This window comes from Narcine bancroftii, chromosome 3, assembly GCF_036971445.1.
Source record: "Narcine bancroftii isolate sNarBan1 chromosome 3, sNarBan1.hap1, whole genome shotgun sequence".
Taxonomy (NCBI): Eukaryota; Metazoa; Chordata; class Chondrichthyes; order Torpediniformes; family Narcinidae; genus Narcine; species Narcine bancroftii.
In genome coordinates, this window is record NC_091471.1 from 218768736 (window position 1) to 218884411 (window position 115676).

The 115676-nt window shown below is 42.4% G+C and overlaps 1 protein-coding gene across 2 annotated transcripts; it reads left to right on the forward strand.

The window, feature by feature from the left end:
• The first annotated feature begins 22097 nt into the window (after positions 1–22097).
• Positions 22098–105597, forward strand: LOC138758123 (SH3 domain and tetratricopeptide repeat-containing protein 1). 2 transcript variants are annotated; one of them, XM_069926615.1, is made up of 16 exons: positions 22098–22525; positions 32240–32367; positions 40985–41090; positions 41586–41735; positions 44200–44386; positions 49302–49372; positions 50334–50529; positions 57825–57958; positions 59434–59472; positions 65286–66983; positions 70816–70996; positions 79349–79499; positions 85839–85961; positions 86904–87054; positions 99806–100002; positions 104500–105597. In XM_069926615.1, the coding sequence occupies exons 1-16, from the start codon at positions 22345–22347 to the stop codon at positions 104755–104757; spliced, it is 3951 nt and encodes a 1316-aa protein (XP_069782716.1). In that variant the 5' UTR covers positions 22098–22344; the 3' UTR covers positions 104758–105597. The 2 variants fall into 2 exon arrangements, with proteins under 2 accessions (XP_069782716.1, XP_069782717.1); XM_069926616.1 differs by having other exon boundaries at positions 99929–100002.
• Positions 105598–115676: the final 10079 nt, after the last annotated feature.

The following is a 115676-nucleotide window of genomic DNA, read 5'->3' on the forward strand; positions in this document are numbered from 1 at the left end:
CTAATTGTTTAGAAGCTGGAGCTCACCAAAAATGGCGACAAGGAGGTCTCGTGAGACTGGCCTTGATGGCCATCATGTTGTATTTGACATTGTATAATTGAGAGAAAATGGTAGGTTGAGGGATACCTTGTATGTCCAGAATAGCACTCAGCCAAGGTTGAGAGTGGCGCTGCCGTTGCCCTATGTCCCACAACCCCTACTGCCTGGAGCGATGAGGTGCCAGAGCAGTTCCCTGAACTGAGCTCCAGCAGTACTGCACCTCTGCTTATCTCTGTTTTAAATGGTACCCTCTAATTCTAAGAATGTGCCCTCTTGTCCTGGATTCACCCAGCAAGGAAAACATCTTATTCACATCGACTCTGTCCAATCCTTTCAGCATTCAAAATGTTTCTATGAGATCCCCTCTCATTCTTCTATACTTCAATGAATAGTGACCAAGAGCTACTAAATGCTCCTCATAAGTTAGCCCTTGCATTCTAGGGATCATCCTGGTAAATTTTTTCTGTATTTTCTCCAACATAATTACATCCCTTCTAAGATAAGGGGCCCAAAACTGCACATAGTTCTCCAAATGAAGTCTCACTGGTGCCCCATAAAGTCTCATCAACACCTCTTTACTCTTATACACTATTCCCCTTGAAATGAATGCCAATATTAACTTTCTCTACTGCTGATCCAACCTTTAGGGTATCCTGCATGAGGACCCCCCCCCACCAAGTCCCTATGCACTTCTGAATTTTGATTTTTCTCCCCATCCAAATAGGGCTGGCGTGTGGAATGTTGGAGAGGTGATGTGCTCCTTCCACCACTGATGCAGGACTTCTCTGTGCCCCCCCCCCCGGCCCGCTGAGTGCTATTCTGAACATAAAAGGAACCTGTTTCTTCCATGACCAGTTCACTCACTCTCCTTCTTTATCCGACCATCTCTATTATACATCGTGAAATACAACATGGCAGCCACCAAGGTCAGGTCTCACGAGACCTCCTTGTTGCTGTTTATTTTGTCGCATTGGCCATAGGTGCTATCTTGCATAGATATGCCCGTGCCCCCCTGCAGTATCCCTCTATTAGATTTTTTCTTTTGTAATTGTATGGTTCAATTATTTCTTGTAAAATATCAATAAAACTATTTTAAAAAGAGAATAAAAGGAGGTTTTTTCAAACATTATTGGTAATTCTCAATTTAAAATTTAATTGCTCTTTTTGGAACATTCCAAGACGATGATATGTTACTAACTTTAATTCAATACTGAATTTTATCTTTTATGTCATTGATGGCCAGATTAACAATTTTGATTAAATGGAAAGATAATACTCCACCTACAAATACACAATGGCGAAGGGGTATTATGTCTTGTTTAAAATTGGAAAAAATTTGAAATGCAGTTAATAACTCAAATATTAAATTTTGAATGATTATGGACTCATTCTTGAACTACTACCATTACCTTTAGAGTTAGCGTTGATTTGGATTTTTGGCCTGGTGCTGTCCCTCTCCAAGACTGTGCCACTTGGAATTTTGAGTGTTAATCCTCAACTTTGCTTAGTGGAAGGGGTTTAAAAATTATTTCTTTTTTAGATCCTGAAAGTCAGATCTCAACTTCTGCTCTTTATTGCAGGAAATACAGACTGCAATTTTCAACCCTTAACCTCACAGAATATTCCATGATCTTTCCACGATGTTATTTATCCTGACATCAGGAATTCTGCAAACCACCAAGTACTCCCAAATTCCTTGACATAGGAACATAGGAAGTAGGAACAGGAGTAGGTCAAAAATGGCCCATCGAGCCTGCTCCACCATTTAATACGATCATGGCTGATCTAATTTATGACCTAACTCCACCTACCTGCCTTCTCCCCATATCCCCAATTCCTCTATCATGTAAAAATTTATCTAACCGAATTTTAAATATGTTTAATGAAGCAGCCTCAACCACTTCCATGGTTAGAGAATTCCAAACATTCACTACTCTCTGGGAAAAACTATTTTTCCTCATCTCTGTCCTAAATCTACTCCCCCGAATCTTGAGACTGTGTCCTCTCGTTTTAGTTTCCCCAGCCAGCTCAAAAAACCTTCCTACGTCTATCCTATCCATACCCCTCATAATCATATATGTTTCTATAAGATCTCCTCTCATTCTTCTGAACTCGAGCGAATACAATCCTAGACGATTTAATCTTTCATTGTAAGTCAACCCTTTCATCCCAGGGATCAACCTAGTAAACCTCCTCTGTACCGTCTCCAAAGCCAGTATATCCTTCCTCAAATATGGAGACCAGAACTGGACACGGTACTTCAGGTGGGGTCTCACCAGTACCTTATACAGTTGCAGCATTACCTCCCTACTCCTGAATTCAATTCCTCTAGCGATGAAGGCCAACATTCCATTTGCCTTCTTAATAACCTGCTGCACCTGCAACCTAACTTTTTGCGATTCATGCACAAGCTCTCCCAAGTCCCTCTGCACAACAGCATGCTGTAGTTTTTCACCCTTTAAATAATATTCAGCTCTTTTATTTTTCTTGCCAAAATGGATAACCTCACACTTACTATGGAATTCTGTGTGACAACAGTATTTGCAATCTCTTGTGAAATTATCGTCACAAGTTTCCATAATCTGGATCATGCTCCATCAATGTTACCCTTATCAATCTCTAATGCTGAGTACCAGTTCAATTGAGCACCCTCTGCATTTCTACCCTTTTGGAAGGCCATCCACTTACTACCATGAAGTAGTAAGTGAGCGAATAGTGATGGACTGCATCAAGGCCCACCTCCCAGAGGCACAGGATCAATTTCAATCTGCCTATAGAAGAACCCATTCTAAGGACGATACTATAGCCTTGTCCCTTCATTCCATCCTGACTCACTTGGAGAACAATGCCTCATATACCAGGCTGCTGTTTGTTGGACTTCAGCTTGATGTTTAGCACGATCATTCTACAGAGGCTGGTGGAGAAGCTGTTCTTGCTGGGACTCAACACCTCTCTCTGTAACTGGATTCTGGTCTTCGTAATAGAAAGATCACAATCTGTCCTGGTCGGCAGCAGAACATCGAGCAACATCACGCTGAGCACTGGTGCACCTCAGGGCTGTGTGCTCAGTCCACTCCTATTCACTCTACTGACCCACCACTCCATCGCCAGATCTAGCTCCATCAAGTCTCCAGATGACATGACAGCAATTACTAACAATGATGAGTCGCACTATGGAGAAGAGGTGGAAAATCTCAGGATATGATGTGAGAGTAACAGCCTGAGTCTCACTGTTATCAAGATGAAGGAGATGATCATGGTCTAGGAACAATCACCCACCACTACACATTAATAACTCTGTAATGGAGAGGGTGGAGAGCACCAAGTTCTTTGGAGTTCATTTAACTAGTGACCTATTGTGGACACTCAGCATCTCCTCACTTGTCAGGAAGGCACAACAGCGACTGCACTTCCCGAGAAGATTGAAGGGGGCAAGGCTACTGGCCACCATTAGGCCAACCTTCTAAAGGAGCTCTATCAAGACCATCCTGACCAGCTGCATCACAGTGTGGTACGATTGCTGCAGAGAAATGGATCAGTTGTCAATCCACAGGATTATTAGAGTCACCCTTCCTAACATTGATGTGATGTGCTGGGATTGTTGTCTGAAGAGGACCCCTTCCACTCCACACACAGCATCTTGAAGCTGCTCCCATCAGGAAAGAGCTACAAGAGTATCAGAGCCAGCACCACCAGGCTGAGAAACAGCTTCTTTCCAGGGGCAGTGGGAATGCTGAACGACCAAAAGAACTGCTCACACTGACCAGTCTCAAATTAATGGAGTTGACCTCAGTAAATATATTAGAGACAAGATTGGATAGATTTTTCCACAGAGTAAAGGAATGAAGGGATGTGGAGATGAGCCCATCATCAGATCAGCTTGATCCCATTCAATGGTGGAGCAGGTGCAATGGGTCAGATGGCCGACTCCTAATTCTTATTTTCCACTGAAACTTCACGGTCTGGTCAGCGTGACTATTTGCTAATATACAGTATTTCTTAAGTCACATCCAAATACCCACTCTCTGTTGCCAATTATTGCCACTACTTGGTAACAACTGACAAACAAACAATTGTCAGGTGCCTCAAGACACAAGGCCCAAAAGGAAGATGGGCAATTTTAGTTCACATTTCTCACCCCTTTCAGGATGTCCCGAAACTGCCAGTGAAAATGGAAGGGGTAGGGTGATGAATTGAGCTTTTAAACTTTGGAGTGAAAAAAGCTCCCAAATGACACTCAATTTCAGGAATTTTGAAAAATGTTCAGCATCATCCAAGACTAATCTGCACCAACATCTTAGTAACCCTTCCTTCACTGGACTGCGACGTTTAGTGGGCTTGACCAAGTTACTTCGGAAGGACTCATCAGGAGAAAGTGATCTTCTGAAAAAACACAAGTTGCAAACTTGTGTGTTCAATCAGAAGGTGAATAAATTGAAAGACTGAGATTATTGCACTACATCGCTTTCAAATTTCATAAAGAAAATATGTGGTCGCGACCCAAAACAAGTGTTCACTATGAAAAATCAACTTTTATTCTACATTACATGCTGTGAAAAAAAAGCATTTGGTCGTCTTCCCTGGAGGGAGGGACAGGGTCTGACATCCCACCCGTCTGTGAGCCTCCATGCAGAGTGGCGGTGGAGGGAGGGACAGGGTCTAACTCCCCACCCGTCTGTGAGTCTCCATGCAGAGTGACGGTGGAGGGAGGGACAGGGACTGACTCCTCACCCGTCTGTGAGTCTCCATGCAGAGTGGCGGTGGAGGGAGGGACAGGGACTGACTACCACCCGTCTGTGAGTCTCCATGCAGAGGGGCAGTGGAGGGAGGGACAGGAACTCACTCCCCACCCGTCTGTGAGTCTCAATGCAGAGTGGCGGTGGAGGGAGGGACAGGGACTGACTCCCCAGCCGTCTGTGAGTCTCCAACAGAGTGGCGATGGAGGGAGGGACAGGGACTGACTACCACCCGTCTGTGAGTCTCCATGCAGAGTGGCGGTGGAGAGAGGGACAGGGTCTGACTCCCCACCCGTCTGTGAGTCTCCATGCAGAGTGGCGGTGGAGGGAGGGACAGGGTCTAACTCCCCACCCGTCTGTGAGTCTCCATGCAGAGTGACGGTGGAGGGAGGGACAGGGACTGACTCCTCACCCGTCTGTGAGTCTCCATGCAGAGTGGCGGTGGAGGGAGGGACAGGGACTGACTACCACCCGTCTGTGAGTCTCCATGCAGAGGGGCAGTGGAGGGAGGGACAGGAACTCACTCCCCACCCGTCTGTGAGTCTCAATGCAGAGTGGCGGTGGAGGGAGGGACAGGGACTGACTCCCCAGCCGTCTGTGAGTCTCCAACAGAGTGGCGATGGAGGGAGGGACAGGGACTGACTACCACCCGTCTGTGAGTCTCCATGCAGAGTGGCGGTGGAGAGAGGGACAGGGTCTGACTCCCCACCCGTCTGTGAGTCTCCATGCAGAGTGGCGGTGGAGGGAGGTACAGGGACTGAATCCCCACCCGTCTGTGAGTCTCCATGCAGAGTGGGGGTGGAGGGAGGGACAGGGACTGACTCCCCACCCGTCTGTGAGTCTCCATGCAGAGTGGCGGTGGAGGAAGGGACAGGGACTGACTCCCCACCCGTCTGTGAGAATCCATGCAGAGTAGCGGTGGAGGGAGGAACAGGGACTGACTCCCCACTCATCTGTGAGTCTCCATGCAGAGTGGCGGTGGAGGGAGGGACAGGGACTGACTCCCCAGCCGTCTGTGAGTCTCCAACAGAGTGGCGATGGAGGGAGGGACAGGGACTGACTACCACCCGTCTGTGAGTCTCCATGCAGAGTGGCGGTGGAGGGAGGGACAGGGTCTGACTCCCCACCCGTCTGTGAGTCTCCATGCAGAGTGGCGGTGGAGGGAGGGACAGGGACTGACTCCCCACCCGTCTGTGAGTCTCCATGCAGAGTGGGGGTGGAGGGAGGGACAGGGACTGACTCCCCACCCGTCTGTGAGTCTCCATGCAGAGTGGCGGTGGAGGAAGGGACAGGGACTGACTCCCCACCCGTCTGTGAGAATCCATGCAGAGTAGCGGTGGAGGGAGGGACAGGGACTGACTCCCCACTCATCTGTGAGTCTCCATGCAGAGTGGTGGTGGAGGGAAGAACACGGACTGACTCCTCACCCGTCTGTGAGTCTCCATGCAGAGGGGCGGTGGAGGGAGGGACAGGGACTGACTCCTGTTGGAATCTAGGGGTTAAAATATCACGGAATATATGACTATGTAACAATTTTATATTTACTTCATGGTTAAGGGAAATGAGTAATATAATTAAGTGGCAATCACAGCATGGAGCAGAGTTGGCTGAGTACAGTAGGGGTAGAATGGTCTGCTTCGAAAATACAAGGGAGAGGAAATGGATGAAACAATTTAGGAGGAATGCTCAAACTGAAGGAGGTGTTGAGTAGCACAGGAGACACAGGCCAGACCAGAACAAAGTGTATCCTGTAAGAAACAAAGGGAATGGAAAACCAGTCTAGGAAGGAGATTAAGGCATGAGGAGGTGTTAAGGAGAACAGAAGACATTGGCCAGACAGGAACAGAACGATGATTGGAAATATCTGGGGTAGGAATTGATTTCTGTTCAAAACAATAGGATGGTCTGATCTTGAGGATTTAAGATAAGAGGTCTACACCCGAGATAAACTGTAGAATAGGAAATTGCTGGTGATATACTTCATGTCAAAAATCTAGCAAAGGAAGGCAACTTTTGTTCTGTATGGTAATTTGGATCTATATAAACTGAGCAGACTGGACAATAGGGGTCAGTCTTGGGGAATAGCTCACTGTGCAGGTGACCTATGAACTAACGACTGACCCAGAGCTCTGGTAAGCTTTATTCTTGTGCTAAACTGATTGTTGAACCGAATACCTTCTCCTATCACTTCATTCAACGAGCACGGTGGACTCAGACGACACATAGACTAAATTGAGGGTAGGGTAAAGCCAGAGTCCGACAATTTGGTGACCCCGACGTGATGAAGATGGAGAAGTGATGGAAGAGAAAAAGATGACACAACGGTTGATTGTGGTGTGGTGATAACAACAAGTGGCCACTCAACAAAAGAAGGTAACCAGACGCCTGTTTAAATGAAGTTCTGCTATTGGCAACGATAAAATTGTGTGTTGTCACTACTCTGCAAAAGTCCTAGTAGAAGCCAAGGAATAAAGCTTCAGGGGTTAGAGTCCCCTGTAAGGACGGGGGTTAGAGTCCCCTGTAAGGACGGGGGTTAGAGTCCCCTGTAAGGACGGGGGTTAGAGTCCCCTGTAAGGACGGGGGTTAGAGTCCCCTGTAAGGACGGGGGTTAGAGTCCCCTGTAAGGACGGGGGTTAGAGTCCCCTGTAAGGACGGGGGTTAGAGTCCCCTGCAGGGAACGGGGGTTAGAGTCCCCTGCAAGAAACGGGGGTTAGAGTCCCCTGTAGAAAACGGGGTTAGAGGCCCCTAGTAGAGATCTCGAGATATAAGTTTAGACACTTGGCCAAATAGAATAAGCTACATTGTGTTATAGTTATTTGGTTTAGTAGTGTATAAAAAGTATTTGTTTAAGGATCGTGTATCATAGTAGTGTATAAAAAGTATTTGTTTAAGGATTGTATATCTTGGGTAATAGTTATTTGTTAAGTATTGTGTACAGTGTGCCGCGGGTGTTTATAATAACATGTGAAGGGTCGAAGTAGATTGCAGGTGGCAAAATCCTACCAGGGGAGAGACCCATTGAAGTACGAAGTCTGAAGGGTTAAAAATCGGAACGTAAGATGGAAGGAGTAAGTGGGTATGTATGGCAAAAGTTCGGGGAAGACAGATGGGTTCCCCCATCTGTAAACCGACAGTGGGAAAGAACAAGGAATCAATTACTGGGAGGATTACCGAAGGGAGCGGAGGTACAAGCTATGAAACGGTACGAACAGATATGGAAAGAGCTGCAGTGTCAGGGGAAGGAACCGCTAGGGTTTGAAAAGATCCGGCTTGTAATGTACTTGGGAGAAGCCGAGAGGGAAGCGGCAAAGGAGGTACAGGAACATGAGGCAAAGGGACAAGGATCTATCTGGAATAGAAGAAGGCTTAAACAGCAGAAGGAAGCGAAGGAACAGAGATGGGCAGATTTACATAATATGACATTGACATTGGCTTGCATGGCTGTGGAAGCGAACCTTCAGCATGCTACTAAAAAGGCATCCCCTATCACAAAGGAGAAAACGGAGGAGATGACGGGGGAGGTTAAGCCATCAGCCCTGCTATATCCAAAGTTACCAGAGACATTGCCACCACCTTATCCGATTCCCCAGATGCCAACGATGCAGATAAGTGAGGGAATAATGAATGTCACTGAGTTAGCAGGTCCAGAACTCCATGAGGTGAAGGAGAGACTTAAGAGCATTGTGCAGGAGAGAGTGGAGGAAACAAAGGAATTGATGAACGAAATACAGAACGATATATGTGCAGTAAGGGAAACTAGTAGGTGCCTGGGAAAAACAGATGAGAGAGAGCAGGGACAAGAAGAGGAGAATAGGAGGGGAAGTGACCCAGTGGGTGTCAGATGGGAGTGGGAGAGAGGGCAGGACGCGGAAAATGAGATAGCTAGTGTGAGTGTGGAGAGTGAGGATGAAGAACAGCCAGTCATGATCAGGGGAAGAATGGTCACACACAGAAGACAGGGTCAGGAAAACCCTCGCTCCCCTTTGGGATATGCGTTGCGAGACAGGGAGGAAGTACGGCTTCCAGAAAGGTATAGACAGATGCCGCTAATTTATAAGGGTCCGCAAATTGGGGAAAAGTATCAACCCTTCTCATTCACCGACATGAATTGTATTTTGGACAAAATGCCACCTCCGACTGAGGGGGGTGGAGCGTGGATGGGAAAGTTCTGCCAATATACGATGGGACATAAGATAACCATAGGGGATTGGAGAGCATTATTAGGGAAACAGCTTGGGCTGTGGGAGATACAGCAGGTAGAAATGGTCGCAGGAATCACTAGGTGCCCCGACGCCGAACCATTTGCCAAACATGCTACGGCAGTAGGAGGGGCAATGCGGGATGTTTCCCGTTTCCCCCCGGTGTCATGCAGTCCCTGACCTTTTCCATTAAGGAGGATGAGGAGATCTCGACCTTTTTGAGTCAGTGAAAGGAAAGTTGGACGGATAAAGCAGGAGTACACCCAGCCACAGATCCCTTGCAGACTACACTCTTTAGGTCTGCAGTAACGAGTGGACTGCCAACTGTAGTTAGGGAGGCGTTAGAGAATAACCCTGACATTCCTGGTTGCTCGAATGAGCAATGGGAAAAACATTTAACCCATCACATGAAGCGTTACAGGGCTAAGCAAAAGGAGGACAAACAAATTACGGAGTCGGCACAAGTGCAACTCCTTAAGCTTCAATTGGAAGAGGCTAGGAAAAAGGCAAACGAGGCAAAAAAGAATTCCTCAAAGGGTGCGAACCAGATGATTCAGCAGCCACCGCAGCCACCATAAGGGAATAATATGAATTGGCCCCCGGCCCCAAATTGGGCACCGGGTCCCACCTATGGGGGTAGAACTGGAGGTCCAATGGGGGGATTCCGAGAAAGAGGGAGAGGTCGGGGTGTTCCACGAATGCCGCCAGCCATATGTTTCAGATGTGGTCAACCAGGACACTGGAAGAGAGATTGCCTCCTAGTATGGGGTCCTCAGGACACTGGGGGAAGGGGATATGGACCACCACAATATGAGCCTTGGGTCCAGCCCCAGAGATCGTCAGTGCCACCCCCAAGACATCAGGCACCCCATGCAGCTCTCGCTCCAAAGGGACAATTCCCATCGCTGACGGAGGAGGAGCCATATTACCAGCAGTGACGGGGCCCGAGCACCCAAGAGCAGGTTAGGTTGGCAGACCCCTTCCTGCAAATTAAAGTAATGGACGTGGAAGTATCCTTTTTAGTGGATACGGGAGCCAGATTTTCAACACTTACTGGCGCTGAGTTTCAAGCTAAAACATCATCCTCTAGCATCCAGCTGATAGGGTTCTCGGGTACACCAGAAAATCTGCCGTTTTCTACACCACTAGTCACTTCTGTGGCGGGACAGACTTTCACACATCAATACATCTTGTCAGCCAGGTGCCCTGGGCAGAGACCTGCTGGTCAGGTGCGGAGCATCGATCCTTTGCGGACCCAGCGGAATAGAGATCACCTTTCCAAATGGATATTCTATGAACTGTTCATTAACTACACTTCATTCCCGTTCTCAGATGTCGTTGGCAGCCGCTGGAGGATCCGCGTCTGAGGGACTATGGGCTGACATTTACTGGGGGCTGTTGGAACCGGAGGACCCACAGAAGGGAGGGCTGCTAAAACTTTATAATCAATGGAAGCCGTGGATCCAGACGTTACACCCGTATACCCCTCCCTCGGACCCCTTCCATGTGACCCTCTTTTATGATAGGGATGGGGATGAAATTTATCAGCATGCCTTTTATGAAGAGGTAGAGGGCATACAATGGGAGATTAATTCGGACTACATAGGAAAGGAGGGAGTGGCCGCTACGGTAGCACTGACATCTGAACAGCTGGAGTGGTATATGATGGCAGGTGAGGCCATTCCGCATGTCACCCTTGCAATTGGCATTACTCACCAGGCAAAAGATTTGGGACCGATGTGTCGGAACTTGATGTCCTTAAGGGATTGGTCTGATACCCAAATACCGACAGTGCAGTTCTCCTCATCTGGTCAGGCGTACAGGATTTTGTACCCGACAAATGATCGAGTCCTCCTTGAACATAGACAGATTGAATGCTTTCATGGTAGAGAGAAGATGGATCACCCTGACTCGGCCCCTATGCTAGATTCTCTCCCTGAGAACCTGTGGTCAGTGGGATCAGCAGATGTGGGTTTTTGTCAGCAGGCTGATCCCATAACCTTCGAACTGTCAGATTATACTCCAATTTGGCAGACACAGTATCCCCACAAACTTGAAGATGAGGTGGGTTTGGCAAATGCCATTGAGGGCTTAATGGATTCAGGGGTGTTGGAGCATTTGTGCTCAAGTTGGAATACACCCATCTTACCTGTTCCGAAACAGGAGATGGGCAAATATCGGATGGCCCATGATTTAAGACGCATCAATAGTATTGTGCAAACACCCACAGTTCCAGTACCGAACCCATATACTGCCATGACTGCTTTAACCCCTGACCAAAAGTGGTTCTCTTGCATAGATTTAGTGAATGCTTTCTTTTGTTTGCCGCTGGCAGAACAATTAAGAGATGTGTTTTCTTTCACGTATAGAGGTAGAAAGTTACGTTATACTAGACTTCCGCAGGGCTTTATCTTATCTCCAGGGATTTTCAATCAGGTTTTGAAGGAACAGCTGGGGAGTTTAGTACTGCCAGGTGGGGTAGTTCTGATCCAGTACGTAGATGACATCCTATTGGCAGCACCTGATCATGCTTCCTGTTTGGAGGCCACACGTCTCCTGCTGATGCAGCTGTTCAAGGCAGGATTTAAAGTCTCTCGCTTAAAGTTGCAATGCTGCAGGCAGGTGGTCTCCTTTTTAGGTAGAATGGTCTCAACGAAAGGTACAGGGATTTCCCCAGCACATCGAACAGCGATACTACATCATCCAAAACCAAAGACAGTTAAGGAAATGCTTTCATTTTTGGGCTTGACAGGTTATAGTAGGCAGTTTATCCCATCGTATGGCGAGTTGACACATCCACTGCGAACTTTAGTGAATGAGCAGGGGATGAGGAATCTGGGAGCTACACTTGATTGGACTGCGCAGGCTGAGATGAGTTTTATTCTACTGAAGCAAGCTCTTACAACAGCTATAGATTTGGTGATTCCAAATTATAAACAACCTTTCTTTTTGGATGTTTCTGAAAAAGCACACACAATTAATGGTGTTCTTTTTCAGAAAAAAGGGGGTGGAAGATGTGTGCTCATGTATGTGAGTATCACACTGGATCCGACGGAAGACAGACACCCACCATGTACGAGACATGCAGCGGGGGTAGCAAAGATTCTACAAAAGGTGGCACACATAGTGATGGGACATGGCCTGATGGTATTAACAACACATAGTATTGTAGCATTTGTAAGCTCGACAACATTTACAATGACTTCGCTAAGGCAGACGAGACTAGAAAAGATCCTGAATGCTCCAAATGTTATGTTTACCCATGAAGGCATTGACATGGCAGACAATATGGGAGAGGGAGAACCACACTGTTGTGAAAAGAGGGTAGTAAAGGATATTAAAATAAGACCTGTCTTACAGGCTACACCCTTGAGAGAACCAGATGAGACCTTATTTACAGATGGTTGTTGTTACAGACACCCCACGGATGGATTGAAAGCCGCGTATGCGGTGGTACGAAAAACTACAGGAGGATTTGAAGAAATCATTACAGGGGCAGTGAGAGGAAAGGAGTCAGCACAACTGGCAGAACTACAGGGAATGATAGCAGCATTAGAATGGGCAGAAGGAAAGGAGGTCAATATATATACAGATTCGGCATATGTGGTAGGGACAATACAGGTTGAGCTTAGTCAATGGATTAGAAGTGGGTTTTTAACAGCAGCAAGGACCCCAATTAAACACGAGAAGGATGTTAGGAAACTGGCGGAGGCCCTCCTGAAACCAAGGACATTAGCAGTTCTTAAATGTAAAGGACATGATAGAACAGATACGATGGTAGCTCGGGGAAATCAGGAAGCGGACATGGCCGCAAAAAGGGCAGCAGGATACGGCTCTCAGTTTATTATGACACAGGCAGACGGAACGGCACATGACTTATTGCCACCGTGAGGTAGAAGTAATAATTCAGGAACAAGCGAAGGCATCACCTCCGGAAAGGATGGTATGGGAGGAAGGGGGGGCAACCGAGGATCAAGGACTGTGGAGATCGATAGACGGTAGGCCAGTTTTACCATCTGGACTCATGAAACCCCTCCTAGAGGAGGCTCATGGGTTAACACACTGTGGAAAGAAGCAGATAATAAGGTATTTGATACATTGGTGGCACCCCTTCCTGCCGGCGATGGTGGAGAACCATATCAGAGGGTGTGCGGGGGGGCGTGGCAAGATGACGTAAGGAACAGACGTGCCTTCCAGTCCTCTCCTGACTCTAACTTATTGTTTTGTCTTTAAGTGCCCGTTAAAACTTTTTTAAAAAGTTTATAAATAATATGAGGTGTTGAATTAATACCTAATGGTACATTTGTTTAAAAAAAAGTAAAAGGAAACATCAACAGATTGTTAAAAAATTATATTTTCCGAAATTATCTGAGCCTGCTTGTTTACAAAAAGCCACGACTCAGCGTGAAATGGATCCAGGAAAAGAAGCGAAGAATTTGGCCTTGGAGCTCCGCTCTGATTCCGTAAGTCTTTCTGAAGGTCATTTTCAGCTGCCTTTAGAACAAAGGGCTGGCCGGATGCCAGTATTTCAAACAACGTCTACTGAGACTTTGACTGCTGAATTAGCTGGGGCGCCACCAGTTGGAGAATTAAAGAGTTGTTATTTGACTGCTATACCACCAGTTATAACAGCTCTTCCAGATACTGACGTAACGAAGCTTTTAAAGGAGGTTTGGATCAAAGATAACCCTGATCATCAGCCTCCTGACACTTCTGGGGGGTTTGTGGCAGGGGCTCTTACACGGAGTCAAACTGCAAGAAAAGCTACTAAATTAAAAGAAGGGATAGAAGGTCCTCTGATTCCACAGCAGGATCCCACTATGTCTGGATCTACTGATGTTGATATACTTTTCAAGAGTCTTGAACATAAGATATTTTCTTCAATGATGCATTTAGGTGATTCTATGAATAATCTTATTTCTAAGATTAATGCATTGGTGGATCTCAATACTCAACAGATGGCTGATTATGGAGCTTTTAAAGTCGAAACTATTGAAAGACTTGAGATGTGTGATCAAGGATTATCTGATGTACAAGATCAATTGCAAGATGTGAATAAAACAATTGAAACGCTACAGATTCAGAATAAAAATTTAGTAAAAAAGGTTGATTATTTGGAGAACCAATCTAGACAGAATAATGTGAAAATTGTCGGCTTGCCAGAAGGCATAGAAGGGCCAGATCCAAGAAAAATTTTTACTGAATGGATTCCACAAGTGTTGGGACAAGATAAGTTTCCTGAAGGTTTAATATTGGAACGGGCTCATAGACCTTTGAGAAGGAGACCTTTTTCAGGACAGAATCCAAGGCCTGTTTTGGTTCGCTTTTTAAATTACTGTGATAGAGAGACTATTTTACGTATGGCTATTAGAAATGCACAGCAAAACAGATCTCCTTTGATGGTTCAGAGTAATCGTGTTTTCTTCTATCCGGATTTGAGTCAGGAAATTATGTTTCAACGACGTGAATTTAATTCTGTGAAAGGTGTGGAAAAAAGGATATAAGGCAACATTTAGATACCCTGCGGTACTGAAGATTTTTCAGGATGGATATCAACCAAAGTTCTTTGATAATCCTAAAGAAGCTATGGATTTTGCTCAGTCTTTACCAATTACGCAATTCCAGGAACAACGTAGTCCTCCATGGTCTCCAAAGAGGGCAGAGATGCAAGAAGGGAATCTGATTTCTGGAAGAAATGGAAGAAATGGTGGTCGCAGTGGCAAAGTTGATTAAAAAATTTTTTTATTATTTTTTGTTGAGAAGATTTTAAATAGTGATGGGAGTTGGGAGAGGGAACTGGGTGGGCACCAATTTCCAGAAGTCATCAGCTGCGTGTGAGTTATCTCACACCCAATATTTTGGGGGAGTTACCGCATTAGGTGGTTTAAACAGGAGAAGGAGGTAATTGTCACCTCCGACCTGTTTTTTTTTTCTTTTTAATTTTTGGGTTAGGGAGTGAAGCTTTTTTTTTATTATCTTTTTTAAATAATTAATTTTTTTTATATATAACTTTTTTTATTTTTTAGTTTTTGGTTGTAATTTCAAAGGGGAATTAAGGGTTTTTTTTTTCTTTTGGGGGGGGTTTCTTTTTTTTTCTTCTTTTTTTTCTTTCTTTTTTTTCCTTTTTTTGTTTGTTTCTTGTTGTGTTTTATTGAGTGTAAGAAATGTCTAAATTGAAGTTTGCTTCTCTTAATGTTCAGGGTTTAAATAATCCTATTAAGCGAAAGAAAGTACTTGCTTATTTAAAAAAATTAAAAGTTGATGTTGCTTTTTTACAGGAAACTCATTTAACAGATAAGGAACATTTGAAACTCAAATGTGAATGGGTTGGACAAGTTTTTTATTCTTCATTTAATTCTAAGGCAAAAGGTGTGGCAATTTTGGTACATAAGAATCTACCATTTCAGTTACAGAATGAAGAGAAAAATGGTGGAAGATTATTAAAATTAAATTGTACAATCTTTAATGAGGCATAGACTTTGCTTGATGTTTGTGCTCCTAATGTTGAGGATACAGCTTCTGTTGTGGGTATGTCTTTATTACTTGGACAATCGAACTCTAATGTGATGATTGGGGGAGATTTGAATGTGGTGTTGGAGCCTTTATTGGATAAGTACCCAAGAGTAATTAAGAAGTCTAAGATGGCAATCCAAGTGATTAATATGATGGCAGATTTGAATTTAATTGATATTTGGCGAAGAGTTAATCCCTCAGAGAAAGATTTTTCTTTTTATTCCTCGTGACATAATTCTTTTTCTAGAATTGATTATTTTTTAATATCAGCACATTTGCAGGATAGGGTTACATCTGTGGAGTATAAGGCTAGATTGGTTTCGGATCATTCACTATTATTATTAGAATATTTGAGTTCACAAGATGTTCAGAAAGCTTCAAAATAGAGATTTAATACTATGCTATTGCAAAAACCAGAATTTATTAGTTTTTTTAAAACAGCAAATTGAAATTTTTATTGGTATTAACTGTAATTCTGTTTCTAGTCATTTTGTTTTATGGGATGCAATGAAAGCTTTTTTGCGAGGCCAAATTATCAGTTATGCCTCTAAAGTAAAGAAGGAGAGAATTAAAGAGATTGAAGACTTAGAGGAAAAGATAACTGCTACTGAAAAAGAATTTCAAAAACATGCTACCGAAACGCAAAAGAATCAGTTAACTAATTTAAAATTTAAATATAATGAATTACAAACATATCGGTTTGAATGTTTAATGAATCGAACTAAGCATAAGTTTTATGAATGGGGTGAGAAAGCACATAAAGTTTTGTCATGGCAATTAAAAAAGGAACAATTATCTAGGATTATACCAGCGATTAGAAAGAAATCAGGTATTACTTTTAATCAAAAGGAGATTAATGAGGAATTTTGTAATTTCTATAAACAATTGTATACTTCAGAATGTAAAGATGTAACTGGAGACGCAATAGATTCTTTCTTGGAAAATATTAACTTGCCACAATTGAATCAAGAAGACAGACAAGAGTTAGATAAACCTTTTACAGAAGATGAAATAGAAAGGGCAATAAGAGACATGCCGAATGGAAAGGCACCTGGTGAAGATGGGTTTTCTATAGAGTTTTATAAAGTATTTTATGCTGATGTATCTTCTATTTATAAGGATGTATTACAACAAACTTACAATACTTTTCAATTACCTGAGTCTTGTTCTAACGCAATAATTATGGTTATACCAAAAAAAGATAAAGACCCTTTACAGGTTTCTTTACAGGTATGTATAACTTTCAATGTCAAGGCGACTGTGAAGCCGCATGAAGGACCGTTTCCGTTGCCTAAGTTACCAGGGCAGGAAATTGTAATTGATTACACGGACATGATTGAGAGGGCAAGTGGAGATCGATACCTCTTAGTAGCAGTAGATGTGTTCACAGGGTGGCCGGAGGCAATCCCTGCCAAAAGAAAAGATACAAGGACGGTAAGTAAGTTCCTGATCAACCAGTATATTCCGAGACACGGATTCCCTAGAAAAATTAGGTCAGATAATGGAAGTAATTTTAAGAATAAAGATCTACAGGAGGTAGAAGCGATGTTGGGGTTGAAACATGCCTTTGGAATGGTGCACCATCAACAATCTCAAGGCAAAGTGGAGAGGATGAACCAAACAATAAAAGGTAAGATCGGGAAAGTGCAGCCACGGACCAAATTAAATTGGGTGGATGCGTTGCCCCTGGCGTTAATGTCAATAAGGAGTTCGGTAAGTTCTGTGACAGGATTTACTCCGTATGAACTACAAACGGGGCACCAGTTTCTGGGACCTGGAGCCGGAATTCAGACCATGAAGAATGAGGTAAGTTCAATGAGATGTAAGCTTTATTATATGATAAACTAACGGCTCTGGTGTCAGATTTTTCACAACAGGTCACCAGTACCGACTGAAAAGGGGAAACACTGATACCATCAGTCGCGGAGTGGGTTCTGTTAAAGGTGATCAAGAGAAAGTGGTCGGAGCCCAGGTGGACAGGACCCTACAGAGTGGTGGAGAGAACGTCCCACGCAGTTCGACTACAGGGAAAAGGAGAGACGTGGTATCATTGGAGTCAGTGAACAGCAACGGACCCACCGACACGGACACTGGAACAGATTCGAATGGAGATGACTGGCACCCTGTGAAGAAACTACGGACTAAGAATAGACAAAGGGGCACAGTCTTAGAATGAGAAGGTACCCATTTAAAACAGATTAGAAATTTCTTTAGCCAGAGGGTCGAGGGTTTGAGGAATACAGCTGCAGAGATCGTTGGGGGAGTTTGAGGGAGATCGATAGATAATCTAATTAGTCAGGGAACCAAGGGATAGGGGGAAAAGGCTGGAATTTGGAACTAGATGTGAGAGCCGTTTAATTCAGGGTGGGGTTGTGGAGTAGACTAGATGGGCCTAACGGCCTACTTCTGTTTCAATTTTTTCTTGTGAACGTGTCCCTTTTTAAAGAGACTATTGGACTACGGTGACTGTATATCAGTGTTTGACGTTATAATTCAATATATTGACGTCAAAACAATTAAGGGGGCTGGGATGAATACTATGTGGGGATTATGGGTGCTGGTGTTCCGAGCCCTTGAAGGATCTGGGGAGGAAAACCACTGTGTTTGCATTCAGCCTGGGGGTCGCATAACGAAAAAGAACAGTACTTTGCTGATTGGACTGACTTTCCTGAACACTGTGTTGGGACTCACACGGGACGTAAGTGTGTTCATAATGGACAAGTGTATGATGTTAAGTTCAATGGGGGATCGTTACAGTTCACGCCAAATCGAGATCGCTGTCCACAAGGAATAATATGGTTTTGTGCCCTGGAGGGAGACTGAGATAAGGAGAAAGGGGGCTCAATACCAATTCAGAGGATACAGTGGGAACCCATGTGGCAAAATGGAAAACAACCATACGTATGGGACAGCGAAAAGGGGGATATCTATGTCAATGCTAAACGCCAGGCAGCAACTCACAGAGTAGGCGATAATAGATGGGTAGACCTTAGCCAAACTACGGCAGAACTCTTGGGGGTAAAAAACTGTTGGGTATGTGGGGGACCCACAAGAGATGGGTCATGGCCATGGAGCGGGGAGCCCCTGGAGGTGTGGGAGTTGATGGGTTTTCACGGATCGGCAGATGAGACGTGCCCCCGCCAGACATGGCACTTAGCAAATCACCCATTAGGGGAGGAATGTATCAGGAAGGAGCAAGGCAATCAGTATAAAGGGGATTTGAGGTGCACAAGGGTTAAAATCTTGGGGAAGTTCCCTCAATGGCATCCTCAGCAACCACGGTGGTTCCTGGCCCCACAGAATGAAGCAGATTGCAGACCTATAACAGATAGCTCCCGTGATAAAGTAGTATGGAATTGCACGGGGGATAATCCATATAAGGGGGTTCCCTCACTCAGACAATTGTGGGCTCAGTTCTCTCCACACAGATTTGCTCCAGAGGGACTATATTGGATTTGTGGGAATATGGCATACACTTTTTTGGAACCAGACTGGAGGGGAACGTGTTGTATAGGTATCATTCAACCACAATTTGTGCTTTTACCCCAGAACGACTCCCATCAGTTAGCTGAGCGTGTATATTAGGGGCTCCGTCAGAAGAGGGATTTAAAGATCGGTGAGTGGGGAGAGGACTGGCCTCCAGAGCGCATTATTTCTTAATACGGACCTGCCAGCTGGGCCCAGGATGGGTCCTGGGGGTATCGAACCCCAATTTACATGTTAAACCGTCTGATTCGTTTACAAGCTATTTTGGAAATTATCACCAATAACACAGCCACGGGCCTTGATCTGTTGGCAGAAGAGCAGCAACACGGTGTTTCAAAACCGCTTAGCATTAGACTATTTGTTAGCCACGGAGGGGGGAGTGTGTGGGAAATTGAATCTCACTAATTGTTGTTTAAAAATCGATGACAATGGGCAAGCAGTAAAGGATATTTCTTCAGGCATTCGCAAATTAGCTTATGTCCCAGTTCAGACCTGGCAATCCTTGGGCAGCGCATGGCTAGGAAATTTGTTTTCAGGAGGCTGGGGATGGACACAGACTGCAGTGCTAGTTGCTGGAGTGGAGGTGTTGGCTTTGATCCTGATCCCGTGCATCCTTCCCTGCCTCCAGTGCCTGGTTCAACGAGCGTTTTCACAGAGAGACATCCCCAGATCCCAAGGCATGTATTTGTCCCTACTGCCCTCCCAAGGGGTCGGAGATGCCGGTCCTTGCAATAACTCCTGAGGTCTCGGTCTAATAAGGTAACTGGTGGTTGGTCTCATTTCCATGAGACCAAAATGGGGACTGTTGGAATCTAGGGGTTAAAATATCACGGAATATATGACTATGTAACAATTTTATATTTACTTCATGGTTAAGGGAAAAGAGTAATATAATTAAGTGGCAATGACAGCATGGAGCAAAGTTGGCTGAGTCCAGTAGGGGTAGAATTGTTTGCTCCCATAAAACAAGGGAGAGGAAATGGATGAAACGATTTAGGAGGTATGCTCAAACTGAAGGAGGTGTTGAGTAGCGCAGGAGACACAGGTCAGACCAGAACAAAGAGAGTAAGAAACAAAGGGAATGGAAAGCCAGTCTAGGAAGAAGATTAAGGCAGGAGGAGGTGTTAAGGAGAACAGAAGACATTGGCCAGACAGGAACAGAACGATGATTGGAAATATCTGGGGTAGGAATTGATTTCTGTTCAAAACAATAGGATGGTCTGATCTTGAGGATTTAAGATAAGAGGTCTACACCCGAGATAAACTGTAGAATAGGAAATTGCTGGTGATAAACTTTATGTAAAAAATCTAGCAAAGGAAGCCAACTTTTGTTCTGTATGGTAATTTGGATCTATATAAACCGAGCAGACTGGACAATAGGGGTCAGTCTTGGGGAATAGCTCACTGTGCAGGTGACCTATGAACTAACGACTGACCCAGAGCTCTGGTAAGATTTATTCTTGTGCTGTATAATAAACTGATTGTTGAACCGAATACCTTCTCCTAGCACTTCATTCAACGGGCACGCTGGACTCAGACGACACATAGACTAAATTGAGGGTAGGGTAAAGCCAGAGTCCGACACTCCCCACCCGTCTGTGAGTCTCCATGCAGAGTGGCGGTGGAGGGAGGGACAGGGTCTGACTCCCCACCTGTCTGTGAGTCTCCATGCAGAGTGGCGGTGGAGGGAGGGACAGGGTCTGACTCCCCACCGGTTTGTGAGAATCCATGCAGAGTGGCGGTGGAGGGAGGGACAGGGACTGACTCTCCACCCGTCTGTGAGAATCCATGCAGAGTGGCGGTGGAGGGAGGGACAGGGACTGACTCCCCACCCGTCTGTGAGAATCCATGCAGAGTGGCGGTGGAGGGAGGGACAGGGACTGACACCCTACCCGTCTGTGAGAATCCATGCAGAGTGGCGGTGGAGGGAGGGACAGGGACTGACTCCCCACCCGTCTGTGAGAATCCATGCAGAGTGGCGGTGGAGGGAGGGACAGGGACTGACTCCCTACCCGTCTGTGAGAATCCATGCAGAGTGGCGGTGGAGGGAGGGACAGGGACTGACTCCCCACCCGTCTGTGAGTCTCCATGCAGAGTGGGGGTGGAGGGAGGGACAGGGACTGACTCCCCACCCGTCTGTGAGTCTCCATGCAGAGTGGGGGTGGAGGGAGGGACAGGGACTGACTCCCCACCCGTCTGTGAGTCTCCATGCAGAGTGGGGGTGGAGGGAGTGACAGGGACTGACTCCCCACCCGTCTGTGAGAATCCATGCAGAGTGGCGGTGGTGGGAGGGACAGGGACTGACTCCCCACCCGTCTGTGAGTCTCCATGCAGAGTGGGGGTGGAGGGAGGGACAGGGACTGACTCCCCACCCGTCTGTGAGTCTCCATGCAGAGTGGGGGTGGAGGGAGGGACAGGGTCTGACTCCCCACCCGTCTGTGAGTCTCCTTGCAGAGTGGAGGTGGAGGGAGGGACATGGTCTGACTCCCCACCCGTCTGTGAGAATCCATGCAGAGTGGCGGTGGTGGGAGGGACAGGGACTGACTCCCCACCCGTCTGTGAGTCTCCATGCAGAGTGGGGGTGGAGGGAGGGACAGGGACTGACTCCCCACCCGTCTGTGAGTCTCCATGCAGAGTGGGGGTGGAGGGAGGGACAGGGTCTGACTCCCCACCCGTCTGTGAGTCTCCTTGCAGAGTGGGGGTGGAGGGAGGGACATGGTCTGACTCCCCACCCGTCTGTGAGTCTCCATGCAGAGTGGGGGTGGAGGGAGGGACAGGGTCTGACTCCCCACCCGTCTGTGAGTCTCCATGCAGAGTGGCGGTGGAGGGAGGGACAGGGTCTCACTCCCCACCCGTCTGTGAGTCTCCTTGCAGAGTGGCGGTGAAGGGAGGGACATGGTCTGACTCCCCACCCGTCTGTGAGTCACCATGCAGAGTGGGGGTGGAGGGAGGGACAGGGTCTGACTCCCCACCCGTCTGTGAGTCTCCATGCAGAGTGGCGGTGGAGGGAGGGACAGGGTCTCACTCCCCACCCGTCTGTGAGTCTCCATGCAGAGTGGGGGTGGAGGGAGTGACAGGGACTGACTCCCCAACCGTCTGTGAGAATCCATGCAGAGTGGCGGTGGTGGGAGGGACAGGGACTTACTCCCCACCCGTCTGTGAGTCTCCATGCAGATGCCGGCGCGATGGGTGGGGGAAACAGTGAAGGGTGACGGAGCCTCGTGCCGTGATCTCTGACCGCGAGAGGCTGTGGAAGCGAAAAGGTTACTTTGACATTGATTGGGCAACGCCAGATTTTGTCAGAAATGACCATGAAGCAGCTCGCGAGTGGCGGTGCAAACAGTCGGAGGCAGCGATAGCCGGCGAAGGCGATGGAGGCTGCGCAGCGGGACGAGGCGGCCACCGACACCGATTTGCCTTCGTGCTCGGTGGGAGAAGAGAGGGCGACGCTGCCTTGTGAAGCCGAGGCCCGGGGTCTGCAGGGGGAGCGAGGCCGAGTGGGCAAGTCGGCTCCAGCACTTGGCCAAGTGCACACGGGGTCCAACCGGAACGGTAACGCATTGGGTGTCCTCATTTAAAGTCTCTCTGGTCATGTTGGGTTTGTCAAAGACACTTGTTACCCTTTCAATCTGATGCCTTCCAAAAGTTTCATCACTTTTTCCAAACCTTCTCAATCGTGCAAAAATCCCATGTTAGGATTACGGACGGTACAGGCGGCAAAGAAAAACATTGATCGAAACATTAACAAGCCTCACTATTACTTTGCGCTTCATCAGTCCAGCCGTCCGCAAATTTCAATCTAAATTACCCCAGTTTGAGAAGTTGGACGAAGTTTAAGCTCTACATTTTAAACTGCTTCTCTCTTTTCCCCTAACATCAAGAAAATGGGTTTAAATTATTTTGATTGTCTGTAAATGTTCCAATTAGTTCCATATTTGTCATGGGATTAGGACTTGAGCAAAGTCATTAGTTTCATTTTTCCACATTTGAAGCTTCTCTGGGATGGTTTCTGTCCACTGAGTCCTCTCTGCATCACAAGTGGTTGGGTTTGCAGGTGATCGAAAAGCTTGGGCTTCCTTCCCAGAGAGACTGACTGTTCTACTACAAGGAGGGCGGCTTGGTGATCGTCGCGGTTACAGCGCTGGCGGGATAGGGGTTCGAATCCCGCACTGTCTGTAAGGAGTTGGTACATCCTCGCCCGTTTCTGCGTGGGGTTTGAACCAACACCCACCATTCAAAACGTGTAGGTTAATGGGGTGTCAATTGGGCGGCACAGCCTCGTGGGCTGTTACCGTGCTGTATGTCTTAATTTTTTAAAAATGTAAACTGTACCATCGCTGAATGTCTATGCACCTAGTGTAGATGATTAACGATTTATATCTGAAGCTTTTCCTACATTAAATCAGGCTAAGGAAAACATTTTAATTGGAGGGGATTTTAACTGTGTTTCAGATCTGCTATTGGATAAATCTCTGAAAAGTATAAAGCAATTGAAGATGGCTGTGCAAATGGTGTCTTTGATGTAAGATCTGAATTTAGTTGAGATTTGGAGAAGATTAAATCCAACAGAAAAATGTTTTTCGTTTTATTCATCTAGACATTATTCGTTTTCTAGAATAGATTTGTTTTTGGTATTCGTTCACCTTCAAGCTCGAATTATTCAGGTCGAAATTAAGAGTAGGATTGTGTCTGATCACTCCATGTTATTTATATCATGCGCTGGACCTGAAGTTATGCAATCAACCTATCGTTGGAGATTTAATGTTATGCTATTGAAGAAGCTCGAGTTTGTTAGCTTTGTTAAGGAGCAAATTGCTTCTTTTTTGAATACAAATATAAATTCAGTATGGAGTAATTTCATTTTATGGGATGCTTTGAAAGCATATTTACGGGGCCAAATTATTAGTTATTCAGCAAAAGAAAAAAAATAAGTATTTGGCAGAAAGTTTGACATTGGAAAAATAGATAACTGAATTGGAAAAAGTGTTTCAGAAAAATTGTACTGAAGATACAGAGGCAGCATTAACTAAGTTGAAATTACACTATAATACATTGCAAACTTACCGATATGAGCACCTAAATCAAAGATCTAAGCAACGTTATTATGAATTAGGTGATAGAGCTCATAAAGTATTAGCCTGGCAATTGAAAACAGAACAGGCTTTGAGAACTATTAATACTGTGAAAAAGAATTCGATAGTTACCTATAAACCTCAGGAAATTAATGATCAATTTTGTTCATTTTATCAGAAATTATATACTTCTGAGGGGGTTTGACATAATGGTTCTATTGAATCTTTTTTATCTGCTTTAGATCTGCCAGTGTTAGAAGAAGAGGATGTGAAAGAACTGGAATCTCCATTTACAGATGTTGAGATTAAGCAAACTATACAGGAGATGCCAAATGGAAAATGTCCATGAGACATTGGATTTACTGTTGAGTTTTATGATGATTTGTCTCCTATATTTTTAGATGTACTTCAACAAATAACGGATGAACAATCATTACCAGAACCTTGTTTAAGTGCGATAATTACAGTAATACCAAAGAAAGACAGAGACCCGTTGAATGTGGCCTCATACCGGCCAATTTCTTTATTAAACATAGGCTATATGGTAATAGCTAAAATATTGGTGAATATACGCTAAATATTTACCTCAATTAGTACATGCTGATCAGGCAGGTTACATAAACAATAGGTATGCCTCTGACAATATTCTTAGAATGATAACGTTGATTAATGCATCGAGTCAGCAACTAACCCACCAATGGTGGTCGCACTTGACGCGGAAAAAACATTTGACCGAGTTGAGTGGAATTTTTTATTTAAAATGCTAGAAAAATTTAAGTTTGAGCTGTTTTTTACTGGTTGGGTTAAGGCATTATATAAAATTCCAGTTGCTAGGGTGGTGACGAATGGCCAAACTTCTTTGCCATTCAAGTTAACACGATCAACATGTCAAGGATGTCATTGTCACCAGCCTTATTTGCATTGGTCATAGAACCGTAGCTCAAGCAATCAGACAAAATGATAATATTAAAGGGATAAGAATTGCAGATGATAAATACAAGATTAATGTATTTGCTGATGATGTTTTGATATATCTAACACACCCAGAACAATCTTTAAAATATTTGCAAGAATGTTTGGAGCAATATGGGTATAAAGTAAATTGGGACAAAAATGAAATATTGCCAATTTCAGATGGAGATTATAGTGGGTGTAAACAGATTACAAAAATAATGATGGTCCGATGAAATTAAATATTTAGGAGTAATGGTTGATGCAAAATATCAATCATTATACAAATTAAATTATGTACCATTTTTGAGAAAGATTAAGATGGATTTGATTAAATGGAAAGATCATCCGTTGACATTAGTAGGTTGGGTAAATTGTATTAAAATGAATATTTTCCCACGTATTCAATATCTTCCAATCGAGTCCATGTTCACTTCCAAAAGTATTTTTTCAAGAATTGAATATGGCAATACGGAAGTTTTTATGGAAGTGGAAGTTAGTGAGAGTAGCATTACAGAAATTGACGTGGAAATATGCTTTAGGAGGACTTCAATTACCCCACTTTCAAAATTATTATGAAGCCGCACAATTAAAATGTTGGATATTACGCAACCTTCTAGTTGCGCTAAAGTGGAATTAGCTTGTATTTCTGAGTCTCAGGCCCATCAGTTTATATTTAAGTGGGACTCTGTTTTATTACAGTGATATAACTTGCCTGTTTTAAAACATTTGTTAAGGATTTCAACTGAAAGGAATTTTGCTATAGGTACAAAGGGTAAGATATCAATTCAAGCTCCATTATATCAAAATAGGGTTATTTCTTTTTCGATGAATAATAGGCATTTAAAGGCATGGGAATCTGAAGGTATAAAGGTGATAGAGGATTGTTTTGAAGAAGGACAGTTTCTTTCATTTAACTGACAGAGAAAAATTTGGAATATCAGCTAATTCTTTATTTGTATATTATCAAGTTTGAGCTTTGGCAAGGGATAATTATGGAAGAGAAGTGAAATTACCTGAACTAATGAAATTTGTGTTTCTGATTTTGCATACGTTAAAAAAGGGTTTTTATTTCTGATATGTATGCTTTGTTGCAAGATAGTATGGATAAACCAAATTTAAATAAATCCAGAAATAAATGGGAAGGTGATTTATCTTATGATATACCTCAAGAGGATTGGGAAGTTATGTGCCAAGATGGGGTGACTAAATTACTTAATGTAAGATATAGTTTGGTTAATTATAATTTTTTTACATCAGTTGTATTTGACCCCTGAGAAACTGAAAAAATATGGATTTAGTAATTTGGATTTATGTTTTAGATGTGATTTACATGTTTGAACATTTTTACATGCTGTTTGGTTTTGTGATAAAGTTCAACCATTTTGGAAAAAATGAGAGTATTTTTTGAAAAATTAATTAGGATTAAATTGCCATTAGATCCAGAAATTTTTTTGCTGGGTTATACTGTTTCACTGACTGGTTTGGGGTTGGATATAAAGTTTGCTTTAAGACTTCGGTACTCCCCAGGCGCAGGCAAAATTCTGACTCATGTCCATTCCGAGATATGACCAATTCTTTGGTCCCCATTACAGTCATAAGTCAGGGACTACCTGTATTTGGATTCAGTTGGACATAAATCTAGATTATTTAAAGAAAAACCAAGAGCAGAGGATTCTAATCCTGATTTGTGGCCTTGTTTTTGCTCTTCCTCACGTCATCCACCTTCTGTCACTCTTCCCACACATTTCTTTCACTCTCTGGGTCCCTCTATGAGCTATAAAGCCCCATCATTATTGAAGTAAGTAAAAGGGTTAACATTAAAAGACTGATCCAGTGTTGAAGTTTAGGGTTGATAAACAGGAAATTTTTGTTCAGTGAAAATGAAGGGGAGTGCATAACTCGAGCTTTAAGTTGAGTATCAAGAAATAAAGGCTGATATGTTGATTGTTTACAGGAGGGAAGTGTATCCTCTCTCTGTGGTCAGCAAATCTATTCAGACTATTGGACTGCGAATTAATGCTGAGTTTGAAGTGCTTTTAATCAGAGTGGCAGCTGATAAGAATGCAAAGTCAACAAACATTTTATTTTGATTTGTACCAAAAGGCAACAACTGGTAGGACACTCACCATCCCCAGAAAGTAAAAAACAATCAAAGATCTGCGTCTGAGCCCTTCTTTGGGGACTTTTGTTTTGATGAGCTATGACTTGAGAAAGACCCAGACTCATGGCAACTGAGCAGTTTCAGACCAGGTCTTTAAATTCACTGGAGTTCCTGGAGTCAATCTATAGTAATTGAAACGTGTATGGTGTATATCTGAAATTTTTTTAAAAATCTAACCATATATAACCATATAACCATTACAGCACAGAAACAGGCCAGTTTGGCCCTTCTAGTCCATGCTGAACTCCTTCTCCCACCTAGTCTCATTGATCTGCACCCAGCCCATAACCTTCCATACCTCTCTTGTCCATGTACCTATCCAACTTTTCATTAAATATTAAAATTAAGCCCGCATCTACTACTTTGGCTGGAAGCTCATTCCACACTCCCCCCACCCTTTGAGTGAAGAAATTCCCTCTCATGTTTCCCCTAAACTTTTCCCCCTTCAATCTCAATCCACGTCCTCTTGTTTAAATCTTCCCCACTCTCACTTTCCTTATAACTCAAAGCTTGAAACCCAGGCAACATACTTGTAAATCTCTTCTGCACTCTCTATTTAGTTGATATCCTTCCTATAATTCGGCGACCAAAACTGCACACAATATTCCATATTTGGCCTCACCATAACCCTATACAACTTCAACATGACATCCCAACTCCTGAACTCATTGCTCTGATTTATGAAGGCCATCATGCCAAATGCCTTCTTTACCACCATATCTACATGTGACTCCACCTTCAGGGAATTATATACCAGAATTCCTCAATCCCTTTGTTCTACTGCACTCCTCAATTGTCTTATCATTTAGCGTGTATGATTTTGCTGATTTTTCCTACCAAAATGTAGCACCTCACACTTCTCAGCCACTCTTCTAACTGGGCTATATCCCACTGCAAGCTTTGAAAACCTTCCTGTCCACAACACCACCAATCTTAGTATTGTCTGCATACTCACTAATCCAGTTTACCATCCTATCATTCAGATCATTAATATATATGACAAACACCCTGAGACACTCCGCTAGTCACCGGCCTCCAAGTTGACAAAAAATTTTTCATCGTTACTTTCTGGCATTTCCCATCCAACCGTTGTTGAATCCATTTCACTAATTCAACATTAATACCTAACAATTGAACCTTCCTAACTAACCCTTAACTAACCTCTTATGTGAAACCTTGTCAAAGGCCGTACTAAAGTTCATATCGACAACATCCAAAGCCAACCTTCTTACTAACCTCCTCAAAAAAATTCTATAAGATCTGTTAAACATGATCTACCATGCACAAAACCATGTTGACTACTCCTAATCAGTCCTTGTCTATCCAAATAATTATATATTCCATCTCTAAGAACACTCCATTAATTTACCTACCATCAATGTCAGACTCACAGCCCAATATTTATGTTTACAGTGGAACAACATGAGCTGCCCTCCAATCCTCTGGAACCTCCCCCATGGCTAATGACATTTTAAATATTTCTGTCAGTGCCCCCACTATTTCTACACTAATCTCCCTCAAGGTCCAAGGGAATATCTTGTCAGGACCTGGAGATTTATCCACCTTCATTCTCTTTAAAATAGCCGATACTATCTCCTCATTAATCTGTATATTTTCCATGACCTCATTACCAGATTTCCTTACTTCACTTGACTCAATATTCCTTTCCTTAGTGAATCATTTCCTCCATCTCCTCTGACTCCTCAAGAGGCCCAATTTTATCCCTCACTATTCTTTTACTTTTAATGTACCTGTAGAAACCCTTTGGATTTTTTTTTTACCTTGCCTGCCAAAGCAGCCTCATAATCTCCTTTTAGCCTTTCTAATTTCTCTTAAGATTTTTTTGCACTCTATATTCCTCAAGCACCTCATTTATTCCCTGCTGTCTATACCTGTTGTACACATCCCTCTTCCTCCGAACCAAATTCCCAATATCCCTTGAAAACCAAGGGACCCTGTATTTTCTACCCTTTCCTTCAATCCTTACAGGGACAGACTGAAATTTCCCCTTTGAATATCCTCCATTTATCTGTTGCATCTTTCCCAGAAAATAAATTAACTCAACCCAAAATCCTTTTGTATCTCCTCAAAATTAGCCTTGTTCCAATCAAGAATTTCAACCTTAGGCCCAGCCCTATCCCTCTCCGTAATTGCCTCACAGTTCGGCGGGCAGCAACCTCCTTTGAAGAAGACCGCAGAGCACACCTCACTGACAAAAGGCAAAGGAGGAAAAACCCAACACCCAACCCCAACCAACTAATTTTCCCCTGCAACCGCTGCAACCGTGTCTGCCTGTCCCGCATCGGACTTGTCAGCCACAAACGAGCCTGCAGCTGACGTGGACATTTACCCCCTCCATAAATCTTTGTCCGCGAAGCCAAGCCAAAGAAGAAAGAATAGTATTATGATCACTGGACCCAAAGTGTTCCCTAACACACACCTCTGTCACCTGACCCATCTCATTCCCTAATAGGAGATCCATTACGACCCCCTCTCTGGTCAGTTCTTCTATGTATTGATTTAGAAAACATTCCTGAACACATGTGACAAACTCCAACCCATCCAGCCCTTTTACAGTATGGATGTCCCAATCAATGTGTGGAAAGTTAAAATCTCCTATAATCACCACCTTGTGTTTACTACACTTATCGGCTCTCTCCTTACAAATTTGCTCCTCTAATTCCCTCTGGCTATTAGGAGATCAATAATACACCCCCATTAGTGTTTTCATGCTTTTCCCATTCCTCACTTCCACCCAAATAGCCTCACTGGATGAGCCCTCCAATCTATCCTGCCATAGCACTGCTGTAATGTTTTCTCTAAAAAGCAATGCAGCTCCTCCACCTTTTATTCCCCCTGTTCTATCATGCCTAAAACAATGGAATCCTGGAATATTTAGCTGCCAATCATGCCCCTCCTGCAAATGTTTCACTAATGGCTAAATATATTTCCATGTGTCAATCCATACTCTAAGCTCATCCACCTTTCTTACCATGTTCCTTGCATTGAAATATATACACTTGAGGGAATGTCCCCCACATTCACTCCTTTGATTACCATCTACTTTTATTGCCCCTCTTTCCTTCATTAATTTTAATAATCTGATTCCTCTCTCCTTTCAAATCTAGTTGTCCTTCTATCCTAATCTCTGCACTCTCATTCTGATTCCCACCCCCCTGCCAAACTAGTTTAAACCCTCCCCAACAGTTCGAGCAAACCTGGCCACCAGGATGTTGCCTGGACTGGAAAATTTTATGAGAAAAGGTTAGCAGGTCTGGGGACTTTTCTCTCTAGAGTGGCTATTACTTGGTGGCAAGATATGAATGGATTTCTGAAGATTATTAGACTGATTTCCAATTCACAAAGGAGCAACGTGTAGGTCTTCTGCAAATGATCAACTCAGCCTTGCATTCTGAACTTCATTAAATATTTGGATTGACAGCATTTAGTTTTTGGCTAAGACATTTTGAATGCTGGGAGGTGACAGCACTGCCGATGATGATCATGGTGGTAGAAGCATGTGTTATGTGTTGACATGGCTGCCAAAGAGGGATCTGCAGCCTCTCAACTCCTCAGTAATCTGGTGGATTATTCGATGAGCATTGCATAAAACTCCAAAGAGGCAATTTTTCCAAACCTTTTCTTGCGTTGAATGGAAAAACTGAGAGAAATTATAAAGGAGATCAATGCTTTTTTAAAGCAATGTATAATATCCAAATTAGTATCCATAAAGGATTGTGACCCAAAGCATTGAATGGCTATGGGGATGAAAAAAAAGTTTATTCTACGAACGTGGCTTCCCCTCCGCCACTACTATCAACTCAGCCTTCACCCGCATCTCCTCCATTTCCTGCTCATTTTCCCTGGCTCCCTCTGCCCCCAGATACAAGAAACATCGAATTCCCCATATCTTCACCCATGACCCAACCAGCCTCCATATCCAACACCTCATCTGCCGGAATTTCTGGCATTTGCTACAGGATCCCACCCCCAGACACATTTTTTTCTTCTCCTCCCCTCTCGGCCTTCCACAGTGTCTGCTCCCTTGTGCACTCATCCCTCCCCATCCATTGCACCACTGCCACCTTCCCCTATGCCCACAGGAGGTGCACTTCCTCCCTCATCACAGTCTGGGACCCCAAACAGGCCTTTTACTTGTAGCAACGCTTCACTTGTATATCCAGTGGATTGATTTACTGCATCCAGTGCTCCCCTTGCAGCCTTCTCTACATTTGAGAAACTGGTCGCAGACTAGAAAATCGCTTGGCTCAGCACCTCCACTCCGTTCGCAACCACAGCGACCTCCCAGTGGCCAACCCTTTCAAATCTGGGTCATACTCCTGCGCTCACATGTCTGTCCATGGCCTTATGTACTGTCCCACCCTGACCACCCAAATATTGGAGGAACAACACCTTATTTTTCATCTGGGAACCCTCCAGCCACATGGCATGAACATTGACTTTACTGCTTTCCACTAAACCTGCTCGCCTTTTCCTTCCCCTCCCTTTTCTTGTATTTCCAGTTCCTCCACCTACCTATCCATCCGTCCTCCCGCTCATTGCTGCTATCCCCTCCCTCCTTTCTCCACCTATCATCTCCTGCCTTTGCCACCCCTCTCTCCCCTTACCCCTTAGTGTGGACGCTTGCCAGCATTTTCTCATACTTTGATGAAAAGGCTCAAGCCCAAAACGTCGGTTCTGTATCTCTGCCTTTGCTACATAAAGGAGATTCTCCAGCATTTGGTGTTTAAACTTCAACCACGGTGTCCACAGAATTTTGTGATTTACTTCTACTGGGGATGAAATCGGACCTGTTGAATTCCTCCAGTAATTTTGTGTTTGCATCAGGTCAGAATTCGTTTGCACCATTTTTCCAGCAACCCTGATGCTGCCCCCATTCAAAAATATATGGGAGTTGGAGTGAAGGTACAGAATATATTAGTACAGTAGGCAGCACCTTGTTGCAATTCATTGTCCATCTTCTAAACCCTGGCTGTAACTGATAGTGACTGTCAATATAAATTTTAAAAATGTAGTTTTAACTTTGTGAAATATAAATTGTTTTTATTTCCTTGATAGATATCCCAGTAAAACTGATAATGAAGAGGCAAACAACTGGACTTCCTGATATTTTGCAGCAGGACTTGCTGAGAGGAAAGTTGCGAATTCTAGAGAATGACCGTGGAGAGGTCGTAACCCTCCTCCGCGTAAGTCACAGAGCATGACATCTGTCGCAAAAGAAAGATCAAGAATGCGAGTCATGTTGTCTTAGACCTCCATCCTTGCAGTATTGGTATTTCCTGGAGCATCTCGCTTAAACAGCAGTTAGCCGACATCCGACAATATTGGAAAAATGCATGATCTTGGTTCTCAATCTGTTTCAAAGTATTCCTGCCTCTGAGAGCTACGAAACATTTGACTCAGAGGCAATAAATGCAATCCCATGAGTGAACCTCTTATTAAACAAAATACCCAAACTTTTAAAATTGAACTCTATAACTGCATCTCTTGTTCAAGTTTTAAAAAAATTATAAATTTAGAACCATACAAATAAAGCACATAGTGAAAAGTTATTCGAATCAAATCAAATGCATAAGGCATATAAAAAGACAATATAAGAAAATGTCCCTATATACCATCCCTCCCCCCCTTCTATCCTCCTACAAAGAAAAACAGAGAAGAGTAAGAACAGGACAAGAAACTCTCAACAGGAGTACCTATTACTTTAAAGTTTCTTATACTATACTGTGACCTTGAGGAAAAAGGAAACATCAGTGTCATTAAGTATTAACACCCATATCTTCCAAAATATATATTTGTCTCTTAAATTATAAGTAATTTTCTCAAGTGATATTTAACTCCAAACTTTTGCATGCCATCTCTCTATACCCAGATCTGTGTCAGACTTCCAAGTTATGGCAATACATTTTCTTGCTATTACTAAAGCAATTTGAACAAACTTCTTTTGATACATATTCAATTTCAACTTAGGTTCAATATTCTTAATATCGCCCAAAAAAATAATATTGGATCCTGTAGGAATTTAATCCCCGTTATTCATTCCAATAATTTACCCATTTCTAACCAAAAAGGTTTAACTCTAGGATACATCTCCTGTCTAAGTTGGTCAGCTTCATAGTTCTACGTCATTTGCACAAATTGTCTTTCTTTCATTCCTTTTTGAGGATCTGGGCATTGTTGGGTTGGTCAACATTTATTGTCAATCCTTGAGCAGGTGAGAATGAGTTGCAGTGGACAGCTGCAGTTCTTCCCTTGGAATGGGACTTCTAATATTTATCCCAGCGCTGATGAAGGGCCACAGAGGCATTTCATGTGGGTGGTGTGCAAGATGAAGGCGAACCTGCAGGCACCTGTTTCTATGGGCCCTCAGAGATAAAGATCGTGGGTTTGAAGGGTTCTTGTGGAATTGCCAAGGTGAGTGACCACAATCATGTGCTTCCTACAAGTGGAGAATGAAAATGAATGCAGTTGCTGCCAAAACGTGTTCAGCAACTGAGAGGGGAAGTGTCTGGAAGTTTGAGATAGATGATGTCTTTTCATTGCAGGTGAAGTGGAAAGAGCAGAGGGACCCAATGGGAAGGTTTATGAGTAGTGTGGGGACCAGGGAAGAGGGATGATGTCGGAGGCTGAGAGGGAATGTGAAAGGCAAAAATGTGTTTGGAAGAGATGAATGATACTGGAAAGGATGACGGCTGGGGGATGGGGTGTAGAAGGCCAATCTTCATAAATGAAATGCAAGATGGGAATGGCTGATTATCTGAAATTGTTGACCCAGATCTTGAGTCTTGAAAGCTCTAGAGGGCCGATGGAAGATGAGGTGCTGTTCCAATGGCCTTGCCAGAGAATGGAAGTGCTTCTGTGCCATGGTCACTCAGTCTGGATTTAGTTTTCTTCGTGTCCAGGATTCAGTAGAACATCTGGGGATTGGTAGTTGCCAGATCAGTGAATTTTTTGGTTGCTTGAGATTGTGTATTGTGTGATTGGTGAACTAATGGTGAGCGCTGCCAATTTTAAGCCTCAGTATTTTTAACTATTTATTTTCCATAATTTTTTTGTTGCCAGTTGCTGAAGGCTGCAGGTTACTTGAATTACAGATAACAGGGGTTTAACTGTATATCACATCACATCACAAACAATGAAAGAAATCTGATAAATTGGTAATAGAAATAAATAATTTCTTCCATAAGACTTAGGAGCAGAATTAGGCCATTCATCCCATTGAGTCTGCTCCACCATTCAAATTATAGCTGATGTATTTTTCCTTTCCACCTCATTCGTCTACCTTCTCTGCAGAACCTTTGATGCCCTTACTCATAAAGGACCTATCAACCCCTTCTAGGTGATGACTAGGCATGTAGTGGCATCTGTGGCAATTCCGCAAGGCAGAAGAAATGTCTCCTCAATCTTTTAAAAAGATGTCCTTTTATACTGAGGCTGGGAATCCTGGTCCTAGACTCTTCCACTACTGGAAACATCTTCTCCACATCCACTCTGTCTAGCCCTTTCAATATTCTGCATATTTCTATGAGATGCCCCCTGCTTATTCCATCTAAACTCCAGCTAATACAGGCTCAGGTCCTTCAAACACTCCTCGCATATTATTTTTAACTGTAAACTGCTTTTGGATTCATGGGTGACAGAAAAGGGCAGGTATGAGCATCTTGAGATGTTGGAGGGATTCAGTAGGTCCATGAAGAGAAATAGTTACTGTTTCTGGTCAGTATCTTTCTTGAGTTTAAGATGGGAAGGGAAAAGAGATAAAGGTTCCAATATTGTCACGTAATACTACATTGAGAATGTAACATACATGAAATTGTTTTACTTTGTCTACTGTAAGGAAGACAGAGAGTCACCACTTTGTCCAGCGCCCCTCACAGAAATGAGGAACGAACTCACGACCCTGGTTTACAAGACCAGTGCTTTAACCACTGAGTTATCGGATCTTTCATTTTAAGCATTTTTTTTAATAAAAGGGGAAGGACTAGGGAGGGACAAGAAGTAATAGGATATTGGAAAGATAAAGGTGGGAGCAATGATGCAGACAGGAGAGTAGAGGAGAGGATCACCAGCCTGAAGAGACAGGGGAATGAGTGAAAAGGAAGAACTAGAATGGGAACAGGTAAAGGACAGAAACTGTGGAACTGGATGAGGACAGGGCATCAATATTCATGCTGGCTACCCAGGTGGAATATTTTATATGGGGTGAAAGACAAAAGTCTGCAGATGCTGTAATTGCAGTCAAAACAGAGATGCTGGAGGAACTCAGCTGGTCTTGCCGTGTCCATAGGAGGTAAAGACATATTACTTATGTTTCTGGCCTGAGCAAAGAATGACCAGCATCTGTGTAAAGGCTGGGGGAGGAAAGGGGAAGAATGGGAAGGGGAGGAGTAGAGACCAACAAACAAAAGATGTTAATTGGATATGATAAGAGGATCGGAGAGAGGAAAGGCGAGAATTGATTTTGGCTCTGTGAAAGGAATCGAAAGGATAAAGGAAAAGAGAGGGAGAGAGGGAAAAGATGGGGAGGGGGGTTCTAACAGAAAGCAGAGGTCGATATTAATGCAATCTAGTTGGAGGGTGCCCAGACAGAATATGAAGTGTTGTTCCTCCAATATGCAGGTCTCAAACTTGCAGTACATGAAACCATGGAAAGACATGTCAGCAAGGGAATGGGATTGGTGAATTGAAATGCATGGCCTCTGGGAAATCCATGCTTCTGAAGCCAGAGTCAAGGTGTTCAATGAAGCAATCTCCCAGTCTGTGTCCAGTTTTTCCGATGAATGATGTTCAATGTATAGTTGGATCATCAGTCACAGGCTGGAATGCTGATCTGGGTTTTATTGCTATCTAAGTCAGTAATGACAATGCAATAAAATATGAGGCCAAATTTTGAATATTGTGTTGTAACGTATTTGTGTTAATCTTTAGTTTAATGTTCAATTATATTTCATGTGTGTGTGTGTGTGTGTGTGTGTATATGTACAGTAAAGTTAGTTATGGGTGGACAGGGTCACACAAAGGTCACATCACATTTACAGAGAACCATTGCACTCAGAGAGTTAATTTCGGAGTCACCGAGTGAGTCTGGAAGGACAAGACCCTAATGGAACTGAAGTGGGTCTTAATTGATTGTAGGACAATGAGTGTGTCTGACAGCAAGTTTTTCCTTGAGTTACATGTGATCAGATTTTTTGAAAACATAACTACTTAAACCTCTTGGACAGAGTTGAGGTGAAATGATAATTTGAAGGAAGGTTTGTGTTTTGGAGAAATGAAATGCCATGTCACACGAGTTCAGAGAAACATATAACTGAAGGCAGAGAGACATTTTGGGTACTGAAAAGATTGACCATCCTGTGAAAGGCAGGGGTAAAACAGTGGTCTCTGGAGAGAGAGAGGGAGATGCTGTATTGTTTTATCCTTATCAATGGAGATATACAAAATGTGGCTTTAAAGTAGGTAAGAGCACTTTGTTCTTGATTAAGAAATAAATCATAGTGAAGAGCATCGTTTCATAACCCTAACAAGATAGGGGGATATTTGTGAAAACACTGGTATGAAGAATATCTCTCTGAAAGACAACTCATCAAAAGACTCGTGAGTTTAAAAAGATACAAAGACATGATGTTTAAAAGTGCTTCATAGTTACTTTTGAACTCTGATTTAAAAATCAAACAATACAAGATGTTTGATGCTGAAGTTTAAAATTGACTTTTCAGACAAGCTCAAACTGTAATGGTTTGGATTTTAACACACACGCACACACACACACATCACATTTGTGCATAATGGGGTTAAGTTTAGAGATAAGTAAGAAATGATATGTTATTAATAGTTTAATAAAAACTACTATTTTGAATTTACCATTGTCTGGTAAATTTTCCATTGCTGTTCTTCTGTTAGTACTAATAAAATTTTATTAGTTTAAAACAGTGTGCAGTTTTTAGTCACCTAATGAAAGGAAGGATATCAATAAATTGAACAAGCAGAGGACTGGCGCAGGGCACCAATGGGGAGGACACCTTCTGTTTGAGAAGGAGAAGCAGAAGAGATGACTTTTAGGACTGTGTGGCCATGAAGGCAGAATAGTGAAGGGGCTCTGAGGCTGAAGAACACAAAGACGGCAGACTGTGGTGACTTGAGGTGAGCAACCCATGAAGGCTCTGGGGTGCTGGCATCTGAAGGCAAAAGGATTCACACTAGGCTGGAGCCTGGCTCGTGACTGGCTGAAAGGTACCAAGGTTGGAACTGGAGTGTGGAGGGTACTGAAGAGTTCTTGATTGTGTCGGAGGTTTGGATCTGGAACTTGGGCTGCTGATGGTTTGCACTGGACTCTGTGTGTCTGCAGCAACAGTTGAGCCAAATTCGTAGACACTCGGTAACTGAGGGGACATTCTTTTGCTTCTCTTTCACTGACTGTAAGAGGCACTTCAGGCAGTTTCTGCCGAGGGTGAATCTGTCTGCCTTACAGAAGATGAAAGCAAATTCCGTGTAAAATTGCACTATTTTTATTACATAACAAAGAAGCTGAGGTGACTGGGGAGAGGGCAGGGACAAAGAAGGGTAGCTTTCTGATTGGAGAAGGTAGGGAAGGGGATGGGGAGCTGGAGAAAGAGAGACCAAGGGATTGGCGAAGAGAGAGACTGGGGGGAGGGGGTTAACAGACATTGGAAAAGGTTATTTTTTCATGAGAAGTTCCTTGCAAATAATGGTGCATTTCTTCATTCGTAATGAAAACTGGTAAATCCAGTCAACCCTTATTCAAACACGTGAACAAGTGGTGGTGACCCAAAGGAAAAAGCCACCATGATGTAAAAGATTAGCTGCAGTGTCAGAAATAAAGTAAAATGTTGCTTCAGCCCTTGATCAAAATGAGAAAATGCTGGCAGGTGTCTGAACAAAAGAATAGCCCTTGTGCACTCATCCCTCCCCACCCACTGCATCTCTGGCACCTTCTCCTGTGGCCGCAGGAGGTGCCAAACTTGCGCCCACACCACCTCCCTCACCATGGTCTGGGCCCCAAACAGGCTTCTCACGTGAAGCATTTCTTCACTTGTGTATCCACTGGACTGATTTACTGCATCCGGTGCTCCCTTTGTGAACTTCTCTACATCGGAGAGACTGGTCGCAGACTGGGAGATCACTTCGCTTAGCACCTTCGCTCCGCTCACAACCACAGCGACATCCCAGTGGCCAACCACTTCAATTCTGGGTCACGCTCCCGTTCTCACATCTGTCCATGGCCTTATGTACTGTCCCACCCTGACACCTGCAGATTGGAGGAACAACACCTTACTTTCCATCTGGACATCCTCTAGCCACATGGCATGAACATTGACTTTACTGTTCCATTAAACCTGCCTGCCTTTTCTTACCCCCCCCCCCCCTTTCCAGTTCTTTCACCCACCCAACTCAACCATCCCCCCTCTTGCTCATTGCTGCTGTCCCCTCCCTCCTGCCTTTGCCACCCCGCTCTCCTCTCCTACTCTTTTGTTCGGACTGTGATGAAGGGCTCAAGCCCGAATCGCGGGTTATGTATCTTTACCTTTGCTAGATAAAGGACAGTTTTATCTGCTGAGCATCTCCAGCATTTTGTGTTTTTTCTTCGACCATGGTGTTTTTTTGCTTTTACTTCAGGTATGGTGATGCTAGAACAAAGTACAGGCTGTGCAGTTAAGTATTGTTAAACAGTGCAAGGCTGTCTTTTATCAATAAGAGAGATCAAAGCAGGAAGAAAGCGGCCTTTAAATCTGGAGGTTTGTGTTTTTGATCTATTTTTCGTCCAATAGAAATGGGATCAGAGAGCATGACTAGGATGGGATAGGTTTTTAATATATTAGCAGATTTCTAGAGGCAGTGGAAGGTGAAGATAAAGTTGATGGTCAGGGTGGTTTGTTTATGTGATGACTTGAGCTATGTTTCCAATTACAGTTTATTGCAGTGTTTGGAGAGCAGTCTGTCCCAAACATTGATGCATGTAGCCAGGATATTTCAGGTGGACTATCTGTAGTAATTGGGAAGGGACATGCCAAATTTACTGGGGCTTCTGAGGAAGTCGAGTAGTTAATCTGCATCCTTGACCATAACCTCAGTGTAATTGGATCAAGACAGGTCATAGATGACGTTCACTCCTCAGAGTTTGAAGGTGTCCACCATCTCCACCTTCAGGCCATTGATATAACTGACCCTTTGGACAGCCCCTTTGTTTACTGAAGTCAATGACCTGCTCCTTCATGATGCTGAAAGAGAAAATAAGGAGTCCTGACACCAGACAATCTAATTCAGTGGTTCCCAAACTTTTCCGGCTGCTGCCCCTTGGCCTCCAGGCACATCCCGACCTCTTCCCCATGGAACGGTGCTGGGGAATGGGGTTAGTGGCGATGCTGAGTGGGGTGGGGGGGGGATTGGTGGCAAAGCTGAGTGGTGAGGGTAATTGCGTTGCTGGGTGGGGATTAGTGGTGGTTCTGAGAGGGGATAGTGGCGGCGCTGAGAGGAGGTTAGTGTTAGCTCTGAGAGGAGGGTGGTGGCAGCGCTAAGAAGGGGGTGGTGGCAGCGCTGAGAGGAGGGTGGTGGCAGCGCTGAGGGGGGTGGTGGCAGCGCTGACTGGAGGATGGTGGCAGCACTGAGAGGAGGGTGGTGGCAGCTCTTAACAGGGTTGTTATTGATGGCGCTGAGCAGTGGATTAATATCAGTGCTGAACAGAGTTTGTGGCAGCAGCGGCGCTGATTTGGGTGGGATGACACCAATAATATGGTCGCCGCCGAGACCAGCTCTTGCGAGAACGTCTTGATGCCGTTTATTTTGCTTACTACAGCCTCCCTGAGCCTGGCCACAAAATTCCTGCACTGACCTCTTCATTTAACTTTGTGGCAGACTGAATAATAACAAGGTGGAAGGTTTGGAACGGCAGCTTTTCCCTCATCATCCTCTTGGATCTTTCCACCGTCATGGGGTGGGGGGTGGTGGCATCGCCTAGTTTGGGAATCACCAGTCTAATTCTTTCCTGCGCTCTGGGTTGTCATTGCTTGAGACTAAGCCTACAACAGTGGTGTGATCTGCAAACATGTAACTAGTGTTCTAACAGGTTTTGGCTGCGCTGTTTTCAGTCTACAGTGAGTATAGTTGGTGTGTGATCAGAAACTGCTGTAATTCAGGCTGGGTATGAAACAGAACCTTAGTCGTGATTTCTAGCCCTTTGTATGTGCTTTCCACTGCTTGTGTTAACGCTGATTGATGTTTCCTATTAAACGTTACTTTTGGAGGTAAATATGAATTCACCATAGAATCTTTCTCTCACTAAGTTTCTTTCTGCTGTTCTGGTCACCTCATTACATGGAACCTCTGGGGAATGCGCAGAGATTTACTAGGATCTTGCTAGAATGGGAAAATATCTTATGAGGCAAGGTTAGCAGAGTCGGGACCTTTCTCTCTGGAGCAAAGAAGGATGAGCGGAGACTTGATAGGGGTTTACAAGAGAGGCACACATAAGGCTGACAGCCAGCATCTTTGACCCAGCAAACATCTGTACGAAGTGAAGGGATGATAGTTTAGATGAGACATCGGGGGGGTGGGTGGTGCCTGGAATGCCTTTTCAGGGGTGGTCATGGAGGCTGAGACAAAAGGAGCATTTCAGAGACTCCGGGACAGGCATATGGATAAAAGAACGGGTTATGAGGTAAGAAAGGGTTTTTTGGTAGGTGGGCACTACCGAGGGCCAAAGAGCCTGTACTATGCTGTCATGTTCTATGTGTATCGTTTCTTTTAAAATCACTTAACCTTTTTTTTTTGCCTTGATGATTTCAGGAGCTTTCAGCCCGACTGGTGTCCATTTATAGTGACCAAGATTTGATTATGATTACGTTTAAAACTTTTGAAGAGATTTGGAAATTTTCAACATATTATTCCCTAGGTATTATCCACTATTCACATATTATCCACTATTCACTGGGTGGCGCGGTGAACATAGCGGTTAGTGCCAGGTTTGAATCCGGTGCCGCCTGGAGGGAGTTCTCCCCGTATCTGCATGGGTTTTCTTCGGGTGTTTCGGTTTCCTCCCACCCTCCGCAAAGTTCAGGGTTGTCGGTTAATCAGGGTGTCATTGGGTGGCACGGAATCATTTTCCACTGTGCAGTAAATAATTTTTTAAAAATAGAATAGTCAGCAATATTTGTTCTTTCAATGTATGTCGAATATTGCAACCATCGTTCACAGTTTACCTAGCGCTTCACACTTTAGTGAAATATTAAATATGGTCCAAGTAATTCTTCATGTGAGAATTGGCATTACATTGTGTACGTTTTAGTTTATGAAGAACGTAATCTTTCTTGTGAAGTACTGAATCATTAGGAGATCATTGTTTGCCTTGCAGTGTTATCTGCCACAAAAAATTTCTCTTGCATTTCAGGTTTTGTTGGCAACTGCATGGAGAATCTTTTGTTAGATCAAGACTTCTGGCTGGATCGTCTGAATGAAGATGCCATGATTGAATTCATGATTGATGTTCAGATAAATGAAGATTCTCTTAAAATGATGGGTAAACATCTTCTACAGGAAGGTGAGGTTCTACCACTTTAAATTAGATTTCAGCTGGTGAACAAATATTAGGCACATTCCATTTTTGAGAACTGATAAAGGGGGGAGGGGAAGAATGGAATTTCTTCTAATTCCAAGCATTTTAAGATTAGTACTATTCTAGCACAGGAACCTGATTTGGAATCCAGTGCTGTTTGTAAGGAGTTTGTATGTTTTCCACATGACCTTCATTGGCTTTACCCGGGTGCTCTGGTTTCCTCCAAAAATGCCTGGGCTTGGTGGGTTGCGTGGGTGTAAATGGTCGGAACCGGCTTCTACAACATCTTAAAAAAATATTCCTGCTGCTGCTGGAAGTAAATGAGTATGTTTTCATGAAAAGCAGTATTTCTCGAAACATAGCACTTACTTCACATTTTTAGTTCAATTCTACAGCCATTCCTAAACGTACAGAAGAAATGTATTCCTGGAAAACATGTTAAATAAGCATTAAAAATATCAGAAAGGTTGAGTGAAAAGTATTTGGAAAAGTTGGCCCTTGTTCTTGCAAAAAAATAGCTTTATGCATTAAAGATTCAAAGCCAAAGAGACCATGGTGTGAAATCAAAATTTGCAGTCATTATTCATAAATTGACAAATATCTATTTAGATAAAAGCATAGTTTGAAGTTGAAAATGCAACCTGCAACAAAACCTATTGCTGAGGTGGGTGCTCTCCAGTAAACAACATTTAATTGGCAGGGGTGGGTGGTGGGGTGTTTAATTACCAAATTCAGTGCAAATGCAAATTGCTTCATCTTCAATGCTAACATGAGCAGGAAATTATTCAAAATATTTCATCTTAATTAAAAAAAAATTTGGACGTACAGCACAGTGACCCTGAAGAAAACCTACACAGATGCAGCGAGAATGTACAAACTCCTTACAGACAGTGTGGGATTTGAACCCCAGTCAGGTCCTGATCGCTGGCACTGTAAAGGCGTTGTGCTAATCGTTACGCCAACTGTGCCGCCCACTTGCAAAAGTTTATCAAGATTCCTTTATCATCGTAACAATTTAGAACATGTAATATTTCACAACAATTCTTCTTCCTGCTTTAAGGCAGACCAAGAGTCACCATTAGTGTTACCTGGCACTCCTTACAGTACGAGAGAAAGAGAAGCAAAAGAGTCCCTTCAGAGTCATTAGGCGCTTTCAAACTGCTTTGTAAAATGGGGTTAACCAGGCAATTTGTGCGGTTAGCGCCCCATCACAAGGCAGTTTGAAAGGGTCCAACTTGGTCAGTGTTGTCCAAAGTCAACCAGGTCCCTGCCCTACTTTAGAGATACTCAGGGATCCCAATTAAACTTACCCAGGACGTGTTTACTGGCGGTTTGAACAGCAAAATGACTGGCCCAGTTACTCCTGTGACATCATTGCTTATGCTGAAGTGTCTGCAGTGTTTGGGGGGAGAGAGGGGTTGCTGGCAGGGCCCGGGATGGAGAAGTGGGGGAGTGAGAGGTCATTACCAAGGGGTGAGAGGTCGATATCGCGAGGGAGAGAGGAGAGGGGTTGGCTGCAGCGGGGGAGAAAGGAGAGGGGTTGGCTTCCATGAGGTCAAAGGGGTCAGCTGCCGCCGGGGCAGAGGGTTCGGCTGCTGTGGGTTGGAGGGGGGGAGCATGATTGACGGTGGGGGGACGAGTCTGAAAGCTGGAGGGGGGGGAACGGGGAAGACTAGTCTGCATGATGCGTCACTTACTGTGTCATCGAGGGGACGGGATTCCCCCTTAAATTGCCAGGTTGGCGATTTACTGGGGTTATTTCCCCCCTCAGCTGGAGGCATTTTTGCCCCACCAATCGTATCTGGGTCCCAGGAGGAACACCCGGGTGCCCTGCAGCTGAAAAGGACCTACTGAGTGCCTGTGGATTCTCCCTCAGCCTCTGCAGCCACAGACTCCTGTTCGATTCATCATCAACTTGAGCTCCAGATCCAAAGCTCTGATATGATTGGGAAGCCTTCAGAACCAAGGCCCTTCCGGAGCTCTTCTTGCCCTCTGTACTCTCTCAAATCACAATTCCAATACCTGATTCCCATAAGCCCATCTCCAGTAGCCCACAGCCCTGGACTGCAAGTCTCCCGCAGTCACTGATTCCCTCGAGGACACTTTCCTGTAGGGTTGTCTTGACTGTTTCTCCTTCTCAGTGGGAGGTTCTTCCCATTTCTGGTGCACAACATCAATTTATATTTTCCAAGTTCTGGTTCAAAATTCTATATTGATGATTATTCTGGTGGACCTCCAACCTGAGTCGAAATTTGAGTATGGTAATTATGCTATGAAACGCAACAGCCAAAGGGACCCAGTGAACATCCTTCATTCCAGAATGTTTTGGAACTGGCAGCCTTCAGTGAAATGTCCATCATGTTTGGTGAAGTGGGTGCATTGTTGCAATTGGCCACGTGTAATCTGGCAGTATCTGAAGTGCATGGCGGTAACTTTTTCTCTTATCCAGGGGTGTTCTTCTTGAGATATCCATTCAGTCATCAAGCACATGAAGAAGAACCACAGCTCAAGATTAAAGACTTTGTTGCAGTTGAGAAAGCAGAAAATGGTTCCAAATCGTTTGGAGAGTCACCAGTCAGCAGAAAGAACATTTTGGTTCCAAATTCACATGTAGATTTTTTTGACCCTTTTCATCAGTAGGTGCCAGCATTTTCCTGTTATTGTTTAAAGTCTTAAACTTGCTGGAAGAATGGCTTATTTTGCAAAAAGTGAATATGTTGTGTTGACTTCCTTGCTTAAACCTTCCTTAATGGATCCAGTTTCCTGCAAACCTCAAGGACTGGTTATCCATTTCCTTGCATTTAGAGATTCCTGAATTATCTCAATGTGTTAATTATCTGACAGTTAAAGACACTGACAGTTATTTAAGTAGATTATAGAATCAACCATCCACAGACATCTGCTACTTTTTTCCTCTCTTGCTGGGGTTGGAGTTGAATGGAATGTGCACAAATTGACTGGGCCCTAACCAACTAGATCACATCCCCTGGATTTCCACAGTACTCTTGTAATTCGATTCACTTCACATCTTGTAATTAATCAACGTAAGAAGAGTGTGGTTAGTTGCAAGGGTTGATAACTTGGGGGCTCCTTGGCCCACAATCATTTGAATCTTCATTATACTGATAAACCAAGAAACAGATCATAGAACACTACAGCACAGAAAACAGGCTACTCAGCCCTTCTAGTCCATGCTGAAATATAATTCTGCTGTCCCATCAACCTGTACCCATTCCATAACCCTCCAGACCTCTCCCGTCCATTTATCTATCCAATTTATTCTTAAAACTCAAGATCGAGCCTGCATTCATCACATTAGATGGCAGCTCATTCCAGCCTCCCACCACTCTCTGAACCTTTCCCCTTTCACTCTAAAGCCATGTCCTCTCGTATTTATCTCCCCCAATCCAAGTGGAAAAAGCCTACTCACATTTAGTCTGACTACACCTCTCATAATTTTGTAAACCTCTACGAAATCTCCCCTCATTCTTCTACACTCCAAGGAATAATCTCTTAGGAGATTATATTTGTTTAATCTTTCCCTGTAACTCAAATTCTGAAGACTCAGCAACATCCTAGTAAACCTTCTCTACACTCTTTCGATCTTACTGATATCCTTCCTGTAGTTTAGTGACCAGAACTGCACTAAATACTCCAAATTTGGCCTCACCAATGTCTTAAACAACTTCAACATAACATCCCAACTTCAATGCTCAATACTTTGATTTATAAAGGCATGGATGCAAAAAGCTTTCTTCACAACCCTGTCTACTTGTGATGCCACTTTCAGGGAATTATGTATCTGTATTCCCAGATCCCTTTGTTCCTCTGCACTCCTCAGTGCCCTACCAATTACTGTGTATGTCTTGTCTTGGTTTGTCTTCCAAAATGCAAAACCTCACACTTGTCTGCATTAAATTTCATCTGCTATTTTTCAGCCCATTTTCCAATTGGTCCAGATCTTTCTACAAGCTTTGAAAGCCTTCTTGGCTGTCCAAACGCCTCCAATCTTAGTGTCATCAGCAAACTTGCTGATCCAATTTCCTACATCATCCAGATCATTGATATAGATGACAAACAACAATGGTCCCAGCACTGATCCCTGAGGCACACCACTAATCACAGGCCTCCAGTCTGAGAAGTAACTATCCACTACCACTCTCTGTCTTCTCTCATTCAGCCAATTTTGAATCCATTTTACAACCTCTCCACCTAGTATCTGAACCTTCTGAACTAACATCCCATGTGGGACCTTGTCAAAGGCCTTACAAAAGTCCATGTAGACAACATCCAAAGCCTTTCCTTCATCTATATTCTTGGTAACCTCCTCAAAAAACTCTATAAAATTTATTAAACGTGATATACCACACACAAAGCCATGCTCACTATCCTTAATCAGCCCTTGGCTGTCCAAATACTTCTATACCCGGTCTCTCAGAACACCCTCCAATAATTTACCCCCTACTGGTGTCAGGATCACTGGCCTATAATTTGCTGGTTTACTTTTGGAGCCTTTTTTAAACAACAGGTCAACATGAACTACTCTCCAATCCTCTGGCACCTCACCCGTGGATAAAGACATTTTAAATATTTTTCCTAGGACCCCTGCTATTTCTTCACTAGTCTACCTCAAGGTCTGAGGGAATATCATGTCAAGCCTGGGGATTTATCTGCCTTTATTCACTGTAATGTAGTAGGCACCCCCTCCTCTTTAATCTCTGTATGTTCCATGCCACTACTATTGTTTCCCTTCCTTCCTTATATATGATGGCAGTTTCCTAAATAAATGCTGATGCAAAAAAATCTGTTTAAGATCTCCCCCATTTCGTGAGGCTCCCCTAGAGACCACTCTGATCCTCTAGGGGACCAAATTTTGTCCCTTACTATCCTTTTATTCTTAACATACTTGTAGAACCCCTTTGGGTTTATCTTCACATTATCTGCCAGAGCAACCTCAAGGCTTCTTTTAGCCTTCCTGATTCCTTTCTTGAGGTTTTACTTGCATCCTTTATACTTCTCAGGTACCTCATTTGCTCCATCTCACTGGCTCTACACAAAGCCCTGGAACACTTAGACAGCAAAGATGCATACATCAGGATTATCTTTATTGACTACAGTTTGGCATTTAACATGAGAATCCCCTCAAAACTGATCAGCAAACTCCAAAACCTGGGAGTTAACACCCCACTATGTCATTGGATCAGGGATTTCCTCACCTTCAGATCACAGTCAGTGAGGATTGGGAAGAACTTCTCCTCCACAATCTCCATCAGTCCTGGAGCACCAAAGGGCTGTGTTCTTAGCCCCTTGCTCTACTCAATTTACACCTACGACTATGTAGCTTGGTACCATGGTATCACAGTAGTGGGTTGTATTTAAAAAAAAGGTAATGAGTCGGCTCACAGAGGGGGAGTTTGAATTCTTTTGAGTTTAAAACATTTTAAAATTTAGACATGATGCACGGTAACAAGCCCTTTCAGTGCAATTAATCTACAACCCCGGTACATTTTCAACAGTGGGAGGAAATCAGAGCTCCCAGGGGAAAACCCACACAGCCATGGAGCGAGGGATTTGAATCCTGGTTCTGATCGCTGGCACAAACTATAGACTTGACTGAATGGTGCAATAACAACCTTACACTCAGTGTCACCAAAACTAAGGAAAGTTGGAGGCATACAATCCTATGATCATTGGGGGATCAGAGGTGGAGAGGGTGAGCACATACAAGTTCTTGTGAGTCCCTATCTCGCAGGATTTTTCCTGGACCCAACACACAAATGGTGTCGGGAAGAAAGCACGTCAGCGCCTCTACTTCCTCAGGAGTTTGCGGAAGTTTGGTATGACACCAGAAACCCTGGCAAATTTCTACAGATGTGTAGTAGAAAATGTGCTGACCGGCTGCATCACGGTCTGGTATGGGAACACCAATATCCCTGAGTATTAAGCCCTCCAAAAGGTAGTGGACACAGCACAGGACATCACAGGCAAAAATCTCTCCTCTATCGTGAACATCTACGAGGAACATTGCTGTCAAAGGGCAGCAGCGAGCATCATGGATCGACACTATCCAGCACACACTCTGTTCTCACTGCTGCCATCAGGAAAGAGGTGTAGGTGCCACAAGACTCACACCACCAGGTTCAGGGACAGCTGCTACCCCTCTTCTATCAGATTCCTCAACAACAAACTCAATTGGGGTCCCATTTAAGGCCTCTTATGTTTGCACTTTATTGATTTTTTTCTCTATTGCAGTAGTTTGTTTACATTTGTTATCTGTTCAGTAGGATAAAGAATCTCAGTGTTGTTGTATACATGTACATTCACAATAAATCTGAAACCTAATTAGTACAAGTGTGAACCTTTGGCTCCTTATCCTTCCCCCTGTTCCTCCTTTAAACATTCTGAAACTATTCTGTGGTGTCCTTAAGTCTGGAACCAAGGAGGCAATACACCATTCTGAATTTGTATCTGTAACTGTAGAAGCTCCTATCTATTCTTCTTGCTATTAGGTCTCTTACCACTATCGACTGCACTTCCTGAGAAGACCGAAGGAGGCAAGGTTACCAGCCGCCATCGTGCTATCCTTCTACAGGGGCTCTGTTGAGAGCATCCTGGCCAGCTGCATCACGGTGTGGTATATTGCTGCAGAGAAATGTATCGGAGGTTAATCCGCAACACCTAAAGAGTGGCAAAGAGGATCACTGGAGTCTCCCTCCCCCACCCCCCTCCCGCCCCCAATTGACATGATCTAGCAGGATCATTGCCTGAAGAGGGTGCACAAAATCATTGTCCACCCTGAACACAGCATCTTTCAGCTGGAAGAGATACATGGGTAGCAGAGCCAGCTCCACCATGGGCAATGAGAATGCTGAACGACCAAAGGAACAGCTCACACTGACTGTCCAAGAGACTGCCATATTTATGAAATGATATGCAATTATTTATTTGTATATATGAATACTTGTCCTGCATATGTATTGTTGGTATGTGTGTCATGTCTGGTTGTGTGTCTGTGTGTTTTGTACTGAGGACCATCAGGTTGTACTTGTACAGGCAGATGACAATAAACTTGACTTGATCTTTAGATTCTTGCTTCTTCCTCCTTAGCTGACCCAGTCACAATATTGTGATCTTACCTCTGGCTGGACTCCCCACAGACCTGTCCATGAGCTATTTTCTTGATTCTAACTTGCTTCCTTGCCCTAAGCAATGGTTTTGATGATGTCTAAATATCAGATAGGCTTGTTCTGAGAGAGCTCTCTATTAGCAATGTATTTTGTGTCTTTATGCCGGAGATCTCATTTTGAGTATGAATGAACATGAAAAGGACAATGTTGTGTCTATCTTCTCTGTAACTGTGGTATCTCATTCTGAGCTTGCCATCCCAGTCACTGCAATGAGGAGAAAAAGGGGAAATGCTGAAATTCAAGAGGAAATTTGTACGATATTCATAAATTCAGACGTTTTTGAGAGCATTTAGGCTAAGATTATTATAATTGTGTTTCTATAGGCTGAATCATAATTCTCAACATGAATCTTGTTTGTTTTCAGGTGGTTTTTTCAAAGGTACCCTGAAAGACTTGTGGCGAGCAATGAGGCAGCAGAATTTTCCTGTCCACTTGGTGAGGTGCTAACTCTTTGAGTATGTGATGTAAAAGCAGAAACAGTAGCATTTGGGCAGGCTTTTGGGGAAGGATGTGGCAAATCTGTTTTTTCCCACATGGGGAGAGGTGGGTTGATGCACGTGGTTTGGAGGGGTGGCCATCAGGGTTGGGATTTTAGGTTGGATAGGTGTGATTTTGGGTGGTGGGAAAGTGGGGTGATCAAGGAATAACTGTTGAGATGGGAAACTAAATTAAAGTAGTCAATGCTGAGATGGGTTTTAGTAATATTCTGTCAGACCTGGTCAACAAAAGCCCCTTAAAGAAAAACAGAATAAAAAATAAATAAAAATACACTCCAAACCATTGCATTTGGCTTCTTCACCACCTTCAGACTATCCTCCACAAGGACTTCCAAGTCCCTTTGCATCTGGATATTTTCAATTTTCTCTCCATTTAAAAAAAATAAGTCTGCTCATTTATTATTTTTCTATTGCAGTGCATGACCGTATACTTTCCGACGTTCTATTTCATTTGCCATTTCTCTGCCCGTTCTCCTAATCTGTCTACGGCCTTTTGAAGCCTCTGGGTTTCCTCCACACTACCTGCTCCTCCACCTACCTTTGTATTGACTGCAAACCTGGCCACAAGGCTATTCATTCCATAGTCCAAATGGGTATGAATTTTGCTGTCCTTACCTGGACTGGCCTTTGTGATGCGAGACCCTCAGCGACAACTCTTCACTTTGAGCAAGTTTGCCATTCCATTTTAGGCAATTTAGGAGTGAGCAATAAATACTACCAGCAATGTACACACTTCATGAAATGAAAAACTTAGAAAAAATACACGGGACATCAGATTTAATAATAGTCGTGAAGAAAATCAGCATTAGAAATAGCTGTAAACAAAAAAAAACCCTGCAGATGAAATGGTTACCAATGTTATGAGAATTGTAATGTGCTGTGCTTTCAATCCTGGCCAGGAACCGGGTCCTGTGTCGCAGTGGTTGATGTTGAAGGCTTTGGACTTGAAGAGTTGAGCTTCCAGATAGGTGACAGGATATTGATCATTGGTTTGCTCAGCACGTGTATGCAATGGTTTCTGGGGAAACATGAAGCATCAGGAAAAACTGGATTTGTTAAAATCAGTCACGTGAAACCAGACGACTTGAAGCCACTGTAAGTAAATCTTTTCAAATTTAAAAACTAAGTCATGGCTCATTAACTGCACTGTTAAATGACCTCGGTGGGAATAAGTGAATACTGGGCATTAAATTAATTCACTCCTTGCCTGCATCTTAAAATGAAGAGCAATCACTTGAGTAAAATCCAGAGGATGTAGTGATCATTCATCTCAGAATACGAGGGCTTCATTAACTCTGGGATGAGGAAGAATTACTTCAAAGGAGTGTGAGACTGCAGTTCCTTGATACAGACATGTAGGGGTGGAGTTCTTGTGAATATTTCAGGCTGAGGTAGACTTATACCCAGTGAAGAAATCAGGGGGTAGTGTTAAAATGCTAGAGGGAGTTAGAGACTAGTTTGTTGCAGCTAAGTATGATTCAAGATGGATGCATCCACACAGTCATTAATATAGCCAATAAAGTATAATCCAAGTTTCTTTATTACAATAAAAGAAACATTACATGACACCAGAAGTGTGTAGAGTGAGATTCAGTCGATAGCAGCAGAGAAATGGAAATTGTGAATGCTCCTGATGCTGTAAATGGACTGGAAATGTCGGCCACAAGTGGAGGTTGTTCAAACAATGATTTGTACTGTACCTGAAAACCATTAGACTTGATAGCAAACCTGATGCACAGAAGATTGCACTGCTACTAACCGTGGCGGGACCTCAAGCACTAGAGGGTTTCAATACATTTGTTTTTGCCGAGCCAGCTGACCGAGGCAAGTTCGGCAAGGTTATCGAGATGTTTTGAGGAACACTGTTCACCAAAGAAAAATGAAACGTTCAAGAGATATTTGTTTAATTCATGTACACAGCTGCAGGGAGAGAGCTTTGATACCTTTTTAACAGACTTGAAATTAAAAGCAAGGACATGAAATTTTGGATGGCTGCCAGATTCAATGATCCGTGATTAAATTGGGTTCAGGATTATTGATAAGAAAGTGAGAGAGAGGTTGGTATGAGAGACAGTGCTTACCTTGGCCGGAGCTGTGATGATATGCCACGCCAATGAATTAGTTCTGCAGCACGTGAAGAAGTTCGGTGATAGTGCAAAAGCTGGTGAACACTAAGGCACAGTCATAGCCACACACAGAAACAAAAAAATGAGATAGGAAACAACAAAAAGGTGAAGAGACATTCAATTGTAAATGATGTGGGTGGCACTCATCATGCACCAAAACAATGCCCAGGCTGTAATAAGTGCAAAGGGCAGAATCATTATGCAAAGCAATGTTTCCAAAGAGAAACAAAAGAGAAGTGAATCACTGCTTGGTGACAAAGCAGGTGAAAACTTAAGCTGAGTCAGGAGGGTGTACCACATTAACAGCGTTAATGTACACAACAGTGTAGAGGAAATACTGGATCAATTTCCAGACATCTTCAAGGGGCTTGGAGCTCTACCATAAGACACAGTTAAAGGGGAATGCACAGCCAGTAGTTTGCGCTGACCCACACTCAACTGTAGAACCTGTCTGGGAAGGAAGGGCCTCAATGCAGTGGGAGGCAAGAGGGAGGATTCCCTGAGTGTTGGACCCTGAGGAAAAATGTGCCCTTGCGTTAGGGCTTCCCATGGGGATTACACAGGCCCCCCCCCCTCACCCACCCACCCCAGGGAATACGGAGGACCGTGGCTCTGCTCCAGGATCTCTGTACACTGGGATAACTTGGCTATCCTTAGGGAGCACAGTGCCCCGTTACCTGCAGTTCTCACAGACACTGTCCACCATAGTGACCATGATCCAGGGAGAGAGCAGGAGCATCACCACGTGGAGGGAAAAAGAGAGCAAGGAAGAGCCCGTTCAGACTTAAAGAGGACCCGCTCTACTGAGCAGGGATCAATGATTGTGCCTGAATTTCCCGCTCTGCAGAGCAGGGCCAATGACTGGGGCCAGCCAATGGTAATGCGTGCTTAGGCTTGTGGGCGGGCACGCACCTGATTGGCTGGTTGTTGGACAGCAGGGTTTGACTTTTGGTAAAAGGAGATTCCTGATTGGCCAGTGGTACATATGGTGACCTACACGTGTGCATGGACCCAAAAGGGTTGAATGTCAATATAAAGAGGGAACATAATAAGATTCCAACCAGGGAGGAAATTACAAATAAGACAGCTGGTACCAATTTTCTCATTAAATTGGATGCATCCTAGGGCTTCTGGCAAATAAAACTGCATGAAGATAGCACAAAATACCATCCATTTAATACACCGTTTGGCTGATACTCCTGTCTGAGGATGCCTTTTAGAATATCCTCAGCTCCGGAAGTATTCTACAGGACAATGGAGCACATCATAGAAAGCATAAACGGGGTACATGTGTACATGGATGGCATGACCCTATGGGGATCCACAAGAACAGCTTAATGAGAGGCTAATTAAAGTACTACAACACATCCAGAAATATAAAGTTAAACAGAACAAAATGTCAGTTTGGTGTGAAGGTAATCACCTTTCTGGGAGATAAATTGTCAGAGGCAGGTGGAGAGCCAGACAAGAACAAGGTGAAAGCAATATTAGAGTTGCCCAGACCCACTGACAGAAAGGGGCATATTGAGAGTGCTGGAAATGATCAATTTCATCGATTAAATTCATACCAAACCTGTCTTCCAAAACAATGTACCTAAGGAAGTTGTTACAGGACAAATGTGAATTCAAGTGGACAGACAACCATGAAGAAAAATGGGGACAACTGAAGACCATACTAACAGCAGAAACAGTACTTTTGACATTTTTTAACGCACCCAGAAGGACAAAAATATCTACGGATGCTTCAAAAGGATGGAACAGGTGCCGTACTACTTCAGATTGTGGGAGAAGATTGGAGACCAGTAGCGTAAGCATCAAGGATGATGACCACATCTGAGTGTCAATATGCACAGATCGAGAAAGAGTGTCTAGGTCTTGTCTATGGACTCGAGAAATTCCAGAATTATGTGTATCGTCAACCAACATTCATGGCAGAGACAGACCACAAGCCATAATCAAGAAAAATCTCAGTGAAGTATTGCTGCGAGTCCAAAGACTGATTATAAAGCTACAACGTTATGACTTTGAATTGGTGTCCACATCAGGGATACTTAATGTGTTAGCTGATGTGTTGTCCAGGGCAAAAATACAGAGTGAAGCACACAATGAGAATTCCACAGAGACAGATGTGAATCTCCATGTGAACCTGATCACTGAATCTCTTCCCGTATCTGACATGTACTCCAAGCAGATCGCAGCTGACATGAAATCCAAGGCGACCGCAGCTGAAACAGAAAAGTACACAGTTCTTCAGAAAGTCATCAAGAAACTGAATGAAGGATGGCCCAGAGGAGAATATCAGCCATACTACAACATCAGAGCTGAGTGTTGTCAATGGGGTTCTATTCAGATAGAGCAGAATTGTCATTCCTCAATCACTGAGACAAGTGATGCTGAAAAGGGTGCATGAGGGGCACTTTGGAATGGAAAAATGCAAGAGGAGGGTCAGATCTGCTGTTTATTGGCTAGGGATTACTTGCTGGTCATTGATTATCTATTGAACTATCCAGAGATTGTGCTGCTTCCTAACATGTCTGCTGCTTGTGTGATCAAATATATGAAATCGATCTTTGCAAGACAAGTAAGATACCTCTTTCTTCAACTAACATATGGGGTCTAATGCACACCATAAGTCAACGATAAAACCATCTTTTGTACCTGGAGTTGAGACCATGATGGATGACATCAATGTGTGGGGGTTCACCAAGGATGAACATGATACACGACTAAGTCACGGAATGTCAATTTGAAATTAAATAAAGAGAGATATGAATTTGGTGTAAAGACACTGACCTTCATAGGAGATGTCATATCTGAACAGGAAGTGAAGGCTGATCCAAGAAAGACATCAGCCAACCCATGGTCATGACCTGTCAGTACACAAAAGGGACCAGCACATGTAGAAAAGGAACATGTTGTTCAGAGTTCACAGAATGACACAAATACTAATGCAGCAAATGCATGCAGTGCACCATTGAAATGCATATCAGACCAGAAAGGACTGTTACACCAGCTCAGAGACTGAAAGCTGCTGAGTGGAAAGAGATTGACCACAGTATGTGGACACCCTTGTTATGTATTGTGTTTTGTGTTTTTTTTAAAGGGGGAAAGATGTGTTAACATGCATGTATAATAAAGAACTACATTTCCCAGTAGTTGGTTTTCATGGGGACAAAATGTAGGTTACGACAGAAGTCAAGTGCATTTTTGGTTTACACAACTCGAGAAATAACATTTAAGCGTTAAAACCATGCAAGGTTGTTCTTCAAGAAACAAACACAACACCCCCCATCTTCAGCCCCTATCTCTTTTCCTCTAGCTCTCTCTCTCTCTCTGCCCTTTTCCCTCTGTCTCCTTTCCCAGAGCCAAAATCATTGCTCACCTTTCCTCTTATCATGTTCAATTAATACCTTTTGTCTGTTGGGTCTGGACTCCTCCCCCTCCCATCTTCCTCCTCTCTTTCCCCAGCCTTTAATTCAGATGCCTGTCTTTTTTCACTCACACCTTGAGGAAGAGCTCAGGCCCGAAACATTGGTAATATTGCTTTACCTCCTCTGGATGCTGCGAGACCAGGTGAGTTCCTCCAGCATCACTGTGTTATGGCTAATTTCACAAAGCGAGCTTAATTTGGCCAGCAAGACACTGCAACCAAGGGGCTGCTGGTTGCAATATGCATCAGTTGGTGGGTCCATTAGCCCTGGGCTATTTCAGCTGTCAGAACTTTAGAACGGGGTTAAAAGAACATTTAATTTTTTTGATGTGCTTATTTTAAATTCAAGCACTTGATGTTGGAAAACATATCAGTGTGAACGTTTCTGTGCCTTTCAAACCTTAGAACAATTTCAGGACAAGCATTGAAAACTCTCCTAGTGGCAGCCAAGAAAATCACAGCCCCTGTTACTGCGATTTTGTTCATCTAACTTTAAGACGAGAAGCTGACTTGCAGCCTGATCATTCTTCTTCATTGTCACCCCAGGAGATAACTTGTGTGAGATCTAAAGGTAGAACATCCTGGGTTTTTTTTTTAACACCAAAGAGACACATTTAGCTTGAACTTTGCTCTTGTAAGTCACAGCATCTGGGAAACTCAAAGCTAACAGGAGATTTACTAGCAGGCTAAGGTTTGCCCTATTAAGACATGTGTGGGGCCTCACAATGTGTCAATGTATTTGCAATCCTTCTGCATTCTCTCACAAAGCAGCAAAATGGATTAATCTACTTTATAATAGGCAGACCCTTCCTCCCACACCAGGGATGACAAGGAAACACTTAATTATGTTAATTTAAGTCAATTCAATTATTTAAATTGCCTGACATTTACTCTTTCTGGAAATCCTGCTGCTTTGAAAAGCATGAAATCATTGAACCTTCAGCAAATGTAACTGGTGCAGGTACAACAGTATAACTACCAATAATCTGCAGAAAGGAGTCCAGGATTGAAACAGAGCAGGAGAAGTCACTAGTGATTTGGCAGTTTGAGACTTTAGTATTTGCATGGATGTCCTCCCTCTAATTCCTGGCAGTAACACAGAAATGTCGCCCGTTCCTGCTCATTTTGCTGCAATTCTCCAATCCAGCCACTTAATTTTCAGATAGGATTGAAAACACTGAGATGATAGCATTGGGAATATAACTTTCATATACTCTGCAATAATATTGTTTTACTTGAGTTTCACAGGTACTGTCTCTCTGCATGAAACTTTGGAAGATGGAGAGGTTGTCTGGATTTCAGAAAGCATAATAGGTTCCAAATGGGGGAGAAAAGACACATTTGTCTAGCTAAGGATATAATCAAAACTGACATTAATGAGTTTCCAATTGCATTGGAGCACTTAAGACTCAAAAATACTGTTTATTTTGCTTGTCTTTTTATTGGTTTGGAAGAGAGAAATATTACATGTTGTACATTGAACATACAATAATCGTACGTCTTGATAAAATAAAATACAGAATATAAATCATAAATAATTTATGCATTATCTTGTTTGAATATAATAGGAATTCATTTACAAAAACATCAGTTCATATTCTATTATTGAAATGTATTATGATGAATTGTCAAATTAAAGTGATCTCTTCTAAGTATAAAGAAAAGAAAAAGGAAAAAAAAAACAAAAAAGAGCCCCCCATTCTATCTTACTCCTCCCATTAAACATGCTTGTAAAGAACCAAGTCTCTGCTTAAGGCTTCAATGCTTTAACTAGACCTGAACAAATTGACACTAATTCTGCAGTAGACATCTTATGACCCACTAGCAATAATAAACCTGGCAATTCTTCCAGGCAAGGATCTGCTTTGGCTTCCAGTCACTTATTTTTCTTCTGTCAGCAGAGTTAAAATTATAAATTGGAGAAACGCAGAAATGTCAACATTAGCTGCTCGATAGTATTCTAATGCATACTTAAAGCCTTCATAAAATTTACTTAACATACCTTGATTATAATTCTGCAGTCTGGGTGGTAAAATTGAAATAGCAGTCTCTGTTGTCAGTACGCAATTGATGGTTGCAAAAACACGTGACGTGTAGGTAATATTTATCTTTTTGCTGATCTCACTCACCTGCATCTGATTTCTCATAGCAATGTGATATTTCAAATCAGATTTCTCACAGCAATGAGATATTGCAAATCAGATTTCAAAGTTCTGATTTATTGTCAGAGTATATACATGACATCACATACAACCCTGAGATTCCTTTACCTGCGGGAGAGGCAGAATTACCACAAATTGGTCATGCAAAAAACTGTACTCAAGATACATATACATATAAAGAAATAAACAAGTGTAAAAAAAACTGCAGTACAGAGAGAAAAAAATCAATAACGTGCACAAGACTCCTTAAATGAGTCTCTGATTGAGGAGTCTGATGGTTGAAGCTGTTCCTGAAAGTTCCTGTCGAATTTGTGGGTGAGTCGGAACTTGCTGCCCGCGCAGTTATTATATCATTGAAAAACCTTTTCTTGCACTAAAATACAGGCTAACAGGCATATAATGCTGATTTTGATCGTCAACGGCAATGTTAATAGCAATGTGATCTGACTCAAAATGGCGGACGGCCTTCTCCTTCCTCGAGCTGCTGAAGCCACGCTCATAAGTACGAGTTGTCCATAAGTCGGATGTTCGTAACCCAGGGACTGCCTGCATCTAAAGTTTCATTCTAGTGCATGGAAAATAATGGCTGGAGGTCAGGTTATGCATCAGAAGCATCTTTGCCAAGCATTTCCTGAGGGCTAATTGGAGAATCATACACTGATTTATCGACAGGGCAAAGGGTCTGCTGTTCATTTATGAAGCGGAAAAGTACGTTTTTGCAAACTGTGAAAGATTTACTGCAGAAGATTCCATCGAGTCGATCGAGCAAATGGCAGAAACTGACATTGATATGGTTTATCAGATGGGTGAGTGGTGAAGTACAATGGAAGTAAATTCCAATAAGCTTTCATTTAACAGAATTGATTAGCTTCACAAGCAGTTTGTGCTTTTTTTAAAAAAAAAACAACGGATTAACTGTTTATTTATCAATGTGCTTTTTGGTGTTTTACTTGCATCCTTTCTGAAGGTCTTTCCACTTCAGCTCCCTTTAATGTGCTGCCTTTAAGCACTAAGCTTCCAAAAGACAGGGATTCCATTTTTGCCGTGTTTCATCTAGTTAAACTCACATCCTTCCTTCACTAAACGTGAATTTCCTTTACACCAATATTCAGTTGATTTTGTTTTCCCTCCTTTTTTCTGCCTTTACATCAAAGTTTTAGTAGTTGGACTTTAAACTTTCTCCCATGTCAAAGAAAATTGCTAAATGCACAATAAAATGTAGCTTTTCGCTTTGCCTCCTAGCTGTTTGATTAGAATATTTATTCTCCACTAGAATGCACATTTGGCTCTCTGCTATCTAAAGCCATTGTTTCTCAAACCATTTGAGGTAGTTCACCATTTATTGTTCTTTCTAAATTACAATGACATGTAGGTTTGAAGATTTTGGCACACAATAATACATTGAAAATGTAATGCACTTCAACTTTTGCCTGCTGTAAGGCAAACAGTGAGCCGCCATGAGCATTGCCTGATACCCCTAACAATAGGGGAAAGTACAGGAAAAGGGAACCCCTTCAGAGTGTTTGTGGATTCACTTCCAGCAGCCTGTGTGAGTCCTTCAGCAGCAAGTCACTAGCCACTGGGAGCCTGTGTGCACCCTTCAGCCACTGAGCCCTTTGGTGGTCCACTGCTGCAGTCATCATTCAGTACGGACATCTCCTGTTCTTCTCTTTTTCAATGGGGGTGTGTATTCTCTCTGCTTCCAGTGCCCTGCGCCACTCCGCTGCCTCTGCAGAGTCTACAACCCCTCATGGTATCATGCTGCCCAGCTTGGGCACAGACCCTGGGGTTGCAGGATTTTCAAATAAAACCCCATCAATTCCTTTAACAGGCTGTTTAATACCTGTACGAAGTCATCGCTATCAGGACTAGGTGGTTAGACTCTGTGGAGCAGCACTGAGTCTCCGCTCCCACTCTCCCAGGTCGCAGTGCCACCATTTTCTGCAGTTTGGAGTCGATAATTTGGCAATCAATGCTGATGTCTCAGTGAACTGACAGAAAAGCTTCATGCCAAGTTTCATTTATCTGCTGATACGTATTGCCAGTTCCAACGTGATACCAGCCTGCAGAGAGCATTTTTCCTTCAAAATGAGCTATTTCATACAATGCATGATAATTTTTTTTAATCTTGCATTTTATCCCAAAATATTATTTGCAGAAGGGTAGACTGTCTCTTTTTTCCTTTTTAAAATTCTGATAACGTACGTTACATTTAACCTGCTTTGCATTAATTTAATGTCTGCATAAGTGTCCATTTCACTTGCTATTATTTTATATCTAGATATGCTGGAACCAATGAATTCCCAGAAGAGTGAAAAAGGTAATAACATAAAAATCTCTCATAATTGAACATTAATTCACATTATATAACACTTAAGGGATTGTTAATGAAGTTTTCTGGCATGCAAAAATTACATCAATATTTTGAGTGTTTGCGATATTATTTCTGCCAGTTACCACTCTGCTGTATGTTTTGTCATTAACTGAACAGAAGATGAAAGTTTATTTTCAATCATCATTTTAAAATGTGCAAATTGTACTAACTTAAACATTTTTTCAACTAAATACTGTTACCATGTAGCTCTACTCATAATTTTCGTTTTATTAGCTTACCATGGCACTTCTATCGCGGGTGGCAGAGTTAACATAACGGTTAGTGCAATACCATTACAGCGCCAGTTTCTGAGTTCATATCTAGCAGTCTATAAGGAGTTTGCAAGTTCTTCCCTTGACTGTTGACCATATGGGTTTCCTCCAAGCACTCCGATTTCCTCCCACCCACCAATATGTACGAGTTCAGATGGTTAATTTGGCTGCATGGGTTTCGTGGCCGGATGGGCCTTCTACCTTGCCGCATCTTGAAACATAATATTGCATGATGCTGTAAGTCAGGGAGAGTTGAGATTTTATGTCACAGGCTGGTGTATAACTAGGAGAGTGAATTTGTAGGAAAGGATCTTCAAGGAGAGATGTAGGAATGTTGCCATATTCCTACAGCAGTTTTATGAAGCATACGTGTAGGAGCCTCAGGAAAGGGAGAATCCTGAGCCTGGAACATTAGTGTCTTCAGGGGAACAATTTTCCTACCTTAACCTTTTTATAGATGGACATTCTTGGGCACATAAGGTATGTCACTCAGGGCAGGATGCCCAGCCATTGATGGATTTAGGTGGCTGACCTGTTTTCATTTTTGATAAGCTGTTGATGTGGAAACTCTGCTATTGAATACATCCTGTCTCCTGGAGTTCTATTGATACAACTATTACTTCAAATTATGAGTCTCAATTGTAATGATAGTGATCAAGTTTCCATTGCTACCAGCAATGTCTTCAGGATCATAGCTCTTGTTTGATTATACTTGGCTGCCAGCAGGGGACTCACACAGATGGAGAGATGGCTGTATGAGAGATCTGTTATGGAGGTTTTCAAGCCTCACGATGGCTGTTCACGACTTTAAAGTAAAGAACCTTTTCCTTCATCCATATGTTGTTTAAGAACTCTCACATACAAATACAAGATGAAACATAGAAGTGGGATGAAGGAAATTAAAAGGAAATAACTTAAAAGGAAAAATCTAAAGTTAACTGATCAGTGAAAGTGAAAGTAGCTCTCCACAAATTAGCAAGAAAAAGAGAAACTAACAAAGTGAAAATGGAAGGATTACATCCACCAGCAAAACTTCAGCTGACAGGTAACGTGGCTGAAAATTGGAACAGATTCAAACAATGTTTTGGATTGTATTTAGCGGCAGTTGAAGCTGACATGAAAAGTGATAAAATGAAAGCATCAGTTTTCTTACATGTCGTGGGTGATGAAGCCCTGGACATGTATAATAACTTCACATTTGTTGCTGAAGGAGACAAAATGAAACTGGAAGAAATAATGGAACAGTTTGACGCAAACTGCATACCTAAATGTAACATGATGTTTGAGAGGCACAGATTTTTCACATGTATAGAGAAAACAGAAGAAAGTATTGATCAGTAAGTGACTGAATTGAGAAACAGAAGCAAAACGTGTGAATTTGGTGGACTGACCGACTCGTTTATAAAAGACAGACTTGTGTCTGGTATTCCAAATAATAGTCTAAGGGAAAGACTGCTAAGAGACTGTAAAAAGCCATAGCACACTCTAGGGCTACAGAAACTAAAAATGCAGGCAAAAGAGCTGTTCAGTGAAATGAGCTGCAATGTGGATGCAGTGAGCAAGAATGGACATAAACCATTTAACTAAAGTGGAAAGAGAGGCATGGCCAGAGAACAAAAATCAAAGGGACAATCGAAAGCCATGTCGTCAATGCAGAGCATAACACCTACCAAAAATGTGTCCAGCATATGGTAAAACTTGCAATATGTGCAACCACAGCAACCATTATGCCTAAAAACAAGAAAGAAAACAGAGACTGGATGTTGAGATTAAAAGTGAATGACATATACATTTCAGTTAAATTGGATACTGGAGCACAAATTAATATAATATCAGAGACTGATTTTAAGAAGATTAGACCCAGACCAAAGATGTATGAAACAAAAGTGAAGGTGACAGGATATTCAGGTACTGATATACCAGTGCAAGGAAAATGCATGGTCAAAGTGAAACACAAGGACATAGAACACATGCTAGCATTCATCGTGGTACCAAAGGATGTACAGGCCATACTAGGTTTAACAGCCTGTGAGAAAATGAACCTGGTAAAAAGAGTCCTCGTTGTGGAAAGTGAAGGAGAGACAGTCTATGATGAACTCATGAAAGAGTACAATGACCTATTTCATGGTCCAGGCTGCCTTCAAGGAGAACATACGATCAGAGTGAATAAACGTGTCCCACCAATAATACATCCATGCAGAAAAGTTCCATTTGCACTTCAAAAGCAACTAAAGGCAGAGTTAGACAGGATAGAAAGCCTGCCTGTGATTCTAAAGATAGATGAGCCAATGGAGTGGGTGAGTTCACTCATCGTTGAGTACAAAAAGAAAGGAAAGCTTAGAATTTGCCTGGATCCAAGAGATTTAAACTGAGCAATAAAGAGAGAACACTTTAAGCTTCCGATGCATTAAGAAATCGTGTCAAAGTTTGCAAATGCAAAGTCTTTCAGCAAGTTAGATGCATTATCAGGATTTTGGCAGTTGAAATTGGATGAAGTTAGTTCAAAACTGTGTATGTTCATTTGACAGATACAAATTCCTAAGGTTACCATTCGGAATTGCCTCAGCTATTGAAGTGTATCACAAAACTATCCATATAGTCTATAAGCACCTGGACGGAGTTGATACCTCAATGGATGACATCATAGTATGGGGAACCACGAGAATGGAGCATGATGAGAGACTGAGAAAAGTGCTGGAAGCAACAAAGAAAGCAAACCTGAAGCTGAATAGAGATAAATGCCAGCTCAGGGTGACAGAACTAACATTTGTAGGCGATATTATTGGCAGTGAGGGCATCAGACCAGATCCCAGAAAGATGTCCACTATTGGGAACATGCCAAGGCCACAATACAAAAAAGACATACAGAGGTTTAATGGAATGGGCAACTCTATGGGTAAATTCATATCCAACCTCTCAGAAAAGATGGCTCCATTGAGAAGACTAACAGAAAAGAACATTGAATGGGAGTGGAGTCATGACCATGAAAAGTCATGGAGGGAACTAAAGAAACTGCTCACAGAGGAACCAATTCTGAGGTTTTACGATCTTGCGAGACCCATCAAAATATCATCAAATGCATCACATAGTGGGCTCGGAACAATTCTTCTGCAAAAATATGATGACTAGCAACCCATTGCGTATGCATCATGCTCAATGACAGACACGGAGACGTGATACGCTCAAATTGAAAAGGAGCTGCTCAGCATCACATACGCCTGTGAAAGAGTTCATCAGTTTGTGTCAGGACAAGCAATTAGTGCAAAGACTGACTATAAGCCCTTAATTTCCTTGTTCCATAAGCCATTAAATGAATGTCCATTGTGAATACAAAGAATGATACAACGCTATACACTGAATGTGGCATACACTCCGGGTAAGCTAATATACACAGCAGACACGTTGTCTAGAGCTGTTGACATGAGAGATCCCGCAAACACCAAAATGGATGAAGACAAGAATGCCTTCATGGACATGATCACAAGTGCACTGCCCATATCAGATGCAAAATTGGAGCTCATAAAGTCAGAGACAAAAAAAGATGATACACTGAGACAACTGAGAAAAAACATCTTGGATGGATGGCCCAACATGAAGCAGGACTGCTCACCTGACGTTTCAGAGTACTGGAACTGCAGGGCAGAACTATCAGTGATTGAAGACATCATCTACAAAGGAAGCAAAATCCTTATTCCAAAGAGCCTGAGAAAAGAGATGCTAAAAAGGATCCATGGAGGACATCTCGGAATCAAAAAGTGTAGGAAAAGAGCACGAGAGGTGATGTACTGGCCAAGAATCAACAATGATATAACAAATGAAGTGTCAAACTGTACAATATGCCAGAAATATTAAGCAAGCAATCCTGCAGAACCACTAAAGCCACACCCATACAGACCCTACTAGACGATAGACGCTGACCTATTCGAATGTCAAGGAAAGGACTATCTTGTAGTCATAGACTATTACTCTCTGTATCCAGAGGTGTGTAAAATGAACACCACTACTGCAGATGCTGTAATAATAGGTATGAAAGCCATAGTCTCCAGATATGGCGTGGCGAACGAGGTCTTCACAGACAATGGAATTTTGCAATTCAAATTTCTGACAGTTTGCCAAAGAGTAGAACTTTGTACACACCACGTCAAGTCCTCATTTTCCCCAGTCCAATGGTCTAGTGGAAAAATTGCTACAGACAGTGAAAAGACTGATGAACAAGGCAAAAAACAGTGGAACAGACTTCTACCAGAGCATGGTAATATACCACACAATGTCGCTCGAGTGTGGTATGTCACCAGCACAACTCCTTATGGGACGTAGGCTAATATCAAACTACCCATTCAGGAGAACCTCCTAAAAACAAAAGGGGGGAGAAAGTGAGGAAGTTCAAAGAACAACGGAAAGAAAAGCAGAGGTATTACTTTGACAGAGGAACAAAAAACCTACCAGAACTCTACACTGGTGACCAAGTAAGGCTAAAAGACAAAACAAAGTTATGGACTCAGAAGGGAACTGTCATTAGTGAAGTTCAACCAAGATCATAAACCATTCAGACAGATGAAGGTGCTTTTCTGTGAAGAAATCATCGAGATATTCAAATGGAACCAGCCCCAGTAGATGGAAAGACGGGTACTGTTAAACAACCTGAATGCACATCTGAGAAGACATCATCTGAAGCAACAACTCAGATTCAAGGACAATCAATCAGGAGATCTTCAAGACACGTGAATCCCCCCTAAGAGACTCATTGAGCAAATTTAAAGACTCCTGTTCTAGAATGAAGTAGTGCTATCTTATTCACTCTTCAAGTTTTAGTGCATGTAAATGTGAACACATAAAACAAGTTTAAAAAATGTTAACACTGGTGATAATAATGAAAATGTAAGTTCCTGATGTTAAAGTTAAAATTGCAGAGTTATCCAAAGAAAACATGTTAGTTAAAAGTGATCTACTTTTGTTTTAAGAAAAGGAGATGTAATGATAATGATCATGTTTGCAATGCTACTAGCAATGTCTTAAAGATCATAGTTCCTGTTTGATTATACTTGGCTGCCAGAAGGGGCTCACGCAGATGAAGAGAGCTGTAATGGAGGTCGGCAAGCCTCATGGTGGCTGCTTAAATCAACTTTAAAGTAAAGAACCTTTTCCTTCATCTCTGTGTTGTCTAAGAACTCACACACATGATTACAAGATGAAACATCAATAGGTCTTCCAATGTGCAAGAAAATGCTACATTATCTGATGAGTTTCCAAGGGAAATGACCACAATTGCCAGGAGAAATTTGAATGTGTCTCTGGCCTGTCAGTCGAGGCTCTGAATTTTTACCTAGTATCTGAAATATCATGTGTACTGAATTGAAATATTTTGCACAATGGCAGAATGATAAAAGACTTGTGCTGTCACTCAAATCAACTGAGTTTTGGTATTTTCCTTTTAATGCTATGGTTTTGTTACATTTATTCCTGACCACTATCAATTATTCCATGCAGGTGAAACCGATACTCCAAGTAAACTGGAAATTGAAGTGGTGAAAGCCAAGCTGAATGAAGCTGCATGTGGTTTAATTGAGACTGATTACTTGACATCTGGCAGTGAGAAGGCAGAAATTGAACAAGATTCCACGACATGTGCAGATGGACCAACCTTTGATGAGTCACAGAAGCCTCAATTCCATGTAGGAGACGTGCAAGAGCTGGACAACACTGAAATACTTTGTTTATTAATCTTCTTGGATAATGAAGAATTTAGCAAGCACTTCCAAAATCTTTATGACTTCAGTTTTTCCTTTCTGACGTCCACCTTTTATGGCTATGGTGAAGTGAAAGAATTGGTTCATTACCTTGAGGTGGCAAGAGAAGCAGCAAGAAAGCGACAGATGCAGTGGGCTCAGACAAGGCTCTGTTTTCTGCTGGGCAGAATTTGTGCCAAGAAGTTGAAGTTCTCACAGGCGAGAGTTTACTTTGAAGAGGCTCTTTGTCTGATGAAAGGAAGGTTCACAGATCTGTTTCTCCTAATCGCTGTGTACACAAACCTTGTTGCCATTTATTTGAAACAGAAAAACAATGAGAAATGCTCTGCTCTTTTTGGGAAGATTGCAGCCTTACTCCTGGGTATCTCAAACTACATCTGTTCCTCTGGTGCAGAAGCTGAAATTCTGAGATCTATTTTGAAAAGGGCAGTGCTGGCAGAAGATAGGCTTGTTGAAGCAAGAGCATGCTTTCTTTTAGCTAAACTCCATATAAATCTTGAGCAGTATGACGATGGATTACCCTTCATCGAAAGACTGCAGTGTTTGAGAAACGTCATCATGTTGGAAAGCGAGATCTCTTTAGACTTTTATTTTACTCTTGGGTCACTATATTATCAAAAATGTCTACCAAATCTTGCCATAAGCTGTGTAAAATGTTCATGCTTGCGGCCTACAAGGACCTTAATGGACTGTTTGAAAAGCATTAACTTTATCATGAAAGGGGCCTCTAAACTTTGTGGAAAACTTAGAGTCACAGCCCTGATTCCACCACAAGTAGTATCTTGTCTTCAGTGGGCACTTTGCTCAGCAAGCGGCCATGATCAGGGCAGTATTAATAGAACCATTTGCCTCAGCTTATCAAAAATTTATAAACTTCATGGAAAATATGAGAAAGCAATTCACTATCTGGAAATGGCCATTAACGGGGTAGCTTCTGCTAATGCTGTGGAGATGATCAATGCACTAGTTTCTCTTGCATGGTTGCACATTCTGAATTGTCAGCCTGCCAAAGCCATGATCTTTTTAAATAGTCTACTGGAATTCCCCTCTGTCCTGAATAGCCCTGTGAAACAGGGGGTGGTTTACAATATGATAGCCATCTCAATGAGGAAAATGAACAATGTCAAGGAAGCTATTAAGAGCTATGTTGCCGCCCTTTTGACTTCTCTCAATTCAGGAATTGTACGTAACCAAGCCATTGTCAATGCAAACTTTGGTTTGCTTTGCCTATGGTCCAAGGCTCATCAACTTTCTGAACATTTACTTCTAAAGTCCATTCATCTTTTTTTCAAACTTCAAAATGTTTCCTCTGATAAAAACCTTATCCAGGTTCTGATGATGTTGGGGCACCACTATATTGATCAAGAGTTGCAAGAAAATGGGATATTTTGTTATGAATGTGCACTTCTAATTGCATTGAAAGCAAACCTTATTGAAAGTAAGTACTTGCCCTTTTAATTTATTGTTATGTATTTTCAAGGTCAAAACGGTTAAGTGAAGTTTTTGGAAGCATTGAATTTATGGTGAACTGCTGGACCATATGCTGGTCTCCGTCTCTATCTTGTACCGATAATTGCCAATCCCTGTCTCCCAATTCGACCTCTCATCCTCTGCTGCCTGGCTCCATGTGTCTGTCAACCTTCACTCTCTCTAGCTCTCTCTAGTTCACCAATACACACCACCCACCCCCTCCCCCCCCACCCCCCCGTCCACTCCCCACTTCCTGCAAATGCTGCTCAATCTTCTGGCCAATCACTCCTTTTTATTCCAGTTTCCAACATCTGCTGGATAGCAGACTTGGTTAAAACTGCTGTGAACAAACAGGGCTAGGCAGCATCCATGGATAGATATTAGAACCAGGATTCAAGAGGGTTGAAGGCAAGAAGTGGTCCCGAAGCACCTCAGGCATTGAAGGCTTCCTGACCAGATCAGTGTTTGGATCTGGAGCTCGGGCTGCCAGCTCGGCAGCTGTAGAGGCTGTGGGAGCCTCTGAAGGGACTCTCTTTTTGCTTCTCTTTCTCTTACTGTAAGGGGCTGCTGGGTAATTCTAATGGCGACTCTTTCTTCGCCTTACAGCAGACAAAAGGACATTTTGTGTAATATTACATTTTCTGCTTTATTATGTGACAATAAAAAAATCTTGAATCAGTCGATATTCTGGATTGATGTGATTATCAAGACTACAGTAGGAAGTGGCGATATCGAGTGACCTGAGGTGATAGGGCATTGATGTATTGGTCCTGGGCTGCATCCATTTTCAGAGTCAGATTAAATGTAAATTTAAGGAACAACACGGGATAATTCTGCTGGACAGTCTTAAACGTCATGGCATGAATATTGATTTATTTCCAAATGAGGGTAACTCCCGCTTCAGTCTGATTCTCCTGTCTCAATTTCTTTACCTCCCCGCTCTTTTCATTTTCACCCTCTTTCCACCCTCACCACTGTCTTCTCTCCCTCTGTGTCTCGCCACCTTTCCCACCTTTTTTCTCCCAATATACTACCATCCCTTATCCCATCCCCATCTCATTTTCCCCCTACTTCCAATTGATATACTTGATATCACCCCCTTCCTACTTTAGTCTCGCTAAAGGGTCCCAATGCAAAATGTTGACAGACCATTTCTCTCCATAGATTCTCCTGACTCGAGGGCCCGAGTCCCTCTATCTTTATCCACTCAAGCATTTCATTCTCCGCCTTTTGTCTTTGCCTGAGCCTCTTTGCTACTTTTTCACTTTGAATCAAGACCATCCATTCAGCTGCCTTGGTCACTTCTTCGCTGTAGTCATCTAGGTCAAATTTCCAAATTGCTGCTTGTCCTAACTGAACTCACATGTAGCTCGAACTGTCCTGTATGGTCTTCTGAGCTCATGTGGCCCATGAGATCTACCATGTTATTTTTGACCCTGATCATGCCAAACTTTTAACCACTCAACTCTTTATTGACCTTCATCAAAGCTGAATGCTCCTCTGGCATAGCCCTTGGTATTCAAATCTGCTCTCATCAACCACCCTAGACATCTCCATACCCCTCCCCTCTCTTCTTGCCAACGACCGATGCCTCTCCAACCTTCCTTTTTTCTCAGTATTCGTTACATTGAGATTTTCCAAATCTATTCCACTTTTACTGAAGTTTATTGGTTGATTCCTCTCATCAGGTTTTCAGTTCTGCCATAATGCTGAAAAGGCTAGTCGCCTATTATTGAGATTTTATCTGACCATAACTGTGATCAATAATGATGCCCCCTCATCGTTCCCTACACGCTGCTGGGAGACTTTGGTTGGCCAGCATACCTTAATCTGCTGCCTTTTTTCATCTGGAAGGACTGACCATCACTGGTCCAGTTATAATTTAACCAGCTATCCGAGAGAATCACTCTCAAGAACATCTCTTCCCACTCCTGCATTGTCACACCCAAGAAACCCATCTTTTATTCCTTCCGGACTCCACCCCTGCCTTCCTCCTGCTATCACCCGCGGCATGCCCTTCCCCCATCAAGCATCTTCCACGAATGATGCTTGATGGACTTCTAACACCAGGTGAACAGTAATTGTTCCAACTAAAGGTGAAGATGGTGTCTTTTTTTTCAGCTGTATTTCACCTGACTCTATTTCTCACTGGCAATTTATTTTGTGTTTGATGAGTGAGTTTATAATCAAATATTCCAGCCATCAACTGGACTCTGTCCCCTTCTGGCTTCGTTCAACCATGACATTAGTTACTCATAGATTTGACCTTTCCAGTGCTCTACCCCTCTCTCTTTCTGTTAGGGAGGAAGCTAATCCCATCACTCTGACCTTGTCTCCACTGACCCTGATCTGCCAATGCCTTCAGGTTGAAGTTTGCATCTCTGTTTTCCTGTCTCCATTTCACCAGGTTTTCGAGATGTGATCTCGTGCACAACTTGAACCTTTGCCGTGTTTTCAGTCTTCATGCCATAGGCTCTGGAATTCTCACTGCAGTTTGCCTCTGCTTCCCTCCCCTTTCTTCTAACTTTAGGACGTGTGTCTTAATGGCTGATGTCTCTCAGTACTGAGCTGCAGTAGCTTGCTTTACTCTTTGCTGATGTTGCTTTTGATAAATACCAGGATTTCAACCTGAATCCTTGACTGTATTTCACTCCTTTGATGCCTGATCTGCTGCTTGTTTGCCTCGAATTGCAACATCTCCGATGTTGTTTGGGTGAATAGGAGTTTTCGTAGCTGGCGAGTCTTGAGAGTCGTGCAGTGGGGAAACAGGCCCTTGAGGCCAGTTCCCTCACACCCACCAAAACATCCCACCTGCGAGAGTACCAACTGGCTGCATTTCGGCCATATCCCTCTCAACCTAACCTATCCACGTATCTGCCCAAATTTGTTTCAAATAAGCGAGGAAATAGGCCGTTGGAATTTGTTCTGCAGGGCTGGAAACCATTCAAAATAACAAATCCTCAAATGGAGTCTTCTTCCTCTTCAAAATTTGTAGGAACCAGCATTGAAGACCCTATGGTTGCTTCCAGATTGAACATATTCCATTACTTTTGTCCCAATACCATAGAAATATTGAATACAGTCTCTTCCTGTTCTTTTGTAGTCCGAGGGGCTGATTTGTCAAGTCAGGTTTATCTGAATGCGCAAGTACAACCTGATGAAACAGCGTTCTCTCATCCTTGATGCAAAACATGCAGGTATTACACACATACAGACAAAGAATACATATGCAGGACAAGTATTCATGCTGCATATACAAATAAATATTGTTTGGTAAATATGGGAGTCTCGGATGGTCAGTGTGAGCAGTTCCTTTGGCCGTTCAGCATTCTTACTCCCCATGGGAGAAGCTGTTCCTCAGCATGTTCCTCTTCCCCGATGGGAACAGCTGAAAGATGGTGTGTGCAGAGTGAAAGGGGTCCTCATCCATTTTCATGCCCTCTTCAGACAACGATCCGAGTAGATCACATCGATGGGGAAAAGGAGACTCCAGTGATTCCCCTCTGTCACTCCAACAGTCCTGTTGATTAAAAAGGGGTAGGGGAGGCTTGGTACATTTAGAACAGCCTGCCAAATTGAATCAATCATTCCAGTATGTTGGTTCATGCAGCAAAATGAATGAATGCTTCATGATGTCCGAATATATGAATCGTACTTCTTAAAAAAAAATGCCAATTTGATTAAAGTAATTTGTATGAACAAGGGAAATAATTTTGAAAGCCAGTAATTTGATTCTCCCTGACCTGCTTCAAGTGTCACCTGCACTTTTTTATTTCAATGTTTACTTTTTTTGAATCCAGGCCAAGTACAAGTTACTCAGTCGCTCTGGCAGTTTTACAGTTCTATCCTTCCCAATGAAACCCAATGTATTGTCTACAATGAATTTCTTCTTTCCCTTGCCCGTACGTTGATGAACAAGGAACTGGAGGGTCACGTTCTACAAAATACCAGTCAACATTACCTCAACTTGGGAACTGAAAGGTAAACCCATAGAGTTAAGTGATGCCAGTAAAAGCTCGGGAGATTGGGCATTTGTTTAGCTTCACAGATTCACAAAGGGCAAAATCATTTTCATATTTGTTTTCTTTGTGGATTTGTACCTTCCACAGGTCTTCCCAGCTATTATATTGTGTAGGTTAGTTTTAATAAATGCAGTTGTGATTATTCTGTATCACTTAAAATTAATTTGATAGAGCATTTTATCTGTTTGCAGGATTAGTTTGTACCTTGGATCCAGTGAATGGCAGCAAGCTTTTTTGTGGCATTTCTGAATGCTGAATGGAAAAATATATATTTTTCTTTTCCCATTGGTCCTTTGTTTGCAGAAAATAAACATTATTCTTCAGCAATTGGACAGCTGTCTTTATGTCCTACTGTTACAAGTCTTTGAGGCACAGTACATCTTTTAATCTTCTAATCCAACATCAGTTACTGGCCAATACCAGATAACCCCTCTCCAAGATGCTGGAAAATCAACCATGGTAATGCATGAACGTTTGGTGAATGTAGTGTCTAAAATGACTGCTTCTTGAATGGTTAACTGAACAGATCAATTTGATTACTCGAGTCTAAAGTGTGATAAGTACAATTTCTTTTCTCTCTGCTTTGCCACAGAACACGTTAATTCACTCCCCCAGCTGTAAAGTGTCAGGACAATACGATGAGAAGCAATTCATGTTAATGGCTTTGAAGGGTTGAGGACTATGAAATGTTTATCCATTCTGTATTCTGAAAACCAATAATAGTCAGGCCGAGGTCTTCCTCTAGCTTAATACTATGTGGGGTCAGTAATACCAATCACTGAGAGCAGTGGTTTTCAAACTTTCTCTTTCCAGAGAAGGTTGACAGCTACTGCTCTGGACCCAATGGTTACTGAAATATTTTGCTTGAGAAAAATTGTCATTGGTCCATTTCCTTTGGAGTTATGAAACCGTGCACATAACGAGTCAATTAGGTACAACTAAAACAATGGTTCTCAACCTTCCCTACCCACCCACATACCACCTTAAGTTATCTCTTACTAATCACAGAGCACCTAAGGCATAAGGAATACTTGAAGTGGTATGTGAGTGGAAAGAAAAAGGTTGAAAAGCACTGACTTAGAGGATCACAAAAACTGCAGGTGCTGTTAATCAGACTGTGGTATAGATTATAAGAATTAGAATGTTGTAAAAGTAAAGGATTCCATTTATATATAAAGTGATGTATTGATCTTTCTTGTATCTGGTCCATTTCCACATTAACCCACATCGGCGGTTGATCAATATCAAACAATCTATTAATAAATTTCAACTGTGCAGCTTGATAATAATTTTGAAAGTGTGGCAGCTGAAGACCTCCCAAATCATATTTCAATGTTAATTTTTGCATAAATACTCGAGATAATTTACCTTTCCACAAAAACAAATGTATTACTTTATTTAATTCTTTAAAAAACTTCCCCGGTGTAGCACTAGGGATAGATGAAAACAAATAATGAATGCGAGGATATATATTAATTTTAATACAATTTACCTGATGAATCAATGTTAATGGTAGATCTTTCCATCTGTTTAAATCAGACTTAATCTTATTTAATAATGGTAAATAATTTAAATTATATAAATTTTGATGCTCCTTATCCACAGTTACACCCAAATACTTAATCTTATCTGACCATTTAAATTTTGTAATTTGCATACAATCTGAATAATCCCCATCTGATATTGGTAATATCTCACTTTTATCCCAGTTTACCTTATAACCTGACATTGATCCATAATATTTTAACAAATCTTGTAAAGGTTCGAAAGAATTCTTAGGCTGGGACAAATATATCAAAACATCATCAGCAAATAAATTAATTTAGAGCTCCAGTAGCGCAACCGGTTAGCGCGCAGTACTTATACAGCAAATAAATTAATTTTATACTCTCATCAACCAATTGTAATTCCCTTAATATTTACATTCTGTCTAATTGCTTGAGCCAAAGGTTCTATAACCAATGCAAATAAAGCTGGTGACAATGGGCAGTTCTGTCTAGTTGACCTAAACAAATTAAATGCCTGTGAAATCTGCCCATTCGTCACCACCCGTGCAGAAGGATTAGTATATAATTGCCTTAACCCAACCAGTAAAAGTACCTAGATTGAACCATTTGTTGAAGGTATGGGATAAGTGGAATCAATGTATAGGATCGAATGATGTGTTTTCAGTTAAAACTCTGTTATATCAGAATCAATTAATAATTGCATTTTCTAAGCATAATCCTTACTTGAAGGACTGGGACTCAAAGTGATTGATATCAGTGGAAGATTGTTTTGAAATAGGTTAATTTCTCTCGTTTGATAGACTTAGAGAGATATATCACAGAATACTCTATTTGCTTATTATCAAGTATATGATTTGTTAATGTTTTGGTCGAGATTTAATATTACCAAGTCAATCAAAGTTTGAGAAATTAGTTATGGATAAGGGAAAGAAAGGATTTGTCTCAGAAATGTATTTGTTGTTACAAGCAAAAATGAAGAAGGTAGATATATTTAGAATAAGGGATAAATGGGAGAAGGATTTATCTATTCCTATCTCTGTGGAAGAATGGTCTGAAATGTGTTTGGATGGTGTTACAAACTTAATTAACGTACGTTATAGTTTAGTTAATTATAATTTCTTATATCAATTATATTTAACTCCTGAAAAATTAAAAAGATATGTGCACTTGGTGTGGGAATGTATGAAGGTTAAGACTTTTTGGGAGAAAGTAATTAAATTTTTGCGAGATTTGTTCCAAATAGAACTATATGTGGATTCATGGATGTGTTTATTGGGGTTTATGAATCCAATTATAGCAGGTTCACATTTGGAAAAACCTCAAAGAGCATTTATACGACTGGGTTTGGCAGTGGCTAGAAAATCTATAGCTGTAACTTGGAAAAATGAAGTTGAATTAAATATACAAAGATGGCATGAAGAAATTCAATCATGTTTGTATTTAGAGAAGATAATGTATAATTGACAAAATAATTTTTTTTGTTAAAATGTGGATTTTGTATTTGGAATATATGAATTTAGATGTAAATTAGATATTTTGTTTGTGTTTAACGATGTAGATTGACGCACCTCACCTCAACCTATTATGATTTAATGTAAATGTTTTTTTATATAAGCTCCAAGGAGGGAGGGTGGTAGCGGATGGGAGGGTTGGGAGAGGAGAGTTATAGGGGGTAGATTTAGTTTTGTATTTTGGTAAATTTTAAATAAATTTTTCAAAACAAAATTAGAATGTTGTGTTGCAATTTTTGGTGGGGTGAAATACTGATATATTTATAATGTAAATTGAAAAATGAAGTCAGAAATATTGTATGTATTTTTGTCGCCACACTGAAGAAAGGATGAGATTGTGTTGAAGAGGGTGCAGATGAGCTTCACCTGGATGTTGCTTGGATTGGAGCATTATAGTAATAAGGAGAGACTCGATAGGCTGGGGTTTCTTTTTTTTTCTGATACAGAGGAGGCAGAAACCTGAGAGAGCTACATCAAATTGAGGGGGATAGCTTGTTTCTATCTTTTTTCCCTCAGTGGGGGTATCTGACAAGAGGGAGAGGTGGGAGGTATAGAGGACAGTGAGTCGTTGGAGTCTGGGAATGCATGGGGGGCTGAAGCGATGGTGAAGGCAGGTATTCTCATGTTTGTATGTAGATGAGGACTTGAATTGACAAAGCTATAGGCCCAATGTGGGTAAATGGAATGAGTGTGAATAGATACATTGGGGGGGCATTGGAAATGATAGGTTGAAGGCCCATTTCTCTGTTATGTAACTACTTCTATGAACTCGTCATGGCAGGCAGCATCTGTGGCAGGAGATGTATGCAGAGTATCAGCTGTTTCTGCTTGTGCATAATAGGTTGTAGATTCAAGTTCTCCAGCAGGCTGGAGCATTGTCCAGCACATATTGCTGGTGTGTTTTATTTTACCCCGATCAGACTTTACGTCGATTGTGTGTCAGTGAGGCATTGTCCTGCCTGCTCAATGGATGTGAAAGAAGAATTGCTTTTCCAGATGTGGGAATCGGCACATTGACCAGGTCAGCATTTTGTACCTCAAAGAAGGTGTGATTGAGGCATCTTACTACATGTGGAACAATTGCAGCAGATTGAAAAGGCATAATTTAATTTGTGATGTAATATTCTAAATCATGATTAGATGCTGATGATGTGTGAAATGTGCTAGGTAAACATTTCGTAAAATTTGTAGATCAAGGAAGAGCAAGACTCCTCCACACTGGCAGGGTTCCAGGCTTAGAATGGGAATGAGGTGGTGCATCCCCATCAACCTCCTGTTGTTTTCAGCTGCCTATTACCCTTCTCCTTTTAAGTTGGTTATAGTTGTGGATGTAGGAGCTATTGTCTGAGTATTTTAAATATAGTTCATTGATAATCTTTGATGGTGTTTGTGACATTTTTATATGAATGTTACATTTTGTGCAGTGGATAAATCCCAGGAAATCGTAACAAGTTTCATTCCCCCCCCCCCCCCCCCACCATGTTGATAGCACAGCACAGAAATAGGCCCTTCAGCCAACTTGAACTAATTCCATTTTCCTGCACATGGTCCATGAAACTTCTATTTCCTGCCTGTTTATGTGCCTCAAAATGTTGCTATTGGATCCACTTCAGTCACCTTCCCTGGCAACGTGTCCCAGACGTCTCCACTCAGTGTGTGAAATAAAAATGAATTCCCCTGTATGTCTTTCACCTTTGCTCCTCTCACCTTAAATCTATGCCCTCTATTCTTCAACATTTGCACCCTAGTTAAAAAGAAAACCCTCTACCCCATCTCTTTTATATACTTCTATCAGAATGGCCCTCAAATTAATTGCTCCAGAGAAAATCATCCAAGTTTGACCATCCTCCTTATCGCTAATAATCTCTAATTTAGACAATGGCCTGGTGAACATTTATTTTGCACTTTCTCCAAAGCCTCCACATCCTTTCTATAACACACACCTCAACTGTGGCTTCACCAAAGTTTCATATAGCTGCAACTTGGCTTGCCAATTTTCAAACTCCATGCCCCAACAGATAAAGGTGGGTATTCTGTATGCTGCCTTTACCACCCCATCTCTTGCATTGCCACTTTTTGTAAGCTGTGGACTCACCCCACCATCCCTCTGCACATAAGTTCTCCTCATGGTTCTGCCGTTTACTGCATATTTTCTGCTTGCATTGAAACCTCCCAAAGGTAAACACCTCATTTGTCTGGATTGAATTCCATCTGCCATTTCCCTGCCTTATTTCCAAGTGGTCTATATCCTACTGTGACCTTTAATAACCCTCCTCACTGTCCACAACACTGATGATTTTGAGTTGTCTGTAAACTTGCTCATCAGCTTATCTACATTTTCACTCAAATCATTCATTATAATCGAAAGCAACTGATGTCTCCTCACTGACCCCTGTGGAACAACACTGATTATCCACCCCCAGTCAGAATCTGCACCACTTCCTTCTGTCTAATGAATCCAAACCTGTTTTGAATCCAATCTACCAAGCTTCTCTGAATCCATCTCCCATGTGGAATCTTGAGTGCTCAACTAAAATCCAAGTGGATAACATCATTTACTCTCCCTATTCTCCCTCATCGGAAATCTCAATCAAGATATATTTAGCTAAGCTTACTGTGTATAATAAGTTCATGCTTTTCCAGAAATGTGTAAATCCTATCCCTAAGAATCTTCTCTAGCAAGTTCCCTACCATTGATATAAGGTTCATGGGCCTGCAATATCCTGGTTTGTCCTGAATACCTTTCTTAAACAAAGGAACAATATTGACTGTTCACTCATCCTCTTCCAGTGTTACCTTGCCTGAGCCTTGGGTAAATACAAAGATAAGATCCTTTTACTTATGGATGCTGTGTGACCTTCTGAGTTTCTCCAGCACATTTGCGTTTGCTTTCCCCTTCCTCCCTCATCCCCCCACCTTTTTGTTCCAGTTCCAGCTGTTTTTCTATGTTCCAGACAAAGGGCTCAGGTCTGAAATGTTGGTTGTCCTTTACTTCCTATGGATGCTGCATAACCTGCTGAGTTTCTCCAGTACATATGTGTATTGCACAAGACCCCAGCAATAACCTTCCTTGCCTCAGGCCCTGAGGACCTATCTTTGTTAACATCTTCAATCGACCTAGCACCTCTTCCTCTTGGATATCAACATGTTCTAGAATATCAGCATACCCCTCCCAGACCTCACTGTCTTCTTGGTGAATACCGATACAGTGTACTTATTTAGTGTCTTGTCCATTTCTAGCTTCAGGAATAAATTCCCTCCTTTGTTCTTGAGTCATCCTACCCTCTCCCTAGAACCCCATTTGTTTTTATTCTATACGTAAAATGCTTTGGAGTTTTTCTTAATTGTCCTTGCCAAGGACATGTTGTGGCCCCTTTTGGTGTTCCTGGTTCCCTGTTTATGTTCTTTCCTGCTTTTATATTCTTTCCTGCTTTTATATTCCTCAAAGGCCCTGTCAAATTTCAGATTCTTAAACCCTGCATGTGCTTCCTTTTCCTCTTTGACTAAAACTCTTGTGATCTAGAGCCCCAGAACTAGCCATCCTTGTCTGTATTCCTCAGCAGAACATGCCAGTATGAAACTCTGACCATAATTTTAAATGTCTTCAATCTGTCAGATGTTGTCTTGTCCAATAACACCAGGTCCCAACCTACTCCTCATGCCTACTGCTTAATAGTGTAATTAGCCTTCCTCCCAATTTGGACCTTATCTCCAAGCTCCAATATTCCCATCATTTACGTATCTTAAAAGTTGTGGAATAGTGAGCTCTGTTCCGAAAGTGTTCGGTAACAATATTAATATTTGGGGAGAATTGTCTTGTTGGAGTCATGCTGTCTATCAGTACCCTTTCTGCAAAGTGCTCACAGAAAGGTCAATTCTGGATTGTTTACCTAAGATAACAGCAGATGGAGCAGAAGAAATAACTCCTGTTGTTTGCTGGAGAAGGTGGGGATTTTGCAAGACATGAGTCACATGCTCTCTTTGGAGTTTCAGTTGGAAATGAGTGAGAGATGAATTAACAGCTCAGTCAGTCAGTCAGTGTGTGGGACACTGACAAGTAACTGAAAAGTGCAATCCAGGAAAAACTGTTTGAAACTGATGAAAGCAAGTTCCAGAGCAGTAGATGGCTGGAAGTGCTATCTGTCTGATGTGTCTCTTGAAATAGAGGAAGAAATTGAACTCTGTGATAGCTTGAAGAAAGAGGTTACCATCTAGAAGACCCTGATGGGGCAGGTTTCATCAGCAAGACCCTGAGAGGACTAGTGGTGGTACCACAGTTGTGGAAATCCTGGAGCAACAAATATCTCTCTCTGCAAACTCTTTAAGAACTTTCCTGAGTGGTAAACATTTACCTTTCAAGCACCAAGCCTGGTCAACTTTATACATGTTAAATTCTGTGTACAGTATGGTGATTGTCTGCAACCAGAGAACTTGGAAGAAGGAGAAGTAAGATTCAATGTGAACCAAATAACTTTTCTTGAATTTACACACACATTACATACACTTGCACTTAGTATAGAGTATAGTATAAGAATAGAGTTAAGTTAAAGTTTGATTCTATTTTCATGTTTAAAGTTGATTAAAAATAACTTTTGTTTTGAAAGCCACTTGTCTTGGTGATGTCTATTGCTGCTGGGTTTTGGGGTCCTTTGGGCTCATAACAGTTCTCCCACTGAAACCATTACTTGGCCACATATGCTTCCCAATATATAACTCGATCCATGGCTGGATTGTCAACAAGCCCACCCTCAGAACCGGTGCACGGGGATGGGGGAGGGGGGTGGTGCTGACCGGGCTGAGCTGGGGTGGGGGGAGTACTGACCAGGCTGAGTGGTGGGAGCAATACCTGATGTGACATTCAATGTGCATGGTACCACTTCCTCCCTTCGCCTTCCCAGACTAACACATGCAAGTATAGTGTGTTAGTCAGAACCACGTCATTCTTGACGCAGGGGTGCCGGAGCTTTTGGGATATCACTTCATCCCATGAGGTCTGCTCCCTAGGCGGCTGTCTTGTTGGCCCCACCACCACCATATCACCCCCCACTCGCAAACCCCCTGATAAACCTTGTAAATTCTGCCCATCTAAGTCTCTGGCATTGAGTCCCAATCTATACTTTCATGTCTCTTCATGATCTGCTTGCATATCTGTTCCCTCAACTCCATACAACACTGTCATAATGTTTCATCTTTTTACTGGACTCTATTCTCCTTGATTTTCTCCACCCACATAATTTTCATGAAGAGTTGAAAGAATTCTCATAATAAAGTTGTCCCCTTTTTAAAATCCAGGGCATTCAGGTCAGCGTTGGAATACACCAAAGAAAGCCTTGGAATTTTTATAGATCTGAAGATAAAGGAGAAGGAAGCTTGTGCTTGGCTACAGGCTGGGAAGACTTATTATGTTCTGGGAAAGAATGAATTGGTGGATCTGTACATCCAGGTAAAAGCATTTTTTAAAGATTGAACACAGCAGGAAAGCTTATCAAAATTTGACTTTCATATGGTTCGTTCAAATCTGAAGTTACCTATTTTAGCAAGGTAGGAGTCAAAAAGGCCATATGACGATTATTTGATAGAGTAAAATTCTTTCTTGTATTTTTAAAAAAAACTTTAAGATTTTCAAATTACATAAAAACAATACATAAAAATAATAGCAAAATAAACTAAACTAAAACAATATAAACCCACCCTCAGCACGCCCTGCAAGGGGAGCAAAACAAAGCATATATCAACCAGCTGCCAACATAAACTATATAATATCTTAAGATATTTCTAAACCCATACATTCCAAATAAGGTGACCACATTTGAACAAAAAAAGAGTAATTATTATGCAAATTATAAGTAATTTTTTCCATGTAAATACAAGATTGCAATTCATTGTGCCAATTATTCATATTTACTTCTACCTCATCTTTCCAAGTAATTGCAATACTCTTCAGTGCTACTGCTAATGCTAACTGAATAAAAGCTATTTGAAACTTGTCCAACCCCAAACCAGTCAGTGAAACAATATAACCCAGCAAAAGAATTTCTGGATATAATGGCAATTTAATCCTAAATAACTTTTTAAAAAATACTCTAATTTTTCCCCAAAATGGTTGGACTTTATCACAAAACCAAACTGCATGTAAAAATGTTCCAATATGTAAACCACATCTAAAACATAAATCCAAATTACTAAATCCATATTTTTTCAGTTTCTCATGGGTCAAATACAACTGATGTAAAAAATTATAATTAACCAAACTATATCTTGCATTAAGTAATTTAGTCACCCCATCTTGGCACATCACTTCCCAATCCTCTTGAGGTATATCATAAGATAAGTCACCTTCCCATTTATTTCTAGATTTATTTAAATTTGGTTTATCCATACTCTCTTGCAACAAAGCATACATATCAGAAATAAAACCTCTTTTTAACGTATGCAAAATCAGAAACTCGAATTTCGCTAGTTCAGGTAATTTCATTTCTCTTCCATAATTATCTCTTACCAAAGCTCAAACTTGATAATATACAAATAAAGAATTAGCTGATATTCCAAATTTTTCTCTAAGTCTACTTCAAGCATACAAAACCATGAAGTTTGTCATGGAAAATTCATTTACTGCATTACACTTGGACGTTTTCCCTGCTGACCTTGGTGCCGTCAGTGACGAAAATGGTGAAAGGTTTCACTAGGACATTGTGACCATGGAAACTGGACAACTGGAATCCATCAGTGCTGGCTGACTGTAGTTAGACACTGACATGAGAGGCATCAGATGCTGAGTACAAAAGAAATTCAGCAGCAAAACATTTTTATGTCAATGGAACTAATGCAATGTGTCAGCATCGTTATGCAATTAAACATGTTAAATTAAAAAAAGCTGATGTTTCGCCAACCTCCTACGTGATACAACAAATCTGAAATTATCTTTGTGTTCAGATTGAAGTTGTCTATCGCAATCCCCAATTTCTTTTCAGGAAGCAAACCTTTTGGGGGGAAAGATGTTGTCCAGTGTAATTGTCAGGGATTAAATTAAGTTCTTTTGAGAAAGTGTGTTGCTTCATAATTGCAATAAACAAAACTATCACAATGATTCCTGAAAAAAGTCCGCCCCCCCACCCCCCCCCCTCGCCTTGGGTCTCTTTTAAATCTTTCCCCCTCTCTTCATAAATTTATGACCTCTAGTTTTAGACTTCCCCACCCTGGAAAAGGACTGTGACTGTTTACCTTACCTATGCCCTTCCAGATTAATAACACCTTTCCTGCTGCTGGGCGATCTAAACTCCACACCAAACGCCACCTTCATCCACTCTGCAATCCTCCCCACCGTGTCTATATGTGATCCGACCCTTCAGTTTCTCTTTTTAACCATGTTCTCTAGGACCGTACCATTAACTGTGTAATTTCTGCCCAGGTTTAACCTACTAAATTTAACACCTTGTATTTATGTGAGTTAAATTCCACCTGCCATTTCTTGGTCCACTTTCCAAGTTCTTTTAGCTCCTGTAATCATTTTGGATGGCTTCCTTAACTGTCACGAAGATTCCTGAAGCAACTTTCAGCCCAATGCATTAATTGCTGTTTACTTCCTGTAGACGGTGCGTGACCTGCTGAGTTTCTCCAGGTGCATTGCATGCGACCCTGGCACCTGCAGATTTTCTTGTTTGGCTTGCTTCATAAGTGACTGTCAGCATAGATTTGTTGAGGTCAAGAGCAATTCTGTTCTTGGACGAGAGAAATGTGGATGATTAAGTTGATCAGAAGGTTTTACAGAAAGAGCTTTTTGAAGCAGCTCATATTAGACATGTACCCAAAATGAAATTGACAAGGAGTGATCTCAGATGGTATTGGCTGTCGGACAGAAAGCAGTGGTTAGTGTTTGTTTAGGTTTTGACATCTATTCAGTGGCATTCCCAGGGATCAGTACTATTACTGATCCTCTCACGCCTTCTCCTCTTTACCCAATAGATCTCCCAAAATAAACAAATATATTGAGTCACAGAGACAGAAACAGGCCTTTCGGCCAAACCTGACAACGACAACCAATTTACCTATCCAAGCTAGTCACTTTTGTTTCCATTTAGCAAATAACATGTTAAACCTTTCATACCCAGTTACCTGTCTGAATGGTTTAAATGTTACAACTGTACCCATCACTATAGATGTGTGGCAGCTTGTTCCACATATCTATCACCCTCTCTCTGGAGGAAAAAAGTCCCCCTCCCCCCCCACCTTGGGTCTCTTTTAAAATTTTCCCCCTCTCTTCTTAAATTTATGACCTCTAGTTTTCAACTTCCCCACCCTGGAAAAGGACTGTGACTGTTTACCTTACCTATGCCCTTCCAGATTATGTGTACATAACATCACTCCTAGTCACCTACACACCCGGAAGAAAATTTCCAGCCTATCAGCCTCTCCGGGTATCTTAAGCCTGGCAGTCCCAGTAATATTCTTGTGAATCTTCTCTACACCTTTTCCAGCTTAATAACACCTTTCCTGCTGCTGGGCGATCTAAACTCTACACCAAACGCCACCTTCATCCACTCTGCAACCCTCCCCACTGTGTCTATATGTGATCCGACCCTTCAGTTTCTCTGTTTAACCACGTTCTCTAGGACCGTACCATTAACTGTGTAATTTCTGCTCAGGTTTAACCTACTAAATTTAACACCTCGTATTTATGTGAGTTAAATTCCACCTGCCATTTCTTGGTCCACTTTTCAAGTTCTTTTAGCTCCTGTGATCATTTTGGATGGCCTCCTTAACTGTTCATTATCCTATGAATGTTGGTGTAATCTGAAAATGTGCAACTGTAGTACAAGTTGCCAGTATAGATGACAAGCAACAGTGGACCCAGAACCGATCCCTCCGGCCCAGCACCGATCCCTCCGGCCCAGCACCGATCCCTCCGGCCCAGCACCGATCCCTCCGGCCCAGCACCGATCCCTCCGACCCAGCACCGATCCCTCCGGCCCAGCACCGATCCCTCCGGCCCAGCACCGATCCCTCCGGCCCAGCACCGATCCCTCCGGCCCAGCACCGATCCCTCCGGCCCAGCACCGATCCCTCCGGCCCAGCACCGATCCCTCCGGCCCAGCACCGATCCCTCCGGCCCAGCACCGATCCCTCCGGCCCAGCACCGATCCCTCCCTCCACCATTGATCACAGTTTTCCAAAGTGAATAATAACCTTCCATTCCCACCATCTTACTCCTACCATCAATTCAATTCTCTATCAACTGACCATAGATTCCATGCGATCTGACCTTCCAAACAAGCTTACCACGAGGAACTTTGTTGAAGTCCTGTTACATCCACCGCATTGTCCTAATTAATCTTCTTTGTTACTTCTTAAAAAAAAACTCAATTAAAATTGTGAAACTTGATTTACACACTGACTGCCCCTAATCAGACCTTATCTTTCCAATTGCTTATCGATCTTGGCCTTCAGAATCCCCTCCAATAACTTTCCCACCACGAATGTGTGGCTCCCTGGCTTGTCCTTGCAGCCCTTCTTAAACAAGAGCCCCCACCCTCATCTCTGCAGTTTTCACTATCAAGTATCTCACTCATTGCTAACAATGGTGCTAACTAACGTCATCTGCAGTTTCTTCCCTCGCTTCCCAAAATATAAATATCCAAAAAAGGATACACTTGGTCAGGCCCTGGGAATTTATGCACATCCCTGGGATATCCTGCCAAATAAATGTTGTTAAAGCATTAGCAGATATTATAAATACATAAGATATTTAACTGTGGTAAACCACTGTGTTAATGTTTGGATGGGCTAGGACACACCCCTTGCTGATGGTGCCTGAGACTCCTCCCACTGACCCCTGAATAAAGGCCATTGTGCCACAGCCCCCTCCTCAGTCCAGGACAATCGACCAGAATGGACATGCCTCTATTCTGTTGTGAATAAAAGCCTGTTAGTTTCTCTACAACTTCTAGTCTTTGAAGTCATTGATGGTTCATCATTAACTACTGAAGACAAAATAATATTAACTGACAGCTACTGCCATTGAATTGTGTTTATATTTCAAACAATGGTCAGTTTTGGAATCATAAGCTGGAGGTTCCTGCTATCTAAAAAATGTTGCTCCCCACTGGAAGATGTATAGCAAGGCGCCACTTGACATGAGAGGTGTGCAAGCTGAGCATCGTATTTTTACAGATGGTAGTTCCTCGATGTGTACATGTATCTAAACTGATTGAGTCAGGGTCAGGGGTTCACTGTTACAGTTATGCAGATTTATGGATAGCCAATCAGTGAATGGAAGGGCTGAGAGGGTCAGTAGGCCGTGTGCCATTTCAAATTTGCATAAGATGAGAAGCTTTAAAATGTAGCAAGTTGTGTGAAAGACTGAACAGTGTGGCCCAATGATATTTAATATGATCTACATGTCTTGTACCTCAGTTTCGTTAACCCCATAATTCCTCGATTGACTAAAATATCAATACAATATAGATATTGTCGGGAATGTATTCAATGACTGTTCCTCTGTAGCCCTCTTGCATGGAGAATTGCGAAACATTCACTGCCTTATAGGTAAAGAAATTTGTTCTCATCACAACCTGGATGGTTAATCCTCTGAAGATGCTCCCCTGGTTGTAGACACTCCAGTGAAGGGAAATGTCATCCCAGCAGCTACGCTGTCCAACCCTGTGAGAATTTTGTATGGTTTAGTAAGTTAACCAACTATTTTTCTAAAATCTGAAGAAATTATGCCTGATCAATTTGGTGTTTCCCCAAAAGACAATCCACTCGCACCTCCTCAAATCCAACAGGGAGAACAGTCCTCTGCACAATGTTTGAGATTTGGGCTTGCCTGTGTCCTGAAAAATTGAAGTATGATGGCTTTCTCTTGGACTCCAAACATGTTACAATAAAGGCTAGCCTACAGTTAGACTTCATAGTTGGTGAATTCATGCAAAGGGGAAACAGGAGAAAGTTCCTTTTACAGCAAATTCGGAATGGTTCAAACAGACTCTCTGGACTTCTCAGTCAAAGGCCGGAAGATGCAAGACCAAAGAGTAAAAGCAGATGCAATGAGACTAAATTGAAAGTTCCAAAGAAGTAGAAGACTAGAAGTGGAATGATCATCCAAACCAGTGGGCCAGAATTTGGGGTGGAATTTGAGACCCATGAGTTTATATTAGTGCCATTTCAGTTGGGATGTGATTTTGGGCACATCTTCCGTTCTCCGCTTCTTTGTGTGAAAATAACCACCTTGTGACATGCATGATCCAATCTATTTTTTTTCACTGTGATCTGTTACTTATTTGATTTACTTTACTTTTGAGCTTTAAGGAGAGAATTGGCTTCCTTTTGTGGGTTATGACACTCATGCAGCAATGGGGTATGAAAACAATACCTTTAACTTCTAGACACATGTTCAAATACAAAATAAGCACATGAAAACCCAAAGCCAACTAGGGTCCATATTTTAACACAAGATACTCAATAAATGTATCTCTGTAGACACCAAATGAAGTTATCTCAAGAAACCATGGTGGCAAATAGCTTTTAATTATATTTTAATAATTTGGGAATCAGTGAATACCTGTCAACTACTTCAGAACTTAATTTCCATCTATAAATAAAACCCTCAGTATCAGCATCTGTGGGGTTTGGTAGGTGCCGGATAAGTGAATTTTCCAATGGCTTGAGGTTGCCCTTTGCTTGAATTCTAGGTAACAGGGATTTTACAGTATTTTCATTTTTTTTCCCACTTCAGTTTGCATTGTGTTAATGGTGATTTACATATATTTATCCACAAAAATTTAAGGTTGCCCAAGATACTGCGAAGAGCACACAAAAATTGGAGTTTGCAATGGAAATTTCAGAAGCTGCAGGAGATATATTTTTTAATGGGTCACAGGAGAGAGAGAAGGCCATATCATTCTACAGGGTAAGTACTTTCTACGGCACTCCCAAGCTTTCACTTGGCATATTATTTCCTCAAGATATGAAGTCTGACATTCCAGTGGAGTGTGATGCTGGAAGTGGATTTGGCTGGGAAATTGAATCCATTGAGTTTCTACTTGCACAAGATCCGTTGGAAAGGTGTTGGGGGCAACTCTTCCAATCTGCATTTTTCAACCTGAAAATATAATTTATTACCCTCTTGCCTGGAAGTTTATTGACCCTTTATTAAGAATTTGATTTAACAGAGCTATTAACTAAGCCTGTGGGTGGACGATCGCCATTTCTTTCAGCTGTTCTGTGGCAGGGAATTTTCTTGCTCTCGTCCAATGATGGCATTTACCCGAGAACTTGTTGCTGCGCAAAGCTTCACTCTTTAGGCTTGTGGTGGTGCTCAAGTCAACACTGACAGATCATCCGTATTTTCCGCAGAGGTCTGCTTGTTACAAGTAGCAAGTGTTTTCTCTCGAGTTTTATTTAGAGCTGTGATTGCCATCCTTAATGTTGCCACAAGACCCTTATTTTAAAAAAATCTACCCATTTGCTCTTAATTTGGTAAACACGAAGAGTGGGAATCCATTTTTGGTCCTTATTGGGAATGTGCGCCTCACGTACACCTTTCCAAATGATGAAAGGAAATATTATTAGTTTGTAAATCAAGATCTTCGTTTGCGGCTAATCCAGTTTGTTTTGGATCTTGGGGACCACTACTTTCCCTATATTTTTTGTTAAGCATGCTGACCTATTGCCTTGTTCTCAGTGCTGAATCGCGAATAAAAATACTTTCTCTCCCATGTAGCCCAAATAAGAGAACCTTTTTGAATTCAGTTTGTTTTTGCAGAATTACAAAAATAACAATTACTTAAGGTGAAAATTAAAATGAACCTGTGAACATCAAGTTTTCAGACTGTGTTGTGTGCGTTGACAGGATCACGCCCTTCCAATTGCGCTGAAGGTTGAAAATACCAAGGTGGAGCTCAGACTCTGTAACAAGCTGATTGAACTTCTGCTGAATGTGAACATCTTTTCAGAAGCCCTAAAATATGCTCAGATGGCTTTGACACTCAGTGTGGCCCTTGGTAAGCTACGGCATTGTTTCTGTTTTGGCCTGTAATTTTTCCATCAGTAAAATTAATAACCAGTCAAAATCTTTTTGATTAGCATTTCTTGTGTCTGGCATGAGAATGAAATATTTCTCGGTAATGGATTAAGTTGCTGGATTTCCACTTCTGGGTGTGTAATCAGTACAAAGTGGTTGGATTAAAAATTAGAGTTAACTTGCTGCGGACAGAGCAAAGGGGATGGGGCAAGTAAATGAAGTTAGGATTGGGGGAGTTTCCGTTCTCTGTCTTAAAGCAATCTGTATCTGCTTATTTAATGGCTGGGTAAGTCCATCTCTCTAGCTAAGAAGGTCACCCATGAAATACTTTGGTCATCTTAACATGATCTTTAGTAGGTGTACAAACGCAAAACACACTTTGTCACACATGTTAGCATTGCATTTGTGTGGGGGAAGATGAAACAAAAGTGTTTGGATAGAAAAGGAATTTTGCATTAGATCATTAACAAAAGGAAAAGCAAAGCTTGTGTTTAAACATTTTTCAGATATTCCATTGATTGTGTCTGACCTCTAGTCAGTGTTCTAATGCAACAGTGGATTTGGAGACCTTTTCAGAGACATCTACTGCATTTGGTGCTCCCATTGTGGCATTGTCTGTATTGGAGAGGCTTGACACAGACTGGGATATCGCTTCGTTGAGCACCTTCTCCCACGCACTGTCAAACCAAGACCACCCATAAACTGGAGGAGCAACATCTAATTTGCTGTTTTGGCACTCTCCAGCCGGATGGCCATTAACGTTGATTTCTCTGGTTTTTGCTGGCCTCCTCGCTGTTCTTCAGTCCCATCCCTCTGTTTTCTTCCTTTCAGCTCTCCACCCCTTCCCTCTCCATTCACAGATCCACCCCACCACCCCCCCCCCCACTATTTACCGGTGCACCATTCATTCCTTATCCACCGATCACCTCCTGCCTATGGGACTGTGCTCCTCCTCCTGCCCCTCTCCCCGCCATTTTGTTCAGATGCCTGCCCACATTTTGTCCATACCTTGTTGAAGAGGTCAAGCCTGAAACATTGGTTATGTATTTTCATCTTTGCTATATAAAATACATTGTTTGACCTGCTGAGTTTCTCCAGCGTTGTCTTCTTTTTTACAATGCCTTGAGTTTCCCACTGTAGATAGTCCAACTCAAATGGGAGCAGGAAACAATCTGCTGGGAGAACTCAGTGAGGCGGGCAGTATCAGTGGGAGAAAAACAATGGGTGAAGTTTCAGGCTGGAACCCCTCAACCAGAAGAATGTGGGAGAGCAGGGATCGCTGCTGGCCATTGATGAGCTCTGAGGTGGGTTTGATATTTTGACCTTCAAACATTTCCTTCAACTGCAAGAAACTCTGCTCACGACACAAATGTGCTGGAGAAACTCACCAGATCTTGCAGCATCCATGGAAAGCCCTAGGTAGTCAACGTCCCCCACATCTTGATGAAGGGCTCAAGCCCGAAACGTCAGTAATGTATTTTTACCTTTGCTACCTAAAGGACACTATTTCACCTGCTGAGTTTCTCCATCTTTGTGGTTTTAAGTCAATGTTTCTGACCCGAGCCCTTCTTCGGGTATGCCGAAAATCAGGCTGACGCCCATATTTGGAGGTTTGTTGGGGAAGGGGAGGAGCAAAGGCTGGCAGGTAATTGGTGGATGCAGGTGGGAGGGAGAAGAGGAGAAAGGAGTTGATAGGCTGAAGGGCAGAGAGCTGAGAAAGATGCTCTCTGATTGGAGAAGGAATGAAAGGGGCTGGAGAGCTGGAGGAAGGGAGTCAGAGGGATGATGGAGATAGGGAGAGGGAGTTACTGGTTATTGATGCTGTCTAATTGCATGCGGAATATAATGCCCCTTCCCCCTGTTGCCCCTTGGCTGCTTTCTTTTCTCCCCCTTCCATCTGCTAGCCTGTGCTCCTCACCCTTCCCCTCCCCCCACCTTATTTGAGTGCCAGCTTGATGTTCGGTTCATCTGAAGAAGGGTTCGGGCCCGAACCGTTCTGCTTCTTTCTTTCTGGGGATTTGCGTGACCTGGGTTTCTCCAGCACTTCTGTGCACTGCACTGGACCCCAGTGTCTGCAGATGTCTTGTTTATCTCAGAGACTCTGCTCGCATATTGAAGGTAATGGTGAGTTTATTTAACAAATGTCCACCGTCTCACACACAGGTTAGTCCCAGGATATCCCAAGGTAGTTCATTTTGACAATGTTATTTATTAGGACAGATTGGGAGAGGATCTTTCTCTTGCAGTTGGCTGACTGTTCCCCATCAATAATGTAAATGCTTCAGCGAACATGTGGACAATGATGCAGCGCTCTGAATGTGCACAAATATGCATATTATATATATATATATATATTTATATATATATTGCAGCTCAGCTACTGGCCTTGAGGTTGTTTGGTTCTGTTCTACAAATTGATGGTTGCCATTAATCCTGCAGGTCACCTCCACACCAGCAGGAAGCTTATTGGAGGTAAACTGCAGTGCTGCTGTGAGAATGACTGTAAATGTTGTCAGGGCAAGGACGCAGCCCTGCTTGATGCTGATTTGAATGGAGGTTGGACCTATCAAACTAGGGTCACTACTTTTAGTGAGCTATTGGCTTCACCCCAATGCACCCCCCGTGCACCTGCCCTCTGGAGGTTCCTGTGCAACCATGTTCGGGGGGGGGAGGGCCCTGTGCACCCACACTCTGGGGAGGGGGGGCCCTGTGCACACGTGCTCTGTTTGTATCTCACCTCTCCTCAGTGGAAAAAGCCTATCTACATTTACTCTGTCTATCCCCCTGATAATTTTGTAAACCTTTATCGAATGTCCCCTCGTTCTTCTACGATCCAGAAAATAAAGTCCTCACCTGTTTAACCTTCCCCTGTAACTCAGTTTCCGAAGTCTGGGCAACATCCTTTTAAATCTTCTCTGCACTCTTTCTATCTTATTGCTATCCTTCCTGTAGTTAGGTGCCCAAAACTGCACACAATGCTCCAAATTTGGCCTCACAAAACCCACTTTACAACCGACCCACAAAGGAAGTTAATGTGTGCACAAAAGGTTTGTTACCTCAAATAATGTAGCAATTAATAATTATGCTTATTGAAAATAGTCTCTTAGCTAGCTGCTTCTGTTAACGAATGGTGCTTTTGTGAAAATTTTCACATTAAGCATCTGGATAATTTGTCAATGAGCTTTGAAATTGATTTAATTTTGATTTAACAATTTCTTTTTTTTTTTTTTTAAAAATTTTTTATTTTTCACACCATAAATCACAATAGCCATGATATACACTTTTTCTTTTCCACACATTTACAGTGACTTTTTCTCCCTCCCCCCTCCCTCCTCCCAAGCCACCCCCCCATCCCTCCCCCCTCTCATCCATTTTAGTTATACAATCTAGGTTGCATTAATTCAGTTAGACAATGTTGTCATTCAACAAAAATACACCAGAAATTCTACTGAGTCCATTTTTTTCTTCTCTTCTCCTTCCATCAACTTAGGTAATGTTTGTTCCCGGTAGGTTTTCGCTATTGTATTTAATGTAAGGCTCCCATACTTGTTCGAATATTTCAATATTATTTCTTAAACTATATGTTATTTTTTCTAATGGAATACATTTATTCATTTCTATATACCATTGTTGTATTTTCAAATTATCTTCCAATTTCCAGGTTGACATAATACATTTTTTTGCTACAGCTAGGGCTATCTTAACAAATCTTTTTTGTGCATCCTCCAAGTCAATTCCAAATTCTTTATTTTTTATGTTACTTAGGAGAAAGATCTCTGGATTCTTTGGTATATTGTTTTCTGTTATTTTATTTAATATCTGATTGAGATCATCCCAAAATTTTTCTACTCTCTCACATGTCCAGATTGCATGAATTGTTGTTCCCCTTTCTTTTTTACATCGAAAACATCTATCAGATACTGTTGGGTCCCATTTATTTAACTTTTGCGGTGTAATGTATAGTCTGTGTAACCAATTATATTGTATCATACGCAGCCTCGTATTTATTGTATTTCTCATCGTTCCAGAGCATAACTTCTCCCATGTTTCCTTTTTTATCTTTATATTTAAATCTTGTTCCCATTTTTGTTTAGTTTTACCATTTGTTTCCTCATTTTCCTTTTCTTGCAGTTTAATATACATATTTTTTATAAATCTTTTGATTAACATTGTATCTGTAATCACATATTCAAGGTTACTTCCCTCTGGTAAACTCACGTTGCTTCCTAATTTATCTTTCAAGTAGGATCTCAGTTGGTAATATGCCAGCGCTGTATCTCCCGTTATATTGTACTTATCTCTCATTTGTTCAAAGGATAAGAATCTACTTCCTGAAAAACAATTTTCTATTCTTTTAATCCCTTTTTTTTCCCATTTTCTAAAGGCAAGGTTGTCTATTGTAAAAGGGAGTAGCTTATTTTGCGTCAATATTAGTTTTGGTATTTGGTAATTTATTTTATTTCTTTCTACATGTATCTTCTTCCATATATTGAGGAGATGGTGTAATACTGGAGAAGTTCTATGTTGTACCAATTTTTCGTCCCATTTATATAATATGTGTTCAGGTATCTTTTCCCCTATTTTATCTAATTCTAGTCTCGTCCAGTCTGGTTTTTCCCTTGTTTGATAAAAATCTGATAGGTACCTTAATTGTGCGGCTCTATAATAATTTTTGAAGTTTGGCAATTGTAAGCCTCCTTGTTTATACCATTCTGTTAATTTGTCTAGTGCTATCCTCGGTTTCCCCCCTCTCCATAAAAATCTCCTTATTATTTTCTTTAACTCTTTGAAGAATTTTTCTGTCAGTTGTATTGGCAATGCCTGAAATAAGTATAGTATCCTTGGAAAAATGTTCATTTTAATACAGTTTATCCTTCCTATCAGTGTTAGTGGTAGCTCTTTCCAATGCTCTAAATCGTCCTGTAATTTTTTCATTAGTGGATTGTAATTGAGTTTATATAATTGGCCTAGATTTTTGTTTATTTGCACACCTAGGTATCTTATTGCCTGCGTTTGCCATCTGAATGGGGATTCCTCCTTAAATTTTGAGAAATCCGCGTTATTCATAGGCATTGCTTCACTTTTATTTACGTTTATCTTGTATCCCGACACTTCTCCATATTCCTTCAATTTCTTATATAGTTCTTTTATTGATAGTTCTGGTTCTGTTAAGTACACTATCACATCATCCGCAAACAGACTGATTTTATATTCCCTGTCTTTTATTTTTATTCCTTTTATATTATTATCTCTTCTTATCGATTCTGCTAGTGGTTCTATAGCTAGCGCAAACAATAATGGTGATAGTGGGCATCCCTGCCGCGTTGACCTGCTTAAGTTAAATTGCTTTGATACATGTCCATTTACTGTCACTTTCGCTAACGGTCCCTTATATAATGCTTTAATCCAATTAATATACTTCTCCGGTAAACTGAATTTTTGCAATACTTTGAACAAGTAATTCCATTCTACTCTGTCGAAGGCCTTCTCTGCGTCTAAAGCAACTGCTACTGCCGGTGCTTTATTTCCTTCTACTGCATGAATTAAGTTAATAAATTTACAAATATTGTCTGTTGTGCGTCTTTTTTTGATAAATCCAGTTTGGTCTAAATTTACCATTTTCGGTACCTGTTCTGCTAATCTGTTCGCTAATAGTTTAGCTATTATCTTATAATCTGTGTTTAGCAAAGATATTGGTCTATATGACGCTGGTGAGAGTGGATCTTTCCCTTGTTTTAGTATCACTGTAATTATTGCTGTTTTACATGAATCTGGTAAGTTTTGTGTCTCATCAATCTGGTTGATTACATCCAGGAGGGGCGGTATTATTAGGTCTTTAAATGTTTTGTAGAATTCTATTGGGAGTCCATCCTCTCCTGGTGTCTTATTATTTGGTAAATTTTTTATTATCTCTTGTATTTCTACTGTTCCAAATGGTTCTGTTAATTTATTTTGTTCCTCTATTTGTAGTTTTGGTAGTTCAATTTTAGTCAGAAATTCATCTATTTTCCCTTCTTTCCCTTCGTTTTCGGTTCGGTATAATTGTTCATAGAATTCTCTGAAGTTTTCCTTAATTTCTTTTGGATTATATGTAATTTGTTTGTCTTTTTTCCTTGTTGCCAATACCATTTTCTTAGTTTGCTCTGTCTTAAGCTGCCATGCTAGGATTTTGTGTGTTTTTTCCCCTAGTTCATAATATTTCTGTTTTGTCTTCATTATATTCTTCTCCACCTTATATGTTTGTAATGTTTCATATTTTATTTTTTTATCCGCCAATTCTCTTCTTTTGGTTGTATCTTCCTTTATTGCTAATTTTTTTTCTATGTTTATTATTTCCCTTTCCAACTGCTCTGTTTCCTGATTATAGTCCTTCTTCATCTTGGTTGCATAACTTATTATTTGCCCTCTAATGAATGCTTTCATTGCGTCCCATAGTATAAACTTATCTTCCACTGATTCCGTATTTACTTCAAAGTACATTTTTAATTGTTTTTCAATAAATTCTCTAAAATCCTGTCTTTTAAGTAGCATGGGGTTTAATCTCCATCTATACATTCTTGGAGGGATGTCTTCTAGCTCTATTGCCAATAACAGGGGTGAGTGGTCCGATAATAGTCTAGCTTTATATTCCGTTTTCCTAACTCTCCCTTGTATGTGGGCTGATAACAGGAATAGGTCTATCCTTGAGTATGTTTTATGTCTAGTCGAGTAGTATGAGTATTCCTTTTCTTTTGGGTTTTGTTTCCTCCATATGTCCACAAGTTTCATTTCTTGCATTGATTTAATTATAAATTTGGTTACTTTGCTCTTCCTGTTAATTTTTTTCCCCGTTTTATCCATATTTGGATCCAAATTCAGATTGAAATCCCCTCCTATTAGTATGTTCCCTTGCGTATTAGCTACCTTCAAAAAGATATCTTGCATAAACTTTTGATCTTCTTCGTTAGGTGAATATATATTAAGTAGATTCCAAAGCTCTGAATATATCTGACATTTTATCATAACATATCTCCCTGCTGGATCTATTATTTCCTCTTCTATTTTAAATGGCACATTTTTGCTAATTAATATAGCCACTCCTCTTGCTTTTGAATTATACGATGCTGCTGTTACATGTCCTACCCAATCTCTCTTTAATTTCTTGTGCTCCAATTCAGTTAAATGTGTTTCTTGGACAAATGCTATATCTATTTTTTCCTTTTTCAGTAAATTTAGTAGTTTCTTCCTTTTAATTTGGTTATGTATTCCATTAATATTTAGAGTCATATAGTTCAGCGTAGCCATTTTATATTTTGTTTATCTTCTCTTTCCGTTTTTCCATCATTACCTTTCCTCCTTTTCCATTTCTGTTTTCTTATTTTCAACTCTTTACCAGACAACATTCCTACAACATCCAACATTTTCCTTATTCTCCTATTTCTATCTTCTTTATCCCCAATCTCCCCTTCCCCTCCTGAGTTGCCCTTTATCCCTTGTCGGACAACCACATCTCCCCTCTCCATTTGGATTTGCGAATCCACTCGCAAGCGTCAACTGATTTTGCAGTGACCGCTCTTTTCCCCCAACCCAGCCCCCCCCAGAAAAGATTTCGTTTTTTATATGTCACAAAGGTCACTCTTTTAGTTCCCTCCTTATTCTCTCTATTCCATTACCTTCCCTTATTAATTCTTGTCTATACTTTCTATGTTTTCCTCTAATTACAGATACTTTCACATATGCCCGTTGTCTCTATTCACTCTTATACCTCTTTACCCGCATACATATCAATCGTGGTCATTTTTACCCTCCTTACCCGTCTTCATCCCTCAGTCTATTTTTGTCTTTACCCACATACATATCAATCGTGATAATTTTTGCTCTCATTACCCGTCTTCATCCCTCAGTCTATTTTTGTAATTGTTCTGCAAATTTTCGTGCTTCTTCTGGATCCGAGAATAGTCTGTTTTGTTGTCCTGGAATAAATATTTTCAATACCGCAGGATGCTTCAGTGTAAATTTATATCCTTTCTTCCATAAAATCGCTTTTGCTGCATTGAACTCTTTTCTCTTCTTTAGGAGTTCAAAGCTTATATCTGGATAAATGAAGATTTTTTGCCCTTTATACTCCAGTGGTTTGTTGCCCTCTCTTACTTTTTCCATTGTCTTCTCCAGCACCTTTTCTCTTGTAGTATATCTTAGGAATTTTACTACAATAGATCTTGGTTTTTGTTGTGGTTGTGGTTTAGGGGCCAATGCTCTATGTGCCCTTTCTATTTCCATTTCTTGCTGTAGTTCTGGACATCCTAGGGCCTTAGGGATCCATTCTTTTATAAACTCCCTCATATTCTTGCCTTCTACATCTTCCTTAAGGCCCACTATCTTTATGTTATTTCTTCTGTTATAATTTTCCATTATATCTATTTTTTGGGCTAGTAATTCTTGTGTCTCTTTAGTTTTTTTTATTAGATTCCTCCAATTTCTTTTTTAAGTCTTCTACCTCCATTTCTGCTGCTATTGCCCGTTCTTCCATCTTGTCCATTTTTTTCCCCATTTCTGTTAAGGTCATATCCATTTTATTTATTTTCTTTTCTGTGTTGTTTATTCTTCTTCTTAAATCATTGAATTCCTGTGTTTGCCATTCTTTAAATGACTCCATGTATCCTCTAACAAGAGCAAGTACCTCCTTTACCTTGCCTATCTTTTCTTCTTCTATTTCCCTGTACTCTTCCTCTTCCTCTTCTTCTTCCTCTAGGTTGACCATCTGTTGTTTCTTTGCTGCCCTTTCCTCCTCTTCTTTCTTGTTTCCATTGTCTTCTGTGGTGTCTTCTTGCTGCAGGTGTTCTGCAGCTGTCGTTGCCGGCTGTGGAGATCGACTCCCCAGCTGGTCCCCCCTCCCGTCGGTGTGTTTTTTTGTATGCGCATCGCGCATGCGCGAGGAGTCGCGCATGCGCGGTTGCGCACTTTTACTCGGCTCTGTGAGCCATTGTTGTAGTTCTCTTTCTACCGACCTGAGGTAGTGGGGTCTTCTCTCCACAGCGGGCCTCTTCGGACAGGTAAGGCCTTCACCTTTTTCCTCCGTTGTCTTCTCTTCTTCTCTTCTTTCCGTTGATTTTGATTTTTCTCCTTTTGTCTCCATCTTCTTTCCACCTTTATATTCACTTTTCTTTAACTTGTATTTCTGTGCCTTTGTGTTTTCTCTTGTTTTTCCCGACTTTTCTGGAGAGGGCTGGAGTTCACCGTCCGGCCACTACTCCATCACGTGACTCCCTCCTGATTTAACAATTTCCAGTAACTTTAATAATGATAATAATCTGTGAATTGATGGGTGTAATTGCTATGAATTTATTTAGACTTTGCATCACATAAAAATAAGAAATAGTTTTGTCACAGGAAAAAAAATTGCACCACATAAGATGTTTTTGTGCATACTGACGACTTAAAATTAGAGGGAATATTGCATCATTGACTTATATACTTTACTGCAACATACCATTCCTATACTCAGTACTTTGATTTGTGAAGGCCAGAACGCCAAAAGCTCTCTTTACAACCCTATCCACCTTTGACACCACTTTCAGGGAATTATGTATCTGTGTCCACAGATTCCTTTGTCCTCCTCAGTGCCCTGCCATTTACCGTGGATGTCCTTTCTGGGTTTGTCCTTCCAAAATGCAACACCTCACACTTGCCTGCATTAACTTCCATATGCCATTTTTCTGCTCATTTTTCCACTTGGTCCAGATCCCTCTGCAAACGATGAACATAGGAACATAGGAAGTAGGAACAGGAGTAGGCCAAAAATGGCCCATCGAGCCTGTCTGATCTAATTTATGACCTAACTCCACCTACCTGCCTTCTCCCCATATCCCCTAATTCTTCTATCATGTAAAAATTTATCTAACCAAATTTTAAATATGTTTAATGAGGCAGCCTCAACCACTTCCCTGGTTAGAGAATTCCAAACATTCACTACTCTCTGGGAAAAACTATTTTTCCTCATCTCTGTCCTAAATCTACTCCCCCGAATCTTGAGACTGTGTCCTCTCGTTTTAGTTTCCCCGGCCAGCTCAAAAAACCTTCCTACATCTATCCTATCCATACCCTTCATAATCTAATATGTTTCTATAAAACCTCTCATTCTTCTGAACTCGAGCGAATACAATCCTAGACAATTTAATCTTTCATCATAAGTCAACCCCTTCATCCCAGGGATTAACCTAGTAAACCTCCTCTGGACCGTCTCCAAAGCCAGTATATCCTTCCTCAAATATGGAGACCAGAACTGGACACAGTACTCCAGGTGCGGTCTCACCAGTACCTTATACAGTTGCAACATTACCTCCCTACTCCTGAATTCAATTCCTCTAGCAATGAAGGCCAACATTCCATTTGCCTTCTTAATAACCTGCTGCACCTGCAACCTAACTTTTTGTGATTCATGCACAAGCACTCCCAAGTCCCTCTGCACAACAGCATGCTGTAGTTTTTCACCCTTTAAATAATATTCAGCTCTTTTATTTTTCTTGCCAAAGTGGATAACCTCACACTTACTAACATTGTACTCCACCTGCCAGAACTTTGCCCACTCATCCAGCTTAACTATATCCCTCTGCAGACTCTCCACATCCTCATTACAATTTGCTCTTCCACTCAGTTTGGTGTCATCCGCAAACTTGGCTACACCACATTTTGTCTCCTCCTCCAAGTCATCAATGTAAATGATGAACAGTTGTGGGCCTAACACCGACCCCTGCGGCACCCCACTTACCACTCTCTGCCAACCTGAAAAACTCCCACTTATCCCGACTATGCCTCCGTCAGACAACCAATTTTCAGTCCAGGCCAATATACTTCCCCAGACTCCACTTTCCTGTAACTTACTGTCTCTTGTGCGGCACTTTATCAAACGCTTTATGGAAATCCAAATATACAACAACAACCTGTTCCCCTCTATCCACCGCACCCATTATATCCTCAAAGAATCCTAACAAGTTTGTCAAACAAGATCTTTCCTTTCTAAAACCATACTGCGTCTGCCTGATTGAACCCTTACGTTCCAAAAGTTTCACTATTTCATCTTTAATGACGGCTTCAAGCATTTTTCCAACCACAGATGTCAAGCTAATTGGCCGATAATTTCCAGTCTTCTGCCTACATCCCTTCTTAAAAAGTGGCATGACATTTGCTGTCTTCCAGTCTGCTGGGACCTGCCCAGAATGCAAGGAATTTTGGTATATAACCACCAATGCATCAACTATAACTTCTGCCATTTCCTTCAGAACCCTTGGATGCTTATCATCAGGACCAGGTGATTTGTCTGGCTTTAGTCCCATTAGTTTCTCCATCACTACTTCCTTTGTAACAACTATTTTATCAAGGCCCTCCCCAACATTCGCATCCTTAACTCTGCACTTGGGCATGCTGGACGTGTCTTCCACCATGAAGACTGACACAAAATATTTATTTAATGCCTCGGCCATTTCCTCATTTTTTGCTACCAGTTTTCCTTTCTCATCCTCCAAGGGTCCTATGTTAACTCTGGCCACCCTCTTCCGTTTTATATATTTATAAAATTTTTTGCTTTCTGTTTTTATATTTTGTGCCAATTTACTTTCATAATTCTTTTTCCCATTTCTTATTACCCACTTTGTAGCCCCTTGTTGTCTCTTAAAGTTTTCCCAATCTTCCAGTTCCCCACTGCTCTTTGCAGCTTTGTACACCTGCGCCTTCAATTTTGTGCACACTGACGACTTAAAATTAGAGGGAATATTGCATCAATGACTTAATATGCTTTACTGCAACATACCATTCCTATACTCAGTACTTTGATTTGTGAAGGCCAGAATGCCAAAAGCTCTCTTTACAACCCTATCCACCTTCGCTGTCCGCAACACCTTCAATCATAATGTCATCTGAAAATTTGCTGATCCAATTTATCACATTATCATTAGGAAGATGCAGAAGTCTCTGGCAGAACCCAACAATCTGCTCCCTTGCTTCCCTGTGCATATTTCCTCCATTGACCCGCCTGTCCTCTCCTTATTACCCCTCTCTGCTCTCTGTGCCCAGCTCTGGCCTCTGGCTGCAGCTCCCTTCTTCCCGTGGTTCAATCACATTCACACTACGACCAAGAAAGCCCACCAATGACTTCTTTTTCAGAAGGCTGAGGAAACGTGGTATGCCTCCAAGGTCTCAACGTTTGTATTTTAATGGATGCACTGCAGGAAATAGCCTGTTTGGATGCTTCACATCTGGGCATGAGAACTGCCCTGCCCTAGACCACATGAAATTGCCGGGAGTTGTTAACAGCTCAGAGTATCCTGCAAACTCCACACTCCTCCAGAAAGCTTTCGGAAAACTGCCAACACATTAAAAGGCCCATCCCACCTGCTCCCCTTCTGTCAAACATAAGAAATAGGATCCTCCAGATTCAAAAACATTTTATTTTCCGCTGTGATCAGACTCTTAAATGGACCTCGCATTGGTACAAAGTGATGTCCTTGCACAATTTAACTGTACTTTCCTTGATACACTGCATTTTGTCTTTGTAACATTATGCCTTACTGTCCAGTTTAATTCTTCCCTCTTTTTCTTATTCCTTATTTCCTAATAAAGGAACATCAAAATTAGCAGCAGATTGAAAGGCATAGATTAGCTCTGGCTCCCTGGAATGAGCATAAGTCCAGGAAGAATGCATCTGAGGATGACGATGACCTCAGTAGAGAAATAATTTTGCATATTTTGTCTGACAGGTGATGTACTCAATGAGCGTGTTGCTTATCATCGATTGGCAACAATTCATCAATCCCTTGGTCAATGTGAGATGGCTGAGCATTTTTATCTTAAGACTCTTTCCCTTTGCTCTCACCCAATAGAGTTTGATGAGGAAACTATTTACTATGTCAGAGTTTATGTCCAGCTCGGAGACATGATGTTCTTTGCTCTGAAGGTAAGAAATGCATCTTATTCTGTGGAGTGCAAGCTGCACTGATAATCTAACCATAATATGGGGCGACATGCATATACTGATGCTGTGCCATAACACTGCTCAAAGTTATGCAGCTCATTGGGGTTGGGGACAAAGACGCATGATTCCTATTTATAAACTGACTGTAATTTGCCCTGCTGGAGAATGAGAGGGCCTGACTTCGATCGGGACTGGGGTTTAAATCCTATGCTGTCTGTAAGGTGTTTGTATGTTCTCCCTATGTCGGAGTAGGTTTTCCCTGGGGACTCCGGTTTCCTCCCACCATTCAAAATGTACTGGGGTTGTAGGTCAATTGGGTGTAATTGAGCAGCACAGGTTTATGGGCTGAAAGGACCTGTTACCATGCTATATGTCTACATTTAAATATGGTAGTGTTATGAGCCCAAAGGACCCCAAAATCCAGCAGCAATAGATATTCACCAAGACAAGTAGTTACTTAAACAAAAATTATTTTAAATTATCTTTAACCATGAAAACAGAATCAAACTTTAACTTATCTCTATTAACTTAACTACCCAACTTAACCCCCTTCTAATTCTAAGCGCACGTGTATGTAATGTGTGTGTAAATTTAAGAAATGTTCTTTGGTTCACAGATCAATCTCACTTCTCATTCTTCCAAGTTCTCTGGTTGCAGGCAATTCTTAAACTGTGCACAGAATTTAACATGTATAAAGTTCACCAGGGTTTGGTGCTCGAAAGATAAATGTTTACTGCTCAGGAAGGTTCTTTGCAGGTTTGCAGAGAGAGATTTGTTGTTCCAGGATTTCCACAACTGAAGTACCACCATTAGTCACCTCAATGTCTTGCTGATGAAACTTGCCCCATCATGGTTCTCCAGATGATAACCTCTTTCTTTCAGGCTAGCACAGAGTTTCTTTCAGGCTAGCACAGAGTTCATTTCTGTTCCACTTATTCCCAAGAGAAACATCAAATAGATAGCACTTCCAGCCATCCGCCACTCTGGAGTTTTCTGTTTCAGTTCTAACCAGCTTCTCCTGCTTGTTTCAGCTGTCTGTCTGTCTGTCCGTCTCTCCAACTGCCAGAAAGCCTATGTGACTCTCTCACTTGCAGAACCCCTGACCTTCTCCAGCAAACAATAGGAGTTGGTCTTCTTGGTCAAGCTGTTGTCTTTGGGTAAACAAAAACCCAGGAGTGACATTTCTGTGCACTCTGTCAAAACCCTTGCAAAGGGCTTTTAACAGCCAGAGCGTCTCCTGCTTTTTGCATTAATGATGTCATTTCAATTAGCACCTACTTGTTAAATGTGCATAGCATTTTCCATAGTTTCTGTAAAGTTACTGGATATGAATTCTTTAATATTTCAAATAAGATCTGTTTTTAAAGTGTGTATATGTATGTAACCTACTCTAATTTTACCAATTTATCTCCCAAATATTCCATTACATATTCTATCACAGTAGTATATCCAGTACAAAGAATATATGTTAACTTGCACTTGAAATGGTCTTTGATAATTTTGTTATCAATCAAATTAATAGTTGTATAAGCAAGAAAAGAACATTTATTTTTTTCACTTCCTTCCACAATATTCCTGATAATTACTGGAATCTTTATCGAAGTTTAGCACAGAACCATAAAAATATGGCAAAGCAGATGATGAAAAGGTGGTCAATGGACAAGGCAAGAGCTTCCTTGGCCTCTGCTTCCACCCCTTGAGAACCACATATACAGCCAAAAACTCGATGGCAATTTGGGATGGGCAATTAAATGCTGGCTCAGCTTGTGAAGTCCACACCCCTTGACTCAATTTTTAAAAAGTGAGCGTCTACCTAGGGGATGCTGTAAAGTGTCGTGATGCCATGGCCAGATGCATCTTTCCTCAACCCTCTACTTTTAGCATTCTGACAGGACTCCTTTCTCTGGATGCTCAGGTTCCGTCTCTCTCAACAGCCATCATGTAGTTTCTTCCTATGCAATTACAGGAGTTGCAATACCTCCTCTTTTGACTGCATCCCACCTCCCCTTCTCCACCCCACGCACTCCTTCCAAGAAGTAATACACTTTCCAGGTGAAGCATCATTCATTGTTACTTCCTCCTTATTGGTTTTAAAAAAAAGCAGACTCCAGTTGAGTCATCAGTTTGCAGAAAGTGATGTCAATTTTTAAAAATTAAAATGTAGACATACAGCACATTAACAGGCCATTTTGGCCCAAGAGTCCATGCTGCCCAATTTACACCCAATTAACCTACACCCCTGGTATATTTCGAACAGTGGGGAAAAGCCACACAGACACGGGGAGAATGCACAAACTCCTTACAGGCAGCATGGGATTCAAACCCCCGTCCCGATCGCAGGCGCTGTAACAGCGTTGCGCTAACCGCTATGTCAACCGTGCCGCCCCAAATTAGACAACTCATTTTGTTAGTTTTAATACTGTCACTTTTTTTTTAAAAAAAAGTGAAATCCTGTTACAGTTAGAAGTGATCTACAGATGATAATTGTGTGGACCTGCTCTTCAAGATCAAGTTCATTTATCATCTGATTGTACAAAAGAGCATGTTTCATTTATTATTTACCATTCAGATTGACTTGAAAATGTACAGATGTTCCTTTTACACCTGGGTCTAAATCCTTGAGCTCATTGTAGGGAAGCTTTAAATCGTCGGATTAGAATAGTTTGAGAAGGTGGGCCACCAACTGCTGCTCAAGGGTGACATGTTGGAGCAGCAGTTAGTGCTGCTGGCTTTTCGATTCATAACCATATGGATTGAAATGTTCCTCTGTACCATGATAAATAATTTAAGAAAAATGTAAACAAGGGAAATACAGAATTACTAGTCAAGTCATGTCACCTTTATTTATCGTTCATACCATTCACGTACGGTTAAGACGAGATAGCGTTTCCTCAGGACCACGTAGCAGATTTACATAAATACAAGTTAGAATAGAAGTTAAAATATTAAGATGTACACAGTAAACGTCCAAGTATGTTCTGAGAATTCACGAGTCTTGTAGGTTGGGGGAAAACACTTGCCCAATCTGGACGTAAGGGCCCGAGTGCTACGGTACCTCCTACCAGAGGGCAGAAGGGATAACAGTTTACGTGAGGGGTGTGTGGAGTCCTTCACAATGTTTATTGTCTTTCGCCTGCCTTGAGTGTTGCAGATGACCTTTGTGGTAGGAAGAGAATCCCTAGTGCTCTTTTCCGCTGACTTAACTATCTTCTGCAGGGTCTTGCAGTCTGAGGAGGTACAGCTTCCAAATCAGGCGGTGATGCAATTGCATAGGATGGTCTCAATACATCCCCTGTAGAATGTGGTGAGGATGGAGGGTAGGAGATGAACTCCCAGGGAAGCTCATACTTCTGAGCTTCACTGCTGCCCTGTCAAAATGTAGGCTTGTGAAAATTGCTTCTTCTTCAGGACTGTTGCATTGTAAGTTTTCAGTTCTCCATCCCTTATTTTATGCTATAGATAAAGGTTGCAATGCAGCAGGAAATGTTGCAGAATTCAAACATTCACGCAGTGACAATTTTCACGACCCTGTGTTTTCCCGCAGCTAAATTATGCGGACATGCATTCAGTATGGTAGAGTTCACAGTGCAGAGATCCGGGCTCATTCTGTCCCTGTGGACTTCGGACTTCCTCCTGTGCCCTCCTGGGTTATCTCCATGCACTCCCAATTTCTGCCACATCTAATAGATGCAAGGGTTGGGAGGCTAAACAGCCAGTGTAAATTGCTCCTAGTTTCTAAGTGAATCCAGGACAAGTTGAAGAGTATGTGGAGAAAGGTAAAACAAATGGCATTAATGTCAGGTTAGTGCAAATGGGTGATTGATTGTCGACACGAATGATGTGGCTGAAGGGCCTGTTTCTGTGCTGTTTTGTCTGACACATTTAGCATAGGGGATAGCACAATGCTATTAGAGTGCCATGGCCCAAGTTCGATTCCGGCACTCTCTGAAAGGAGTTTGTATATTCTCCCCGTTTCTGTGTGGGCTTCCTCTGGGGGCTCCGGTTTCCTCCCACTCTTCGAAACATATGGGGTTGTTGGTTCGTTGGGATATTTGGGTGGCTCTGGCCCGTGGTCCGGAAGGGCCTTTTACTGTGCTGTATGTCTAAATCTGTCGGTGACTCCAAATGGAGTCAGTTCAGATTCCTGTGACTGTTATTCCTCTAATTTCTCTAGTTCTGTCTCTCTATCTTCCCTTTTCCCCCTGTCTCCTTTCACAGAGCCAACATCAATTCTCACCTTTCCTCTTGTCAGATTTAATTAACACCTTTTGCCCACTGGTCTGGACTCCTTCCCCCTCCCATTCGTCCACCTTTCTCTCCACAGTCTTTAATACAAGTGACTGCCTGTTTTACGCTTCTCCCTTGAAGAAGTGCTCAGGCCTGAAACGTTAGATGGATGCTGCGACACCGTCTGTTTTCTCCAGCGCTTCTGTGTGTTTTGAACCTTACAACATCTTTTTTTTATATGTTGTATTTCAGGACCCATATGATGCAGCGGGTTACTACCACTTGGCTCTCGCTGCAGCCATGGATTTGGGCAGTAAGAAATCTCAACTAAAAATCTGTACCAGACTTGCCACCATCTACCACAATTTTCTTGTGGATCGGGAAATGTCTCTCTATTACTATCAGAAGGCAAGAAAATTTGCCACTGAACTTAATATTCGAAGGTTAAACCTGTCTCCTGTTCAATATTACAAAACTACAGCAGTGACTATCTCAAAATCCCACACGTAACTGTGTAAGTGGCTGGTGTGCTTCTTCAAGGCAACTTCAAGATAACAGCCAAAAAAGGCCAGATCATTTGCTATGGCCCAAAAGATAACATGCTATTTTTAAAGTCTCCTTTGTGGTTTCATCGTCTTTGGCTTTGCCTGGCTGCAATTGTGACCACTGTTCTCCCTCAGCTGTGTGCACCTGCACTCACACTTTGCAACCAGCGCACAAGGGAAATTGATGTGCGCACATTAAGGCAGTGCCCTAAAGTCGTAATTAATAATTATACTTATTAAAAATAATCTCTTTGATAACTGTTTCTGTTAACTAGTTAATCGGTTTTTCAGATCCCACATTTGCACATCACGAGTTGACGTCACCTCACATCCCTGTTCCGGTTTGTACAGCTGCAGCACGGTTGCAGCCGCAGTTGGCGGACAGTGTTCCTATCGTAAAGTTTATGAAGGTCTATTTCAAATTCTGTAGATGGCTTTCTGAGTTTTTATTGAAAAAAATATTGATTCAGTATAGGCTTCTTCTGGTGGATTCTCCGCTAAGAACGCGCCTGAAGAGAAGGAAGTGGCCCTTTGAATTGCCGTTCAGGTAGCAGCGCTAAAAGCACGGTGCTGGCCAGCTGAAGGGACAGCTGCACCGGGATGCGCATCTGAGCACACTCCGGCTCCTGTCCCTTGGGATGGATGGCTGTCGGAGCTGGGACAGCCAGCGTGAGCTATCAGCGCGGGGACATCCCACGCGGGATGTCCCCACACTGATCGGTCTACTCCCCGGTGGGGGAGAAGGGGGCAGGAGCGGCCGGCAGGGTAGAAGGGGGAAGGAGTGGCCGGCGGGGAAGAAGGAGGCAGGAGCGGCTGGCAGGGGAGAAGGGGGCAGGAGCGGCCGGCGGGGGAGAAGGGGGCTGGAGTGGCCGGCGGGAGAGAGGGGGACAGGAGTGGATGGTGGGGGAGAAGGGGGCTGGAGCAGCCAGTGGGAGAGAAGGGGGCAGGAGTGGATAGTGGGGGAGAAGGGGGCTGGAGCGGCCAGCAGGAGAGTATGGGGCTGGAACGGCCAGCAGGAGAGTATGGGGCTGGAGCGGCCGGCGGGGAAGAAGGGGGCTGGAGCGGCCGGCGGGGGAGAAGGGGGCTGGAGCGGCCGGCGGGGGAGAAGGGGGCTGGAGCGTCCAGTGGGAGAGAAGGGGGCTGGAGCGGCTAATGGGGGAAGAAGGGGGAAGGAGCGGCCGGCGGGAGAGAAGGGGGCAGGAGTGGATGGTGGGGGAGAAGGGGGCTGGAGCGGCCAGTGGGGAAGAAGGAGGCTAGAGCGACCGGTAGGGAAGGGGGCTGGAGCGACTGGCAGGGGAGAAGGGGGCTGGCCGCTCCAGCCCCGTACTCCCCCGCGGCCGCTCCAGCCCCGTACTCCCCCGCGGCCGCTCCAGCCCCGTACTCCCCCGCGGCCGCTCCAGCCCCGTACTCCCCCGCGGCCGCTCCAGCCCCGTACTCCCCCGCGGCCGCTCCAGCCCCGTACTCCCCCGCGGCCGCTCCAGCCCCGTACTCCCCCGCGGCCGCTCCAGCCCCGTACTCCCCCGCGGCCGCTCCAGCCCCGTACTCCCCCGCGGCCGCTCCAGCCCCGTACTCCCCCGCGGCCGCTCCAGCCCCGTACTCCCCCGCGGCCGCTCCAGCCCCGTACTCCCCCGCGGCCGCTCCAGCCCCGTACTCCCCCGCGGCCGCTCCAGCCCCGTACTCCCCCGCGGCCGCTCCAGCCCCGTACTCCCCCGCGGCCGCTCCAGCCCCGTACTCCCCCGCGGCCGCTCCAGCCCCGTACACCTCCGCTGGCCACCCCAGCCCCGTAATTATCCACTGGCCTCCCCAGCCCCCTTCTCCCCCGCCGGCCACTCCAGCTCCCGCCGACCGCTCCAGCCCTGCAGTCCCTGCGCTGACAGCCCACGCCAGCTGCCCCTGCCCTGACGTCCTGCGCCGGGGGAAGGGGCAGCTGGGAGAGGAGCTGTTAGGCGGCTGCATTCAGCTGGCTGGGGAGGCCACTGTGCTGCGGCGATTATCCCTCTTGGAGGAGTGTTACAAAGTTTGCCTCGCAGGTGCCTCCTGCGCATTCACATAGCCTCCCGACAGCCGCATATTGCCATAATATGCGGCTTTACAAGCAGTGCAATTGGCCACCTGAAAGAAGTGAAGGACGTGAAGCACAAAAGAACTGCAAGTTTGTTTAAAGTTGAATGGCTTAACAAAATAGGAGAAACTGCTACACCATAAGCTTATGAGGTCATGTACGTTCAGCTGTGAGAAATATTTATGTATGATTCGGAAACTGGAGTTGTCTGTTTGTATTCTTGTGATGGGAAAGTTGCCGGGGTATTTGCCCATGGGAAGAAGTGGGATGATATTTGGAAACTTGACTTTTTGAAGCGTCATTTGCCAAGTAAATCACATTTGGACGGTGTACAAACGCTCGGGCAACAAAACCCGTCATGTTATGTGAGAGTGCAGTTGAGCAAGAGTGAAAACAATCAAACCCAGAGGAGATCAAAGTTCTTATCAACAGCTTGTTGTTAGCTTTTAAAATGACTAATTCTTTACATTCAGTTCAACATATGGAAAAGTATGTTCAACTCCCAGACAGCTGGTGAAGCAAAAATGATGCGTTTGAATTTCTGGAGACTATCAACTCTATTGTTCAGAAGAAATAGGATCAGCAGATTTATTGTTATTTGTTATTAATTTATTTAGGCATTGCATCACGTGAAAATAAGAAATAGTTATTGATGCTTTTTTAAATGGAACAACAACTGACCAAAGTAGTCAAAGTCTAGAATATAAAATCTTAACTAAACACGTTATTTTGTAGAATGCAATAATACTTGTACTATATTGAAACATGCCAATACAGTTTTATTTGCCAAGAGGGCGAGGCTGTGCCAAAATTATCTTGAAAAAATGTCAAGTTCACATTTGCACAAGCATTCAGTGCACACATGCTTATGTCACAGAAAAAAATTTGCACAACCTAAGATTTTTGCACACACTGACAACTAAAAATTAGGGGGAACATTGGTTGTGATGGAGAGTAATTGTGATTTGTGCTAGTCACTCTTTCCATCTTGACCATAAGGATTTGTACGTTGCTGAAGAACAAAAGTAACAGATTGTTTGACTAAAAATTTATTCTGTAACAAATAGATGAAGATCCGCAACCATATCAGAAACAAGTGGGTAAATTTGAGCGTGAACCAAAATCTTATATGTACAAGATTAAAATTGGCATATGCACTTGCTTTTACAATGTATGATACCAACAAAAATCAACTGTGAGCAAAAGATATTTTGAATGCAGAATTGGACATTATGGCGCCGGACATTTTGGTGCCAAACATTTTGGTGAAAAAATGACTTTTGTAGCCATATGGACATTTTGGTGCCCACAGTTTTGCACTGGCCCAGTAACCCCTGGTGTTGTAGCATTGCCTGAACCCTGGCGTTTCAGAAACTCCCTCCCCCCAGGAAATTGCTCCCTTGGAAGCAATGACAGCGGCAGATCTAACGGTAGTTGCCATTAATAATATACTGTGGGATATTAATTCTATGTATGCAAGTTTTTTGTTAATAACGCCTGTCTGCGCCCTATCACTTGTGACTATAGACGGCTGTTTGGTTAATAGTGGGTTTTACTTTTGAATGGTTCATCACACTTTCTTGTCAAATGCTGCATGAATGACACTGCAGAGAGAGAACAGTGACAGTGGTTCTAGTCACAGTGGTTGCAAAGAATCTATTTTATGCCAACTGGATTATTTTTAATGAGTGTTTTAAATAATTTTAAATTCAATTAATTATGCATTCCATTGTATGTAATTAACCTTACTCTAATAAATATATCGTTATAATTTACCAAGACCCCTTGTGTTTGATTGTTCCCTCACTGTTTTTAATAATTTAAATATATCGCTATAAGCTATGAAATGCCCTTGTTGCTGGGGTAGCGGTTTCCTGGGGGAGTTTCTGCAACACCGGGGGGGGGGGGGGGGAGGGGGGTTCAGGCACTGTTGTGGGACAGAGTCAGGCAGCAGACGCTGAGTTGGGCTGGCGGGCCAAAATATCCAGTGCCAAACTGTGGACCAAAATGTCCAGCACCAAACTGGGCCAAAATACCCAGCCCGAAACTGAACCAAAATGTCCAGCACCAAACTGGGGGCCAAAATATCCTAGAGCTTTAGAACCTTTTGGATGATAGTTATCAAGACGTTAAAAGTATAGAAATTACATGATTAGATGGTTAATTGTACTGTTCATTGATGGAAATAAACATCAAGTAATTACCATGCAGTATTCAATTGTTCATTTTTAAAAATTATTCTACCTTCAAAACAGAAGGTAGGCAAGTGAAAGGTGTATAAAAAAATTGTGCAGAAAATATCAGTAGGTGACTGGCTTCAGAAATAAAACTTTATATTTGTTAATTGAAAGCTTTATTTTGTACATGAATGAGTTAGTGGAGTAGTGAGGTTTGAACCAACAATCCAGAGGTGTGAGCTCAAAACCCATGATGTAAAAAAACATAATTTAATCTGCAATTTACTTAATAGTGATTTGTTTATTTTATGGTCATTAAAAAATTATATCCCCAAATACTGTAAGGGGAGGACATTTGTTATCTTTTCATGTTATAGCCTGTGTGAGTTGTTAGGTCTGCTTTGTTCATGAATGAGTGAGACAAACACCAGGCTGAGTCGAAATCAGGGTTCTTTGTTCTTTATTACCGGATTGTAACACTTGCGACCAACCAGGTTAGTCGGAGAATGCATTCTGCCGTTATCAGCAAAATGGTGATTTTTTATACCCTTGGATATGTGCTTAGAACATCATCATATCATTACTTGTCCAATGACTAAAACTGTTGCTATCCTTTCCCTGCTAGCTTCCTGCCTCTCAATCCATCAATGTCTCTCTTATCTTGTAAGTACAAGGATGCATTCACATCTTGTTACTGCCCCGTACATTCCCATCTCATGATGTTTTACCTAACAGGAGTACAAGGACACCTCCCCTTCTTGTTACAGCCTTGTACAGGGTAACTCCCTACACATTCCCATCTCATGATGTTTTACCTTACAATCCCTCCTTTGTCCTCTTTAGAGGACAATCTCGCCCTGACTATGCTACCACCGCGTTACATTAGTTCGCCTATTATTGCCAAGCTCTATACGGGTTCTGTTCACAGGGTAGTTCGGCTGGTGGGCGAGGGCTCCCCCAACCCTCCTTTGCGTACACCCCCCATCCGTCACCCCGATCCCATTGCCCCCAAGCAAAAAACTAGCTAACCCCCCGTACATTAGTAAATTCCCAAGTTAACATATGGTCTACAATCTAATTCATAATACTTGTTCTACAATCTGATTAATAATGTTTGTGTTACAATCAATGTTATAATATTTGTTCTACAATCAAGGTTATAATATTTAGGTTACAAGCAAGGTTAAAATTATATGTGTAACAATCTAATTCACAATCCCTCCTTCCCATCACATTCCCCTTCAGACTCCAGATCGATCTCAGCAACTTTCTCCGCCTCCTGTAATGTGAGATAGTCTTGCTCCACAGCCTGCACAGCTTGATATTTCGGAGGCAGTTCATCACGGTCAGCAAAGGCTCTCTCTATGGTCCTCGTGACCAGCGTTCGAATGCATGGAATACAACAACAGCCACAAGTGATAAAAATTGATACAGAAATGAACAAACCCAGCAAAAGTTGTCCTAACAATGTGCTCCATCTCCCAAACACTCCCTGTAACCAGGATAAAACAGGATTGGAGACTCCAGACTGGGCTTTTAATTCTTTCGCCAATGCCCTAAGTTTCGTTAACCCCTTAGTGAGTGATCCATCTGGCCCTGTGTTATTAGAGATAGAAGTGCAGCATAGATCTCCAAACATAGCACACACTCCACCTTTCTCTGCCAGGACCATATCAATCGCTATCCTATTCTGAAGTGTCATAAGGGAAGTTTCTGACAGTTGTTGATGTATTGCCTCAACAACGTCCCTGGTCAAATTTGCAAGGCGCTGGACATTATAGTGAATAAGGTTGATCCTATTAACATTCTTATTTACAGTGATGGGAAAAATTGCACTAAAAACAGGAAAACTTTCAAACCCAGCTGCAATCTCATCGGCTAATTTAAATTCGTCCGGAATATTCCGGGCTTGGCCAATGGCATCAATCCATACCCCATCAGGGTTCCTTCCTCCCGGCCCCAAGAGTCCAACACTCCTCCTTTTCCTCCACAGCCAACTCTCTGTGTGGCGCAATTCTAGGGAATCCTTGTCTCCCTCCTGCCTTTTGACAATCAGCACTGGCGCATTAAGGGTTACTAGAGCACACCGACCATCCCAGTTAGCGGGGAGCCAGTTGTACAGCACTCTTCCTCCACAAAACCACCAAATATCCGCCCTAGCCTGGGTCAAGCGGGTTGCACTACTGCTATGTGAGAGATCAACATGAGTCCTGCACGAGTCGCTGGGCAGCCAACCCACATGGAAAACGTGCGCTGCTGTGTTGTTGTTGGCAAAACAAGTAACATTAGTTATGCCTGTGGATCTAAAGACAGGGGGAGCTACATTAGCCGGAGCTATGGGAAACGTCTGTTCCCATATCAGACACCTATTCAGTGGGTTGGATTCTGACATTAGGTTCAAGGCGCAGTCCATAGCATCTGTCTCCTCAAAAATTGATCTGCTCATCCGTAATAATGGCCTTCCTCGGGCACAGACCCAGCAGTTCCCATACCCTGCTTGGTCCGCATATTTACCCATCTGATCTATCCAGGAGTTTGACTCATCAATACCTGTCTCAATTGCTATCTTCTCTCCCCTGGTCATCTTTGTACTGTCGAATTTTCTCACTTCCCCCTCTTTCGAAGTGGGTTTAATTATGTCCTTTGTGTATGTTTGTAAGTCGAACCTCACCACTCCCCAAGGATCTTTTCCACTAATAGACACTCCAATCATTAGATAGAAGAGGTCTCCGACACCACGTTCTCTCCCTGTGCCCCCCTCGCATGTCTTAGAGCTCCATCCCTTCATATTCCACGGGTTGCGCAGCCCCGCCTTTACTGTCAAAATCAGGGGATTCTCTCCTTTCATTGAATAGGTCACAGCACCACGTATCAGGGAGATTTTAGTGAAAAAATTATAATAAGGTTTGCTGGACCCTTTGTTAAGGGGTTTTCTTATCCATCTAGTGTCGGGTCCTGTCCACCACCAAACCTCACCCCAAGACGGACAGACATGTAGACCCCATTTAGGATATCCTATTTTAAAGGCACACATGTAAATATCATATCCTCTCCAGGACGCCTCATTCTTACCACACGCTATTATACTGCATAGATCGAACTGGAAGGTGTTATCCCTGTCTTTGTCTACCTTTAGAATAACTTTGGCCCCGCAAGAATCCGAGCTATTCTGCTGACTTATCCGGCATCCCATTAGTAGTACTGCCCATAGGGCCCCCGGTATCGTCTGCATGAGTCTCATCAATTCTATCAAGGCTGGCTACGTGCTGTTTTGCCTTGGAACAGTAGGCAAAATGATGCCAATTATGATCCCCTGGTTTGTCAATTCTTACCGACCTATCTGTTACGGCGGTAACAGTGTATGGTCCAGACCACCTAAATTCAGTCCAATGTACTTTACCTGGTTTACGGATATACACCAGGTCTCCCTCCTTTACTGGAACTCCTTCGGTGTCCGGGTTCTCCTTACTAGCATTCGCCACCTGTTGTGAAACTAAAGCAACCATATTACCCAGCATCTGCATATAATGATCCAGTTCCACTTCCCTTTCTTCCCACAACTTAACCCATGCTGGATCAGTCTTTGGACCGGGCATGGGTCGACCCGTTAGAATCTCATGCGGTGACAGGAAGGTATCTTTGGCCTTCTCTTGTCGCATAGACATCAGTACTAATGGCAATGCCTCAACCCAATTCAACCTGGTCCCCCCTAAAACTTTCCCTAATTTAGATTTTATCGTTCTGTTTGCCCTTTCTACTAACCCCTGGCTCTCAGGCCTATAGACACTACCAAAACGATGTTTGATCCCTAGGTATTCTTCAACCTGTCAGATCAGCTCATTCTTAAAATGAGACCCATTATCAGAGCATATCCTGCTGGGGACTCCATAGCGGGGTATTAACTCTCGCGTTAGCCAGCCTATTACACTATCCGCATCTTCTTTCTTTGTTGGAATAGCCTCCACCCATCGTGAGAACCTATCTACTGCCACTAAAAGATATCGGTAACCCTCCTTTGTCCTAAGGTCAGTACCCATATCTGTATAGTCAATATAGATCTCTTTCCACGGGGCTGTCGGTACTGGAAATCGTAAAAGCGGGTGGGGTAAGGTGATCCTTTGGTTATGCCCGTTGCAGATAGTACATTCAGCTCTAAAGTTGTCAATGTGCTCGCGTAAGTGGGGATTCCACCAATGTTGTTTAAGCGTATTATAAGTTTTGGTGGCGCTAATGTGAGTCGGCCCATGTGCTTCTTCAAATAATAGTGGGAGTAATTGACGAGGGGCAACTATCGTACCTATAGGGGAGCGCCAAACATGTACTGTCTGATTTTCATAGCTGATCTCCTGTCGAGTGGCACCGCGTTTCATCCATTCCTCTTTCTCACTTGGGCTAGCTTTTTCCTGTATTTCTATTAGGTGCTCAATATTCGGTGGGGGTCCCTCTCCCTTCTCATCTGTGTAGTCATTCAATCTGCTACAAGTCTCCTTAGTTTCAGATTCATTTTTTTTGTTATGGGACCTCAAAATCATCCCCTGTATATGTTCATGATAACCAGTAACCTGTTTGGCTGCCCTGTCAGCCGCCGTGTTTCCCTTCCCTTCCTTTGTGTTATCTGGGGAATGGCCCGCCACCTTAATTAGGCTCAGAGCCCGGGGAAGCATGACCGCCCTGACCAGTCTCCGTAAAACCAGATCATGACGGACGTTTTGTCCGGCAGCAGTCCGAAAATCCCTTCTTAGCCAGCCTTGTGCTTCAATATGTACTGCACTCCAAGCATATGCAGAGTCAGTATAAATATTAACTGTTTTACCTTCGCTAAGCTCCAATCCTCGTATGAGCCCTATCACTTCTGCTAACTGAGCTGATGCCAGTTGGGGAATAATAGAGGACTCTACTAGATAGGGTGCCTCATCCTCCCATCCTACCACTGCATAACCCGCCACATTACCCTCAGAATTTTTATGGCAACTACCATCTGTAAATAACTCCCAGTCCACCTCCTCCATGGGTTCCTCAAATAGCTTTTCCCTCAGCTTGGAATCTACCTTGACTCTTGCTACACAGTCATGCGTCTCCATAAACCCCGAGTTCAATCCTCTAGCCATGTTGGAATAGTTGTCCCTGGGTGACCTGAAGGTGATGTGAGGACCCTTAAGGGCGTCCTCCATCTTAATGGATCTGTTGGCCGAAAAGCTGAAAGCATTAGACATTAAAAGGGCTGAGACACTGTGGTCTGTATTAACAACTAGGGGATGACAGAGAACAATATGCGCGGTTTTTTGTATCGTTCTAGCTACTGCTGCGAGGTAACGGAGACATGGGGCTTTTCCTCTCTCTACATTATCCAGTCTGCAACTATAGTAATTTAGTACTTTCCTTCTTCCTCTATCTCTCTGATACAGTACTGAGCTAACAATGCTCTCAGTTTCAGCCACGTCCAAGTAGAATTCTTTACTGTAATCTGGATTAGCCAGGCTGATCGTTCTTCCCAGTTCTTGTTTGACACGCAGAAAAACCGCTTCACGTTCTACATTCCACCTGACTGGTTCTTTAAGCCTCCGGTGACCTATTTCTGTGACCATTTCCCTCAGACCTTGGGTTAGACTCACATATCCTGGAATATATGTTCGACTATACCCGCAAAGCCCCAAGAATGCCAGCATGTCTTGTACTGTAGTAGGTTTTCGATACCCTAGTATCATTTCTCTATGTGCCTCAGACATGGCCGTACCGTTTTTACCCACGAGTCTTCCTAGGAAAGTTACCACCCTCCTTCCGATCTGACATTTCGACCTTTTTACTTTAAATCCAGCCTCGCCTAACCCTTTGAGTAAAACTGCTGTCCCTGTCAGGCACTCATGTGGCGTTTTCCCTGCTAATAGTAGGTCGTCTACATACTGAATCAGTGTAACATCTTCCGGGAGCTTTAATTTCATTAGGATTTCGCTAAGGGCCTGATTGAACAGTCCTGGACTGTCCTTATAACCCTGAGGTAATCTAGTGTATGTGTACCGATGTGCTTGGTAAGTGAAAGTGAACCAGTCTTGGCATTCCTCAGCTAATTTCAAGCAGAAGAATGCGTTTGCCAGATCAATGACAGTATAGTATTCGTGCTCCGGACTCAGAGCCCTAAGTGCTACATATGGGTCTGGGACTGGTCTCCCGATGGTCTTGGTAGCCAAGTTAATTTCCCGGAGGTCGTGTACCATCCTCCAGTCTTTTCTACCCTGTTTGGGAACAGGCATGATGGGCGTGTTCCACATACTGTCAGGTGCCGCCCTTAAAACCCCTGACTCCATTAACCCTTCTATCGTTCCTTTAATACCCTCCTCCTGACTGGGCGACAAGCGGTATTGTTTTCTCCATATTGGTTTCTGCCCGGGGTTGGCCAATTCTAGAAATACCTCTCCTTTTATTACTCCCACATCATAGGGCCCCGTTGTCCATATATGTGGACTCAGATTAGAAAGATATTTGTCTGAGTCTCTGTGATCAATATTTTCTCCTTCTATGGCTCGGTCTCTTTCTACTTTCTCATTCACAACCTGGTCCCATGCTTCAATATTCAGTCTGACAAATTTTCCTCCCTCCGAGGTGGAATATCCCGGGATTTCTGTCTGCCTGTATTCACACCCTATCGCT

Coding starts and splice junctions, on each gene's coding strand:
- LOC138758123 (XM_069926615.1), top strand. CDS start 22,345: ATGGAGGCTGCGCAGCGGGACGAGGCGGCCACCGACACCGATTTGCCT. Junction 41,091..41,585: donor TTCAACATATTATTCCCTAG/GTATTATCCACT, acceptor CTTGCATTTCAG/GTTTTGTTGGCAACTGCATG. Junction 70,997..79,348: donor CTCAACTTGGGAACTGAAAG/GTAAACCCATAG, acceptor TTTAAAATCCAG/GGCATTCAGGTCAGCGTTGG.